General features: G+C 45.4%; 3 protein-coding genes and 1 long non-coding RNA gene across 7 annotated transcripts; 1 reads left to right on the forward strand and 3 right to left on the reverse strand.

Moving 5' to 3' along the window:
- Positions 1 to 43,555: 43,555 nt before the first annotated feature.
- On the reverse strand, positions 43,556 to 52,180 carry LOC120757915 (uncharacterized). Its single transcript, XM_040075639.1, has 11 exons — positions 51,971 to 52,180; positions 51,266 to 51,400; positions 50,366 to 50,490; positions 50,027 to 50,095; positions 49,729 to 49,842; positions 48,870 to 48,985; positions 48,517 to 48,572; positions 47,119 to 47,171; positions 46,350 to 46,477; positions 45,624 to 45,780; positions 43,556 to 44,071 (listed from the first exon to the last, which is right to left on the reverse strand). The coding sequence occupies exons 1-11, from the start codon at positions 52,178 to 52,180 to the stop codon at positions 43,984 to 43,986; spliced, it is 1,251 nt and encodes a 416-aa protein (XP_039931573.1). The 3' UTR covers positions 43,556 to 43,983.
- Positions 52,181 to 56,525: 4,345 nt separating this feature from the next.
- Positions 56,526 to 75,136, forward strand: ZDHHC7 (zinc finger DHHC-type palmitoyltransferase 7). The gene is made up of 8 exons (XM_040075402.2): positions 56,526 to 56,610; positions 60,673 to 60,758; positions 62,986 to 63,314; positions 65,837 to 65,961; positions 69,928 to 70,024; positions 70,274 to 70,355; positions 70,904 to 71,034; positions 72,021 to 75,136. Exons 3-8 carry the CDS (start codon positions 63,003 to 63,005, stop codon positions 72,195 to 72,197), a joined length of 924 nt encoding a protein of 307 aa, XP_039931336.1. The 5' UTR covers positions 56,526 to 56,610; positions 60,673 to 60,758; positions 62,986 to 63,002; the 3' UTR covers positions 72,198 to 75,136.
- Positions 75,137 to 77,583: 2,447 nt separating this feature from the next.
- LOC120757968 (hepatocyte nuclear factor 4-beta-like) lies at positions 77,584 to 110,050 on the reverse strand. 4 transcript variants are annotated; one of them, XM_040075715.2, is made up of 14 exons: positions 109,399 to 110,050; positions 108,863 to 109,081; positions 108,513 to 108,593; positions 104,599 to 104,944; positions 101,873 to 103,244; positions 94,925 to 95,096; positions 92,971 to 93,065; positions 85,088 to 85,194; positions 83,910 to 84,065; positions 83,255 to 83,342; positions 82,349 to 82,501; positions 79,963 to 80,199; positions 79,028 to 79,141; positions 77,584 to 77,921 (listed from the first exon to the last, which is right to left on the reverse strand). In XM_040075715.2, exons 5-14 carry the CDS (start codon positions 101,985 to 101,987, stop codon positions 77,785 to 77,787), a joined length of 1,374 nt encoding a protein of 457 aa, XP_039931649.1. In that variant the 5' UTR covers positions 101,988 to 103,244; positions 104,599 to 104,944; positions 108,513 to 108,593; positions 108,863 to 109,081; positions 109,399 to 110,050; the 3' UTR covers positions 77,584 to 77,784. The 4 variants fall into 4 exon arrangements, with proteins under 4 accessions (XP_039931649.1, XP_058278033.1, XP_058278032.1 ...); XM_058422050.1 differs by lacking the exon at positions 109,399 to 110,050 and having other exon boundaries at positions 101,873 to 102,054; positions 102,679 to 103,244; positions 108,863 to 109,282; XM_058422049.1 differs by lacking the exon at positions 109,399 to 110,050 and having other exon boundaries at positions 101,873 to 102,404; positions 102,679 to 103,244; positions 108,863 to 109,282.
- Positions 110,051 to 112,100: 2,050 nt separating this feature from the next.
- On the reverse strand, positions 112,101 to 121,043 carry LOC120757969 (uncharacterized). The gene is made up of 3 exons (XR_005702712.1): positions 120,958 to 121,043; positions 113,554 to 113,680; positions 112,101 to 112,217 (listed from the first exon to the last, which is right to left on the reverse strand). It is a non-coding gene; the product is annotated as an uncharacterized LOC120757969 (long non-coding RNA).
- Positions 121,044 to 121,896: the final 853 nt, after the last annotated feature.

Below are 121,896 nucleotides of genomic sequence, written 5' to 3' on the forward strand. Positions count from 1 at the left end.
CCTGGAAAAATGAAAGCCAAACTTGGTAAGGGCAAAATGTTTTATTTAATTTGAAAATATCGCATATGAATGAAAACTGATTTTTTTCCCTGTGTTTATAAACAGATATTATTATTACACACGTCAGTGCTCTACAGACTTCTTTGAAAGTCAGTGATGACATTAGAAAGGGGAGTAAACAGAGGAAAACACATTAAAAATTAGGTCTTGATACTGACTCAGGGTCTGATAGCATAAAGCCTTCCTTGTGATATTTAGTAGAGGCTAAAATTATGTGGCTCTGTCAAACTGTAACTATCAGTGAGTTACACAAAAATTGTCTGTTAAATACCTGCTTCTTTTGGTCAGCAGCTCGGTGGCCACGGTTTGTGCCAGCTGGCCTAGAAACTGAAAATTAAGTTTATGGCTCAGTCCTGATTCTCTGGTAAAAGTGTGCTTGAAGAATAGGGTCGGGAGGAATGAGAGGATTTGAGAAGTTTCAAGTGGAATGGAAAACCAGTGAAACAGAGCCCTGGACTATTTAATATTTATATTTAGTACTTCTTGATCCCCACGGGCTGCCGTATGGACAGTATTAAATGCTGGCCTTGATGGAGAATTCTGTGCAATTTAATAAGCTCTGGACAAAATCTCAAATTACCGGTCCAGAAATAAGGAACTGCAAAGAACTTCTGGGATCTGCTTCCTCTTTTTAATTGCTTTGCTCCTTACTCTGCTGCTTCTGCAGGAAGTTTGTTCCAGAGCCTTTTGCTGCCAATGGAAATGCCTCGGCCTAAAGAGACCACCGGATTCAGCAAACTGGACATTTTCAGGTCATTCATTTCCCCTCTAAATCCACAAACGCCTGTCTGGCCAGCATTTGCTGTGTAAGTCAAATTAATAGTGAGTTTTCCCTCCTCCCAGAATGTTTCCCTGGATGTATTCCCAGGGGACAGTGGTGTCCCTGCTCCATCTCTGCTTGGCTGACATGAAGAGAGCAAGGTCCCTGTTCCAGGGAATATTCTCGTGTCTTCCCATATAGGTCTGCCTTTTCCTCTCTTTTCCCACGAATAAAAATGGAATGGAATGGAATGGAATGGAATGGAATAGAATAGAATAGAATAGAATAGAATAGAATAGAATAGAATAGAATAGAATAGAATAGAATAGAACAGAACTCTGACTTGCAGAAAACCTCGCTCTCATTCCTCAAGTTGCTATCTCCCAGTATTAAATCCAATGTTTTTTCAATATTACTTTGGCCTTCGGGGTCTTCTGGTTCTTTACACTGAGCCTCTTTTTCAAGGTTCAGGTCTTTCAGATCTCCAGAATTAATTTGGATTCATTGTCTAATGTTGTCTGAACTTTGGTGCTGTGGTTCTTGAGATCACCACTTAAAATTGGTCTCAAGATGGATCTTTGGAAATTGATATAAACTCCAAACAACCCAGAAAATGGGATCAGTTTCCCTTCAGCGTGTTCCACTCTGGGTTCCCTACTGGGTTGCAATTTGGTCCCTTCTTCATTTTAAAACCAAAGTCTTCCTCTGGAGAGCAAGGAGCTGTTTAGAGAATGTAAAAAGATCAGGGAAAGACTTTATAATAAAATTTCCTCAGGTAAGCTCACCTCACATTTTGTTTCTTTCTTTACCACAGTGTCTATAATCAATCTCATTCTCTCGTTTAATTCCTGGAGTTTTCAGATGACCAGGAATAACTGCATCTGCTCAGGTAACCCCCGTTGGAAACACTTCTTTCAGTTTTTCCAGTTTTTCCACTCCTCTGGCTGTTGTTATTTCCCTTCTGTGCCTGATTTCAGCACACTGAATCCTCTGAATTTTCTTCCCCCCTCCAATGTGAGAACTTCCATTCCCACTCACTCATGAGCCCTCCAGCCTTCACCCATGTTCTGCACACTCTTCCTTGCTGACAACACATTCAGGGAACTCATTTAATTTTGGGAATTGCACTCACTTGCTCTCAATCCCAACACCATCCTCACTGCGCAGCAAACCCACGTCATCTCTTCTGGTTCTCCTTTTATCCTTCTGGTTGAGGAACTTCTGTTGTTTATTTTAATATCCTTTGCAAGGTCTAACTCAGCTTGACTTTTGGCAGTTCTCACTTTACCCCCGCGCTTGCTGACCTCTAAAATGCAGCTTCCTTTGCAGATTCATCTCTTTTTCCACTCTTAGCCCTAACAGACCCTATGGAGCGAGCCAGTGAGTTCCAAACCCTTCAGGCTTTTCCTCCCTTGTTTGCAACGTGAGTCCCACATAAGTTTTCCACTTGTGGTGCAAAGAATTTTCAAACATCCTGCAGGAACAGGTCAGCAAAAGCTGAGCTGGAGCTGCTTGCCCTAATCAGAGCCTTTCATAATCAGAGATCACTCTTGGAAATCAAATTGATCAAACAAGAAGTCCTCATAGCTACAAACTTTGGGGGTTTTATTCCCTCTCTATTTAGGCCAGCTCACAGTCGCAGAGGTTTTATTCTAAATCTCGATCTCCTTTTTCATCTCTAAGTGCCAAACAAAAAAACCAAAAAAATCCAAAGCCAAAACACTCCCCCCACCCCCCCAAAAAAAGCCACGCAAAACCTAAAAAAGAAGAAGAAGAAAGAAGAAAGAAGAAAGAAGAAGAAGAAGAAAGAAGAAGAAGAAGAAGAAGAAGAAGAAGAAGAAGAGAAAGAGAAGAAAAGAAGAACAAGATAAGAAGAAGAAGAAGAAGAGAAGAAAGAAAAGAAAAGAAGAGACTCATCCTCCATCCCTCCTACTCTCCTCTCCTCAAGCCCATCCGCCCATCCTCCCCTCCCTCCTCCCCCCTCCCCCCCCTCCTCCCCCGCCTCCCTTCAGAAGAAGAAGAAGAAGAAAGGTTTAAAATGCATTTACTTTTTATGGTCAAGGTATCTCATAGTGATCACATCCCAGGTAAAAATTGTTTGCTGTTGCTGATAGTGTTCATCCTCCACGTGTCTCCCATGTTCAAAAAATTCCTTGTGCTATTACATTATCTAAAACCATTTCTGATCTTTTTTTCAAACCCTGAAACTTGAACAATTCTCTGAGAATTAAAGATATGGCACTAATTTGAGCTTGACATTTCTGTCATGATGTTAGATAACAGAGTATCCCCAAAGAACAGACCAAAGCACACAAGGGCATGGAGTGTCAAAAACTGAATAAATTAAAACAACACCAGCACTGAACCTGGGAAGATCCTGCATTTATATGGCTGTTTACATCCACAGGAACTTGAATATAGTGTAGAGAATAAATAAAATTACTCTCTAAATCTCTCGTACACATAGGTATAGCAAGAAAACACATAAAATTATTGAGTTCAGGGAAGAGAAGAAAAGACTGTTTCCACTGAAAGCAGGAACAACTTACTTCCTTCCAAGAATCTTCTATGATATTGCCTGAAAGAAATTTCTATAATCTTTAAGGGCTCAATCCCTGCAAGAAGGTAAATAAATGAAAGTTACTCATTTCTTGGGTTGCCTGAAAGCATTTTTCCAAACCATTATTTGACCAAAAATGAAAGGTTTTATTTAGTTCAGTGAGTTTTTCCAAAAGGTGTCTGCTTTGGTTGCCCTCATTTTTGATTAGGAGCTTGCAAGGTCTCTGCAATAGTTCCAATGAAAACTGGGAGATGTGGGCTCTCTTAGTCATTTCACAATTTTTTTTTTTTTGCATAATTTCACTTTTGCGGTGGAATTTTGTAAATGCATGAGTAATTTTCAGGAAAAACAAACATTTCTTTTTCTTTTTCTTTTTTTTTTTTCCGCTTTACGAACATATCCCTGGGATAATAATGTGCCCTTGTTGAAATTTTGTACTGAAGCGAGCTCCATTTTTCCTTCCCAGTGCAACCAGTTTCTCACACAACACGGAACAAAAATCAGAGGAACACGCAGCTCCTCTCCCACAGAAATGCCAAACTGCAAATGGAACGGAACAGATGAAACTCCCAGCGAGAGGCACGAGGGCTGAGGTTGCACAATCAGGATTTCATCCTCTGGCACTATTTGTTTTAGGCTTGCAAAATCTGCACAAATATCCAGAGATCATATTTATTCAGCACCTCTGCCACGGAACATCGTGGGGGCCTAAAGAATGTGTTCGGGAAGGGATTAGACCAGTCAATGGTGAATAAATTCACCAAAAATTGGATTCTGGATGTAATATCTGGTTTACTTAGTTCCTGGGCTGCTGGGAGTTGGAAGGACAAACCAGGGAAAGGATCATTCTGTTCTCATCCTTGTTTTTAACTTCTTTTCCCTTACCAATAATTGTCTGCTACTAATAGAGCACCATGATGATGATGATGATTGTTACAAGTGATCCGTGTTTAATTTTAAATGAGAAGTAACTGCATTCTGCTGTAACTTCAAATCTATTTTCTCACGTCTCTTGTAACTCTGAAGTCTTCCAATCCAGACTGGCTTTTCCAATCAAACATCATTTCATCAGGTCAAATAAATTATTTCGATAGCAGACTGGATTGCCTCACAATCCCATCTGCCTTCAAAATATCTGGTACTGTTCATGAGGAATAAATCACTTAATCATTACTCAACCATGGAAGAATTTGATGGAGACCCTTCCTGATTTTGATGTCATCTAATCATTCTTGGAAGTTACCAATAAAGGATTTGATCCCACAGCTGTTAATTAACTCATTCCTTCTCTCTCATGACTCCTTTACTAATTTTACTTCCACCAAGAGGTGCTCTGGGGGGATTTTCTCATTGTCCAGCTGGGACAGTCATGTTATCATCACACTTGATTTTCAGCCTTAATTGGTTTGAGCTTGCACTTGACAAACTCAAAGGTCTTTTCCAACCCAGGTGATTCTGCAATTCTGTCACTCTGTAAACATTAGTATTGGTGGAATTCATTAGGATGGTGACAAATCCCTTCTTTTTTAAGAAGTTCTCCTTAAGTTGGCTTTGAGATAGAGTTAAAGCACAAGGCATTGGTGTGTTGTTTTTCTTTGCAAATCAGAAGTGAGTATTCAACAAGAATTAAACTCACTGAGACACAACTAGAACGTTTCCACATGTTTTCTCAGTATGCTTCAATTCTTACAGTCTCTTACAAAGCAAAGTGTTTAAGGATTTATTTAGATGCTGAAACGTGTTGATGAACGGGAGATGGACATAAGGACATGCTTAAAGTTAAGTGCATAAGTAAACATTTTGCTGAATAAGCCCAAATGATTGCAAAGTGTGATTTCCCCTTTTTAAATTCAAATGAATGCTCACAGAGGTATTTTGCATTTATTTCCCATATGGTGTTTGGACAAGCAGGCAGGGCGGCAGCACAATCTGCTGCAGTCACACAGAAATACTGCAAAGAAGGTTTTGTGCTCTGCACCCATCTTTCAGAGGGGCAGAACTTTTGGGGAACGGGGATTCCAGCAGGTTTTGGCATCAGGAAGCAGCAGCAGTGCCATGGGAGCTGCCTGGTTTACCTGGCAGTAACCAGTTAAGGAACATCAGCTTGATTTAAAATTTATGCAAACATTTCTATCTATACTAAAACAAAAAATATTTAAGAAGAACCATTTAAAATAATGGTATTTTGTGAGCAAAAAATTACATTTTTCAATTATTTACTTGTCTTGGTGCTAATTCTTTTGTTAATTAGGATATTTTTAAGGTAGTTATGATAAGTTTCCTGGACCATTGCACAGGGGACAATAAACTTTGGCCTTGCTGAAAAAAGCAAATTGTTGGTCAACAGACTTGATGGCAATGGGCTCACAAACGTCATCCTTACTCAGGCGAGCTTTCTGCTGGCTCCAAAGAGAATTTTGCCTTTGGAAAAGAAGAGATAAGAACTTCAGGATAAGGCGTAGGGTTGGTCCCAAACAACACAAAGAATCCTTTTGGATCACTGTCTATTGTACTTTCCTGAACACCATCAGTATTCTGCATCCCCTCTATGAAAAGAGAGCAGGAAGAAGGATTTCTTTCCAGAAAATTAGGGATTTCTTGAATATTTTGGGGTCTGGTGTGCCCAAAGCATGGCAGATCAGTGGCTCTTGTGCCCTACAACCAGGCAATGGTCATTCACGGCTTTCCTTCATTAAACTGGAGACCTAGGTGGGCTGCTGGAAAAATAAAAAAGAAAAAAAAAACTAGGGAAGGGGTACTGGAGAGGGGAGGGCGAGCGCGTGAGAGAACCACATGTTCACGGTGCCTGTGTATGAACAGCAAGCTTTCTGGCCTGACATTTATTGAAAAAATAGATCTTACACTGTATCCACCCAACACCTGTTGAGAAACACTGACCCCATTACAGAGGTTGGATTTACACTGGCTCTGTATAACACCCTATAAAGGAGGCCACTGGTGCAAAAGATTAAAGAATGCTGTTAAGTAAGTTGTTTTATTTCTTTTGAGACCGAAAGAAAGCTGCAAAGTGAGAGAAAGCTTTCCTCGGTTATTTACTCTTCATTACCGGGGATCTTGAAGGGCCTTGTATAAACTGCTCCAGTCGGGTCATGACAACACTTTATAAGGTGCAAATGTTGAGGTGGAGCCAGCGCTGCACTGCCGGGGAAGCGAGTGGAAAGGTCCCTCCCGACTCGATGGAAAGTTAGTGCTAATAAAAGCTCACGGCTTTTGGCACGGCCTCCCAGGCACCAGGGGCCCATGAACACCAGCTTGCACCAGCTTGCACCAGCATGCACCAGTTTGCACCAGGGCCCTGAGCAAGTGCCCCGGCACACGCTGCCCTCGGTGGAGTTTCTCCAGGTGAACTTTGTAAAGTCCTGGTTGGAGCTGAAAAATCTCATGGTTAAGGGCTGGGGGGAAAAGAAAAAAACCCACAAAAACACAACTACTTGTTTTTTACAAGCTGCTGCATAATGAATAGCCCATTTCAAGGAATGTGTGAGTTCCTATTAGGGCTCGGTGAATGCTGCAGAATGTTTTCAGTCAACACGCGTCCCACTTTTCAGACAAATGGCTTTCTGTGTGTTTGGTGCCTCCTGCTCTCTGCCTTCCCAAGTCATCTGTGGGATCTCACTCTGCCTGGCAGAAGGCTGGTGGAGGCAGCTCACCTGCCTGCTGCAGCAGTGGGATAACACCGTCCCTGCCTCTCATCCACTTTTTATTCAATGAACTGGGAACTTCAGCCATTTGAGGCCGAGCAGTTTGGAAGGTGAAGCAAGGCTTCCAAAGTCTTGAACATTGAGTAGTTACCTCCAAGCTGGGCGATGGAGGATTGACCAAATTATCCAGCCACAAAATTTTGGTGTTGGATATACTGCCTCGAGACATCATCAAATATGTGAGACATCTCCAAGGGGCTGACAGATTCCATACAGGATCTGTGGGATGCCCTTATCCTTGGGAGTAGCTGTTGGAGACTCCTGAGGAGATTCCAAACAACATTAAACATTAAATGTTGATACCTTGAGCCCTTCAGTCACCCTCTGACCAAAGACTGGCTGGAATTGTGGGGACCCAGAAAACCCCGGCTGGAGGAGGCAAACAGAAAAGAGATGTGTCCACTGCTCCAACGAGGAAAATGCAAAGGAGACACAGGGGCAGGAGGTGTTTGTTTTCACCAACAATGGTGGAGGTTCCTCAGAGCAGTGAGGGCCCTGGTAGGAGGCTGTTTTGCTCAGTCTCATTCAGCAGAAACCTGCAGCTCTTCTGCACTGCCTCAGAATGAGCCCTTAGCTTTGGAGCAGATACAACGCAAAACCCGAATTCCTTCTTCTATTTTCACATCTGTCTGAAAAAGAATTTGAGCCACAGCTACAAAAGTGCTCTGGAGAAGTGGGCAAAGCAGCTCAGGAGCCTCTGGAGGTTCTCTGCTGGCTTTGGGATGTCCCATGTCTGAGCTGTGACACGTTGCATCAGAAGGGTCACTCTAGGCAATGAGTTCCTGTCCCTCCCCCTGCTGGTCCTGTCCCCAAGCACTCCCTGGCCACGGGCAGGGATGGATGGACTCCGGGCAGCAGATGTCAGGGTGTGAGAAAGTCTCCATTTACTCAGCCCGCCTTTGAGGAAGCTTCTTTCTCATCCCACCCTTTCCACAACTCTGTTCGGGCACAAACATGATTTTTGTGTAGGAATAATTTCTTCATAGCCAGGAAGCGGGCTTTGAATGAGGCCTTCTTTTGAAAAAAAAAAATTTTTTTTTTCTTTTTAGATCCTCCAGGCTGGGAATAGTCCCTTATTTCCCACGCAGGGATATGAGGCTGGCATGTGCTCTGCGTTTGCAGCAGGCAAAGCAGCTGCACAGAGCTCGAGGAGTTGGGCTCCCTCTGCGTGAGCAGGACTAAGCCCTGCAGGTTCAATTAACAGACTTTGGAAATGCACCAAGGCCTGACGATCCCCAGGCTTGTTTAAAGGGAAGGAAGGTGGCTGTTGGAGGAGAACTGGACCTGCCAGGGTCTGAACACAGCTGGGGCACACAGTGAGAGCCTGGAAAGCCTGGAACCTGATGGCTTCTGAGCCAAGGAGTCCCACGGCTGGGACAGTAAACAAACAGGAATGGGCCGTGCAGATGAATGCCTCGTCTTTGGGTTGTAAAATCCATGTGCTTCCCAAGTCACAAACCCCAGCATTTAGCTCAGAGGTCTTTGATGAAAAGGATTACCAGAAAGGAGCTTCATAAAATAAGAAAAAAATGGGATTAATATTTTAAAAAAATACATCCAACAGCGCTTTTCAAATTCTCAAGGCCTCATTAAGCTAAAAAAAATCTTACCATTACTAATTTCAGCTAATTATCCTCTTAAACTAATAGAGGCCTTGTCTTCTGGGATCAAAGGCTGGTGCTTCAAACTTGGGCAAATTCCCTTGGAGTCACAGCTCCCAAACACAGAGAGGAGCAGGAAAGGTGAGTGCCAGGAGCGCTGATGGGGGAGAAAGACCCATCCCCACCCCCTTCACCTGGAATGTGGGCACGCTCCCCTCTCGTTTCCACCATCCAGATCCAGAAGAAATCCCGGGCTCTTTGCCAGCTGCTGTCGGCTGGGCGTTACTGTTCCCATCCTCCTTGTTAAGCCTCCGCGTTTTGGCTCCCCAGGTCAGAGTAAAACATCCTTGCTTGCTGAGGGTTGATGACTAATTTGAGGTGAAAAAGTCCTGAATGAGGAGTTTCCCACCTCAGAACCTAAATTCCCACTGCAGCACTGCTTCTTTTAGAAACAGTCCATTCAAAAACTGGACTTCGGGATGAATCAACTGAGTGAGAGGAAAAACTGTCCTGCCAGCTGAATATTTAATTGTTGTATCTGTGAAAGCAGTAAAGGATAGGAGGGGACAGGCAACGAGGGTGGAACAGAAATATTCCGGGACGTCTGGGAAACGCACCATTTTTTTATTTATCGGCTCTGTTTACTTTAAAACACATCCAACTGGAACGCTAGGTGCCGACATAAAAGTTAAAATAGAAAACATCCTGGGCCAGCCTCTTGGAGGATGCAAATTGGCATGGGAGTTCCCATGGCTTCCAGCGCAGCCCGCTGCACTCGCACCAGCTGCACGGTGAAGGCAAATAAAGTCAACTCCACCACTGATTTTGTGAGGAGAGGGAAGGAGGGAGAGGAAGAGATGAGGTCTCCAAGTGCTAAATTACGAGGGGCATGGTGGCTCTGAAGGAGAGCAGAAAGGAAGGGGAAGCCAAGGCAGGTCAAGGAGCACAGGTGGGCTCCAGATCCGAGTCGTGCCACGGCTTGCTGCCATTCCTGGGTGGTCCAAAGGTGCAGCCCCACCGAGGGCTCGTTGCTGTAAACCAAGCCCTGGCCTCCTGGACGTGCCATGGACTCAGGGGAAGCGAGTTCAAGTGGGGTCAGCAGAAAGAATACAGTCGTTGAGTGGTAACAATGTGCACAAATTACCAACAGATCGTGAAAGGCAGCTTCGGTCTGGGGAAACGCTGGAAATGGTGGGGGAAAAGTACAGTTAAACTTCATCTGCACCAAAGGGGGATATTGAGGACTTACTTAAAGTCTGTGTGGTGCTCTTTGTGTGTTATTTATATGATGTTGATAGGAATAATCCCCTGTTTCTTTGCTGTGTGGATTAATCCCTTCTGGAAGAGTCTGAGTGGCTGGCCCGGGCTGTGATGGAGCTCTGAGGGGCACCAAAAATGCCTTCAAATCCATGGCAGATGGGAGTGACTGCAAATGATCAGATCTGCAACTGAAATTAGGTTTTCCCTCTCCTCAACAGGCAGGAATCTCCAGAGAGACTGGAGGTGCAGAAAGACGTGTTTTTTTTTCTGCAGGAGCCTGGAGTGTAAATCATGGTTTAGTCCCATCTGGGCATTTCCCTCAATTTATAAATAATCTTTCTTCTCCTACCAAGTACTTCATGCTCGCTCTGGAGTGCTGGAGAGCTTTTTCCCAGTGAATATATGGACTTTCCTGGGTTATACACGATTCCATAGGTGCAAGAGTGTGAAGAACAGACACCGAAATGTTCCATTCCCAACTGGAGCCCCTCTACTTTTTAGGTTGGAAAAGCAGCACATAAACATTTAGAACTGAACAAAGGATGCAAGAAATAGAATATTTGCTTTAAAAAATCTCCAGTGAAATTAGGGTCAGCTCACATTTGATCAATTCTTCCTTTTTAACACACCTTTATTAGCTGAAGAGAAGAGCCAGGCGGCTGCCTTTGCAATAATACTGTCACAGAAACATGCCCCAGTGAACTCTCTCTGAGATAACATCTTCAATAATCTTTCCACTGTTAAACAAACAGCCAGAAAGGAAAACAAGAGTGAATCCAAATATTCATTTCTCCATGTCAGTTGTGTTTTTGGGAGTGGAATGGTTCTGGATGGAGGATCCTACATATGGCTTAGTTAATGGGTCGTGATAGGAGTGAAAACCTTCCTAAAAAGGAATTTAAGGATGAGGGCTCGAAGAAGAGCCCTTCTTGTTGTAATTTATGGGCTGAGTGCTGGCTTAAGGAATGCAAACAATCCCCAACAGACATAGCTGACATCCACTGACATCCATGGGAGCTGCCCAGAGAGGTGAGAGAAACGTGGCAGCATCTGGTAGTGCCTTAAAGGAAACCATGAGCTGAGGAAGCAACTCAGGTTTCTCTGATTTTATTAGTATTGGCCAAATCCGGGAGTTCTCACCTAGACTTTAATTGGCCAAAAATGTTTCTTGAAGGCAGTTGGAATTTGCCTGGTTTGAGGTTCTGTACCAGCTGAAAAAGGTCTTCAGGACTAAGCCCCACTGCCCTTCCTTGTACCAGATGCTCTGATGAGGTGTCACGAAGCCCCCACAAGGCCGTTCACAGCCAAGTGCAGGGGCTCAAAGCTGAACAAGCACTGCGGCTGACAGGGAACAAAATTTTCCCTTGCATCTGACCATGATTAGAGAGAGAAAAGAAGACAGAGTCATTCTTAAAAATGTGAAACACAAGCAAAAAATTTAGATGGAGACCTCGCTGGGCCTGCCAACACCATTAAGAGCACATATTTTGCTGTTTCATCCCCATTCCTACAATTTTATAGGATCAGGGAACGGTTTGGGTTGGAAGGGACCCTAAAAATCATCTTGTTCCAATGCTCTGCCATGGGCAGGGACACCTCCCACTATTCCAGACTGCTCCAAGCCCTGTCCAACCTGGCCTTGGACACTTCCAGGGATCCAGGGGCAGCCACAGCTTCTCTGGGCACCTGTGCCAGGGCCTCACCACCCTCACAGGAGAGAATTTCTTCCTGATTTTCCATAAAAGAACATTTTTACTTATTCTGATCCTGGAAGTAGCTGTAGTTTGGTGTCTTCCTGGAAGCCACTCTCATCTGAGATTTGGGGGCTGTGGAAAATAGTCAGCAATGAATCCAAATTGATAAAATTTGTAAATAAAAGGCTTTGGGCACTTTTTGGACTTGCAAGAGATGTTTTAAAGACCTTGAATATAATGATGGGTGCAGTCTCAGCTGCACTGAGCTTATTTCACTTCTAAGCTTGACCTAAACAGCTCTTTGGTGGCTTAGACTTCAGAACCATTTATCCACCCCCTATTTTTTTTCATTTCCCTATAGATTTTTGTTCCAAAACCACCAATGTATGTATTTTGATTTAAACAGCTAAAATGCTGGTTAACATTGGTTGTTTTAAATGGTTGAGGCTTGTTTAACTACATGGAACTTCCCCTTTCTGTGGAAAATCGTAGGAAATTAATAAAATGTTCTTAGTTTAGGCTGTCTAAGTTTATATATATTGGTGGTGGTGGTGTATGAATGTGTAGGCACATATAGGTGGATGGATGGATGGATGGATGGATGGATTGATGGATGGATGGATGGATGGATGGATGGATGGATGGATGGATGGATGGATGTGTGTGGCAATGGAGAATAACCTTGGACACACTGGGAATTTCCTAGCAGCACAAGTGATAGGCCATTTTTCTTTAGAGTTTTATTGGGATTTTTATTTTTTTTTTCTTGACTAAGGTGTGAAGATTGGCAGCTCACTGCATTTTCTGACCAACTGCTGAAGATTGGCTAATTAGAAATCATGTCTAATTCCAAGTCAAACAAGCTGAGGCCACTAAATCTTCATGGGATGCTTGTCTGAAATGTTTCAGTGAGCGCTAACGTTTGCAGAAAGAACAATATTGTCGATCCATGTTCACAAGTCCAATCCACCACTCGCTATAAAGCAAAAATAGTATAAAATTCACTTTCTGTGAGCGATCAGTCTTCACACTCCTTCCAGGCAGGAAACAGAGCCCAAACCCTACGATTTGTTTGTTATTTATGTAAGTGATAACACCGATTTAAGTGCAGAGCTGGCTTTTTAGCGAAGGTTTGATGGTTTATTCAGTTTCCCAGCTGGGGCGATTAACGTTAAAGGATTTCCCAAAGGCCCCAAAATTCAGTGATGCTCCAGCCCCTGTAGAAGCCCCCTATCCTCCTCCCCTTGTCATTCACCAGGCTCCTCTGTGCTCTAACAAGCACCATGCCGAGGAGGCTGAGGACAGAATTTTGGCCTCGTTTCCTCAAGCTTATTAATTTCAAAGTGCTCTTTTACTAAATACACACCGTGGGCTTCATGAACCCACATTCCGGCCCCAGAGACTCTGTAGACAGTGAAATAATTTTCCCCAAAGACGCGATGGAAGCTCCATAACTCAAATCAGGCAGAATTGGGACTGACAAAGCCCGGGTGAGCACGTCAGTGTAAGCAGAGTTCCTTTGGCAAGAGGCAGTCAGAGCAGAGGACTCAACGTGCTCTCGTGCACCATTACTCACCCTGTGGTCTGTGAACCACTGGTGGTCCATGAGGCATCAGAACATGGCCCCAGAGATGACGGAAATGTCTTTGTTGTGTTTTTGTTTTTAATAAAAAGGCACATTCTGAAACAAAAATAAATGAAAGGGGAGAAAATGCAGGCCCAGAGCACTTAAAACTTACCCCCGTTTTTATTTGGTTATAAAGGAAAGGCCTCACAGCAGCACCACACAGGAGGGGCCTTGGATTTTACATCCTGCAGTAGTGAGGTTGTCCGTGGATTTAAGGATCATAGAGTCATGGAATGCCTTGGGTTGGAAGGGACCTTAGAGATCATCTCGTTTCAACTCCCTGCAGGGATACCTTCCACTGCACCGGGCTGCGGTAAAACACTGAGGCAGCAGGTGAAGATGAAGACGGGAATGACAGAAACCTTCTCATCCTGGGAGTGATGGCAAGATTTCCAAATGAATAGGTCATATCATTCCTCATTCCTGTGTCATATCAGACATTGATTATAACCCCACCTCCACTCTGGGATTCAAGGAGCTCTGCTTTCTTCCCACCATAGCGGTCCTTCCTTGCCTTGTCACTTTACATGACTTTTTTTGCCTTGGTTTGTAGTAAAATCAGGACTGTTTTATTGAGAGTCACATTCTTCTACTGTTTTGGGGACTGACTAAGCCATCTAAACCATCTGCAAATGCCCGAGATGCTGCTGGAAAGTCTCTTTCAATCCTGCTGCCTGAATCTCCCATCCAACACAGCCCTCGATAAAATGAGTGCTGCTGGTTGAAAGGTTTGTGGTGAAATTCTGGATTTGGTGGGCAAGGGATGGGCACCAGGAAAGGTGAAGTTATTGTAAAAACCAACTTTGACAATTTGCATTTTCCTACAAGGAGACAAAACAATAATTTCATTGATTGTGACACTACCTGGATGCACAATGGCATCCCAGAGGAGGTATCCTGAAACATTTTAAGGATGAAAAAAGGCTTTGGGTGAAAGCAAAGAAGACAATTCTTTGTCTCTGAATTCAGCTATTTTTATTCCATGTGGAGACTGAACCCACAGAGAAAGAAACATCCTTATTTTTCCCCTGTGAACAGTTTGCCAGAATATTGGGTATATCACCCATTGTCTCACATCAGAGCTGCTGGATTCCTTGGGCTTTGAACATCAGCATGATTTGAAAACGATGGGATTTCATGGCCACCACGGGGCCATGCTGAGGTGGCCTCGGAGGCGATCCACATTCTTGAGATGTGTGGTCTGTACCATGCAGGCTTGGGAATGCTCTTTGTGGTCCAAAATTTAGCCTTGATCCCATTTTATTTATCCTGACCATTTAACCTACTATCTCTTTTTGAGCGTGGCCATTTTTTAATGGATTGTGGAGATCATTATTTGCACAGTTAACTGCTCTCCCTTTCGTCTTTAGCTGTTTTCCTTATATACATATGAAGTGCTTTGGATCCAGCAGAGTTCATAGAGTACAAAGACTTGTGCTGCAAAAAAATATTTGCATTTAGCTCGTATTCAAGGGAAAGGTCAATAAAATAAAGCAAGATGAGAAATCGTGGGGTGAAATGTTGGCCCCACCATAGTCAATGGGAGTCTTGCCATTGCCTTCAGTGGTGGCCAGAATTTCACCCGGGCTGCCTCAGACATGGTGAATGACTCCTTTTTGTCCACATTTTTCAAGCCTTAGGAGGCAAATGGAACAGAAATAAATCAATATCCCACCAGAAATGCAGATTTCACCTTGTCCTCTCTGTTCCTGAATCCATAAAACATAAATTCTGGGCAAACTTTGATCTGCGTGTTTGAATTTGATTTTTGTTATTCCTTCTTTTTTTCAGGAGGGCTGACTTTGCAGAGGTTGTCTGGATGGGCTCTATAGGTGGAACAACCTGAAATGCACAGCATTCTTGGAAGATGAAAGCATCCCTCATATAGATCCAGGACTGGACAGGCTGTCTGCTCCACACAGTAACAAAGCCTGAAACCAGATTGGCCTGGTGCCTGACACAACACTCAGATCTTCCCTGTGGCTTTTTACTCCCAGGGAGAGAGAGCAAAGGAATCAGCGGGGAGACCAGTGGAAGTCATGGTTTGACAACATCAAAGAGCAGCTTGGACCTCATCCTCCTAGAGAGAAAAAGGCTGCCAGGATCCCATGAGCTGGCTGACTAATAAATGAAGCGCTGCCAATGCTTCAATTCAGGATGACTTGGGGTGACCCACTGAGTGATGGCCACCGCCAGTGGAAGAAGTTAACAGAGGAAGAGAGGGGAGATAAAGAAAAATAACCAAGCAAATGCGGGGATTTGGAATGCATAGGAGCTTGGGGGGAGTTGTCTCTGGGATCAGAGCTGTCTGTGTGAGTAGTGAGGTCAACAGTGACTCCCCGAGAAGGCATTTGCAGCTTCTGTCCCCTGACAAAGACACTGGGGTGTGGTGCCATTTGTCTTGTCCACACTGGCCAGGGCAATGGACAACACTGGGGGAAGGAGGAAAACAAATCATTTATAAACCAGGATGGCCAGAGGTACATCTGCACTGGGGGCTCGCTGGGGTGTCAGCCCCTGCTCATTATTATTAATGACATGAGGTTCCTTTATGGAGACCAAGTCCCCAGGGAGGGCTGAGTGACTTGACTTGCAGGGCTGTGAGAAGCAGCAATGATAGCTTGGGACAGCCCAGGGCACCCTGCTATGGACAAGGAGAAGGGACAGGCAGCTACTTTTGGGCAAGAAAAGATTTGGTGACTGCTTTTTGGATTGAAAACATTTCCTAGTTCTCCAAAGTTTGAATAATCCACAGAAGAGTTGAAAAATGTTGCAATCTTGAAGTTCGTTTTCCAAAATGAGATGTCCAGAGGGATGTGACGAGCAGGGTGGCTCCTGGTCTGCTGAAAACCATTTTTCCTCCTGCTAGAGGTCAATGTAGAACTGTGGAATCATTACGGGTGGAAGAGACCTCCAAGATCCAACCCTGGAGCAATCGCCACCCTGCCAACTCAGCCAACACTCTGTGCTGTGTCCACACATTTCTTGGACACTCCCAGGGATGGCAACTCCACTGCCTCCCTGGGGGCCCTTTTCTATATGCTCTGTGGCTCCTGAATTTCAGCTCACTCTGAACAGCATTGCCAGACCTTGTTTCCTCCAAGCACAGCATTAAAGTCAACACCTAAATAGAGGAATTATTTTGGCCACAGCCATACCTGTGGCAGCTGGGTCTCGTCCTTAGCTGGATCACTGGGTGACCAAAGCAATGGGGTTTTTTTGGCAAGTCACCTCCCCGTATTTCCACACCCCAAATTTCTGCCTTGGCTGTTTACACTGTCAGCTCTTCAGAGGGTTTTGTACAGCACCTTCTGCAACAGGACCCCCACCTCTGCTAAAGCCTCTGAACGCCACAGGAACACAAATAGTACGAGAGCATTTATCAAAACTTACAAAGGCGACTCTCTGTGCTTTGATTTAAAGCGTGTAAAACGAGTCTTGGAAAACATTCCTCCAAAGGAGCCGAGGATTCATTAACAGCACGGGTGGTGCTGGGAGCCCTCAGCACCCACTGACTTTCCAGCAGGATTGGCTTTCAACAAGAGGGCTGCAGACAGGCACTGGATCTCACAGGACATCACAGACCTCCTTGCTTTCACTGGGTTTCCTTTTCTGCACAAAAGAAAAAAAAAAGGCACTAAATGCTGACATATAAAGAGATGAGGACGGAATAGTTTAGCATCCTTGAGGCTTGAAGTGCTCATGGCTGAATTTAAATCTTCTCCTGCGTATTTGATTAAAAACCACCTTCAAATCCGAAATCAGTGAATCTCCTCGTGGATTGAGAGGCTGCCCACTGGGGTTCAGCTCTGTCCCATCCATGATTTCTCCACCACAGGTCCACAGGGAGCCACACTGATCTGTGGGGAGGTCAGGTGTCCTACCAGCTGCTGAGAGCCAAGTTACCAAACCCCACTCGGTCTGAGTTCCTCTGTCAAAGCTACAGAATCATGGAACCACAGGATGGTTTGGGTTGGAAAGGACCTTAAAACCCATCTGCCATGGGCAGGGACACCTTCCCTCATCCCAGGTTCCTCCAAGCCCCGTCCAACCTGGCCTTGGACACTTCCAGGGATGAGGCATCACAGACTCACCTGTGCCAGGGCCTCACCAGCCTCACAGGGAAGAACTCAATATCCCATCAAATCTACCTCCTTTCATCTTAAATCCAAGCTGGAGTTCACTGTCTCAGCTGGTTCAAATTGCAGAACACAAGAAGGGAGAATGGTTTTCCAGCTTTTAAGCCAGGATAATTTGCTTGCTTTATTTTTATTTTATTTTATTGTAAAAATGGTTTAAATCAATCAAGTCACTCTTCGGAGTTATAGAGCTGCAATAAATCCTGGTCTGTTTGGACTCAATTTCCGATTAATTTTTTTGCCAAGCGCTTTAATAAAAATGGATTAATTTAAAGCTACATGGAGAAAATATATATAGAATTTTACAGCAGCTATTTCTTTAGCTGGACTATGCTTTTCTTGTATGCATGTTCAAATCATTAGAATGTCAATAAAAAGAACTGGTAATTGCACTGCCTGTAAAAAAGTCATTAGAAAGGAATGGAAATTTATAAAACCCCACAATTAATGGTAGATGAGTCCATACACACACACATACACAGATGTGCCTGAAAAAGTATTAGTATAGAGGATAAAATGGGATATGGGCAAGGAAGGGGACTGCTCTGAGGTTTAAACGAGTTATCTTCTAGCAGCCTTGAGTGGCCTCATAAAGTTAATAAAAATTAAATTCTCACTGTACCATCACCAGACACATCCCTGCAGGAGATTCCCGGGCAAGGAGGAATGTGGGGTGCTTTGAGGTGGAAAAAAGGGTGCCTCGCTCACATTGTGGAACATCCCACCCTGCAAAAAAACCCAAAAACCCACATCCACAGCAGATCCAAAAGATGGATAGAGGAGTCACAACTAGGAGGGGCTGTGCCATTTCTGAAGCCAGACATAAAAACAACCTGCCCTAATTTCTCAGATGAACTTTGTAATAATGGTGAATGCCAGGGCTTGAGATTTCTTGTTGACAGTCCTGACCACTGGCTCGAAGCAGGGACAGCAAATAAACACTCCTGGCCTGGGACAATCCCTTGTCTGCAGAGACCTGGGAGCATTTCTCCCTGGGAGTATTTATGAACCCCAGTGGGACAGCCGCTGCCCAGACAGGCAAAAATCATCCTTTGGATAATCTGGGAGTCCTGATTCTCCAAACCACCCCCCTGATCCGGGCTTTTGTAGCCTCAGGGAAGTGATTCTTGTGCAGTGATGCTGCAGCAGGGTCTTGCTGAGCCTCTGCCACAGGGAATTGCTGGAATGCTGCAAGAGCAGGAGATGGGAAACCTGGAGCAGCCACCCCTGCCCTGGGAGAGGAAGGTGGGAGTTGAGCTACGGGTCTTGGGAAAGAAGGATCAGTGTCATCCCTGTTTAAACACTCAGCTTCCACCTCTCCAGGGAAACATGCTCAGGAAAGACAGGGATATACATTTCAGGGAAGTAGAGATGGGATCCTGTCACCTCCGGGTTACGCCACACAGAGGTGGTCTGGCCTGGGCTTAATGAATACGTGGGAAACAAAAAGAAAAGACCAGGGGAGAAAATCATCCCTCTTCCACTCAACCATCACAGTACAAAAGGATTATTCTGTAACTTATGATTTAAAAGTGTTGTCAGTCCTAGAAGTCAGATATTAAATTTTAAAAAGAGCAGCAGCAGATGCTCAAAAGCTGAACAGGGGGATCGTTTACATGCTCAATTCAAAGAAAATTTAACCAAAAAAAAAAAAAAAAAAAAAAAAAAAAAAAAAAAAAAATCATCAAACTTCAAGAAAAATAATCTCAAACAAGTGAGATTTTCTTGCCAAATTCACTCAAAGGATATTTTTTTTCCCTCCTATCAGCTGCTCATGTATCCAAGGACAACGTTCTCTTCCCCTTTTCAGAAAAGCTTTGGACTGACATTTGTTTATAATATCTTATTAGAAATTACTAAAATATTTTCACCATAAGACCCACGGCATCAACTCATCTTTCCTCACTGAAGCAATAAGCAGCCACTAAGGCTCAACGCGTTGGGCTTCCTGTTTACATCCCCAGATGGCAAATTCATGTGTGCTCATTCCTCCCGTGGATTAATCTCTTCTTTTCCCACATAATCTGCAAATGAAGCCCAGATGGAAAGAATTAACTCAAAATCTCCCCCTCCTCCTGCCCACCCTCCCTGAAAAAATGTTGGGGAGGGGTTTTGGTAGCACTGATTACACTGCAGGATTGTTCAGTGATTCCTTAAGTCTATTGGAATCTCCCAATAGAAATGTAGGATTATTCTGCCGGTGTAATATAGCACATGATAGATCACGGTTCCTGTGTTATTCTCTGCTTACAAAACCAGGGATATTAAAAAGGAGCCATTGGAAATGTATGAAACTAGTGGCTCGAGACTAAGAGACACCAATCCCAGCTCAGTGAATCCAGGGAAGAGACTTCCCAAGAGCAGTCGTGGGATTAAACCTCTCCAGGCCTCACCAAGCTCAGCTTGGTGCAGATCATAAACTCTTACACTCTTCATATGTTTTTGAGAGTGGTCTCTTTGGATGGATACGAGGTCACAGTCTGTATTCCTTATTTTTTGAGGGAAAAACTGGCCATGAGATGCCTGTGACGCATTTTGTAGGCAGTGGGTCTAAAATTTTCAGATGGATGTTCCTTACGGCACCCTGGCCAGGTGATTGGCTTCACATCAGTGTCATCAGCTGTGTTTAATTCCCACTGGAATTTAGGGAATTCATAGCACTAAAAGCACTGATGGATGCCTTCCTTGCACAGTTGAGAAGGCAGGAATTGCAGCATGAGCTGTGCCCTAAGAAAATGGAGCAGGAAGTGTCATGACCCGCCCAAACCGAAGTTCTTGTGCCTCTGAGGATATACGTGCCTTATTAAAAATATTCACACCCACCTTATTAGCAATATTCACCACTTTCCAGGCTTCAAACACATGCCTGGATCTCTGAAGATAATGGAAAATGGCCTCAAGTTGTGCCAGGGGATTTCAGGTTGGATAATAAGAACAATTTCACCATGGAAAGAGCGACTAAACAGCGGAACAGGTTCCCCAGGGAAGTGTTGGAGACACAATCCCTGAAAAGTTTTGAATTTTTTTTGAACATTTTGAACCCTGAAAGTTTTTGAACATTTTGAAATGTTCAAAAAAATGAGTAGAAGTGGCACTTGGCGACACAGTTTAGTGGGAATGGTGGTATTTGTTTGAAGGTCAGACTGGATGATCCTGGAGGTCTTTTCCAACCTTAATGATTCCATGGTTTTATGATTCTTGGTGCCCTTTTCCACCAAGCCCAGCTCCAGAGATGATGCGTTGATCAAACCTTTAAGGCTGGGGATATCTCACAGTACGAATTTTCTGCAATCCCAATTTTTCACGGTTTTCCCACCTCACAGTGGATTTTTCCCTGACCTGTGCAAACCATGGGAAAAACTCATCAAAAGGAATTAACAAACTGGTCCAGCCTCATCTTCATCCCGTTCTACTGAAAGCCAAACCACAGATACAACTTTTTTTTTTTTAATCCTCAATCATTAAATTGCTCAAAGGAGTTGCCGGCACTGGGGAACTCTGAAACGTTTCAGACGCGATGCCAACAATTTATCTGAAGCCCTGCGTGCTGCCACACGTCCTGAACTGCTCGTGAACCTTCCCAAATCCCAGCTCATGCAGCAGCACAGCAGAGTTTGGATCCCAAGTGGATGAAATCCGTGTGCCAGGGGCTGAGCTGAGAGGAATTAAGCCAAGAAGCCACCCAAAAAGGTGGGTTTGGGTTTTGTCCCACCATATTCTTCCTGCAGAAGTTGGTAAATTCCGTGGGGAAGTGATTCTTTAATGACCAGGAAAAGCCGGAAGATCAGCATTGGCTGTCATGAAAATGACACTATTTTTAAAAGCTTTTTTACGTGGGTGATTTTGGAGTCATTTGGATTTTTTTAAAAATTTTATTTTATGAGCATTGTAATAATTAAAAATGTTATTTCTCTGTTTGAGTGCAAGTGGTTTATGTCAAAACAATTTTTTCCTTCAGAAACACCCTGCTCTGTGAGGAAAGAGAGAAATCCCTGTGGGCAATGAGGAAAACAGATCTGAGCTAAAAACAAAATGAAAAATGAGGAGAGAAATGAGAAAATGAAAATTATCCAAAATATAGACATAAAAACCAATTTAATAATGATCAGTGACCTTTAATGTTTTAAAAAAGAGGAGAAAATAGCTAGAAAATTAAAATGTTTGGAAGAAAATTTGCAATAAAAATATTCATTTCTCCCCACTAAGCATCTAGGTAGGACCCTCTGGAGAGTTCATTATTTCCCATTCATGAATGTTAAAAAAAAAAAAAAAAAGTATAATGATATTAATTTTAAAAAAAGTTACACAACTTAAGTCTGAGCTAATTGTTCAAGGAAACAGAGTTTCCTCCAAGACTGATAAATCCCACAGGCTATTTCAAACAACTGGGCAGTAAATCACGGAGAAGTGCTGGTACATTATACAATGAAATCAAAGTGATTTGCAGAACCCTAAATGTTTCTTCATTACCCTTAATCCTACGCCATTAAAGTAACAAGGAACTCTGATAAGGTTTTCAGACAGTGACAAGGCAACAGGAAAATTATGGGCATTTTTATTTCAGGCATTTTCCGTTAGTGCTTTTGGTTTAAAATATAATGAAATATTGTAAATACTTTTATGAGGTTGTAAAAAAACCCCACCCTAATGAACCTAAAACTGTGAGCTCTGTTAGAAGCTGAGAGCAGCACTGAGTCATGCTGCTACCCTGGATTTAAAATAAAAAAAATAAAACCACCCCAAAATTAACAAAAAACAACAGAATATGTTTTGTCTTATTATGTCTTCTGCATTTAGAACATTTAAAAAAATAATAAATCATCACTGTCCAGTGGCACAAGGAACATATTTAGAATACAAAGAACTAAAAACTAAGGGTTTATAATCAGTACAAAGAAGTGAAAAAATAGTTATTTCCTTAAATCCCAGATACCTTTAGGACTTTTTGGCACAATATATAACACAAATATAGGTTACACCCAACCTCTATCACGTACAGACACGTACAGAATGATTTATAATGTAGGGGATGTGCTGGCAGAGAGATCATCCCTGTTTTTATATGACCTGTGTGTATGGAGCGGTGGGAATAAACATTGTTGTGTTCACTTTATGCTACAGAACAAACGACATCTCAGCCAACATTGGCATCTGGACGGAAGCACGGAATCCCAGAATGGGCTGGGTTGGAAAGGACCTTAAAGATCATCCCAGTCCATGGGCAGGGACAACTTCCACTGTCCCAGGTGGCTCCAAACCCCATCCAACCTGGCCTTGGACATTTCCAGGGATCCAGGAGCAGCCACAGCTCCTCTGGGCACCTGTGCCAGGGCCTGCCCACCCTCCCAAGGAATAATTTCCTCTCAAAATCCCATCTAACTCTTCCCTCTGTCAGTTTAAACCCTTTCCCCTTTGTCCTGGCCCTCCATCCCCTGTCCCAAGCCCCTCTCCAGCCGATTTTGTCTCCTGACACATACAGGGACATGGAGAGAAATTCAGAGCATGGCTCTACTTTCCTTTTCTCACGAAGCTGCACAGTTCACTTTCTGGTTTGTTTTGGGATTTAACAGCTCCTTGGAGATTTTCACAGGCGTGGATGATTTTCTGCATCGAATCCGCGTTGGCAGAGGCTGCCCAGGGAGGTTTGGGATCCCCATCCCTGGAGGTGTCCAAGGAAGGCCTGGGTGTGGCACTCAGTGCTCTGGGCTGGATGAAAAGTTGAGGATCAGTCACAAAAGCGGACTCGATCTTGGAGGTCTTCTCCAACCTCAGTGATCCTGGGATTCTGCATGGTGAGGTCTGAGCATCTCTTCCACATCAGGGGACCTCTGTCCAAGCCCTGTCACTTCTCCTCAGCCACAGCTGCCTGATCAGAGCTTTACCTGTGCAGTTTGTACGAGACCCCACTCCCCAGTGCCGGGAGCACTGCTGGAACTCCTCAGGGCTGGATGAAAAGGCCCCTGTGCTGCTGGAGGGGTGGCTGCGAGTGCAGCTGCTGGACACAGCCATAACTCACTGCTACTACCGAGCTCGCTGCTATTTATTTACTGAGTTCAGCCAGCAGACTCCAAAGTGATTTAGATGTTCCTCCAGATAAAAACAGCAGAGCAGTCAGGGTTTTTTTTTTACAAATCCAGCATTGCATCAGCAACAGAAAGGGAGGAGGAGGGAGGACAGAGAGGGGGAATTGGTTTGGGTGTCAATGGGCACAGTTTGGTCTTTCTGCTGAGCGGTGTCGGTGAAGACCAGGAGGTTTTGCTGCTCCTCAGGCACGACTTTGGTTTGGTTTTAGCACAGCAAACCAGACAACATAGGCATGAAGGGACAGAGGAGCACACTGGTGGAATGGGGACAGCTCTCCGAGGTGGCAAGTAAAAAGCAAAGTAATAAATGACAACAATCAAAACAAGGGAGGCTCTGGGGAGAGGCAAAAAAAATCAATTACTGAAGGGAATAAAACGATCACTGTCCGAGGATGACAAGAATTCCTGATATGAGGGATTTAGCAGTACAGATTCCTTTTGTTTCGTCTTTTACTTAAAGGCAAAATATACGCTCAATCTGATGAGCATTTTTGAACTTTGAACTCTCTGACCTTTAGAGCCTCCGAAATAAATCCTGGCCAGCTCAGAAGAAATGGCAACAAACAGCAGAATTGGTCCCTTGGGTGCCTTTGGTCACGCACCCCCGTGGCATCGTTTGGCTGCATCCAGCGCCACAATGGTGGCAGCAGCTCCTGGGGTCAAACAGACAGACAGACAGATAGACATTGGCCAAACCCTGCTCCTCTGCCTCCAGAGCCTGGAGGTGCAAAAATCCTCGTGGGTTTTCAGACGATTATCCTGGCATTCTGGCAGGGGTGATGGAATTACACTGGGGAAGGCAGAGTGTGCTTTACAACAGGTACCAGAAAAGTCACATTTTGCCCCAGTTTGCAATTTTGGTTCCCCCTCCAGTTTGCCCAAGTGAGGCTACAACACCGAATTAATAACAGAGTGATTTATGCCAAGATCTAAAACACCCAGAGCCCTTTTATGTTAGTGAAACCTTTAAATCCTGCCCAGCTGAAAGGAAAGCTGCTCTCAGTACTCCATAAGCAACTGAGATCAGGGGAATGAAAGTGTCACCCCAGCTGAGCAATTTTCTGGGAGCAAATGAGACCACTGGCAGTGGTTTGGAGTGAGAGGATTATTTGCTGGGTAGGGTTGGCTCGAGATGTTTAATAAACACACGGAGGCATCTCTGCCTGAGCATCCCCAGAACCATAAATGTCAGAGATCATCCTTAAACCTTAACCTTTGCCAAAGGCTCAGCACAAGGAGAGGGAAGAGAGGAAATCACAGAGAGAAAATCACATCTTCTGCTCTGATCCTGATGGAGCATTTTTGCATGGAGGAAGGAAATTGTGTTCACATCTCCTGAGCTTTACTGCTCCTCCCTACCTGTCCTGGGGCTGCATACAGTATAAAATAGTGCCATCTACTGATTTATTTTCGCAGCTCCTGGGTGCTCGGAAAAGCTGATTTTGCTGCTTAAACCACACAGATTTTACCTCGGTAGCTGTTTTTCCTATCCCTTCATCATTGTATTAACTCTCTAACCAGGACGTGCTAAAGCAGCTGCAAACTCATCCTGGAAGAAATGATCCCAATGTTGGCAGGGCATTGAACCTACTGGTGTCAATGGGAAGTCCCTGATGAAAAGGCAAGGATGTTGTGCAGGTCTGGATTTTCCTCTGTGGAACACAGGAGGGTGTCCTGGGGAATGCAAAGAGGGTGAGCTGTCTTCAGCAGTTCTTAAAAGTCATGTTTTTGTTGTGTGAGATGCAGTGAAATGCTTTGTTCCGGGATTTAACACAAGAAGAAACACCTGAAAGGAAGGACCAGAGACAGAGAGATGCAGTTTGAGGCAGTCAGGTGAGGGTCTTATGTAGAGGGGGGGAAAAAAATCCTTTTTGGGAGCTGTGCACCCGCAGAGGGGAGGATGTGACATCTCTCAATTCAGGCATTGTAGAGAAAGTCACTTCACAGTAGAAATTTTTCCCTGCTCACTTAAAAACAGGGGGAAAGGGAGAGTGATTACCCTGGTTTGGAGATCTGTGGTTGGAATCTGTCAGTGCTGATATCAATGTTTCCAGATCACACCAAACTCACAGGGGAAGAATGAGACTGGCCCCAAAGGCAGAAAAACTCGGAATATTTTCGCATTGCTCACAACTGCTCTGCACACAAAATCCAAACACGGGAGCAAAACAATGTGCAGTGGCAGGCTGGGAGAGCTGGGGGTGTTCAGCCTGAGGAAGGCTCTGGAGAGACCTCAGAGCTCCTGCCAGGGCCTGAAGGGGCTCCAGGAGGGTTGGAGAGGGAGCGGGGACAAGGGATGGAGGGACAGGACGCAGGGAATGGCTCCCACTGCCAGACAGCAGACTGGATGGGAGATCGAGAAGGAATTGTTCCCTGTGAGGGTGTTGAGGCCCTGGCACAGGTGCCAAGAGCAGCTGTGGCTGCCCCTGGATCCCTGGCAGTGCCCAAGGCCAGCTTGGACAAGGCTTGGAGCAATTTGGGACAGTGGAAGTTGTCCCTGCCCTGGCAGGGGTGGCACTGGTTGATCTTTAAGCTTCATTCCAACCCAAATCACTCCGTGACTCTGTGACTCCTCGTGTCTCAGGCTCCAGACCCCTGCTCCTCCACACTCCCACCCCTGGAACCCCAGCTCCTCGTCCAGAAATCCCCGATGATGTTACACAACGAATCCGTGTAACTTTCCATTTGCCAGCCTCCTCCAGGAGGATGTGCCAGCAGCGCTTGATTACAGCCCGTTATCAGATCCCAGCGCTGGGATTTTCCCCTCTCCTGTTGTTTTTACGACCGGGAGAAGTTGTTACAACCTTTATTTTACAAGCCGGCGCTCGCGGCCCGGCCGGCCTGAGCGGGGTCGCTGATTGCCCCGGCTCCCCTGCAGGTATTAAAGGCTGCTGATTTATGGCAGGGGAAATTCATATTAACCATAAATATCTTAATAAGTGGCCGTCTGGGAGAGAGGGCAGGCTTCGGATCCAGCAAGGGCTAATTGCTGTTTAATGGGCAGCATCTCCAGCACCGTGTAAAACAAAGCTTTTGGCAGGGGGTGTTGCTGAGGTTACAAAAAGGGCTTTTCATCTGCCAGGGGAAATGTGACTGCCGCTCTCAGCTCAGTCCTCCTGGCCCTTGTCCCACAGGAGACGATTATCTCATGTTAAACACAAAGATTGAGGCCTCACCCTCATCCACATTCAGACATCACCTGGTTTTCCATCAGCGCTGCTGAGCCCCCCACACCTCCAGACTCCACGTGCCCAAAAGGGACCTCACATCTCCCAACTTCAGCCTGGGAATGTAAAGCCTGATCAAGGCTGGCTAATTTTGTAACATTTTGTGTCTCCTTCTGACGCCTCAAGTTTTATTTTTCATGTATTTCAGGTTCTGTGCTGACCAGGTGCAGCTCTGAGCTCACACTCAGGGTCACTCAGCTCTCTGCACACAGCAGCGACACAAAACAAATCCTGCTCCTGCTCCACACCAAGGACAACTTTCAGCCCAAAAGCACAAACAAGGGTGGCTGGAGGGAGAAACAAGAAGGATGGGAGCTCACAACCTGGAGCTGGAACTGGACAATCAAACCCCAATATGCAAATGGACCAAAACTTATAAAAGTGTGAGACCTCGTGACCATTTGTCTATTTTGTGACCATTTTATGTCCATTTTGTGACCATTCTAAGTCCACCTTGGGTGTAGCCCTGGCCAGGCTCTTGTCCTGCCCAAGGTGGATCCTTAAAGACCTTTCAATAAATATCTGCTTTATTCTCCAGCTCTGTCCAGTCTCTGTTCCAGGTCAGCCCTCTCGAGGCATCAGTCGATGGATGGCTCACAGGCAGCGTGAAGCCAAGTTGGCAGAGGAGGTGGAAGGTGGGCACTGGGATGCTGTGGGTTTTTACCCAACCTTCCTGCACAAAATGGGAGCTCTGGACACTTCTTTAATCTGTGTGACCCCCCTGGGTGTCCCCTGTCCAAAAAGAGCTGCTCCTCACCAGCTTACCCGTTGCTTTTTCGTTCCCAGCCCAGCAGAAACCACTCTTTGGTCAATGTTTTATCCCAGATATCGACCTCCCCCTCTGCTCTTGAATCAGACTTCAAAGTCACCAAATCTCAGCAGCACTTACACTGCAGGGGGAGATAAATTACTCCAAGGATAACTCATTTTTTCACACAAAAACCCATGGATTTTGGTTCACAGGGGCTCTTTCAACGTGGGGGGAGGTTCCATCTGTGCTGCAGCCTCTGCAGAGGCCTGAGCCAAGGAGGCCCCTCAGGGTTTGCACCCAGATAAAGTACCAATGAAAATAAAGAGTATTTTTATTTTTTTATTTTTATTTTTTGAGGTTCTGCCGAGATATGGGATCAGGTTTTGGGATCAGCTGAGGTCTGGCAGGCAGCACTGCTCAGGTGTGAACTGTGTCTCCTGCCTTTCTGCTCCGGATCGAGATTAGGAGAGAGTCCTGTGCAGATGTGAGTGATGAGGAGACACAAAAACAGTTCAAAGGTCTGGCCATTTCCCTGGTTAGCCAGGATATTTGATGGAGTGTAGCTGAAAACATTATTAAAGAACTCAACTGGTTTAGCACAACTCTTCAAAGTCCTCTGATCCAAGGTGAAAACAGCTTTCCACTGATCTTCCCTCTCCTCACTTCTGATTAATTTAAAAGCAACAGCTGTGAAATACTCGTTACGAATTTTTTTTTTTTTTTTTTAACCTCAAATTTAGTCTAAAGTTCTGGAAATAGACTACAAAAAATATGGCTTGGGTTACTCACAGAACATGAGCCGTAGACACTGACATAATTAAATCCTGGGAAAATTCCCTATTAAAGAAAAAAAAAAAAAAAAAAGAGAAAAAGAACCTGAGAGCAGAACATGCCCATGGACAAGGCACCAGGGGTTCTTTAAGCTAGTGGCCAAAACACAATGTCACCAAGGAACAGGGCAGCTGGCGAAGCTCTCGTGGAAGGTGACAAACACTTGTTGTGCTTTATTTTCTTTCCAGCCCTGCTCCTGCTTCCCGTGTGCCCCCCTCAGCTGTCCTGAGGCCAGGCAGGCTCCTGGAGAGTCCTTCCCCAAACACACCAGGGCAATAAATGTGGGCTGCAGATGCTGCTGGATGAGCCACATGCCCAAAAAATTCCCTTAGGGTGCGGGGGGTTGCTCCTCCTGCTCCATGTCTCTTTTTTTTTAATGCTTGTCACTCAATCCTCACTCAGCACTTTTGCTTTGAGTATCAGTACTGACAGATCAGTGTGTTGGCTGCAGGTAATTGTGACTGCGTGGTTGTTTAAATCCTCTAAGCATCACCCAGAAGAGTTTAACCTGTCAGAAGCTGATGGGGAAATTGCTGCAGTCATCACCACGAGGTGCAGAACCGGCCTCTTCCACAGCCACCTGGAAAAATAAATCCCAGACCCGCTCTGCCTGGCACAAATCAGCATTTCCTGCAGGGATAGCTGCACTCTGCAGCTCTGGCACACAGCAGGGCAGAGGTTTCCACACCTCAGTGCTGGCTGTCATGCACTAAAAAGCAGCTTTTTCAACTCTTCTGGCTTCAGGATGCGATGCAGAACATCAGCAATCTTTGACTTCTCTGAGTGTGGTGACTTATTTCTGCTGAAGAACAGGTAAATGTCATATTTTGGAATTGCAAGGGAACACCTCACTTCTCTGCCCCTGTTTAGATGACCAGGCTGAATTCCTCCGGTGCACTTGAATATTTGCATTTTGCAAACAAAGCCACTGCGAGAGCACACCAAGAAGAAAAATGAATCACCCAACGTGTGCAGGGTGCTGCTCCATGGTGCCCATACTTGTGAAAAAAAACAATTTCTGCATTGTTTTCAGCAATTGTTGTTGTTCCTGTGGGGACCTGGGGGCAGAGGGTCCCCCAGGGGAGATCTCACACAGCCCACCGTGTGTTGGCACTGGGATTGTGTGAAAGGAAGGAGGAGCTGGGCTTTGTGCAGGAGAGAAATGCATTTCACAAAAGCAGGACGTGAGGTGAAGCTCCAGGTGTGCTGCCTGTGAGCTCCATCTTGGAGATGGACCAGGCTCCACCACAGCTGAGTTTGCTCCCCAGAAACTCTGGGTTTTCTCAGCTCTGTTGTGGGTCTGCAGTGGGACAGAAAGCGGAAAACCACCTTCCCCAGCCGAGACAGAGAGTGAGAGGCGGAGGTTCACCAAGCTGTTCTTAGATGCGTTCCCAAATCCACCTCTCAGCAGACCTGGAGGCAGCTTTCCCACACATTGCCTGGATTCACAGTTCTCTCCACCAGCTTCTCCTCAATCCTGCAACCCAGAAACGCCCGAGGCACCACCGTGCCCACCCAGCTGTGCCTTGACCTCCTCTGCAAACCTCACCAGCGCACCTTCTTCTCCTCTTGGAAATAAATCTGACCTGAGGAATTGCGGTGATAAATGAACGAGGGGATTCACGGCGCGGAGGGTGATCCTCAGGAGGGGTGGGAAGGATCCAGCTTGGCAGTAAAACACCGGGCAGTTGGCACATAAATTTCTCCCCAGTGTGGAGGTGAGTGGCAGGCAGTGTCAGAGGCATTAACACCTCCCATCAGGTGTAATTATTCCAGGCTGTTCCCAGTCTGGGGGTCGAGAGGCATTTCAAAAACTCTGAGAGAAATCAAAGCCTGGGAGGTCTGTGGGAGCCATTTCAGGAGGCTGTAAATTTTATTTTAGAAGGAAGAATTTGGAATTGCATTAACAGCCAACCTTGTCCTAACAAAGAGTGGAGAGTTTTACATCGGCTTTTGCCAGTAATCAAATCACTCCTCATGTTAAAATAATTGTGAAATTCAAAATCATATACACATTCCAGAGAAAAATACCCTTGCTAAGATTAAAACATTAACAGAGAAAGCCCCAACAAATGTGTCTTCCCACATGAAAGCTTATCCCTTGAAACACAGAGAGTGGATTTTGATAAAGCCCATTTGTAAATGCTTTATTCAGACAGATCACTCCTATTCCAAAGAAATGTTATCCACACTGCAGATATTTCACTGCTCGTGGCCAGCAGGGAATTCAGAAGCAGCCAGCTCATGGAAAAGTCTTCTTCCAAATAACAGCAAGGAAAACAATTCAGCAGCAGGAAAAGCTTAGCTGGTGGCTGAGGGGGGATTGTCCACGCTGGAAATTCACAGTTCAGGGAAGAGCTGCTCTGCTGCCAGGGCTCTGCACTCCTGTTTTACACCTGCACGTAACTGCCCTGGGGCAGAGCTCAGGGCAGGCTCTCAAACCCCTCCGAGGTGATGCCTCAAGTTTTATCTTTCATGTATTTCAGGTTCTGTGCTGCCTAGGTGCAGCTCTGAGCTCACACTCAGGGTCACTCAGCTCTCTGCACACAGCAGGGACACAAAACAAATCCTGTTCCTGATGGACACCAAGGACAATTTTCAGCCCCAAAAACACAAACATGGGCGGCTGGAGGGAGGAACAAGAAGGATGGGAGCTCACAACCTGGAGCTGGAATTGGACAATTAAACCCCAAAATGCAAATGGACCAAAACTTATAAAAGTGTGAGACCTTGTGACCGTTTGTCCATTTTGTGTCCATTTTGTGCCCATTTTGTGTCCACCTTGGGTGTGTCCCTGGCCAGGCTCTTGTCCTGCCCAAGGTGGATCCTAAAGGCCTTTCAATAAATATCTGCTTTATTCTCTGGCTCTGTCCAGACTCTGTTCCAGGTCAGCATTCCCAAGTCATAATAGGAAAAGTGTTTGTGGCCTCCTTAGCCAAGGACCAGCTCAAAGCTGGCAAAACTCCAGCCAAATACTCCATCACAAGGACTTTTGTGACTTTGTGACTTTTGTGATCTTGGAGGATTTGAGCATCCATCTCTTGGAAAACATAGAAATGGCCTGGAGAAAACCCATTTTCAATGCAACCTTCTTCCTTCTCCTTTCACTGGTTTTTCTGGTATTTAAATTTTGTAAAGACTGGGGATATTTCCTGCTAGGTTATAGCTGACTTCATGAGAACTTTCTGCCATTGCAGAGGTGTGCAGAGAAGAGGGACTGGACGCTCATGAGAGCAATGGAAAACATTTTGTTTTATCCAGAAAAAAAGGAAAACGGAGACAATCCTTTGCTCTGAAGGATTTGAAGGATGATTTCTGAAGAAGTTTCTTCTTAGAAGTGACACAAAACCTCTTGGGGATAGGAGTGGACTACAGGAGCTCCAGGCAGCAATTTAACCAGTGTTTAATAAATACACACCAAACAACAGCTGGTGCTCAGAGATCATTTCTTAGATAGAGGATTTTAAAAAAGAAAAAAATAGCTTTTATTTTTCCTCTATGAATCTGCAATAAAAACAAACAAACACACAAAACCCCAAACAAACCCACCCTGACACCTTTGGTGCAAAGGTGCAAACTTCTCTCTGCTCTAACAACAACCTCTGTACGTACAAGAGAAAATCCATCAATTCTCTAGGAATCTTCCTGAGCTTTCTTCTCTTGCAGTGAGGAATCACAGAGAGGAACGAGAGAAATCTTGGTCCTTCTGCAGGACCCTTATCTCGGCTTCTTCACTTCACTTCTGCCACATCTTTGCCTTTTGGCATCTGCAGCCCCAGAGGTGCCAGCTCAGGGCTGCAGCACCACCAGATACGAAAATCTACATTTTTTTTAGTCACCACAGCCTGATTTCTCGATGGCAAACAAAATCCTGCCCGGTTCAGAGACCACTTCCCCAAACACCAGTCTCACCAGCTCTTTCTTTCCTCTCCCCAGCCTAGAACAGCAATCTGGCTGCACCAAAAACACTTTGCTTCCCATCTTTTATCCCTTGGTAAGGGACTGGAGAGGTTTATTACACTCTGTGATCTTATCACAGCCCTTGGCAGGGAATGGGGCGTCCCATGGAGGCTGGAATTGCACTGTGGCATCTGCAAGGGGTCCCTTCCCATCAGGAACAGCTATATATATATTTATTTTATATATTTTCCATAGATATATATTTATCCCATCCTTTCCAAGCCATGCTGGCAGTTCATTTCTGCGCCAAATGGTCACTGGGAGATTTTCATGGGGCTTTTATGTGAGTTTAAACCTATTTTGCCAAATTGAAGGTGATGTTAAACCACACACTAAAAGCTCTTCCAGCTGAAGGCTGCTGGGCATTTGTACTGCTCACAGCAGCTACAGCAAAAAGAAAATAATCTCCATTTTTAGTTATCTCTGTCATTAATTGTCCGTGGGTTGGGCTGCCCTGTGTATCAGTCACCCATGAAATAGGTTTAATGGCTGAAGGGCAGCGCTGAGAAAAGAAAAAAGAAATGTGAAAATTATCTTCTCTCCATGTGTTCAGCGCTCCCAGGATCTGTTTATATGGGGGAGGATATCATTTCATATTTTCCAGAGTACAAATTCACCAAGATTAAACACCATGAGCTAAACCCTTGTCTGAGGGCGGCCAGCTCAACGTTGATTTACACCTGCCCAGGAGTTAATCCTCTGAATCCAGCATCAAAGCTCCTTGGGAAAAATAAACCCAACAGCAGCGACTCATTCCATTAAATAATGATAATTAAAAAAAAAAAAAAAAGAATAAATAAATTCAATGATACGTGGGGCGGTGGAGAAAAATCTTCCAAAATGAAAGGTCAGTGCAACAGCCGAAAAGAACCGGTCTCATTTAGGGGCAGATGAAAGAACATGTAAGTTCAGCATGATGTCATGGCTGTTTATGCTCTTAAATGGCCCTTTATCATCCACCAGACACAAAATGACTTTCTAAGGCTCCCACTGGACGGATGGTCCGTCTCTGGAATAAACGTTGACAAGTTTTATATCAAACCGTTGATCATTTTCAATTCCCAGCGCGGCCATTCCAGCCCGTGATTAATAACCTCGCAAATCTTATCTGTTCGAAAATAAGAGGAGCTGGGTTTGTTTCCTTCAGATTAGGGTTCAGGGCTTAACAACAGGAAAATCGCCTGCTGAGCTCACTCTGCTTTGCGTGGCGCGTGAAAGCCCAAACCCAGAGAACAGAATTTCAGAATGCGCTCAGCCTTCCTATCGCAAAGCAAATAAGATACTCCAGGAGCGGTGATAACGTCGATTCCTGGAGCCTGGGAGCAAGGAATTGTTTGGTATCAGGCAGAGTAACTGTGAACAGAGAGATAGGCGCTTGTACGTTTTAAATTCAAACACTAATTGGCCGATAAGATGTCCCACGAAAAATAATATCCAGCCTCAAACTTCCTGGTGGTTTGTCAGACTGGAATGAGAAAGCTCCAGGGATTGAGAGAGAGCAAAACGGGGAGAGGATTTGGGGTTCCAGATCTGTGTTTGGCCTGGATGCAGCTGATGGCCAGCACCAAATAAAAGAAGGGGGGAAAAAAAAGGAAAAAAATAAAACAAATTAAATTCCATCACTACCACGTTTCTCCAGGTTTTCCCTGATGCCTGAAAACGACTTTTATTGTGAGAAGGTGCTGGTTTGCAGACAGCACAAGGACAAGAATCAAATAAAAAGTGGTGTCAAAAATCAAATAAAAAGAATTATGCAGGTCTCGAAGCTGAGCAGAGCAACCAGCTGAAGACAAGAAATTCCTTTAAAATCCACTTCAAAATCCACTTCAAAATCCATTTAAAATCTGCACAGTGTGTAAAGTATTAGATAGGATATAAAGCATTCCTAGCAGAGTTTGGGAAAAGAAGAGCTCACCCGGAACCCAAACATCTTCACCCTTCTCTCCCCAGTTCCAACATTCCATCTTTGCACCTACAACCAGAGCCACAAAGAACAATTAAAAAATATTGCCAGACCTTTCCCCTGATGAAAAAGGGGCAGGGAAGAATTAAAAAGGAATTTATTTTTTTTTCTCCCCTGCCAAAATCAAAATACGTTTGGTTTTCAGCACTCCGCCACATTGAAATTTTCCTGTGAAATCAAGAGCTGCCTGCCAAGATTTTAATTTATTTTTGAAATGCAGCTCTTTTTTTTTTTTTTTTTTTTTTTTGTCCCAAATGGTCAGTGGATTTTCTCTTAAAAGAGCTTAGAGTTATGGCAATATTAAAAAGAAAAATTGCCTTTGCCTTGCACACAGTGGGCTGCTCACAGGGGCTGGAGATAAGCACGGAGGGCTGAGCAACTCCTTAATTACCTCTCCTTAATATTAAATTCTTTGTCTGCCTTCAGTTTTGCGGCACTTTCATGCAAAGCCAGGGTGGTGGAGCAAACAGAAATTTCTCCTCGTGCTTTTTGTGAAGCGAGAACATCAAGGGCCACCAATAACTCACCCAAGTGAGGAAAGGATGGAGCTGGAAAATGAAGCGGATCGTGGAAAAAAATCGAATTATCTCTGTGGGAAAAGCAATTTATCCCCTCACTGGCAGATGGCTACAGATGGGGATTTGGGGATAAATCTCATCTCACAGAAGTCACCTCCTGGGCCCAACCCATTTCTCAGGGAAAAAAAAAAAAAAAAGAGTTTTTTTATCAATAAATAAAAATTCAGTCGCTGATTTATTTATTTTTTAAGAGTGGTGGGTTTCAACCATTGAACTCCCCCTGCCAGCCCCAGAAATGCTCAGCAGATTCCAGATTTCTCTCTGGTTGATGGAAATTTTCTGCTTTGTGACAAAAAAAAATGGGCATTAAAAATTGAGGGGAAAAGGAATCAATAAATTGATGAATCTTGATGAGTTTTTCAGATGAGGAAAAAACCCCACCACGTTCCCAATAATTTACAGTCAACAATAAACACACAGGAATGAAATGTAGCACTGCTGGTTTAATTCTTCCTTTTCTAGCATCTTTATTGCCTGATAAGTCAAAATAGTAAAAAATCCAAAACCAACGCAAGCTGAAATTATTTCTCACTGCCAAAGGCCACTCCAGAATGCAAAAGTCCGAACAAAATAGTAACTGAGGACAAGGCAAAGGGGGTAATTGGGTAAATATTTAAGATGTTATTTGCTTGATCGTCACTGTAGGAGTAGAATCCACCTTTGTGTCACCGTGGAATGCATTATAATAACGTAATACAATTATGAAAAATAATAATGAAATATAATAAACAATGACGTGTAAATAATAACAATTGTAATAAATTGTTGGTAAATAAATACGCTTTACCCTTAAAACAAACACATGAAGGAAGCAAATGTTTGTCCACGAGAGGTCTCTAGAGCCCTGATAATCACAGGATATTGCCGTGGATTCCGGTGCTCCTGCTCTGAAACCAGGCAAATGTTTGGAATTTCATGTCCCCTCACCAACTCGTTGGGTTGTCCCCTCTGTATCTGGCACATTTTGGGCTTCCTCATCCAGAGGAGGAAGAGGATGGATGTGGGCAAATACCTCAAGGACACAAAAAATCCACGTTAGCCCGTGGCTGTGAGGCAAAGAGCAGCCTCCATCATTCTGAGAGTTTGGGATTTAGGGATTCTACTTCTTGTTCTATCCCAGAGGAAAAAGGAATTCCTCCTGGTGAACACAGTGCCTCCTCCTCTTGTCCCATCTCTTGTTGTTACCTGGGAGAGGAGCCCAACCCACACCTGGCTGTGCCTCCTCTAACAGAGCAATGGCAGACATGACATTTTTACCCAGAACATTCAGAAATCAAAGGAAATGCCCTTTTTGGTGGCATAATTAACATTTCAGTTTAAGTCAGGTACTGACCAAGAGTTGCCAGATGTTTACAGCACAAGCACTTTTGTACGTAAATCCCATTTCCAGAAGACTTTACGAAACAAGGACAGTCTGGATGTGTTTATCGCTGGTAGCGGACACATTTGGAGAAACCTCTGGAGGATCCATTCTCACAATTCCCCAAGTTTATGGTTCTTGTCTAAACAATAAGCTGCGAATTGTTGTCCAGTCCCAATATTCTTGTGGGATATTGGTTCTTCGGTCTCAGCAGTTGCACTTTTTGAGGCCAGGTAAGATTAAATCCAGGCTCTGCCTGTTGTCTCACAACGCATCTCCCTGCTGAAGAGCTGGAGCCCTCTCAGCTCCTGGTGATTCCTCTCACTGCCCTGTCACCAAACACTGAAGCAGAAGGCACATTAAAGAGCTCACTTCAAGGAAAAAGCAGAGTTTATTTTTGGAAGTCTCCATTACCTTGCGTTAGTGACTGGGAATTGCAGAGGGAACGAATGCAGAACCTGGAGGAAAGACAAAAGCTGGAATATGCTGGATTAGTGCTGGGTTTACCACTTTTGAAAATTCCAGCCATCACATTCGGCTTGGCCAGCCTCGGTGACTATTGAGTCTCATCAAAGGATGGCACGAGAGCAGAATTCTGCTTCAAAGGAGCTTTAAAGAGGAATAAAATCAGTCTTTACCTCTTTTGACACACATTTCAGCGAGCCCCTGCCACAGGAGGGGCATAAATCTCCATACCTAATACCCTGGCAGATTCTTCCTTGGCAATTTTCCTGCTTGCCTCTCATCCCAAAAATGGAAACATTTCCCTGAAAAGCAAACAGAGAGTGCTGAGAGCAGCATCCCTACCCAGCCCTGGGTGAGTGGGCACCCAGAGCCCACCCCAGCACAGAATTCCTCGGATCCGGCCCCGTGGAGCCCCCGGCAGTCCCAGGGATCTGGGCTTTGAACAATGAATGCCTTAAGTGTGGTTTTCAACTATTTTTTTCTTATTATTATTTTTTTTTCTTTTCTTTTCTTTTTTTCTTTTCTGATTTGCGGACCATTAAAAGCGTTCCAGCGGGGATACAGGATACCCTTAAAATACGGAGGTTTCTGTGCAGCACATGTGAACTCTTCTTCCCCAACTCCCCTTTCATGCAGCCCCAGGGAGCTGCTGGAAATGCCGGCCCTGGGAGATCAAACAAACCGGGGGGCTGTGAATCAGACGGGGGGAAACGAATTCAAGAGGCAAGGTCCTGGCGGAAACACCCTCCGGAGTCGTCGGAGAAGACAAATTGGAAAGCGCCGGTCTCGGGAGGCTGAGAGGGGACAGACAGCGAAACCATCCCGGGTTCCTGGCAAGGGGAAGCGGCATCCCGGAGGGAGCGGAGATGCGGATGGCGCGGCGCTCTCCGCTGGGATTTGTGCTCAACACACCAACGTGGGAGGCACAGAACGCATCTGGGGGCTACTCTGCTCCGCCTGCCCCTCAGCCTGCGCAAAATCCTCACCCCTCGGTCAGTGGGAACTCATGAAGTGCCGTAAATCACAGCTTTTCTAGGGAATGTTGCTAAATGACGCCAGAAAATAGCGTTGAAGTCAGATGCGGTGTGAGTGAGGATGGATTTAAATGAAATAAGGGCAGGGAAGGATCTCCGTCTTGTGATTTGATATTTGGTCCTTGAGAGAGTTGGTCAAGGGTAAAGCAGGGTCACAGCTCATCAGGGACACTGGGAAAGCCTGAGGGAGGAAGGGATGATTAGAAATGGGGCTTCATTATCCAGTTTTTAGTGGTTGCAGAAGAGCCTCAAGTATCAGCACAGCCTCAAATGTGCTCCAGAGCATCCCTAAAGTAACAGGAACCTTTGAGGGGCTGAAGTCAGGATCCAGCTGAAACCAAACTTGATAATCCCTTCCCAGAGCAGAAACATCTGTTGTTCTGGTTGTATCAGGACTGGTTATCCATGGGAAAACGTGTTTCGGAGGTCCTGTATGAATGCAGATCCTGAATCTTCTTGTCAGCATCCCTCCGTGTGTTTGAGTGGAGAGCTGGACTCCAGCAGAAAGTGTCCCACCTATGGCTGGGGTTGGAATGAGATGATTTTTAAGGTCCCTTCCAACCCAAACCATTCCACGATTCTTTTGAATGCTTTGCCAAGATGTCCCTTCCCCTGTGAGACAAATGGAAGATGGAAATAATGTTCAAGGAATGATTTATCCACAGTTCATTAAGGTGAGGGATAACTCATCTAATCCTCACTCATTTCTGTGCTTTTCCATCAGCCCCAGAATACCAAATTATCCAGGAACAAGGTGCTCCACTGAACATCCATTCAATGCTGAGCTGATCCAGTTGTGACCCAAATGAAACCCAAAGCCCAGCAGTGACTGGCAGGGAAAACTTTGGGATTATCATCATGGCAGATCCATAACGTGCATTAAAACTGAGGATTCTTCATACTCCCACACATCCAACATAATTTTTTGCAGTCACAGTTTTCACCATTTTACTGGGGGTGGTTGCACAGCGTTTACACAGAGCATCACCCCCCAGGTATCTACAGTGGGGGCTGCCAGGTTTCATTTACAGCTTTGACCATATTTTGGGGTTTGGTTGTTTTTGCAGACTTCCCCCCTCCTTTTTTTCACCTTGCCTGCTCTGTGTCCCACCCCAAAAAGCTGAAAGGCTGCTGTAGGTCTGGGCAGAGCCCAGGAGAGGCTGGGAGAATATACAGAAGGTGAGAGGAGCAGAAAGCAAACTCGGGTTAGCAGCTGAAGAATGCTGCTATAGAATTGGCCAGACAGCCTCTTCCCCGGAGTTTTCCCGTGGGTAAAAGGCAGATCATAGCTCTTCCTTCCCATGAAAGGCACTTTGATCTCCCTTGACGAAATGCTTTATGCACTTGGGGAGTTTGAGTGTAATTGGCTGGGATGGCTCAAGGCTCTTCCCCATCCCCAGAACTCCTCTGCGCTGCTGTTTGTTCTGAAAGCCTCACACGGCACACGAGTGCACCGCGGATCAAGAGCAGCATATTTATGGCTTTGGGAAAATCTCCGAAGAGATCAGTGAAAATCCTCCCCGCTCCTGCATCATGAAAAGCATTTTGTGTGGCTGCTCTGCCCTGCTGGGAGCCCAGCCCGTGTCGTCAGAAGCCGCCTGCCACGGCCAATTATGGATTGCTCAGCGGCGGCTGCACAAGGGCTCAGCAATGTCTGCTGGGATTTATCCTCAGATGTTTGGGCTGAGCACTCTGTCAGCCCTGCTGTCACCACCGAGGGCTGCCAGCCCAGCACAGCAGCGGTGTGGCACCAGTGTGACAGCAGAGCAGATCATTTCTCACCTACACGGAGGTGCACGGCTCTTACATCAGCATTTAGGCCGAAAAACTCTTCTTTTCTTGCCTCTCCACGAATTATGACATTTATTCACAACTGTTGGTGTAGAAAGCAGGGTAAACAAGGCTGTATCTGTAAAGTCACTTATTTTGTTAATGGAATAGAGGAAGGAAAACATTCCTGGCATTATGGTTTTATCAGCTTATAAACATGTGGTAGAAGCCTACGTGCCTTAGAATAACAGCAGGAACAAGAGTGGGAAAGGAAGCACTGGGATCTGGATGCTTTAGTAAAGACAAGCAGCAGCACAGCCCATTGTGTAACCTCACGGCTTTTCCTACTCCTCACCTCTGCAAAGCACTATTAAATATTCTTAAACCTGATTTTATAATTTTTTTTTTTCATTCTTTATCAACCAATTACCCAGCCCTCTCTCAAAGGACATTTGGGAGCGATAGCAAAAGCAGCAAACAGTGGAATTTCCTGTGCTAAATTCAAAATGGAGGTTTGAAGGTTAAAAGAGGTTATTCAAAAGGTATCGAGTGTGCATTAATTTGTGGCGTTTTGCAGAAGGAAAAAACTGTGAGCCATCACCTGGATCTCCTTCTGCAAACCCATTTCTAACACCTGCAGCAGCCAGAAGTCCCTTGCCAGCCTCTGATATCCCAAGGGCTGTGACAAGGACTTTAGCCATGAGCTCTCTCCAGGTTTGTTGTGCCCGGGGCCATTTCTGGGCTTCTTTCACCAAAACTTTAGGGGTCAGCACCTCAGACACGCTGCCCCATGCTCGGCTACCAAGAAATGTAAGAGCACATTCCGGCTGAGAATGTCCCCTCCAGCTTTCCCTTCTTTATCTTTCCTGGAAAACGGGATAAAAACGCGACGGGCTGGGACGTGTCAGATCTGCATCTCCACCCCCACCCCGTGGAAGAAGGGAAGGAAAGGTCATTCACCACTGAGCATGTTTGGAAAGTCTCTGGTGCACAGAGCAGACACCTCCAGATGTCTCCATCAGTGACGTTATTTATAAGAGGACCGAGCGGCTCGTTAGACTAATTGCTCCTGGAGGGATTTAACCCCACGGAGGGAGCCTGAACAGGGCTCGACTGTTCCAGAGCATTTGCTGCCACTCCTCCCTTTGATTTACACCTCTCGTAAAATTTTATGGCCAGATTAGAATGAACTTCACTTGCACTACGGTTTAATAAAAGTTTTTGGTTTTTTTTTTTTATGATGAAGAAAAGCAAAAATCGATGCCGTAACTAATTACAGCTTTAATGAGGAGAGGAAAAGACCCCAAAAAGCCCCCCCAAGACAGATCCCTTTGGAGATTTTGCTTCGGACACCAGAGCTCAGAGGCTGTTGGGAGAGCAAATCTAAAAAAGTCACATTTTAAGGAAGAGCAATTTTGGATGGAGAAAGAGCAATGTGAGTTTTTATGGCAGATGTGAGGGAGTTGGGGTTCCAGTAAATGGGAGAAGGGAGTGAGCAGTTATCAGCCACTCTGGCCGGAGTGTCTCTGAGTTATTTGGCTGCTGAGCACGTTCTTCTGGAGGGCAAAGTCCGTTTTTGAAATAATCAGTCGCTTTGCAGAGATAATTTGGCCATGCAATGCATTTCTGTTGATAAATTACAGAGCTCCCTGGGCTACACTTCGCTTCACCAACAGCAAAGCCACAACATAAATCCAAACAGAAAAAAAGACTTTTTTTCCCTCCCTTTCTTTCTGCCGGTGAAATACAATGTCACTGAAAATGGCCTTTACAGCTATGCTGTGAGCGCATGAAAAATTGCAAGAAGGAAGGAGAATAAATAAGCAGGGTAAAATATTTACCATTCTAGACATCAGTAGCCAGGGGCAGATTGATGGGAAATGCTCGGTTTGGGGCTGACAGCCTTTAAATGACCTCTTCACAAGGCCTGAATCCTGAAATTCAGCATGCAGGGAGCTCCAGGGGGACGTGCAAGGGTTTGGGGCGAGCATTTTGCCGTGACAGCAGCAGGAATTACAGGTGTTCCCTCCTTCCAGATGCTGGGAAAGCAGCTCATCCCAGCGAGGCTCCAGCTGCCCCCCTTCACGCAGATCATATGCTGCATTTCACTTCTGGCCAAGGCTCACCTCCATTTATTGCTTTTTTGGCTCCAAATTGATGCTTTTGGGCTGCAGAAGCACTTCCCAAGATGGATTTTTCCACCGAGAAAGGAGCCGCAAGCGAAGGACCACTTCATATGGTCAAAGCGTGGGGCTTGGGAGATTTATTTTAAATTAAATAAGTTATTCCATGTGTCCTGGACACAGGCTTGCTATAAAGTAATTTGAAATCCAGGGAGAAAACCCCCAACAGTCAATTTTTTCGGTCCTTGGAGCCGAAACAGCCTACCAGTAGTTCATCACCTGGCAAATAAACCTGCCAGCTCCAAACTTTATTAATCATCTGCTGTACCCTGCTTGAACTTTTCCCAGCTGAACTCAGGAGTGCTCTAATTCTCCACCCACAGGTACCAAAAAGAAACAAGTCGAGGACAAAAGGAGACTGATGAAGGCTTCATCTCTGCCTCCTCCACTGCAGCAACATGAACTTCCAATAATTTGGAAGCATCCCTACTTCTAAGCCCAGTTTCTGGAATTAGGAAATAGCCAGACCAATCCCTTCTTTGATGGGATTTTTTTTTTTTTTTTTTTTTAATTTTTGGCCTGGACAGGGAATTTTTTTTTCACAGTGATTTCTCAAACTATGATTCCAGAGTCATAATTAACAATTTTTCTCATCAGCTACATGCTCTGACACCTCCAAAACCTTGCTTTATTAGGTGCCTGTCTTCCACCTCCTAAATGTTAATGTTTTAGCCTTGAAGAAATGAGTGAAAGGGAAAGAGATGACAAGAACTCCACAGAAAAAAAAGGAACAGATGTTCCTGAGATCATAGCAAAACAAGCCACACACTTAATAGGAACAAACTGTGATGTATAACGTCGTTATTTTTCTAACCTTTCCAAAATTACCTATTTGACTGATTTCTGAGGTGTAAAAAGAGGCATAAGGCCTTCCCTCCTGTCAAAGTACCATTGTCTGGAGTAATTTAGAAGCTCCCTGTTTCAGCACCTCGAGACCACGAGAGCACAGACAGATTTAAGGCATCTTTGGGTTTGTGCAGGGCTCGCAAGAATGTGGCTCTTAATACCACTGTAACTGGAGGAGTGTTTATAGAGGTGCAGCAAAAATCCAAAGCCCTGAATCAGGGCCTGTATCCCAAAAGAAACGCACCCAGAAATCCGCTTGGCTCATGCAGAGGTGGTTTGGGATGGAAGGAGGGGCACAGCACCTGCCGGGGTGCAGCTCGAGGGCACAAGTGCAGAACAGGGATGAGGTTAGAAATTAGGGATTTAGGGAATTATTAGGGAATTAGGGAATTAGGGAATCTCACAGCTGCAGGAGGGTGCTGATTAAAATCAGCCTGTTGCAGCACATCAGGCTTGCAGCACGCCAGCCTAGTTCAGTGACACGTCCCAAATTGGGCCACACAGGTCACAAATGCAGGTGGAATCATTTCATTTTCATGCACCCATTCTGCATAGAAAATTGTTGCAGTAATGAGTGTAAGAACTGCCTCAGAAAGGAAATATTCTTCTTTAAATTCTATTAAAGCCTCCTCCACTGTCAGCCTAAGCAGGGATTATAAAAACACAAAGATGTGCACCCAGCTTTCACTATTTTCTGAACTAGAATAGTGGTGCTATTCTAAGGTGTCTTTCCTAAATTTCTCCTCTCTACACTTTCAAATTAACTATATATATATATATATATATGACTATTGTGGATGCTGTGGTTAATAAGGCACCTACAAGGGAATGATGAGGAATTCAGATCCCTTTCTAAACTGGATTACCAGAGCCTGGCTGCCCTTCAGACAAGGGAAAATAGTGTTTGCTCCACTCATTTCAGTGGCCATTGATGCTATTCCTAGAGGACACCTCATTTAGATGTGCTTTCTCCCACTCCTTCCACTTAATGTTTTACACATCCAAGGACAAAACCATCAAATCAGTGCAGTTTCCTGTTACAGGTTTTTCCCACGTTGTAATGACTATAACAACCAGAGAGTTCAGAAATAGACAGTTTTTATTTCAAAAATAAATCTGAGAGAAGAGAGGAGCTGCTAAATTGGGTCAGTGATCAGCGTAGCTTGAGGTCCTGGTCTTCACGGTGGGGAGCAGCTGGAAGTTCAGGAAAAACACCAAAGGACAGAGCATGGAATGATCCCTCCCAGCTCACTCCTCCTGCAATCAGACTTCCTTCCAGTTGCCTCCAGACCACCCTGGTTAGCAACCACTGAAAGCTGCACTAATAAAAATGCATCTCATTTCTCTCCAAATCCTTTTATACCCTTGACCTCCCCAGTGTCCTGTGACGAGCACTACACTCAAACCAGTGCTGTTTTTTGCAGAGAATTTTATATATATATATATATTTTTTTTTTTTACCCAGAAAGCTGCTGCTTGCTAACATTGCTGGGATGAACCTGTAGATGATCATGGGGGACAGGCATCAGTGGCAGGGTCAGATCCTTCTGTTTTGGAGCCAAGCTGCAGGTTTGGAACCGGCTGGGCGGCCTCGTCCCTGCGGGAAGAGCGGCGATGCTGAGTTGGTGTCTGGTGGCAAGGAGGAAGGACAACACCCCCCAGCCTTTCATTTCTCCCACGGGGTTGATTTGGGAGCAGATACGAGGTGGAGCTGACAGGAATTGTGTCAGCACTGCCAAATGGAGCCTTGCTGGGGCTGACCGGGACTGTCCGGGCTTGTGGAACGTGCCCTTTTTGGGTTCAATCCCAGGACTTGTGGAACCTGCCCTGTTTGGGTTCTGCCTCAGGACTTGTGGAACGTGCCCTGTTTGGGTTCTACCCCAGGACTTGTGGAACGTGCCCTGTTTGGGTTCTACCCCAGGACTTGTGGAACGTGCCCTGTTTGGGTTCTACCCCAGGACTTGTGGAACGTGCCCTGTTTGGGTTCTGCCTCAGGACTTGTGGAACCTGCCCTGTTTGGGTTCTGCCTCAGGACTTGTGGAACGTGCCCTGTTTGGGTTCTACCCCAGGACTTGTGGAACGTGCCCTGTTTGGGTTCTACCCCAGGACTTGTGGAACGTGCCCTGTTTGGGTTCTACCCCAGGACTTGTGGAACGTGCCCTGTTTGGGTTCTTCTACCCCAGGACTCATGGAACGTGCCCTGTTTGGGTTCAATCCCAGGACTTGTGGAACGTGCCCTGTTTGGGTTCTACCCCAGGACTTGTGGAATGTGCCCTGTTTGGGTTCTATCCCAGGCTTTCCCTGCTGAGTCATTTCCTCCTCCAGGCAGGTTTGGACAGCCCGAGAGGGGAGGGAGCAGGAGCTGCAGGTTCACGTTTAACCAGCAGGTATTCTGCACTTTCAGCCTGTTTTCTGTGCTTTAAATACGTCTGGTGTTCGGAAGGAGCTGAGCTCTTCATCTCCTGAATGTCATTTACAGCATTTCCTCCGACAGCCAAGGGTTAGTGTTTATTTTAAAGAGCAAACAAAATGTCAACAACAAAATTTGCTTTTCTTTCATGAGAGCAAAGACTCCATATGGAAAAGGCTCCAGGGAAAGAGTGACAGTCGTGGCAGGAGGAACAGCACTTCTCTGAGAAGGGAAGCACATTCTTTGTGGATATAATTCTGCCCCTAACAGAGCCACTCCTGTGGGGATTTTTGGAACACTTACCTGTTCAAATTAACCCTGTCCACAAAAACCCTTGAGTGAGCAAGTTTAACCCTCTAAACTGCCTCTCTTTGGGTGAGGACTCTTTATTCCTATAATGGGACAGATTTTCTAAAGAAGAGAGTGCCCAGAATGGAACATCCTGCAACTCATAAACCTATATGGAGAGCTATAGAAAACACACATAAACCTATATAACAAACAAATTGCTGCACCCACAAAGTGTTTGTGCAGTTATTCCTTTTCAAATAATATAGAGAGTTCTTGACAACTTAATAAGCACATTAAGCACCAAATGAGCAACATTTTTTTTGTACATCAGGTTAGGAAAAAAAAAAACAACCAAACCAAAAATAGTGCATTTATGCTTCAAATATCCATGGAGTTGTAACCATACAAGTCAATGTATGAGGATGGGAGTTTTTTACCTCTGCTTTACCTGTAATAAAATTCCACCACGCCCCAGCCTGGTGTTGACCCATTGAGTTGGAAATCTGCAATGCACTCGTGGAAAACCCCTCTCCCTGTCAGGCCATTGTACACCACAGGACAGGTCTGCTTATCCAGAGCTGCAGAAACATCAAAGCTCTCGCCACCTTGGAGAAAAGTGAAAAGGGAACAATGTCAACAATTTTCGGTAGTATTTTATCTCAAAAAAATCCCAAGGTCTATTACTTTTGTGTTTGGGGGGTTTTATGCTCTTCTGAAGAGTGATAGTTCTGTCTGCTTCGTAAATCAAGTAAACCGATCAACCATATTTCCAGCTGAATGCACCTCAGAACTGATGTTTTGACACGCCCCAAAAAGTGGAAGCCACTATTTGATGTGGATTAGCACGAGCAGCAGTCACCACAAAGAGAATCTGCAACTCTCCCTCTGGAACCTGTGGCCCTGATCCTGCAGTGGCCACATTTCATCCAGGACACACCACACCTGTAATTCAATTTAAGCAGGGAAGTGCCCATGGCAGAGGGGTTGGAACCAGAGGATCTTCACGTCCCTTCCAACCCAAACCATGATTTTATGGTTCTAGGTAGGTTTCTCAGGGTGTAAGATGATGCATTCCCCAGGATCACACGGAATCCCAGTGAACAGTCTTTCCTGCACTAAAGGAACTGCGTGCCAGGAAATGAAGGCAGATGCAGCTGGACTGTGTTGAGCTTACCAGCAGTAAAACTGACTCCATACTCCTCCTGGATAACCCCATCCTCAGCCAGCTCAGCCAGGGAGGCGTTGGACCACTCAATGCCAGCCTTCCTCCCATCAGGGAAAAACACATAACCTACAGTGAGGCTGCAGGGGAGAGGAATGGAGCAGCTTTAAACTTCTGCCAAAACTCAAATGCACCAGAACAACAGCAGCCAGAATTGGGACTGTTCTGCCTGGAGAAGAGAAGGCTCTGGGGACTTCCAAGAGAGCTGGAGAGGGACTTTGGAAAAGGGCCAGGATAAGGGGAAATGCTTCCCACTGCTACAGGTCAGGGCTAGATGGGATATTGGGAAGGAATTCTTCCCTGTGAGGATGGTGAGGCCCTGGCACAGGTTTCCCAGAGAAGCTGTGGCTGCCCCATCTCTGGAAGTGTCCAAAGCCAGGATGGATGGGGCTCGGAGCAACCTTGGGGCCATGGACACTGGTCTTTAACCCTCTGGATGCAGAGAACACCAGTCAGCAAGGCAGGGCTCCCTGTGGAATGCAGACTACAGTCAGACACACCTTCCCAAACAGCTGGAAGTGCCCAATTTGTACCTATAAATCTTATAGGTCCTTGTGACTAACTGCAAATGAAAAACTGGGAGTAGGGAGCGTGAGGGCGTGGATGGAAATTGGGCTGTACAGGTTCAAAGCCAGAATTTGCACAGGGGTGTCCTGCAGAGCAGCTTTGGCCCCCTCTGAGATGGGTGTTTTTAGCAACATAAAGTTCTTTGGTCACTTACTGAGTTGTGGTAGCTGGCATGTTAATAACTGTTAAATGTGCTGCAGTCCCGTCCTGCAAGAGAAAGGAAAAGCAGCCAAAGTTGTGCAGGTTTATTTCTGAGGGTCCTTCACTGGTTGGAACAAAGAGACGCTGGACAGAACTCAGCTTATGCAATGTGCTATGGTTCCATACTTTAAAATCCTCTCACTAGCTCTTCCATGAAAATCTGGCTGCAAACAAATCCAGGAATATAAACCAAACACGATCAGGACAAATTAAAGACAATGGGAACAACTGAGAGTCCACAGTAAGAGGACATGGGAGGGAAACAAAGCCTGCAAAGAAGTACAAAACTGGTACTTTGATCAGACTTCTCTTCTAACCTGTATTAATCTATGTCTGGGAGCAGCAGATATGGAAAATGCTAAGAAGGAACTGGAATATCCTGGTTTTACTAATTTCTCTTCCATCCTTAGGTCTGGATTCTTCACGCTCCACTTGGGCAGCTCTGAGGCAAATTTAAGCCTCCTCTGATGCTATAAATGTACAGACACTCAGGGTAAAAGGACTCCAAACTTCAATCTGCAACAAACTTCTTAATGAAGTCAGCTTGCTTTTAATTAGGGCAGAACAGCCACAGCCACTTTGAGTCGTGAAAAGCCGAAGAACAGGGAGAGGTTGGTTATACACACTGCAGTGCCGAAGCTCAGTAAAAGGCACACAGGCACGTGATAAATCGGGATTTGCACAGAAGTGAGATTTTCCAAGCTGGGAAAATTCTGAATTCAGTCTAACCCCCTGCAAATCTGCCTGTAATAGAAGATTTTTGATTTACGCCTGGCTTGGCAAAGAAAATTCCTTTTCTCAGGAGCATCTGCCGGGCTTGGCTGGCAGCTGGCAGGGGCAGCCCTCAGCGTGTCCCTGGGCTGTGTGCTGCCAGCAGCCACGGCACTGCCTCTCCCCCACGCAGCAAAGCAGAGAGTTATGGCTCAGCACAGGCAGAAATATTTGCTGGCTGCTGTCACCAAGGCTTGGGATGCTTCAAACACCTCAGACTTCCCATTAATGGGAATCAGCACTGCAGCAGCTCCACGGAGTGCTGGGTACTTGCAGCGGCTGAGAATCTCTCCTGTAAAGCTGCCTGCCTAATTTTTTCTTGAAAAAGTCAAAACAAACTGTTTCAAGTTATCAAACAAGTTTTGCTCCATTCGGTGTAGCAAAATCTCAGTTTTTTACACACACGGCTCTGCTTTCGAGAGCTGCTCTCAACACTGATCTGGGCTAATGGGGCCACCAGTGAGCATTTCTGATTGTACACAAGGATGTTCCCAAATCTTTATTTCTGGATACTTAAATATGCCTGAAACACTCAGAAAAATTTCCTGGTTAAATAGCACGTTGCCATGTTAATACCTACTTCAAAGTGTGCCAAAATCATGACATAACGAGAAATCTCAGCCCAATTCCGGACACCTGCAAAAAAAAAGAACAAAATCTCCCAACCTGAAGTTCAGCATTCCTGGGAAATGTGAACTAACAGTACCTGACTTCCCAAGAACTTTTTTGGATAAAGGAATACCCAGTAACTGATAACGCGGTTAGCAATGTATGTGCCCAAAACAGTGACGGCATTTCCTCTGGAATGTCTCAACTTCATGCCCAGGCATGGAATTGGTTATTTTAACAGATAATCCTTAATGTCTCTGCCCTGCCAGTGCCAGCTACAGTGCAGGTATTCCCAAGGGAGGGAATTCTTTCCAGTGCTGTTACCATAGGAGTGGCTCCGAATGCCTTTGAGGGAAAGTTCAGTTTTCCCACAATTTCCTGTTTCAATCTCTCCAACAGCCTGGCCCCACTGCTCGTGTCGGAAATGCTGCTTCCTTTGTCTGGAAGAAAGAAAGGAGTGGATCAGCACAGGCAAGATCTCCAGTTCTCCTCAAGAAGCCTCAATGCCAATCTGATGGATTTATCTCCCAAAGTGAAGGATATTTCAGAGCATCTGGACCACGGCTATCCCAGATTTTACACATCACACCTACATTTCCCAGTTACTGTTACATAATGAGACACCTGAGGATGAAACAACAGCAAATTCTCACCCTGACAGAATATAAAATCACCCTTTGTTTGAAGAAATGCTGGGCAGCCAAAAAGCTGCTGCTTCGAACCCAGCAGGTACCACCACAACCCACACATTATTGATATACGTCATTTCTGCTTCTATTTAGACACCACACCATTGATTCTCATCGTTTTTAGCTCTCCAGAGCTTGTATAGTATTTAAAACACCCACTTCGGTGGGTCCTTTCTCACAGGATTATATTCCTTTTCTTAGCTATACCTGGACCATTGATTTTGGAAGCTGCCTAAATCAATGAACAAAGAAAGAATAAGGAATATTCCTGATGCTGAAGGTGTCACCCAGATATCAGGAGGATCCCATCTGTGTGCAGGATCCCCCAGGTGTGGTGTGGCATTGAAACCAGGAGCCATGTCCCTTAACAGAGCACTTCAAATCAAACCTGCCTTCTAAAATCAACTATAACACACAGCAGACCTTATAAACACAGAAGAGAACTGTAGAAAAAGTTATCATTAACCCCAGAGGACATTAATCTTGCCCCTCACTTTTTGACTCTCTGGAAGAGCTTGATGGTCCACGGCTCCTGGGCTAAAGCACGAGCAAATGTGCGGGGGTTACTGTCAACATTAAAGTTAAAAACATCTGTGGAGTTCACCCACCTAGAAAAAGAGAGAGGAGAAAAAAGAAAAGACATTATTAGCATTCAGCTTGTACTAGGCCAAGTCACGCACTTGCTACTTTGACAGAGGCAATCTTCGTGTTTTATTGGAAAATTCTGATTTTTGCCATTTTAACTGATCCATGAGCTTACTGTACATTTCAAAGCAAAGATGAAACTCTTACTGCAAAGAGAATTTAACTGGCACAAGCTCTCCTTCCTCTTCACTCCACTGCTGTCTGTAGGATCCTTTCCTGTAAGGCAAAGCACTATAATTTTACATCCCTCCTAAACAAACAACAAAATGCTTCTTACATGTTTGGAACTGGGTGGAATAGAGGGATCTATAATTCCATACACCACCAGGTATATTTTCATTCCTTAAAAATCAAAGTGTCCCAGTTACCAAACAGCTTTTGGTTCAAGCTGGTTAAATTTAAAATAAATTAAATCTATTTCCAGATAGTGCTGAAAAAGCCTTGGTTTTACGTGTCGATAAATGAAATTAGGGAGTGCTGCAATACCTGAGTAATCCATCAAAATTTATCTTCCAGCACATTTGGGGCTCCAAGTATTCCATAGTGAGTCCTCCTCCACTCCAGACCTCTTTGGATTCATCTCTCACCATCATGTTTGGATGCTCTGGGTGCTAAAAAGAGGAAACATTTCAGGAAAACATTTGCTTAGTTCAGTTGTGAGGATGCCACAAACCATTCTTGTTATACTAAATATTACCAAAAAACCAAAACAATGCACATCAATCTTCTCTTTTTTTTCCTATACTCTACAAATAGGATTTCTCCTGCTTTTTCAGCTCATGGCTACTCAGTGAAACAGATTTGTGAACATAAAGAGAGTTGAGTGCGAAGCGATTTATGTCAGGTCTTCTCTCCTTCTTTACTACGTAGCCAGCTCTTAACAAGAGAAGAAAATCCGCAGGCAAAAATCTGATTAATGATATCTGATTAAGCTTTCTTTTCAGCAAGAATGAAGCAGATGTGCATAAAACTCCCTAAAAGCTTTCCCTTCTCATTTAAAGAGGCAATTTCAAATGGTTTTTATAGCCTTAAAATTTAAAAAAAAAAAAGAAGAAGGGAGGGGAACCAACCATAAGCAGAAAATGGAACTCGTTAACCATGTGCTGCACCTGATTGGAAAGACTGGATGCTCAAATTCCTCCTGGGGGATTATTAAAGCCACTTTTTAGAAACTATTCTGTTTTGTGCAGATTATGGGGAAGGGGAATGAGTGTCACATCCGACTGGAAAAGGGACATACTCTGACCAGCTCTACCCCTGCCTTTAGACACAGCGCTGGCGTCTTACTGGTGTGAGGATGCAGAGAACATAAATTTTGGCTTGGGATCCAATTCAAGAAAGGAGTCAGGCACTGCTCCTGGACTTCATCCCACATCCAGCACTTACTTCAAACTCTCCTATCCCATCCAGCCTCAGGAAGAGCCACATCTCACAGAGGCCAGCGGGACGTCTGGCGAGGCGAGCGATCACAAAGGTCCTGTTGGTCTCTGCAAAGCCGGTGAAGTACAAGGAATCGAGTGCCTGGGGAAAGGGAAATGGGTTTCAGCTCCAGAAGGAGGCAGGAAAGGGAGGGGAGAAGGTCAGCAATCCTTTGTTTTCCACAGGCTTCTGCTCAGGGATGAAATTTTACTTTCGCTTTTTGTATTTCGTAGCAGGCACCCTGAGAATAGACAAAGAATTTTGCAAGCAGCAGCGAAACCTCAGCCAAAAGACAGGAGAGCTCAAAAAAACCCGGGGTTGGGCAGTGATGGGCGCCAGGCACCAGGACGCAGGGATCAGGAGCACCTGAGGGGGACAGGGGGACACACTGGAATGGAGAGGATGCAGTGGAGTGGAGATGGACGTGATGTAGGTCCAGGGAAGTAGGAGTCCAGAGGGGTAAAAGTGTTCTGAGGGAACGTGGGGAGGATGGGGATGGGAGTTCCAAGACTGGGGGAGCGTGGGGATGCCGGGGGTGGAGCGCCAGAGGAACAGGGAGATGGGAGTGCCAGGGATGGGGGACACAGGGCTGCCAGGATATGAGAACAGAGTGTCGCATGAGCGGGTCCCAGCGAAGGGGGGTCTCAGGACCGGAGGTCCCGGGCCACTCACGTGGGGGTCGGCGCGGAGCGGGCGCGGCCGGCGCGGCTCGGCGGTGCCTGCGGCCGCTCGCTGCCTGCAGGCGCCGAGGCAGAGCAGGAGGCAGCCCAGGGCCCAGCGCTTCAGCGGCACCCAGGCACCGGGGCCGGCCGCTCGTCCGGCCCCGAGCAGCGCCAGCAGCGCCGCGGCCACCAGCGCCAGCAGCGCCGGCAGCGCCGGCATCGCGGGATGCGGAGCGATGCGGGATGCGGGTGCGGAGCGATGCGGGCGCGGGGCGATGCGGGTGCGGAGCCCGGTGCGATGCGGGACGCGGTGCGGGGTCTGTTCCGGCCGCCCCCAAACCCCGCCTCGGGGCCGCTCCCCGCCGCGTCCCGGGATGGATCGCGATCATTTCCGCGAGGGCCTTGCCCAGCTCTGGGAAGTTGCATTTGCTCGTTTTATTGAGTACGCGCTCCAAGGGAAGTTCAGGCAGTTCTCCTGGAAGGACGCTAGAGGAAACCCTCCAGTGATGCGGTGCAGAAAAAAGTGGTCCCAACTCTTGGGTGCAGATCGCTGAAGGACAGTCCGTTTAAGACTGGAGATAAGGAATAAGTGTTTCGCAAGGAGGGCGGTGAAACACTGGCACAGGCTGCCACAGAGGCGTTGGATGCCCCATCCCTGGAAACATTTGCACACAGCTTCGAGCAACCTGGTACAGCTGAGGATGTTCATGGCAGGGGGGAGTTGGACTGCAAGAGGATCCTTCCAAATCAAAGTATTCTATGGTTCTGTAGTTTGTGATCCTGTTTTATTGGGCTCTCGGCATAAGTGGGTCCTTCACTCGCTCCCACTGCCAGCTCCAGCCAACTGGCAGCAGCCCATTTCATCCAAGGAACCAAAAAACCCCACCCACAGCAGGCATCTTGGCATCTCTACAGCATCTCTTGTAGGTGCCGTTTCTAGAAGCCATACTTTTGAAGGTTTTTGGCTGGCTGTACAAGAGATCTTTTAATTCCTTTTACAGTTAGCATTCTGTCTCATTTCCCTACACTGAAGCAAACCTAGCCTCTCAGGAGGGGTTGAAGTGCAGTTCATCTCACTTTGGAGAAAGCTGAGGCTCTCAGAACCTGGGCTTTCTTTGTCTCCTGGGTGTTTGGGCTCCCTGTTAGCTCTCCAAACTTCTCAGCGGACTCCCTGTTACTTGCAAAAACATTTATTGTGCATTTTTATGCCTTGTTTCAGTTATGCCTCAGTTTGGTTTTATAGCCACCTCTGCCCTGGTTTGTGTTTAACGGATCAGTGCTTATGGCCCTTTCAATTTTTTTTTCTCTGAATGTAACTTGTTTTTAATAACCTCCTGAGCTCTGCTGCTCCTTTTTGCCCTTTTCGCAGTTTGTCCTGATACTGGTGTGCACTTACACCGCCTCGGTGATCATGTTCCTATTGTTCCCTCAAAAGCTTTTAGCGCCTTAGATGTCCATTTTACCTTCTTAAAAAAGGTTCCTCGGTTTTACACAGCTCCCCTTTTCACAGCTGTTCTGTGCTGCTTTACTGCTGCCCATGGGCCACGTCAAAGTCAAAGGAGAAAGGCAGAAGGCACCAGAGATTCAGACAATGAGGGTCGGAAATTAATTTCTGTAAATCACCATTGCTTCAGTCAATATTGAAGGGGCACATCCCAAAGTTAAGCACCTAGAGTAGTTAGCCAAAAAGGTTGTTTTCCAGGAAGCCAGAGGGATAATAATAAAGTTGTTTTCATGCTTCAGATTGTGCTGTGGAGGGATTGAAAACAGTCCGAAAGAAGGAGATGTGTCACAATGTTATCACCCTGCACCTGCAGCGCGGCAGATGTGGCTCAGCCCACAGAAAGGCTGCGAAGGGAACGGGCTATGAAAAACTGCTTTTCTTTTTCGCTAGAATTCGAGCACATTATTGACACAAGGCAACAGTCAGTGGGGAAAGATCCACACAAATGACAAACCTTTGGGACTTTACAAACGTGCGCATAATTAAATCCTCCCCCGCCCGAGGTGGAAGGGGCTGTAAGAAATGACAGATTCTTTTAGAAGAATGTTTCCCCCTGTTTCCCCCAATGCAACCCATGAGCAGCTTTGCTGCCCTTCCTCAAATTGTTGGAGTCCTTACACAAACCACTTGAATTTCAATATTTGCATTTCTGAGGGGAGGAGAAATGGGGTGTGAGTATTTCATGCCTGATATGTGAAGCAATCCAAACCCCTGGAGTGTCCCCAAGCCCCGGTGAAGGCATTGTGTGTGAGTACCTACGGAATCTGTAACAAAGATAAGCTCCCTTCCTTCCTGAGAGGACAGGACACATGGAAACAATTTGTTTCGTGCCACCTTCTGTTTCCACATTTCTTAGGTAATTTGTTTGAGGACTCGAAGTTATCTCTGGCAAACAATTTATCTTGGCAATATTATCTGTGGTGGGAACGGGCTCCAAACCACCAGGACTTGCAGAAGAACCCAAGCCCTGACACGTCTGGGGATGTTGTCAGCGTGACACCACCAGCTCTCTGTGCATTAAACCGAGTCTAAGAGCTGCTCCGCATATTCAGCAAAAAATGCGGGGAGGAAAATACTCAACCGGTTTGTTTTTAAGATCAGGAGGAAATCAGGAAGCTGCGACTGATGCACGGAGCTAAAACACAAAGAAAAAGCAAGCTGAATTTAAGAATTTCTGGTTAGCATAAATTTAAGCTTCTGCATAAGGTCTGAAGCAGCTGCAATATTGCTAAAACAAGATGTCACTGTACCTAACATTTTGTAATTCCTGGGTAAATCTGGTATCTCAGCCATCCCGAGATAAAAGCACAAGAATGGTAGTTTTTTCAAGGGTTAAATTATCATTTAATATAAATGATTATTTATTATTATTATAAATGATTATATTATTATTAAACTATCATTTAATATAAAATAGCAGAATATTCTTTTGTTTTCATTTTTATTCTTGCATAAATAACATATTAATTACATTAAGGAAAACACCAAGGGAGAACGAAGCTTTAGAGAAAGATCGGCTCCTCTGATTTTGTGTGTATAAATATTTACATAATTACATTTGAATAGCAGAGACATTGGCATCAACTAATTTCTTTTCATATGTGCAACCAGCTGTTGGGAAATAGAAGAAACTGTGTAAAATCAAGCTTTTCAGAAGTCCCAAATATCTCAGCACAGGAGACAAACAGGCATGTGAGCCGCTGTATTTTATTTCACTTATCAGCGCACACAACCCCTGTGCACTGCCCGCCCGTGTCCCACTAGATGGTGGTCATGCTACAAGGAAAAAAAAGGATGCAGAAGCGTGCCCGGGTTGTCATCGTTTCTGTTTGTCACCCTTCAGCGTTTTTTATTTGTTTTTGAAATATCCTCAGCTCACACGCTGCAAGGTTTGCTGGTTTTGCCTCTACTTTTTGAGCCACCGGGTCTGTGTTTTTCCCAATACACAGTGGGAAATCCTGAATGGGTGTCATGTAGTAATATTTCCGTGCCAAAGTATTTAGCTACTGATGGTTAAGCATAGCGAACAACTGCTGAACATGCTGTCGAATTAGGTGCTAAATCACATTCCTGAGACCCTCAGAAGTGAAGTCATAGAATCACGGGTGGTTTGGGTGGGAAGGGATCTTAAAACTTATCCAGTTCCACCCCCTACCATGGGCAGGGAGACTTTCCACTATCCCAGGCTGCCCCTAGCCCCGTCCAACCAGGGACGAGGTTCAACTTAATGAGGGACTGTAATGAAATATGACCACGAAAATATGTGTAGGCATAAAGCGAAAATTCTTCATGGAGAAACTGAGGTAATACCCATTGCCTCCGTGTTCAGTCCTTGCCGGGGCAGAGCGATGTCCCCACCTGCAGAGCTGCCCCAGCCCTGGAGCCCAGCACAGGAGCTGCTGGAGAGAGCCCGGAGGAGGCACCAGGATGACGGGAGGGATGGAGCAGCTCTGCTGGGAGGAAAGGCCAGGAGAGCTGGGATTGTTCAGCCTGGAAAAGAGAAACTTGAAGCTGACCTAATTGCGGCCTTCCAGTGCCTGAAGGGAGCCCACAGGAAGGATGGAATAGGACTGTTTATAAGAGCACGCAGTGACAGGAGCAGAGGCAATGGCCTCAAACTGACAGAGTAGGTTTGAATTAGACGTTAGGAGGAAATTCTCCCGTGAGGGTGGGGACACTCTGGCACAGCTACGAAGCGAAATCATCGAAGCTACGGCTGCCCCGTCCCTGAAGGTGTCCCAAGCCGGGTCGGACGGGGCTTGGCGCACGCTGAGACAGCGCCAGCTGTCCCTTCCCGCGGCAGGGGTTGGGCCGGGACGATCCCCGCGGCCGCTCCCCGCTCCATTCCGGGCACTGCGGGCGTGCCCGGGCGCGATCCCGCCCCTGCCCTCAGGGCCGCGCCAAGGGCGCCCCGCCCGGCCCCGCCCCGCCGCGCCTGCGCGGGGCCGCGCGCGCGTCCCTTCCGCCTCCCGCGGAAGCGCCGCCCCCGCCGCTTCCGGGATCCTGCGGCTCCTCGGGAGCCTCGGGAGCCGCGGGCGCGGTGGCGGCGGGCGCGGAGCTCCAGCGGCCGGGGCCCGGCCCCAGCGCCCCACCGCGCCGAGGGCAGCGGGGCCGCCGCCTCTGCCGCCGCCGCTGCCGCTGCTGAGGTAAATGCGCTCGCGGTCCGTCCCCGCGCCCCGGCGGGTCCCCGCGGGAAGGAGCGCGGTGGCCCCGGGAAGGGCGAGCGGGGAAGGTTAGAGGGGATGAGCAGCCTCAGGCCGGGCCGGGCGCTGGGCTGCTGTTTGGGAGCAGTTCATGGGGTGTTTCTGCGTCTGCTGTGGCTTTCCGCGTTATTTACACCCCCCCAAAATATTAAAAATTATCCATCAGCAGCTGTGGGAAGAAGCCCGGAGGTGTCCCTGTGCCCCAGCGCGGGTGTGGTGGAGCCGGAGCTGCCGCCGTGGGAAGCTGGAAGGGCAGCGAGCAGCTCCCATTTGAGTCCCACCTTCCCGGCCGTGCCCCGGGGCTTGCTCCGGGGGGTTTCCCTGATTTATGTGGTTCTAATTTATCTCATTTCCAGGAGGGGAGACCGGCGCTTGCGGGAAGTGGGAATGCAGATAGATCTCAAATGAGAGGGTGGGTTCGTGCAGCACAGCGTGTGTGTGATTTCTGTCATTAAAAAAAAAAAAAAAAAAAAAGGGATTGGGAAATCACTGGCTACTTTTAGTGCTGAGTATCCACTCGTGTGATGGTATCAGGATGCAGAATTACAGTGATGTAACTGTTTGCTTTGCTGGAGACATAATTAGGTTGAAGTCGCCGTGACTGTTCACATTAACAGACTTAAATTAGCTCTTTTGAAGTGAATGCTCTCTGACTTTGAAAATTTACAGATAAAAAGGAGCCGTGCTGGTTCATTAGGAGATGAAGCTGATGTGAAATTTCAGCAGTTTGAGATTAGAGTTGAATAACTGAGATCTCCCTGTGGCTGAAAGGAATTGGTAATACTTTTATCTCTCTAAAGCTTCTTGGTTTTCCTTTAGCGTAGTGTATTTTGTATCACACAGATCTGAAGGATTTCTTTTTTACGCCTTTTGCGAGGACGGAGAGCTTTTAAGGAAAGTGAATTGATGGAATTTTGCAGTGATTGAATGGCTGAACACGAAGGACATAGAGGAAACGTGAGGATTTATGTGTCTGGTATGAGGAACAATTGAAACAAAGGCTTGAACGTTCCTCTAATGAATATTGGAAGTTGCTCAGTGAGAATAGTTTGACCCATAGCACTATTTTTTGGAACCTGGGAGCAGGAATCACGTGGATGTGGATGTAATAGCTGACTAAAAATGTGCTTACCAGCTTGGTATCACAGAGCAATCACTGTATATGAAACCTGAGCTCTCTTCAAGTATGAGGATAGAATGTGCACTGATGAATGCAAAAATTAGAGATAAAAAATTGACTCTCTTAAGTAGGATGTGATTCATGCAATTGCTGTTGGCAAAGAGGTAAAACTTTCAGCTTTCACATGCCAAATGTTGATATTGCTGTGAGCCTGCAGCCTTGTGGAGTCTAATCTGAATTTGAGCCTGTGGCCGTGTTCCAGAAGAGGCAGAAATCAAAGCCCAGCCACAGATTGTGTTTGTGTCCTTCTCAGGTGGAGGTTGTTTAATTCAGGAGCGTTTTGTCCTTGCTGCTGTACCCCAGTGAACTCTTGGTGGATCAGATAGTGTCTTTGGTTCCTTGCTGGGCAGCAAAGTCATGGGTAATATATTTTCTTTGACTTTCACATCTCAGGGTGAAAGATGTGTTATTGAAAAGATATCCTGCTGAACATCTCTGGTATTACTTTGTGCTTATGGAAGAGTGATTTGGTATCAGATCTATTCCATGTCTGATAGCAAAGCTTTGTAACGCTTTGTACAAATATGCGTTCTGAATTCATGCATCCGGGGTGTTTTCTTGTGTTTTTAATAATTTCTTTTACCGTGAATTCTCGTTTCTGGGTTTTGAGGATGTTTATAAAGATGTTACTGGCATAAATCATAGAAATGGTTTGGGTTGGAAGGGACCTTAAAGATCATCTTCCCACCCCTTGTGGGAACACCTTCAGCTAGATGGGATTGCTCAGAGCTCCATCCAACCTGGGCTTGAACAATTCCAGGGATGGGGCATCCTGTGCCAGGGCCCTACCACCCTCACAGGGAGGAATTCATTCTGTATATCTAAACTAAATTTCTTCTCTTTAAGTTTGAAAAAAAGACATATGTAATTAGGTGATCAACTCCCTCCGCTGAAACCAGACATTTTACAAGGCCATCTTTCTGGTGAACATGAATTTATAATGTAACTTCTTCAAAAGCTGTTAGGGTTTTTGGTTTTTTTATTCCCGTAGTATATCTGCATTTTAGGCCTGAGTTTCAGTACCAGTGAGGTGCAGGTCAGGTGAGATAACTCCCAGCCTGAGAATTTCAGATAACCCCTAGGAGTGGAACTGGCTTGGGTCACGTTTAGTATAACCACGTGTGCAAACATAACATTGAGCATGAAGCATTGAATAATTTGGTGTTATCTTCTGGTGCCAGATAAAGATTTGTGAAAGGTCAAATTAAAAACTGTTGCTTGGTGTGTTAGAGGTTGAAGCGCGGTGATTTGACTTTTTATACTCTTAAGTATGCAACAAAGAGTAAATTTGGTTAAGACAGGCTTTGAAGCAAATAAATGGAGAGCAGAGGGAAGCTGTGAGCGTCTCAGTGGGGATGCTGAGCTCTTCATAAAGGGAGAGCTTTCAAACATTGATGCTCTTCCCTTGGAGTGACCAGGGTGGGGGCACTGGTGTGGGCAGCTGGAGAGGAGAAGGACGGGGCAAATCCCCTGAGAATGCCTAAATCCATTACTCCTGCAGAGCTGATCAGAGAGGACACTTGCACATAAACCAGGCTGTGATAAACACAGATTTTGCACGGGATTGCGGTTGGGATCGGGGGCTGACTGAACAAATCCCGCCCCTGTCTCGTCGATGAAGTCTCCATGAGCAATTGCAGCTGATGACTGAGTTGGATGTTTCACCTGCAGAGGCTGAGTGCGTCGTGTTCCATCACCTGTCATCCCCAGCTCCAAAGAGGGGGGTGAAACTGCACATTAATGTGAGGCACCCCCCGTGTCTGCTGCCGTGTCTCTGCTCAGCTGCACCAAGTGCCACGTCAGTGACAGCTTAATGGATGTGGATTTCACAATATTGTGAAGTTTAAGGAGAGTCTAAAAGCTTATTTGCAAAGCAAACCGCAAAGCAATCGCAGCTTCCTGCAGTGATTCAGAAGGTTGGGGGGCTGGTTTTAAACTAAAAGAGGGGCAGTTGGGATTTGATATCAGAAGTTTTTCACAATGAGGGTGGTGAAGCTCTGGCACGGGGAATCTGTGGATGCCTCTTCCCTGGAAATGTCCAGGCTCAGGTTGGATGGGGGTTTGGAACAACCTGGGATAGTGGGAGGGGTCCCTGCCCATGGCACGGGGTGGCACTAAGTGACATTTAAAGGTCCCTTCCAACCCAGTCTATTCAATAATTCTGATCTGTTCATAATAAACATTTGCATTGCCATTTAGTCTTGCAGTAGAATGTTTGAGTTTGTTTAAATAAGGTACTTCTCCTTTTCAATTCCCCTTGAACTGGGAAATTTTGAAGATGGGTACTGAAGAACTCCACCAGCCATGTTGTATTTGGAGTATCTATTGCTGACGAGCTGCTTTCAGAGGCTTTTCAAGAAAGTGACTTTGTATTTGCTGTAGCTCTTAAATGTCAGCGTCTTTATGTTACTCTCAAAATATATTAAGTTAATCTTGCGAATGAGTGATTTCCATGTCACAAAATTTATTTCAAATAAATAGAGAATGAAACTGATACAGGAGAAAACTCTAGGTACTTCTTTAGGCAGCTTTAATCAGACAGCAACTCAGGCCCACACCTCTTCTGTTCTCTTCCCCAAATAGAAGTGTAATGCAAGATTCTGTGCTGCAGCCCTGCTCCAAGTGCCATGTGGTGACTTCCAAAAATTTAACAGCTAAAAATGTCAAGCTCTCAAGTACCTGGTCTTCTAAATAAAACAGGAACTTTTGCATTGTAGCTACGTGCAGCGTGTTTCAGAGTGCTACTACTGATGTGTGTTATTTGTATTTAACAGTATTTTCCTGATGCAGCTTTGCTAATCAGTTTGTTGGTGATGTCTTTTCAGATCACATCAGACATGACTATGTGAATAACCAGGGATAACCCAAAGGCAGGAGAGGATGTCAGAATAACACACAAAACGTTTTGGAGGTATTTGTTTTGTTTTGGATTTCTTTAATTGTGCTAAATTTTTTTTTGTTGTCTTTAAGACTTTTAAGCAAAAATGAGTGCAGTAATTCTGTGCCATTCCCTACTTAAAACATTCCTTAAAAGTTTTAGAAGCTCGTTTTTGATTAAGTAATACCTGATTTGCATGGTTATTTACATGATCTTCATGTTCCAGCTGTTAATTATATATTTTTATGAAACTTAAATTTTCTTTACCACAAGGGGTGATGATGTCCCAAAGTGCTATTGGACTTAATTGGCACAGATTGTAGTTTCAACTATGAACATTTAGGAAGATCAGGGTAATTTGAACTGGGTGAAAAGAGGGCCTTATTTAGGTTAAATTAAGCTTTAATTACTTTAAAGGGAGATAAAATTCATTCTTTCCTAAGGTAATTTTCTAGTGTACGACATCTTCATCCTTGGCTTAGCAGCTGCGTTCTGATGAGAGAGAGGAAAAACCCCAATGTGTGAACAGAAACTACAATTTAACTCCTGGAAATTGTAATAGATCTGAGCAGCAGAGCTGAAGTTCAGTTTGTTCTGTTCCACAAGCAGAGAATGTGTCCTTCAGACACCTCACGGTGTCCTGGGAGCTTCCCAGCTGTTTTTGCAGTTGCTCTCAGATCTCTCTGCTGCATCTGCATGTATTTATATTCATTTCTTGGATTGTTCCTGCTTGGTTCTAACATCAAAGCTTAAGGATCAGAAGGATTTCCTGGGCCGAATGTGTTGTTCTGATTCTTGATGAAGAGTTTTTAAAGGGTTTAGACAAACACAGCATCATCAAAAACCGTCTCAGTGCCAGTGTCTTCACCTGTTAATGGTCACTTGGACCATTCTAGAGGGACAAAGTGATCCCATGTTCAAGGTCTTGGGGTGGAAATTGCCGTGCCATAATCCCTACAGCCGTGTATAGGCTGCCATTAATAAGGGAAAAAGGGAGACCTCTGTGTGCCTGTCATAAATCAATAGAAATGCTTTCAGGTTTCTCTCAGACATGGCCTTTAAGAGCAGGAATCAATATGATTTTTAGAGCACAGTACACTTTTAAAGCAGCAGGATATTGTTGAGGCCTCACGTTTAAGCCTTAATTTGTCTCCTGTTTGTTGCAGCACTTCAGTTCTGCCAGTCCATATCTTTCCTTGGGAGAGATGTCTGGAAAATAATTCTGTTTTCATGAGAATTGTTAAGGCTTCAAGTCTGGTTTTTGCTCCACGTTGGAAGGACAACAAAGCCCTAAAAGAGTTTTCATGAAATTAAATTAATTAATGTGTTCTTTGAAAATCTGATTCATGTAATCTGTTGCCATGTTAATTTAACCAAAACCATTTGTTTCCCTTAAGTTTGGGCTGATCTGAGACCATTTTATGAGTTATCCAATATATCTTTGTAACAAGCTTGTGGTTTTTCCAAAACAATAACATTTTTGTCAACAAATTTAGCTGCTTTCTAACTTGCTGTGTTGTTTGTTGTGAGCAATGCATTCAAACAGCTTTATTTCCATCATGGTTTTCCTTTCTACTCTTCCCTCACTTGCAGCAGAATAGAAACTCAACAGTCTGCTGCCACAAATTGCTGTTTTCAGAGAGACATGAGCTGTAATTTAATGAAGACTTTGCCATTTTAGTTTGAGATAAAAGAGAGAAGTTGAGTTTTTAACAGAAGGGGAGGAGTGGTTTATGAGCACAGCAGGACGGAAATGATGCCAGCCTAAAATCCCTTTGTCAGGCATTGAAGTTGCATGTTAGTGGTGGGTTAACCCTGTGTGGGCACCCACTAAAGCTGGTTTGTGTCTCACCTCAGCTGGAAAGGGGAGAGAAAATTTAAATAAAAAGCTTGTGGGTCGAGATAAGAGCAGGAGAGATCACGCAGCAATTACCGTCACAGGCTTGACGTGGGGAAACCAGCTTAATTCATTGCCAATGACATTAGAGTAAAATTGTAAGAAACAAACACTAAAAACAGAACAAAAAAATAAACCAACTGAACAAAAAAACCCTAAAAACAAAACATTAAAACATATTCCCCCTTCTTTCATCTTCATCTTGATGTAGTGACAGAACCGCTGAGGTGTCGATCACAAAGAATCCCGGTTCTCTTTTGAACCTGAACATGCTTTATCTCCCAGAAACCAAAACCCAGGGCCTCCTGTGCTCTGTTTCCTCATTAATAATTAATGGTGGTGGTGGTGTGTTTGTCCCTGCAGGGCGTGGCCAGCAAACCATGCAGTCATCAGGGCACCGCTTCCGCGATGTCGAGCACCACCCGCTCCTGGCCGACAATGACAGCTACGACTCCTCCTCCTCCTCCTCGGAGGCCGACATGGCCGAGAGGGTCTGGTTCATCCGGGACGGCTGTGGCATGGTCTGTGCCATCATGACCTGGCTCCTGGTGGTCTATGCAGACTTTGTAGTGACTTTTGTCATGTTGCTGCCTTCCAAAGACTTTTGGTACTCGGTGATCAACGGGGTTCTCTTTAACTGCTTGGCGGTGCTGGCTCTGTCGTCTCATCTGAGGACTATGCTGACTGATCCAGTAAGTATCCAAGAGTTCCTTGGCATTGGATTGTTCCCTCCATCTGCACTGAAGTTTGGAGAAGTGATGCCAGGTCTTCTGCTGGGAAAAGCAGTATTAGGGTCGAAATCCACGTGTTAGAGTCAAAATCCTCCTGTTAGATTCAAAACCCTCAAGATTTTGATGATACCTGTACTTCTGTTACTCCATTAATGAAACCATGAAGGAACAGTCAATATAAAATTTATTAAAGTATTAGACTCAAGAAAAAAAAAAAGCAAAATATTGCTCCAGGTCCTGAAGAAGCTAATAAAATTTAGTCTTCTCTGTCCTCATGTTTCTTACTTTTTTTTCATCAGATTTCTTTTCAAAATCTGTACCTTTTGCATCTCTTGAAATGCTTCTTCCATTTGTGGCATGTGGGAGAACTTTTAGAGGTGGATGTGCTGCAAAACCTCAGGCACACTTGGCAAAATGGAAAAACCACTGTCCCATTTGATTCCTGCATTTTTGTCTTTAAAAATTTGGAGCCAGAGGGAAGGGAGATTTAAGCTGAGCACACATTGAAGCAGTGTGGGTGTAAGAGGTCTTGAAAGTGCTCGTTTCTTAGAACTTTCACTCTTCAAGATTTCAAGAGATGAAAGAGTTGATTTTGTACTAAAATCTATTTTTAATTTTACGGGAATAAATCCGGGAAAAGTGGGGTGAGGGGAAAAACTTCTATTTTCTCCATATTTTCTGAGAAAAATTGAGGTTTTTCTCCAGTACCAGTGTATAGAGAAATTATGGGAGTGTTCAAAAGCCCAGCAGAGTGTTGTAGTTAATGATTTTCTAGGTCTTTGATTTACTTCTGCCTACACCCAGTGATGAAATATCACAACTTCTACAAACTGCGACAGCTAAGAGAGTTAATGGTTTAAGGATTTATTGCTTAAAAATATGAGCTGGTAAAACTGGGTGTCTCTGTAGACCTGTGTTGTTTTTTATGGGTAAAATGATCCAAACTGAGATGAGTCACTGCTTTTTCCCTCTGTTCCTTTCCTGCCGACTCCCAGAATGGAAGACACAACTGTGTGATAGAAACTAAGATGAAAGGAAGAAAGGAATGAACTGCCTCAAAACTAATGTGAATTAAATTTACTCTTGCAACTATAAAAATAGATTTTCGGTGGCTGCCTGTGACTGTGAAAGGTGTTTTTGAAATGGCACATATTTTTGTCAGCAAAATGCTTGAAAGCATGCTCTGAGGTTCTTATCCTTGTGGCAGGTGAACAGGGGAATGTGAGATGTTTACACCAGATATTAACTTGAGTAAGAACATTCAGATTGCAAAATACACCTCAGGAGTACAACATGAGTGTTTGAGGAAGTTTCTCTGCCCCACTGTGAGCATCAGTTCAGGTTTGGAGCAACACTCAGCCAAAGAGCTCACCAGGGACAGGACCTGGGCTGTGTCTTGGCCAACACAAAGACAGGTTTATTATCCCAGGCCATGGGCAACAAAAACTCCCTGCCTAAGCAAAGGGGTGTTTTTGATAGTAGAATCTGAATTCCTGCTGGCTTCTTAATTCTGTCCCAGAACTTCTTAAGGTCTGTGTCAAGTGCTGATGTTGCCAGGGAGATGTTTTGGGTGAGAATTACTTGAATGAGTAGAATGTTGCAGCTGGCTCGGGCTGACCTGGAGAAAGCTCTTCCTGTGTGAAGGAAGTGCTGACCTGGAGCAGTTGGTACAGAAAGGCCACTGCACTTGGCTGTCACATCCCAGTTTATTTCACAATCACTTCCCCTCACAGATAAGGCTTTGCCTCCATAAATGAGCAAAGTGACAATGGTGCTGTCCATTATTTTCTCCTTACTAATCCAAATGTAGATCCTGAACTCAGGAGGCTGACGCAGCTCTCTGATAATCAGGCCAGGGAACTAATCACTAGAAGTTAATTTCTTTTCCCAATCAATTATTTTTCTTTTCAATCAGTTCTTTCAACTCCTTACCATGAAGTTGCACCATAAAAAAGATTAAAGAAGCTGGTCCTGCTAACAGTATCCAAGCTAAAGATTTTAGGAGAAAAGAATGCCAGTTCTCAAAGACTTGGGGTGGGTGGTTAAACCCTGGCTTCAGAGAGCTGAAATAACATCTTTCAAGTAGCTGCTGATTTAACTTTTGTGGATGGCTTGGCTCATTAATCAAATGCCACAACAAATGCTCAGGGTAGCTCCTCAGCAAATGATGAGCGGTGCTTGTATCTGCAGGGTAAGATGTGTCTCCCTCCTCATTTCTGTGGGCTGGTGGCAAGATATTCTATGAGAATTAAGCTAATACTTGGCCAGAGATTAGTCTTGCTGAAATAAAGCTGAATTTGAGGTCAAGCAGAGGTAATTTATTCATTTGGAATTGATTCCGGCTTATAGCAGACTGGCTTTGAATAAATGAACGTATTTCAGCAGTTATCCTGAGGTTACTGGTATGAAGTCTATGAAATGTGTTTTTAAATGCTCTCATGCCATTTAAGAAGCTTTCTCTCCTCTAATTGAAATGATTTCAGGGGGCTGTGCCCAAAGGAAATGCCACTAAAGAATACATGGATAATTTGCAACTGAAACCAGGAGAAGTGATCTACAAATGTCCCAAGTGCTGTAGTATCAAACCTGAGCGTGCACACCACTGCAGGTATGCCAGAATTCCTTAAAGAGTTCAGCATTTGGAGGCATGGAATAACATTCCTGATACTTGTTCTTTTTTTTTTTTTTCCCCACCCCACAAATTCCTTTTGGTATTCTCTAAACTTTCAAATTCCTACATTGCAGAGTGTTTTATAAGTGTAATGGCCAGAAATGACTGTGGATGAGGGGAGAGAAGTAAGAGACTCAAAGTTTTTATAAAAATAACTGTGCTCAGGTGTCTTAACTAATTTGATCTGTGAATCTCTTTTCCTGTACATAATTCCAGTTATTGTGATGTGCTGTGGGTAATGCAGGGCAGAGAAAAGAATCTCAAAGAAATTTCTGAGAGGAGCTGATTTAAAAATGACTCCTGCAGTCTTAAATGAAAAAAATTTAGAGCAGTTTTAAATGATTACTTTGTGTCATCTCTTCTTTGAAGTTATATGTGAATTGGCAGGTTATTTTCCCAAAGTTGCTTGAATAATTGGTTAAATGCACTTCTGCTTACTGAAAATCCATTTGAACAATGACAAAAGGGATAATCATTTGACGTAAACACGCTGTGGAAGAGATAGTAAATGTATATTTTTAATTCTCAATCTTTGGAGTTTTCAGGCACTGTGGAAATGCTTTTGTAGTGTTTATTGTGTGCCAGTTGAAAATAGCTGTGCCTGCATAATCAGGGCTTACATAAGGATGCAAATGCTTCTGGTGGCTCTCTAGGTGTGGGGAGTGATGTGTGTTGAATTGTGAGAAGTATTAAATTGAAGTCTCTTGAGTTAGTGCCTGTCAAAAGAACAGAGCAGAGTCTTGTCAGGACTCTCAGATGGTTCTGGAGCTTCGTGGGTTCTAAATTAAAAGCCTTGTGTGTGTCAGTGCTCAGTGCAAATGCTGCGGCTGAGAAGCTGCTCCCATTATAAACACTCAGCCCTGGCATGGAGCTCTTTTTCTTCTCTCAGCTGTGAGTGGGTTTCTGGATTTGGGGTGTGAAGGGAGAAGTTCCACGGATAGACAGGAGAGTGTGGAATTATCTGCAGTTCCTTTGTGCCTGGTTTAGGAGCTCCTTCTTTATAGCAAGAATTTGAGCAGCATTTATTGTTAAAGCAGAGCAGGAATGGATCATGCCTGTGAAAAAGGAAATACCTGATGTTTTCAAAGGGTTTGTTTTCCCCAAGCACCTGTTTAGGGATCCAGCTCTTAGGAATTGTTTTAATCCTTGGTCAGATATTCTGTCATGTTTCACCTAAGGGTAAAGGAGGCATTTTTGGATGCTCAGTGCATCCTTGGCTCCACAGAGCCTCTGGAAGAGAAAGCCAGAGCCTGAAAGTGATGTGGTATCCTTTTGTGAGGCTGCTGTCATGTTTTTCTCAGCAGTTGGATTTCTGGTTTAATTGTCTTTGTTAATCTGATTCTTTGCCTTCAATTTATCCCTGCAGGAGTTTACCCAATAGAAAAAGGGTTTGTTTGATTATGCTGCCAAATTTTTTATTGGTTTGCAAACCCATTCCAAGGACATTAAAAGGATGGTCTAGTCCCAAGTATTCAGAGTGGCAATTTGCTGATAGAAGAGACTTGAAAATGGAAATTGAAGTTGGTTGCTGTTGGGAAATACTTACACTCGGAGCCACAGTGCATGTTTTGAGTAGTAAATTATTAACAGAAGAGACTCTTAGGATGTATTTACAAAAATTGTTGTGCAACACTGCAACAGAAGTTCTTTTAAGGAAGAAAAATACTTTCGTAACACACATTAGTGATGGGGGAAAGAGCAAGAACCTTTTATTTACAGCTGAGCATCTCTGAAATACATTAAAGTGCCGTTTTAGTGAGCAGTTAACATTTTCAGCGCAGGGAAGAGCCCTATCCCGGGTGAATGGGATTTCATTTTCACTGAAGGAGCACAGCTGTCATCATCTCAGCCTGTTCTGAGTGCCTGTGTTTGTGTGTGGGGAGCTGTTACTCTGAATTAAGTCACTGAGATGTTTCCACCAGGCTCCCAGGGAATATCTGTTCCCCACACCCATTCCTCTTGAGTCTTTAGCTGTGTCCTTCTGAATGTTATCTTTGGCATTCAGAGCTGCGATTGCACCTGCCTGAGTTCATGGAGCAGCAATTCCAGGCTGGAGGAGAGGCTTTTCTCCATCGACAGGTGCTTGTTCTGTTTGCTTCTCCCTTTTGAACTACCAGGGTTCAGCTGAGGGAGGGAATTTCCCAAACTCCTGCTGCATAAAATGGAATTAAATACAAGGGATGGGGTAGGAAGAAGGCAGAACCACTGAAGCATTGCTGTGAGGTTGTTGGTGGGAGATGAGGAATGAAGGCAGGGTTCCAGATATCTGAGCTCTTGTGAGAGCTCTGTGTGGGCTTGTGAGAAGTTCTGAATGAGCAGAAGCGAGTCCTGCCCACCTCACATCCTCCAGCATTCAGCTTGATTGAGCCTGGGTAGGATTTTACTCAGCACTTCACATTAATGTTGTTTTTAGAGTGCTGGCACAGGTTCTGTGGCACATCAGGAGTTTTGTCTGGTTGTGCTACTCAGGGAAATGAGAGGCTGAACTTGCAGGCAGGAAGGAAAGCCTTTAGAGGTGCTTCCTAAATGTCTCCTCTCGAGTGATACCCGGTTTTCCTGCACCAGAGAGTGGTTGTGGTGTTCATCTGACGCTGGGATTTAAAAAGTCATTTGTAACAGAGGATTAATCTTTAATGTCCATAAAACAAGGCAGGGGGAATGTAGGGGCTGGGTTTTGATAGCTCGGAGCAAAGGCAGCTTCATTTGGGATTCTCCCCCATAACCTGTATTCTGCCTCATGCTGAATTACCTTAGAATCATACAAATGTGATGACTTAAAAATGATTTTCTGCCTCAGAGCACTGATTTCCCCCACACCTCCCTCTTTTTTCTCTCCAGTGACAGTCACCCAGCTTTGCTTCGTGGTTTGTCACCGCAGTGCTTGCAGACTCCACACGTAAAATCAGCCTGTGCTAAAAACAAAGGGGTTTGAATAAGAGTGCCTGCATTTTTTAGGCTTATTTGGTTTGGTGACTGCTGAAGTGAAAATGTTTAATATTCTGGGTGTTCCGTGGGAAAATCTGGAGCACTGAATGTGTGGCTGTCTTAGTACAAAGCTGGGAAAATGGAATACCAGCATTGCTTAAGCTATTGATTTATGAAGAACTACAACAGATGTTGCAATTGTTTTGTTTTTGGTGTGTAATTGTTCATATTTGGGTGCAGAACTGAGGCCTCTGCTGCTGTATGGCAGATGTAAAATGGAGTTACTGGAGTATTTGACTTCTGGGGACGTCGCTTTGACTCAAAGCTGGGTGGGAACCAAGTGAACCAGCAAAGAGCAGGAGTGTTCAAGAAGTCTGAACAAGTGGCCGCTCTAAAAGTGCTGCTTATAGTTTCAATATTTGTGTTTTCTGTTGGGGAGGTTTTCTGTTGAGTTGTAAGCTGTGCTTTAGTTGAGATTTTGATTGTGTAAGTTTAGAATTTTATGGCCGGTTGAGACCTCAAGGGTGACAGCTTCTCTTTTGAAGATGTGAATTTCTTGGGTTTCTTCTCATCCACAAGCAGAATTCACAACTTGAAAGGGTGTAAATGTGAATATTTACTTTATCTAAAAAGCTTCTCCAGAAGGGAAAAGGTTTTATTAATACTGAATGTAGAGAGAGCTGAAGCTTTGCCCGTTCTGAAGGTGTCTGAAGTTCTGGATTTGCTTGATTGTGTGTTTGACTGTGCAGTGACTGTGTTTTATTGTGAAGAATATTTTATGTACACAGTTCATTTTGGAGCAATCAAAAGCTGGGTTTTGAGATGGAACAAAGAGTTTCTTTAAAGAAATGCAGATAAAATCCCTGTCTGCAGTTTGTCAAGAAATATTTCAGCACATCATCCTGTGACCACTGTCTGCCCTTGTTTGTACATTTAAAATACAATTTCTCAACAGAAGCCTCTTGTCCTTTCTTCCAGTATTTGCAAGCGATGCATCCGAAAGATGGATCACCACTGCCCGTGGGTGAATAATTGTGTGGGGGAGAAAAATCAGAGATTTTTTGTTCTGTTTACGGTAAGTGAGCAGCAACAGCAGCTTGATTTTAGTCTGAATCTACCTTGATGATAACAATTTATGTTGTGCTCGGTGAGTAATGGCTTTAGGACACGATTGTGTTGTTTGGTTGGGTGGGTTTTTTTCCTTCTCTGCAGAGTGTTTCTACCCACATTGATTTTAATTTTGTGCTGTTATTCCGAAGTTTCTTGTTTTTGCTGTGTTTTATGTGGTGACAGTGAGTGAGGTGATGCTGTCTCTTGTTTGCAGATGTACATAGCCCTAATTTCAGCTCATGCTCTTGTACTCTGTGGATTTCAGTTCTTCTCCTGTGTCCGAGGGCAGTGGACTGGTGAGCAAATAATTACTTAATTTTCATTCTCATAATCTAGCAGATATTAGGGAGAAGTCATAGCATCCCTGTTTTAGTCCCATCTTTAAGTGGTATTCTTAAAACATTTCAGATCTGTTTATCCATCACTCTCCTTTTTCTTTCTGTTTTTTTTGCCCCCTTTCCTTCAGTCATTCTCTGTAAGAGCTGTGGCTGTCAGGGGCATTCTCCCTCCCTTTACACACGGTAGTAATTTACTACCTCGGTGGTAGGAAGGAAACTGAACTGGTCCTCAACCACCTCAGCACTGCATCACCTAAATTTGTGTGCCCCATCTCAGTTCTGGGAATGACACCTGAAATTTAAACAGATTTCTCCCTCATTCCATTACTGGAGTCAGCTGCAGGGCTCCTGCAGAAAAGAAATTCCCTAACTTATCCCAGTTTTTTTTATTTAGGCCTCTGGCTTGTGTTTCTTAATGTTCCACTGTGCCAGAGCTCATTCTGGTCTTGTGCTTTTGGCAGATTGTTGATGTGTTTTTATATTTTATTTTTTTTTCATTTTCTCAGAGTGCAGTGACTTCTCCCCACCTGTAACTGTGATCCTGATGATCTTCTTGTGCCTTGAGGGTTTTCTGTTTCTCACTTTCACTGCAGTCATGTTTGGCACCCAAATCCACTCAATATGCAATGATGAAACGGTAAAAACCTCGACTTTTTTGTATTCTGTAAAATTTATTCTGGGAAGATGTGATTAGATGTGGTTTTATTTGCATGAGGAGAGGCTCTTATTTTGGAGAAAGCTGCAAGACTTCAATAGTTCATCATTTTTATTTTTGACAGTTGGAATTTACTGAGGGTTGCTTTCTAACAGAAGCTCTTGCACTATTTGCTTTTCTGACATTTTGTAATTTGGTTTTAAATGACAAAGAATGCAAAACTTCTGACTTGAGGTTTGACTTTCCCTTCTGAGCTGGCACAAATTCCTGCTGGGTGCCACGGGAAGTGTCTGCTTTTCTCAGGGTTACACTGAAAATCACTGTCTCTCACCTCACTTTGATCCGTTTTATCAGAGGATAAAACAGAGTTTGGGCCATTGGCTCCCTGTCCTTAGATCTGCAGTGTCACATTTTGAGAGAATAGAACAAGGAAATTGAATCCTGTGACTGTTCAATATTTTCTCATGTTTAAAAGTGTATTTTTGTACTGAGGAGTAAGTGCAAAACAGCTGGTAAATACTGAGCCTTCATTAGCGGGAAGCACAAGAAATGACCATCAAAGTAATGCGTTTGGGAGAGTAATCCTGCCTCCAGTAATTGTGGAGCAGGAGCCTTATTGTCTGCCTTCATTAACTGAGCAAACAACTTGTGGTGTAGGATATTGCGCGTGGATCCATCAGCTTTTCTGGGATTTTTTTTTTTTTTCCTTTTAGCTTGAGGGGCAAAGAGATAGAGGTAGATCAACCTTCTTGTACGTATTTTATGTTCTAAATCTTCTGCCCTGTATCCACAGGGCTAAAACAGTTTCTGATTTCTTCCTTAATAAATAACAGTAAGAAACTTAATCAGCGGAGGAACTACACAATAAAACAACACAATAAAAACTGCAAGCCCGGTTTTTACAACCACCATTAGATTAAACTAAACCTTGGACTTAGCAGTGCATCCCTGCCTGTGTTTATTTACAGGAGATTGAAAGACTGAAGAGTGAAAAGCCAACGTGGGAGCGCAGGCTCCGCTGGGAAGGGATGAAATCTGTTTTTGGGGGCCAGCCCTCCCTCCTGTGGATCAACCCTTTCGCGGGATTTCGGATCAGGCGACTTCTGCTGCGAGGAAAGAAAGGAGGACCTGAGTTTTCTGTCTGAGTCGAAATAGGCTGGAACTTGCAAGAATCCTATATAGTATTTATTTTGGGGCCAGAGAAGGCTGTCTACACATAATCTGTGACCAGGTGAAACTGATAGCAGACATTTGCTTGTAGCAAGCAGAGTTTTCTACGTTTATTGTCACAGACATCTCATTAATTCCGAGACAGGAACTGGATCTGCCATGATCTTCACAGCAGGATAGCAGAGGAGAAGCACGTGGTCACACTAAAAAAGCCAAATGTTGTCATGCTACTGTAATTTATTTTCTGACATTACTTCCCCGTTGGTTTTTTTTTTTTTTTTTTTTGTTAAACCCTTTTTATTTGATAAATGTCTGGGGAATTAATTACCTGTGTGTTTTTATAACGAGTCTACGTCCTTGGATGCAGCTGTCAATCGTTAGGAGGAGCATTCTGGTGGAAGTTGATCTCCAGTGAGACGCAGCCTTCTCAGTCCAGATTTCAGGGAATTGTGCTTTGTTCAGTTCTTTCTCTTTCAGCTCGTCCTGATCAGCAGAGCTGTCCCTCTGTGTCCCACTCATTCCTCCTGTGCAGGGGGTGCCAAGGACACTGTCACACCCTGCCCAGGCTCCCCAGAGCATGGCCTGTGTTTGGCAGTGTCCATCCCAGCTGGCTTTTAGGGAAAGGCTAAATTTTCACTTGTAGCCTGGCTGGGGGGCCAAATCCTGCCCAGGGATGAGTGGGAGCAGCGTCCTCCCGTGTGAGGTGACGGGTTTGGGGTAATTCACTGCAAACTCTTTGTCCTTGTAGGGTCTTGTTCTGTCCCTTTTTAATTGTAAAGACTTTTCATAGAGGGAGATCTGTCAATAATCCCATGAACAAAGACAGCAGAGAAGGAGGCAACTTCTCTCTTTTCTCAAGTACAGCACATCTTAAATGCAGAAACATCTGCAATAGAACGAGTTATTTTGAATTTAACCATTTCCAACCAAAACTACTTTGAGGAAATGAGAGCAATATAGATCTAGAACTGCTTCATGTGGGCCTGACAAACAACAGTAGCGCTAAAAAATGTTCATAAATCTGCAAGTAATGAAATACAAGCTGCAGGTAGTAAAAACCCAGCTAAAAGTTGATTCTTTAAAAAAATTACATTTAGTCTATTTTTTGTATTCTTGTTAACCTAAAGATCACTGACCATATAAAGGATCAAGCAGGAGCCTTGATGCATAGCTTGAAATCGTGCCTAGAAAGCAAACAGCTCCCTGTTTTGGGACTTGCCTTAAAATTGTCCTGTTCTTGCTTTTGCTCGGGCAGTGGCACTGGTGACCTGTCCCACGTGAAGCAGCTCAGAGCCCTGCACCGCAGCCTTTGTGCACTGCAGGAGCTGTTTCCTTTCTCAGTGCCCTGCTTCTCCCTCTCTTCCTGGCAGCCTGATCCCAGCTCCATCAGTTTCTGTTCCGTGGCGTGGCTGGAGGTACCGAGGGATCCATTTCTTGTCTGTGGCCCTGTGAACAAAACCATGCAATACTTTGGGGTATTTTCACTTTGCTCGGCAGAGAGGGCGGCGGTGGTGTGGAATGCTGGAGACTTCCCAGGTGAAATCCACTGGAATTGCAGTCCAATGAACAAAACTGAGGGGGAGGCTGGAAGTTCCACAGAATTCTGTGCAGATTCAGTTGCACGTCTTAAAGACTGGGGTGGGGGAGAAAATATGTCTGGCTTTGTCCTGAGGCTCTTACTGTGTATATTGTTCAATGAGAAAAATCAGAAAATAGCACTCCAGGTGGTTGAACCCTGTGACTTGGCAAATGTGTGCGTGTGAAATCCGGTTTACTTGGCTTTTCAAATCCTTACGTTGTGATTTTTTTTTTTTTTTTTTTAAATGTAAAAAAGAATAAACTAACAAATTGAAGTCTTAGTTGATTAACTTCTCTACATGTCAGGGTTTTTTTTTCACATATATTTAGATTGAAGCAGCTTCAGGGAAATAGTCTTGAATCCTTTGGTTTGTAATTAACTCGTATTTATATTAATTAACATTGCTGCAAAGCTCCTCTGTATTAGGAATTTTAACTCTTTTAGCCCTTCTTGAACATTCCCTTCATCCTCTGGTGCAGTTTCCTATTTTATTGTAGAACCATGGAATGATTTACATGGGAAGACACCTCCCAGCTCATCTTGTTCCCACCCTGTTTGTGTGCGGTGAGTGGGGAAACACTTCCAGTCTGAAAACTTACCTCAGTATTCCAGCCTTTGCAACTCCGAGGAATTTGGGATAAATGCGGGTTTGTGTCTCCGCTTTTTCTGTGCAAATGTTGGATTTTTCCCCGTTTCTGCAGCTTCAGGAGCAAAGGCAGTTCTGAGCCTGGAGAGCAGCAGGTTGGGAGTGCCCACCCAAACAAGGGGGAGGAGGAACAAATGGCAGGAAAGGATGGGGAGACTCAAAACCGTTCATTTCCCCTTTGCAAGAATTCTAAAAAACACTCTGAGATATTTTCTGTGTCTATACCATGGAGGAAAGAGCTCCAAATCCATGAGCACAGGCGTTGTGCCAGTGCTGCTGGTATTTTGGAGCAGGTTAATGATTTGATTGTGTTTGTGTGCCACAGCAGCCAGGCTGGGCTGTGTTTATTTGTATTTTAGGGAAGAGTTTGTTTATTCTCCGAAGGGAACAGACGTCCCTGCAGATGGAGCCTGCCAATTTATCTCCTTTTTATATTGTTTAATTTCTAGTGGTAATGTCAGCACTGTTCCAGGAATCCTTTCTGAAGTCTTAGACTTAGCAAGAATTCATTTATGGATTTCTTTATGCCTGTCCTGTGCAGAAATGTTAAATTTCTACGTTTGTTCTGTTTCCCTCTGTTGGCTCCAGGTCCAATGCTGTTGGAGAAAGTGGCTTAAGGGGTTTTGAAATACAGAAATTGGGCTGTAAAATGATCCTGGGATCTGTTAATAATACTAAAATTAAGTGCACCAGCATTGGTTCTGTATATTTTTAATTTTTTTTTTCTTCTGAACAGGGTTACAGGTCAATTCACATTTTAATGTGGTTGGTGCTTCTTCATTGCCGAGATCGTTAATTTTTAATTCTTTCACTTAATCATGGTTTTTTATGTTCTGAATATCTTTTAATTTTTCTTTTCCTGCCTGTATTCCAGTAGCACATTTGCTCCTGTCCTGCACTTCACTCTTGTCATCCCCAGCCAGAGCCCTGGAAATTATCCAGCAGGCATCAAAGCAAGCACAGGCTGGTTTTTAATAACAGAAGCGAAACTTTGCACCTCCAAACTATTCCTGCAATTTCTCATTCTATTATAGGGCAGCAGAAAGATAATATTGGACCCAGATTCAGTGTTAAAGATGCCAAATATTAGAATTGGCAAGGAAAGGGATAACTCAGAAATATTGAAGGTTTTCTTGCCTGAGGTGCCCCGTTCTGATAAGCAGCTGGCACCTGACAAGGGAAATATTATTACATGATGGCTTTGAATGTCTTTTCTTAACAAAATCATGATTCCAATAAAACAGTCAATTCCAAGTTGTGTTTGCATAAGAATATTGGTTTAATTTAGAATGGGGTTTGAGATAGGGAAGCCAGAAAGATTCACAGCCAAACTCTGTTTTGGGCCTTTATACAGTAAATTATTCCTGCTGCAAACCTTCACCAGACCAGCTGAACGCTGGGAGCTGAGCCTGATATCCACTGGTGCATGGATAACTTTATTTTCTTCTCAGTTTGTGAATTCCATCAGTATCCAGTGAAAGCCGGGCTTTGCAGCCAGAGGTGATTCTTTTTAATGAAAAATAGATACCGGTATTGGAGAAAGCAGTGGAGAACCTTGGAAACTTGGTTTTGAATTCAAGAAAAAAGGCAAACTGTCTGGATGAAATACGAGAATACAGAATTTATTTCCCCCGTAGATTTATTTTCTTACCATTAATGAGTAATAATATACATTTAATCTCTGGAAGAGGAATGGAACGGAGCTGCTGGAGGCACTGGAAGCAATGCTGGCTCAGAACAGTTGCATCTGTCATGCAGCAGGAATGCCTGCAGTGGAACCTGCTTTCCTGATAGAGCTGTTTCAAATCAGGGTTATCAGCATAAAATGTCAGATCAAATTCGTCAGAGGCAGGAGAAAAATAAAACATTCTGGTCCAGGTGAAATTGGAGCCGCTCTCTTGATGGTTTGCAGCTCTCTCTGGTGCTGCAGAACGGCAGCGCTGAACTTCCCCTGCTGCTGGGAGCTGGGATGCTCTTCCCGAGTTCCCTTCCAGTCTCTGGGATTGCGTTTCCTCCAGCTGAGCATCTCCAGGTGCTCCCCAGAGCCCCCCTGCGCTCCACCAGCTCGGGTTTGCCATCGCCAGGGAGGGCTGGGTTGGGAATTTGTGCAGAGGGTCAGAACTAGGAATTCTCTGTCGCGTCCCAGTGCTCAGGATGATCCCTCCTGATCCCTCAGTGGCTTTTTGGTAGAGGTTGGTGCACAAATGAACTTAAGTTCTGTGGAAATCTGATAATTTGCTTTTTAATAAGGTCCCGTTCATTCAAATCAACTCCATAGCACGACAGCAGCACGTTGGGAACTCCTGAGGCTGTGTAGTCACCACTGGGCTCATTTAATTTGTTATTTAACTGCTGATTAAAATTTGCATTAAGGCAGAAGCGCCTTATTTTTAAATACAAACCCGTTTTATAAAAAGTGGCTCACAGACCTGCCTGTTCCTTTTCTTGGCTAATTTGCAGCCACATTGCAGACATCACGAATACAAAACTACAGAAAAGTCATGTGTGTGTACTGGGAAAAGGTGTTTTGGGGCACTTGCTTCTTCCAGAAACGTTTGCAGTAAATGTTTACAGAAGATGCAAGGCAGGGGTTGGGATAAGCCAGCCTTGATTTGGGGTTTACCAGAGCAGCAGCCACGGTGAGAGGCAGAGATCTTTGCTGCTGTCTGGTGTTAGATGTGCTCACAGGGTAGAGTCCATCCACTGCCTCACAAATGGACTCTGGATATACTGGGAATTACAGAAAAATAGCAAAATGTTGGTTTTTCTGTTCCTAAAGAAGGGGACAGCATGCAATGCTGGCTGCCCTGTTGGGACAAGGCCCCTCTGCGTGGAACAAGACCTTGGCGTCCTAAGGATTATGATGCTCTCTTTTCCTAAAGCTTAACAGGAGAAACGGGAGTGCAACTAATTAAACTCGTGATGGCAATGGACCTTTTCATCCCAACTGGGGCCGTGCTGCGTGCACGAGGGGTTCCCAGGAGCGGTGCGAGGCACTGGGGACGACGGAGAGAGCGGCTGCGGAAGGGTCGCGGCGGCGGCGCCGAGCCACGGTCACGAACGCGCCGAGACCCCTGCCCCGGTGGGCTGGCAGTCCTGGCCCTGCCGAGGGGGGCACCAACCCCAGATCCTTGTGGGGGTGCTGGTGGAGGGGATTCCGTGGCGAGGCTCCTCTGCGGGCCGTCCCCGGCGCGGGGCTCACGGGCGGGGAAGGGTGGGAGCGGCGGCTCCGGCTGCAGGCAGGGGGGTGCTGAGCTTGGCCTCTGCAAAGAGAAAGGGCCAATTTCACCGCCAGCACGGCTCCCAGAGAGCTCCCAGCTCCTCCTTCCTCCTCTCCCTATAGCATCTCCTGCTTGGGCATCGCTGTCTGAGGCAGGAGCTGCACTACGGTGCTGGGCCCTGCGCTAGAGCCTAGTTTATAGTCTTCACTGCCTGTGCTGGCGGAGGGAGATGGAAGGGATGTCTCAGGAGACGCTGTGGGAGAGAAAAAGAAACAGGATTAACGTGGATGTGGATGCTGTTCGAGGGAAATCAGCAAGCCGTCCCACAAACGCAGGAACAGGGGCTTGGGGGATGCTGGCAGGTTCTTTCCTGGTTTGTGAGGAGTCACTGGCAGACATGGACCAGTTCTTCTCAGTGTTTTGCACTTGGGGAATGTCCCCAACTGCTTTTCAATCCTTCATCTCCTTGTCAGAGAGGAGCTCAACCTGCACTGTACCTCATTTACAGAGCGCAGCATTTCTCTAATCTCCTTTGCTGGAAAGGGGCTTAAAAGCTAAATAAAAGCCCCCTAAAATACACGATGCCAACGCTTACATAGCTGAGAAACAGCAAAGTGCACTATGGGAGGTAAATGATTGTAACTGGCCGAGGCAGGGAGGCTGTGAGTACAGGACATTGTGATTACATGGCAGTGGCTGTTAAATTACACCTCCTGTTCTATTTTCTCTTTTTAACAGCCTGGTCCTACAGGGGGTAAATGCCTTAACCCACTCCCCAGCAGTGCCCAGGGTGATTGGAGATGATCTTGAATTCAGGTCCTGTTGTTTGGCAACAATCACAGGGAAGTTCTGCCATAAATAACCATCTGTCCTCTAGTGTGGCATCTCCCAGTGCTGCCAAATCCATAGAAACACCCAATCTTGATTTCTCGCCCTTTTCTTCAATCTTGTGTTGCTTTAGTAACATCTCAACCCCTCCCTTGGTCATGCTACCATTAAATATCCTAACTTCTCTTTAGAATCATGGAAAGAAAGTCAGCCAGAGGGGCTGCGAGTTCTCATTCCAGTGTAACACTTTAACTCATATAAATATGAGTTTAAAGAACTTAACTAAACATAAATCTACTTCAACAAACTTAAAGAAGTTATATTTTTTTAAATAAACTTTTAAAATAAATAAACTTTTCTTTAAAAACAAACAAGCTTTTAAAATAAATATATCAATCAACTTTTTTTTTTTCCTCCCCTGAACTGTGCCCTTCTGCCCAGCCCCTTGGCTACGCTGGCGCTAAGGATGTAAAAAAATGGGCTGTAAATAATGTAAAAACGGGCGTAAATAATGTAAGAAGGGGAACATACGGTCTGGAGCAGCGTGGATCACAGAGGTCATGTTGCTCTGCAGGACGTGTCCTGGCAGCTGTTCCAGGTTGAGGTTGGGAGGTGCTGACTGGTACTGGAGATCAGCAGTGGTTCCTGCAAGTGGAATTGGGGAGAGACGTCATTCCGTGCATAGTTCCCGACAAGCCAGATGCTCTGGGCTGAATCTTTTTCGCCCAGAGGATGTGGAAGACCTCTGTGGGTGAAGGTTAATGGCTCATCTTTGCTTCCTTCCTCTTTGCTCTCAGCCTCTCGCTGTGCAGGGACAGCCCCTGGGATGTCTGGGGTTTCAGCTGCTCTCCAGCTGCACTGTTCTTCCTGGGGGTGCGTCCCAAGTGCTTCCCTGATCCTGCTTTCCCACAAAGTTATAACTTCTGCACGTTTCTAACAAAAGATGAGATGCCTTCCTTAAGCTGCCTCAGTTAGGTCGGAGACCTAAGTCAAGTGCCACAGCACAGAGTGGATCCTTGGCTGAGAGTCTCTGCAGATTTCCAGAGCTAGGCTGAAAAGAGAGGCTCTGGGATTGGGCTGGAGTGAGAAGGACCCTTCAAGCTACAATTCATCAAGTGGTTTTGGTTGGAAGGGATCTTGGAGCTCATCCCATTTCAACCCCATGCCATGGGTGGGGATGCCACCCACTGTCCCAGGCTGCTCCAAACCTCATCCAACCTGGCCTTGGACACTGCCTGGGATCCAGGGACAGCTTCTCCGGGAACCTGTGCCAGAATCTCCCCACCCTCACAGGGAAGAATTTTTTCCCAATATCACACCTAAACCTTTTCTCTTTCAGCTTTAAAACCCTTCCCCTCCATCCTCTCTCCCATTCACCCCCCAGCAGACACAAACCCGGACACAAAGCCCTGAACCAGCTCTGAGATAACCCAGCCTTGCTGCCCCTCCTCGGGAGGGGCTCGTACCTCCCAGCAGCATCTCCTGCAGCAAGCTGTCGATCCTGGCCACGCCAAAGAGCTTCACAAACTGCACCTGCTCGATCATCTGCCAGGTGATGCTCTGCAGGGGCGGCAGCAGCAGCAGGATGTCGCTGAAGCGGCCCCGCGAGTCGTACTGGCGGTCGTTGATGTAATCCTCCAGGTTCACCTGCACCTGGAAGCGCATGTTCTTCACCTTGCCGGGCTCGCTCAGCCCTTTGCAGTCTGGGAGAGGGGGAAAAAAGGGAGTTAATTGCTGGCTTGTGTGGGCAAATGTTGCCCTGACAGGCAGGCTGTGTGCAGGTGATGCCTCACGTTTTAGTTTTCACGTATTTCAGGTTCTGTGCTGCCCAGGGTGCAGCTCTGAGCTCACATTCAGTGTCACTCAGCTCTGCACACAGCAGCGACACAAAACAAATCCTGTTCCTGCTGCACACCAAGGACAACTGGTACAAGTTTTCAAGCCCAAAAGCACAAACAATGATGGATTGAAGGGAGAAAATAAGAAGGATAGACCTCACAACCCAGAGCTCTAATTGCACAGTTAAACCCCAACATGAAAATAGACCAAAACTTATAAAAATATGAGGCCTCGTGGCCATTTGTCCATTTTGTGTCCATTTTTGTGACCATTTTGGGCCCACCTTGGGTGTAGCCCTGGCCAGGCTCTAAAGGCCATTCAATAAATATCTACTTTATTCTCTGGCTCTGCCCAGTCTCTGTTCCAGGTCAGCCTTCCCAAGGTACCACATGGAAAAGGATGAGATGGCAGTGATGCTCTGTCAGAGTCTCCAAGGTCAGCTGGCAGGCTGGGATGCCATTGCTTCAAGTGGAACAGGGAAATGGAGGGGAATTGCAGGGGAAACAGTAATTGGAAGAGAAACAGTAATTTGAGGAGACTTTGGAAGGAAACAGTAAGAAAATAGGAGTTTGCTTCACATGAGGGTGACTGCCTACTGCCATTAGCGAAGGGGAAATTTTTAGAAGTTAAAATATTTATCCTTCCAAGGAAACAGCCTGGAATTTTCCCCTGAAAACTTTGAGTCACAACAGCCACAACTGAATGCAAGAAATTTTAGTGCCTGTATGTTGTGATTACACTCGCTGCAGCATCAGATTCCTGTCCTGCTCTCCTGTCTTTGACCTGTGGTCAATCCTTTTTTTCAAGGACCACTGGTCCAGCTTTGCTGAAGCAAATAAATTTGTCCCTGAGTCGGGTGAAGTGCTGGCATTGACAGCTTCCCACTCCTGCCTCTGCTGTTATCTAAACCTGAGATTTCTGGATCACTGCACCATTTCCTCCACTGTCTGCAAAGAATCCACAGGCACCACATTTTCGGGATTGTAGAGCCAAGAGATTAGATAAAGCGGTTAACAAATGATTGCGTGTCAGCAGGAAGCTCTGAGGACATTCCTGCTCGTTAGCATGGATGAACTTCACTTCTGGGGAGCTTCACACTTCCTCCTTCCAGCTGAAACCTCAGCAGCTCCTTGTCACATTGATCTAAAGCTGCAGGGAGACGCTGATCAGCTGAGAAGGTGATCTGTCAAAATCGATTTGATGAAAGCGCCCTTACTCTGTTCACAGCAGGCTTTGGTGAGCCAAAGCTCATCCTGGTCCTGAAGCTCCTGGATCTTGATTTTGAATCAGTGAATAGAGCAAAAACCCCAATAATTAATGGATGATACTGTGATTTCTCCATGGTAAAACACATTGTCTGGACTTGGGGTTGTTCTCCCGTCTCCCTGAGCTCCAGGGTGGTACCCACTGGAACCTGGGCCGAGGCAGAACCCCCTGTGCTTCTGGAATAAACACAGCAAAGCTTCAAAACTAACAGTTGTTTTCTCTGTGTCCCCCTGCTCTCCACCCTGTGGATCAGCCCTGCCCTGGCTTGCTGCTGGCTTCCAGCAAGATCCATTAGCAGATCCCTGCGATTTCTGGGCACTCTGAGCAGCCCAGCAGCTCGCTGTGGTTTTTGATGGCGCTCTCTGGACCCTTACGGATGCTCCTTGGCTCGCTGCTGCTTGTTTGGCTCACTTTGCTTTATACATAATTAATACAGGCATGTGTGTCCTTAATGATCATCTCCTGCTTTTCAGGCTGATGGGCTTTCCCAAAGCCAAGCTCCTGAAGCAGCCAAACTCCTCCAGGGCCTGCAGAGCCCTGCACATCAGCCTGGCTGGAGTTCATCCTTGCTAAGGAGTGAAACACTCAGGAACGGGTGACTTCTGACTTAAAACAGCCCTGCTGAGCATTTCTCATCACAGCAGGGGCGGGGTGAGATGTAGAGGGGTTCCAAGGGGTTTTCCTGGTTTTTGGAGAGCCCCCAGCTGCTCTGCAAGCCCCGTGCTTGGCAGTCAGCAGGAATCTCACCTGGGTCAAAGAAGATGATGGCTTTAAGGCAGGCGTACTCGTTGTCGTCGATCTGGATGTCCCGCAAGGGCTTCACCAACTCGTCCAAGATTCTGGTGGCCACACGAGCGATTTCCAGTTCAGGGCAGTGCATTGGGATGATGAAATCATTCCCTGGGAAGACAAGGGAAATTCCCCATCAGGTTTTGGCTCTGGTTCTGGTCTCGTCCAACAGCTATGCCAAGGAGGGTTGCCTGATAGTCCCAGTGCCATTTGCAGCGATTCCCAGTCTGCAGCTTTATCATCTGATCCACAAGTGAGAAGCAAGCCCTGGATCTCATCCCCTGCTCCTTATTTATCTCGGTTGCACGTCAGTGCACCCACACTGTGCCCACAGCCTGCTCCACGTTCTGCTCTGCTGTGCCCTCTGTTACGTCGAGCATCTGTTTGTGAGCAGTGTCGCACCTTTATTTTTGGTTTTCTTTTCTTAAACGAAGTTATCCCTCTCTCCTTTCTCTAATGTGAGCCTGTCAGGGTCACTATTCTTGTTTTTCCAAGAGCAATCCCACCTGTGGTGGCAGAGAGCTACATGGAAGGAAACACCTCTTTGCACTGTAATTTTTAATAGACATTTCTGCTGAGTTTTCGAGTATCTATACCCAAACACCTCATTGCAATTTCAGCTACAAAACCAAGACAACCCAGTTTGAGATGCCATTTCAATACTGGGGCTTTCTCATCCACAATTCCAAAGCGGTGAGGGAACAGTTATAAAAATCCCAGCGAATTCACTTGCCCCTTTTTACTCTCCTCTCCAGCACCATGTCTCCACCCAGATCTGGAGAGGGGCTTCCAGGGTTGCAGAATGCTTGGGAGTGACTTGGGAGGGGTGAATTATAAAAGCAGGAGTGTGTTTCACCACTTTACCTAATAGCAGGAAATCGGTGTAGGGTATGGACCTCTTGGCTACCCCCAGGAGCAGATGTTCCCCCGCGTGGGCTCTGAGCAAGGCAACCTGCAGGAGGCACAGGAGAAGGAAATAAGATTATATTGGAAAAGCAGAGAACGGAGTGCTGAGCTGTTGCTGTTTAATTAAGCCCCATTTGGCGTTTGCTTAGATCTGGCGGATCTACAGATAAAGTTCTGTTCGGGGCTAGAAAATATCGGTGTATGTTGGCTTTGAGAAGTGCTGCATTCGTGGCAAACTAGATGAGAAGCTGTTTTTAACTAAAAGAGCAAAGAGGGGCTTGAGAAATTTGAGTTCTTAGGAAATTAACAGATTGAATATTCAATTATTCAGTACCAATAAAGGCCAAATCAGAATTGCCTTGTAATTCAGAACTGCAGCGGCCTGACTCCAATCAGAATTTTTTTGACTGGATCTTGGTCGGAGTCACCAACTCTATATTTTAAGGGACTTTGGCCACTGAAGTTATTTTTAGTTGGTGCCTCTTTCTCTCCTGTTGTTTACAGCTCCTTGTAGGGTGATCTATATGTTAATGCCAGATTCTCCAGTGGAAGGTCCAGCTGGGAATTCCTTTCAGAGGCCGTGGATTTACCGGGAAGAGCCATTTGATTTTACCTGGTCGTCCAGGGGGAGCTCACAAAAGGCCGGGATGTATTTTGCCCATTCCACCAGCACCAGGAGCTGCTGTTTCATGGATTCGCACACGTCGCTGATGGTGGCAATCTTCTTCATGGCAATGTCTGTGCTGTGCACGGGGCTCAGGGATAAATACTGAAACACAAACCAGCCAGCTGTGCTTGGACCGGACCCACGCCCTCTCATCACCCTCCGCAGCAGCGATTCATCCCATCGGGGCTCTGAGAAGATGCTCCCGTTGTGGTTGGACCCTTGCACTCGCCTGTGTCCGACTCACAGCCCGTGGAGCAGCTTCCACGAGGTGGTGCTCAGCCCCAACACACACCCAGCTCTCCTCCTCCTCCTCCTCCTCCTTCCCCGCTCTCCGCTGGCTCAGGACAAAATCAACATTCCCATTCCTCACAGGAGCCACCAATCCCTCCAGCCAGCCAAATCCATGAAATGCATCCAGCTTTTCTCCCCCAAGTCGCCGTCAGGGACACAAAACTCCCTTTTTGATCTCTAAAGGGGCTGCGTGGCAGGGAGAGGGTTAAAAAACCCATAATTTTTGAAAAGGAAGTGGGCTCATTGCTGTGTGTAATGTGCAACATCTGGGCCGTGTGTTTCAGCGGAGAAAGGGCATTTGCATAAGAATTTAAAAGACGCACAGGGTGAAATTAATGGTGGAGCATGAAATAAAAAAGCAATCAGCGTCAGCTGAAGCCCAGAGGATTTGTTCCTGTTATTTTTCTGCCCTAAAATTGTTATCTTGATAAAGAAGTTATGAGGAAAGATGCAATCAACTGGAATATTATGTTTGGAGCAGGACAAAGTGTGCAGCAAGGAAGGACAAAATTCTGTGTGAATGCAGTGAGATTTTAGGGGGGCAGCAACAATTTAGGCTGGAGGAATAGGGGACCTGGGCTCTGCAACACCCCTCAGCCCTTGGAATTCTGGCTTTCTGTCTCCCACCAAAGGTTGCACTGCTCCCTCCAGGATGTATTGCCTTGATAATGGATTTTTCCCATCTGCTTTTGGATATTTTGCACTTTCTTCCCTGTGGGTTTGTGCTGGAGCCATCCAAGGGCAGAAAAACCATCCAGCCCTGGTTGGTTCAGCAGGCTGGAATTGCTGAGGGCCACGGCCCCGTTTGGGGGGGCTCTCCCCACGTGTCCTACCTGCTGTGCCATGGCCTCAGCCTGAGTGAGGATGTTGATGGAGAGAGAGCCATTGTCCTCGTAGCTGCTCCTGCGGACGCTGATCCTGTCACGCTCGTTCTGCACAGCTGAAATGAGACAGAGGTGCTTGTGTCAGTGAGAAAGTCTCAGTGCTTGTGGAAGCGAGACAATCCCAGTGCTTGTGCCAGTGAGAAACTCTCAGTGCTTGTGGAAGCGAGACAATCCCAGTGCTTGTGCCAGTGAGAAACTCTCAGTGCTTGTGTCAGTGAGAAAGTCTCAGTGCTTGTGTCAGTGAGAAACTCTCAGTGCTTGTGGAAGCGAGACAATCCCAGTGCTTGTGCCAGTGAGAAATTCCCCCCCTGAACAGTGGCTGCTGCTCCTTTTGGTCCCCAAAGCAGGAGTGGATGGGGCTTTGCCCCTGCAAGACCCTCCACTGCTGTTGGATGTTGGAATTCCTGCAAGACCCTCCACTGTTGTGGGATATTGGAATAAACAGGCTCTGGGGAGGGAAAAAATGCCGCCTCAGAAGGAGAAGACCAAGCAGAAGAGGGAGATGAGGCCCTTTGGGGATCAGAGCAACACCCATGGGATATTTGCTGGTCCCCTACTGGATTTCATGCAACTCAGGGGGAATTTAGGGATTGGTGTCACCTCTCTCCACCTGGCTGTGCTCCCCCACTGCTGGTGCCCTGGCCTTTGGTTTCCTTTCTGCCATGGCTGCACTGAGAGCTCCTGTGCTGAGCCCCTGATGCAGCAGGATGCTCCTGGGGCTGCACCTCATCTCATGGCAGTGCTGGAAAAGCATCTGTGATCCCACCTCAGAGCAGCCTTGGAACATCTCCCGGCCCTGAGGCATGGCAGGCAGTGATCCCAGGGGACATCATCACTCAGGGGACACAGAAGGAGTCACTCCATGAAGGAAGCTCAAAGGAAAGGAAGTTTAAATCCACTGAGCCCCACTTAAAGCCATTCCCTCAGTGTTGCCCATCAAGCAGCTGATTTTAGAGAGCCTGACACCCCAGAGCAGTGACAGATAAAGACAGCACCAACCCGGGGTTTGTCACCAGCAGCAGTGACAGATAAAGACAGCACCAACCCGGGGTTTGTCACCAGCAGCAGTGACAGATAAAGACAGCACCAACCCGGGGTTTGTCACCAGCCCTGCCGGTGCAAATCCCTGCTGAAAACCAGCTCAGTGTCCTGAACTGGCAATAACAGCAACCCCACAGACCTCGGACATGCCGCAGGGACCACAGCAGAGTGAAGATCAGCCCAGACCCTTTGCTGCACATGCCACAGTGAATTGGTAAAAACCCACTGATTTCTGAGGCCCATTCCACCCTTTACACCATCTTTTTCCCCGGAGTACGAGCCACATCCAGCCTCGTGCCCCACCAGCCCTGCACAGGGAGCAGAAGTCAGGGACTGCACTTCAGCAGATTATTTTTGCAACACGGCCCCTAAGACCTGACTCACCTCCACTGCAGCCACCCAGTGAAACAGCAGCAGGGAAAAAAGGAGGGTTTAGACTCAACCCAACCTGGTTTCAGTGTCGGATTCTCCCCCGAGCCCTCTTGCCTCTGTCCAGCAGCTGGGGGCTGGGGGAAGGAGCCTGAACACCCTCAGAGTTTCCCTGGCAGCTCACAGGTCTTGGCTCACAAACAGCTCGGGAAGGCACCTGTCGTGTCCTTAAAGCAGAGGGAGCAGGAAGGTTTAGCACGTGGTGATAGTGCAGCACATCCCTCCTCCTTCATCCAGCAATCCCAGACTCCTTTCGCTTTTTTTGGGAGGGAATTTCTCAAACAGAGCTGCCAAAGCACAACTCACGCTGTGCTTTAACCCCTTGAGTGTAGAACACCGTGGGTTTGTCTCAAAAGTGGCCACTGGAGAAGATTTTTCCAGCCGTTTTTCTTTTTTCCCTTTCTGCAGAATCAGCAGAGTTATTTTGCCATCATTCTTTTGAGTGTGCCTCACTACCGGGTCTTGCTTTAGAGCATCAGGACTCATTCCTGAGAATGCATGCAAAGGAATAAAGTGGGCACTGCTCTACACAGTGTGAGGGAAGGTGTTTGGTTTTTTTTCCTGCCAGCTCATGTCCCACCACTGCTCTGTTTTCCTAACCAGCCTCTGATGAGGGGCCAACAAAGCGAAAGGTCAGAAAACAAGCACCAGTGACAAAAATCGATGTCTCCCCTTATCGACAGGAGTGCAGTGTTTGTTTTCCAAGATCTGGGGCTCAGCCTTGCTGTCAGTCAGGATCAGCTTGTGGGGATCTGACTTTGTACCTCAGAGCCAGCCTTGCCTGCAAGGTGCATCCATTTCTGAGATGTGCCACACCCAGACAAGTTCCTGGAGCATTTTCAGGCTATGGACACTACAGAGAGGCAATTTGTCATCAGTTTAGAGGAAAAAACAACACAGCTCTTGGGAGGCTCTGCTAACCCTCCTTAGACAGCAGCACAAGTTTCCCTGAGCATGAGGGGAGAGTCAGCCTGAAGGTGGTTATAGGAACCATGAACTTGACACTTCATGGGTTATATTGGTCCGCCAGAAAGGTGAGTGGCAGCATCCATCACCCAGGAGAAACCAGCCTGACCCAATCTGAGTCACCACTGGCTCTTTTGTAAAATCTCCATCCAAGGTTCTACACCTGGATTTATTGCAGATACTGCCCCACAGGCTCTCAGGGTGGGGCTCTCTGCCTACTTACAAAGAAAAGGGACAAGCTTTCTCCTTCTACTTACAAGAAAAGGGACAAGTTTTCTCCTACTTACAAGAAAAGGGACAAGTCTTGCCTTTCCAATCGAGTTACACGTCTGACTTGATGTAAATCCTGCAGCCCCAGGCAGACCTGGTCCCCGTGACAGACTCCTTTAAGAAACCTCAGCCTGTTTTTCCCCTGGAGTCTTTTTATGGCACATATTTTAGTGCTTCCCTCATGCTCTGATAAGCTCAATCTTCCCGTGGAAGTGGATGGCACAGAGCGACTTTCTCAAGGTGATTTGGGTGTTATCGCCGAAAGCACCCAAGATGCGATGGAATTAGATACAAAAGGGAGTTAATGTTTCACCTGCCACAAAAATTAATCTATTACTGTGCAATGATTATATTGCTGTATTTATTGTGTTTGTGAAAGGGAAGGGACAGGTCACTCCTGGTGAGGCAGTGGGAGTGCTCGAGGGATGTGCTGGCCCTGGGGGTGCTGGGCTCAGGTGTGATCTTGGCTTTGCTGTCAAAAAAACCCCTCAACAAACCCGCAGGAAGGACTAAAAAACCCAGGGCTGAGCCCTTCTGTCTCCTAGGGGCTGCTGTTTCCAGAAGTGCCTGGCAAAATCTTTGCTCCCTGTTCTTTTCCCGCCTCTAATCCTCTCCTCTGCACATTCCCAAAGCCAGGAAACACCACAAAGCACACCCAGCCCTGCAAGAAGGGACGTCAGCGGTGTGAGTCCCCAGGATGGTGCTGGCCAGGGACACTGTGGCCCCAGGCTGGGCTTTCCCACAGGGAAAGGGGAGAGAGGGCAGAACGATGCTCGAGTCTCCCTCCAGGGATTTGTCCCTGGCTACAGCATGTCCTGGCTGTGGGAAGAGGATGGGAAAACAAACACGATCTCTGTGTGACGCAGGGGAGCCCTCAGAAGGGTTCTGTCACTCAGGGCAAGGCTGGACACTCTGTCTGGAGCTCGGGGAAAGCAGCGCTGTGTCTGTGGGACTGCAGCAAGCCTCTGCTTCCCAAACTGTCCTTGCTGCCTCACCATGCAGGGCCAGAGCCCGGGATGAGGAACCTCCAGTAAATGGGGCACAGGCACTGGCTGGGAGAGCAACAAACCAGAAATTTTCCACAGCAGCTGCGGAGGTTCAAGCTTTGCCTACACGGGAATTACTGTTTCCATCATTATTCCACTAAAAGCAGCCTCAGTTAAAGCTGCTGGGGTTGGAAATGTGGTGATAAATGGCACAGAGGGAGCAGGAGGAGGGAGGTCCCTGCGCGCTGCGCTCAACAGTGTTTCTGTCTTCACCGACAGATTTACTCCTCCTGCTGCCTGATTAATTTATATCCACAAATAATCTTTTTTCCCTGAGCTACCTTGGATTTTGTAGGTGTGGTGTGTTTTATTCGCAAATAAATCCCAGTGGTACATGTACATTTAATCCTTTCATGGGCTTGTGGGCTGATTTATGACTGCTGAAGGTAGAGAAGATCCTTTATCTTTCCCATCCTTCTTTGCAATAAACGGCAGTCCCAGCCTTCTGAAAGCTGGCAGAAGAAATGTGCAAACAAAAGGTATGAAACAAGGTAGAGGCCCTGTGAAGCACTAATAAAACTGTCCTATAAACCTGTCCAATTTCACAATAATAAATAAAGAAAAGCCTCAAACCCTCTCTCTAACTCTCCCCCCTCCTTACTGTCACAGCAGTAAGCAATACAACAATTCTTTTTACTTCTGCATAAAACTGAAGAAGTTCATGCACATTCATAAATTACTTTGAAGGGGATGAGAGGTTAAATATTAACCCCTCTTTTTGGTTTTTTTTGCCCACCAGCAAACTGAATCCTGACAGCGCAGTGCTAGCATCTCAAAAGGCTTCCAGGTTTTCAGGCACTCACCTCTGAGTGAGGAGATGCCCTGGCTCACTTGAGAAATCACACGCTGCTGATTTATTCCAGGTTAAACATGATCTCAGGGAGGTGCTAAAAATAGAATCCTGCTGTTTTCTTTGGGTGTTTGAGTACCTGGTGTTCTACTCAGCCACTGATGCTGCAGTGACCAAAATCCCGTCTGGTGGCATTGTGCAAGACAATAGAAATCGAACCTCCTGAGCCAACAGAGAAAGTCAGGGGTAACAGCCAGAAAATCCCCAAAACATCCAGACAAACCTCTGGCACGGTCCCAGCCTTAACCCCAGCACAAGAATAAAGGAGTGAATCTCCTGTAAAAATCTTAGATCCCGATCATAGAGGTGCTTAGGACAGAAGAGGGTTTTCTTTCGTTCAGGCAAGGCTTTCCATCTCCCCTCGTCCTAACTTTAATGGTTGCTACTAAAGTGGGCCATTGGTACCAAAAATGCAATTTGGATAGGAGTGATTCTGAGCTATTTTCTAGGAAATCTGGGAACTGGACTTTCCACAAGACTCAAGCTTTGTCCCTTCCCTGCTCTCGTTAGTGATGATGGAACCTGGATCCCATCTCAATTCAAGCCCAAAATTGTGGGGGTCTTGTGTAAGGCAGTCTTGCTCCTTCCTGAATCTAAGATTGAATTCAGGCTGTACAAATACCAGGCAGTCTAAAGATCCTACAGGTTAATTTTCTCAGCCATTCCCTGGGGAGCCTCTTCAGTGCCCCACCACCCTCTGGGGGAGGGAACTTTTCCTAATCTTCAACCTAAACCTCCTCTAACACAGTTTAAATCCCACAGTCCCAGGCAGACCTGGCCTCTATGTAGCTCAGGTATTTGTATTATATGGCTTTCTCCTTAGGGAGAAAGTTTCCTTCTACCAGACTACACAGTTCCTTGTAATTCCTTATCCACTAGAAAAGTTTCCAAAAAAGAGGTGGGGGAGCAGGGAGGGGAGAGAGAGAGAGAGAAAAAGAAATATCCAAACGTGTCACATCACATCTTACAACACAGGAAGATTGGAGAAAAAAAAGCAAAACCTCCTCTTGATCCAAAATTCCCGTTTATCAGTTAGTTTTGCCAGGGAACAGCAAGTTCCCCGAGGCTGTGCACGCAGACACTGAGCAGTGGGTCAGTGGGGCACGGGTGACACAGCCCCGCTGACCCCACCCCAGGTGTATTGTCACAGCCAGCCTGGGAAAAGGATCATTTCCAGCTTCTTCTCCTCTGCTGTGGGTAAACAATGCTGTTACCACACCCTGGAAACTCTGACTGCCGTTATGAGGGCTGGCCCTGAAGGAATGTGCCAGGGAAAGAGGGTTGTGCCAGTGCTGGGACACAGAGAGTGGTGAGTGTGGATGTCACTGCTGCCACCTCCCAACACGAACTGCTGCACGCCCCAAAAGGTTTTGTACAAATATTTGGACGCTCCAATAGCGCTCCATCCGAGACATGGCTTCTCCTTTTCCCTAACTCTTCGCAATACTGTTTAATATTAATCTAGAACCACCCAAAAGCAAATAGCTGTGTTCTTTTCGTGCACACAGTTGTGCAAGAACTTTTCTTTCCCAGTCCTGCACATGTGCTCGGCACAGAGCTCTGGTCAGCTAAGCCAATTTCTGCACAGCAGTTGCTCAAGGTGCTTTAAAATCTTCCTTGCCAAACACAGGAGCATTTTCCGAGTGCACAACCTGACTGCACTCATAAAAAGTTTCAAGGAATGTGACGATGTGGAACTCGAAATGAGTCATCCCCCATCAAGCTGCACTCAGTGATGGAGGCATGAGCCAAGCTTTTATAACTTTTACCATAAAAACCAATAAAAATCATGCTTCAGCTCAAAGAATAGATCTGATAACCAGATTTCAGCCTTTCCAAGCAGCGCAGTTTGCTGCATCGGCAGTTGGCTTTATCCCATCTAGAACTGACCAGATCAGCTTCAATTTGATCTTTATTAATCTGAGCTCTATTTATTTTTCCATCTGCTGTATTTACTCCATTTCTCCTAAATTAAACCAGCCGGCATTTTTGCTCCATCCATGACTTACGCCAGATTTCAAGACACCCTTCTTCTCCAGGAAAACATATGGCCAGAACATCGGAAAGATCATTTCACCACCAGTAAAATCTTGTTAATTACCAGAAATAGATGACAAATTTCCCCTTGGGTTCAGTGGGGCCACATTTCCACCCCTTGGGTGAACTTGGTGACATGGAAAGAAACTTCTGAACTCATTTCTACCTCTGTCAACTTTTAGCTGCCAGTAGGTTGGGAAACAGCACAAATGAAGGGTGGAGAGCGTGAAGCCATCCCCCAACAACCTGTACCTGGGGTGAGTTGGGCCCCCATTTTGTCAGGCACTCAGTGGACAAGGACAATCACAGTAAAACAGGATCATCCACGCTCTCCCAGCATGCAGAGCCAGAGACCAGAAGGGCTGTGATCGATCCCAGACTTCCCCAGGGAAGCTGTAGGCACAGGTTAACAGAAATGGGATTTTGTTTTTCCTTGCAGAGCATTAGGCACTATGGCAGTATTTCCTTTAGAAAGGGCACATCCTGATGGTCCCTGGCACCCAAACCTACAATTCTCCACCTCCTCAATACAAACAATGGGAGATGCAGCAAATGGTGTTGGCCAATGTGGGGTTGTCCCTTCATTGCGGGTGGTGGCCCCACAGTCACCCCATCACCAGCAGCATGACCATGGGTTTGGTCTGAGTCATGTCCCCTCTTGGGGTACATGAGTCAGCTGTGGGGGACACATGAGTCACCCAGCTCTGCCCTGTGCCACCGAGGAGAGGCTCCCCCTCCTTAAGGCTCTGTGCTCAGGCTGTACCTTGCCCTCGCACGCAGCTACGTGGGCAGCAGCCGAGCCAGCCACGCCACCTGAAGCAGCAAACTGATGGCATTTATGAGGTTGGAGGTGGCAGATCCTCACTGAGATTGGCACAGGTGGGATTAGGAGTCACACTGATGGATATGGAGAGAGGAAATTGCTGTTGTAAAGCGCTTAGAGACCAAATAAGCCTTGAGGAAGCCCATCCCTTTCCCAGGACTAAAAGACCAGCCTCACAGAATGGGTGAATAATGTCACTGGGCTCACTGAAATTGAGATAAAATGGCAAATGGGGCTTTCAGCTGCAACAAAAAATATCTCTCTGTGACACACAATCATCATCTCTCCAGCCAGTGCTGATGCTGCTCCCCACCATGCTCTGCAGTGGAGCAGGGCCTAAGGAAGGTTTGAAAAGACTCTCTGCACCCACCTTCTTTCTTCATGCCAGCTCTGAAGCACTTCTTCAGCCTGCAGTACCTGCACTGGTTCCTCTTGTCTTTGTCTATCACACACTGTCGGTTGAACCTGGAAGGAGATGGGAAACACAACATGGAGCAACCAGCCTGGCATCTGGGACCCCCTCCCCCTGAGCAGCCCCAAATACAGCCCCAGACCTCCCTGAGCTCCACACTTCATGATCCTAGGGGAGAGCCAAAGGTTTGCTAGAAATGGATTGAGTCAACGTTGGCTTGGCCCAGCTCCTCCTCTTCCTCACCGCCACTCCCGCCGGCTGGGAGCGCAGACCACCCACCCTGCAGGGATCGGGATGGGTTTGGCTGTGAAAACATGTCTGCGACTCAAGCTGTGCTCTGCTAGGAGCTCCACCTCCCATTTCCAGACAGTTTTTGGGTGTTCAGCGCTGGGGTTTGTCTGATTTCACTTGTTAACTATTCTACGATTTGCGTAGAAGAGGATGCGTTGTGGGCCACGAGCCCATTGGGTCTGCGGCCTTGTCTGAGGCCCATGGCCTCCTGATTCCTCCTCCTTTCAATGGGGATTTAGGAGCCCTTGTGCTGTTCCAGGGGTGGCCCACGCAGGCTTGGCAGCTCGCCCCATGGTGTGTGAAACAATGGAAGGGGAATCTTCCAGGCAGAGAGGAAATGAGTTGAGTTGCTCCAGGACCATCAGGTTGTAAAAGCTGAGGCACTTTCCCAGACTGGTGAAAAGCCAAAGGTACAAAGGCCCAAAGACTTTCAGAGGAATTCATGTCTGCCATAAGCAGAGCTCTGAGCTGGGCTGAGCTCACCAAATAAGGGCTTGCACACAAGCTTGGCTTCAGTGCTGTGGATCTTCCCTGAGCTGCCAAATAACACAGAGATTCATGGATTCCTGGGGAGAGGCAACAACTCTGCTCCCAGGAGATCGACAGCTAAAGAAACCAGCAGTAGAGTTCATCTCCTCCTGCAGGAATCCCACAGTTCATGGGATGGGCTCTGTGTAGGTGGACACTGCTCTCACCTCAGGTGTCTTTCACTGGTGTGTTCTGGAGTGATAAGGGCAACAGGAACATTTTGTACAAATAGGGTGACTCGCTTTAGAAAAATTTGGAATGTCCTTAGAGGAGGTAAAGTTTTGGAACAGAAAGAAAACTTCCAGGTTTTAACTAGAAGTGAAGGGCTTAAGTGTATTCAGGTTTGGGATTTCTTTCCATTTTCTCCTGTGCTAAAATAAATATCATTTTTCTAAGGCCAATCAAGATAGCAGCTTTATAATTTATATCCTCCTCCTGGCAAAAAACCTCTCTCAAATGTTTGCCAAAGTGGTTGTGAATCATCTTTGGTCCACACTTATTTCTCAGAATATTCATAAAATCATCACTGATAAGTCAGTGTACATAATTTATTGTATTTCAAAACAAGAACGGAGAAGCTGTGAGAGGGATTTGGAGATGACAGATTCTTGGATGCCTGCTGTTTTTTACTGGGAAAAGCAAGAAAGATGAAATCTCTGGAGCTTTGGTCCTTTGCCACCTTGGCTTCCCCTTGCTGGGCTGTGACGAGGTCATGGTGTCACTCCACACTCAGGGTCTGTACTGATGTATTTTACGCAACAGTCAAACCTCAGGCTTTAGGTTGCACTCGAGGATCTCAAAGGTCTTTTCCAACCTAGTTCATTCTGTGATTCTCAGGTCTATGAGTTTCCCGATTTACACCATGAGGAAAGCAGTGATGGTGACTTCACTCAATACGTTGCTCAGCGCCGCAGATGTTCTCAGGGTCCAAATGAGATAGGACTGAGTTTACCCCTTGTAACTCAAACTGCAGTCCTACTGGTGGCTTCCACGGTGTGGCAGCTTGGCATTTGAGACACGATCCCCTGATACCCACCCCAAATCATTTCCCCCATCCATAAATCACGTCTATGAACTGCTGAAATCCCGGTACCTGCAGGAGTAGACGTGGTTCTTGCGGACGCTCCTCCTGAAGAAGCCTTTGCAGCCGTCACAGCTGGAGGCCCCGTAGTGCTTGCCGGTGGCCCTGTCCCCGCAGATGGAGCACAGGGAGCTGACCCCATTGGGGAGCAGGTTGGTGTTTGCTGACTCAGCTGAGATGGCCTCTGTGGGCAGAGAACAGGGACGGTTAGAGCTCCCTGTGGTGGAAACCTCAGAGTTTATGGTGTCTTGGATTACAATGCAACACGTATTCCATTCCCAATCTGTTGAAACTGGTTGAAGAGGTGTTTTTCTTTATCTCATAACTCAGGGGGGGGAGCGCCGCGGGGCAGGTGTGTTCTGTTAATGGCCCGGCTGTTAAAACCAGCTGGGGCAGTGTTCTTTATCTCTTCCAGGACCCATCCTTCCTCCAGGGGATATCTGCTGTTAATGGGCCATCCAGTCTCACTGTATGACTGATACAATTACATCATCCCACTGGGAGATGCTCCACCCAGAGGGAGGAGCCCAGCATTCCTACCTGGATAAAACCTGAGATTTGGAACAGCAGGACAGTCTGTTTGCACTGAGGAAAACCAGACCCATCTCACCACCACTGGACCCTTCTACAGGATCATCTCTACTCCAACAGAACCACATCTGTCACTCCAGAAAGACTTGATAGGGCTATTACCAACACCCTGACAAACTGACTCTGTCAGTGGTTTTGGGGGTTTTTTTGTTCATTTGCCATTTTTTGTACCACTACATTTTTAATATTCATAGTAAAGAACTGTTATTCCTATTCCCATATTTTTGCCTGAAAGCCCCTTAGGATCAGAATTATAATAATTCAGAGGGAAGGGGTTTTACATTCTTCATTCCAGGGGAAACTCTGTCCCCGGCTGACACCTGTCTTTCCAAACCAAGACAAAAGTCATATTCTTCCCAAGCTCAGATCCTTTGTTTCTGGTGTTGGTCTGTTTTTCTTCACTTCAGTGACCAGAGGGATTTCAAGCTGCGTAACCCAAACTGAGCCTGAGAATTTATCAATTATCACTGCTTTTGTGGAGAGATATAAAGAAACCTCACTTCCACTTGAGTTTTATGTTTTTGAGGGATGAGGAGCCACCTCCTCAAGGAGATACCTGGAAAACATGGCTCAAAGCTGGTGCCCACAGAAGAAAATGGAAAAAAAGCTCATTAACTTGAATAAATAGAATGCAGAGAAGAAACAGCAGAGGCAGAAAGGATGAACTATTTCATGCCTGTGACAGAGGTGCTGAAGATAAAAGACTGTTCTTGAGAGCTCCTCTGCAGCTGGAAGGCAGAGACAGCAGATCCCACAGGGATCACTTTAGCTCTAAGTCTGGTCCATCCTCTGAAATTCTCTCCAAAGAGGCTCACTGCTTTCCACTAGAAAGCAACAGAAGTGTGCAGGAAGATCAGACTTCTAAATTAGGGACCTGAAACTGGGTGATATGAATGCCCTCTTGTCATGTCCCCCTGCACCCACTCATTTGGGGCAGGAATAGCTCTGCCCCTGCCTGCCCTGTGTGTACACACTGCTGAAAACTCCCCTTGGAACCTCTCCCTCTGCCCTAACCACCAGACTCGCTGCCCTCTTAATCCTCCTAATTTGAGGCACAGCTTGGGGAAGGATAAAACAGAAGACCCTTTCGAAGAGGGCAGCTACAGTGGTTGTATCTCCAGATCTGTTTGCAGAGCTTGCCCTGGGCACTCGCTGCAGGCTTCATGAATTTATCACACCTCTGGGAGCATGTTTTGTGCTCCAGGAGAGCCCATCTCATGCTCCAGTGACCTCAGAAAAGTTCCTGGGACAAGGCACACCCTGACGTGTCTCTGGGATGGGACATCCTCGCAGCAGAGATGGGGAAAGCTCAGCTTAGCAGATCCTTAGAGAAAACTACTCAAAGGGGAGGGATTGCCATCTGGTCTGCCTAGAGAGAGTTTTCTAATCCATAATGCATAAAAATAGCTCTGGGTAATTCACACACAGAGTGTACATATACAGAGAGAGTTATTTTTGTCTGTGAATACACATCAAAAAATTCATAGTGAAAATATTTGCTGTGCAATGAAAAATGTAATAAACTCCCCCAACAATCTCCCCCCAAAACAAACAAAAATTAAAAAAAAACCATACAAAAACACCCCCCAAACAAAACAAACAAACAAAAAACAAACAACAAAAAACACCAAACCCCAAAGCCAACAAAGCTTTAGTTTTTCAAGAACTGGACAGTTTCTTAGGTAAGGCTGAGACTAAGACATTTTTAGCCAAGACTTCACTGATGCAAAGTTCAGACTTCCTGTCACCTCCTAAAATAACCCTTTTGGTCCACATTCACTTTCTGGTGTATGGATGAATAAATAAGTGGGTTATAGCAAGATGGGAGCAACATTACAAGAAAGAATGACAGCACCAAAATCATTCTTATGTCATAATGACAGAAACTGAGATTCCCAAATTATGTGTAAGATTCTCCCAGCTCTGACATTTGTCAGGAAGTGACACTTGGGTCCTTTGGGAACATTGTCTATGTCAGAGGCGTTTAATGGCAATTTAGGTTGATTTTTAGGATTGTTTTTTTGCAATGATTCCTGATTTTATATTACTTAGTAACTCAGTATTAAGTGAACTGTGCAGAATATTCCTTTGAGGATAACTGCAGAACATTTGGGCATCTGTTGTTCCATCCATTTTATGAAGGAGCATATGACCATAAACGAAATTTTAAAAACTTGCACAACCAAAATAAAGATAATGCAGCCAATTTCCTTTTCACTCCACTCATGCTTTCTCTAGACTTCAGAGGAGTCAAGCCAAGGTCAAAGAGTTTAAGTCTCCAATGGACCCTTCATCCTTCAGTTAGGTCCAGACAACAAAATATTCCTGATGCTGGAAAGTAGTTACTCACCAGAGAAGATTTTTTTTTCTTTTATGTGAGTAGAATGTGACAATCTGCTTGCTGATATAAGGAAGGAACTAATAATCTGTCCTTAAACCAGGTATTACTGGAGGAGGAACCATCAGCACTGTGTGTGAGGGCCCGTGGAGATTAGCAAACCAAATTTTGCCCTCACTTGTATCCATGGAAGCACAAACAAACCACCAGTGAGTCGGGTGGCTTTGTGTTAGGGCAGCTCCACAGCTAAAAGTTCAAACCCTGGGAGGGAGCCACGTGTCCTTTTCAGCTGAATTGGCTGAATGTAAATAGAAATTTCAATAAACAAACAAATAAATAGAAAGCCCTAAGCCAGAATGCACATTAATTATGATCACAATTTTTAATTACAAAATCCTGTCACCAGCTAATGAGGGGCTCCAAATGAGAATTAGCTCAGAGAAGAGCAAAGCACAATGGATACCACAGGCACCGGGAAACTCCTTCAGCACAGCTTTCAAACCTACCTAATATTTGGGTTTTTCCTGGGCTGATCTCTGCGAGGAAAGGCAGAGGAAGGCCAGGATCCCTGGCAGCACAGTCCCCTGCCTGCCTGTGAAATCTGCTTCGTGTGCTCCATCCCTGCCTGGCACAAGGAGATAACCCGAACTGTTCCTGCGCTGTGCCACGATGCATTTGAAATTTCCGCTGGAGAGATGTACCTCATTTTGCTCTCCAGGAAGAGACCACAACTTGACTTTGTGTGGCTCCCAGGCTGAGCTGAGGCTCTGCTTGTGGCCAGACTCCTCACTGGGGCTGTCCCCAAGGTCCACTGGCAGAAGTATCTGAAGTTTTGACCATGTTTTTGTGAGCTGTAAGTAATCAGTGTGCAGACTGGGAGTTCCCTAAGGCTGAGAAGAGCACCCCAGTGGCTTCCCCAGATTTGGGATCAGCCAAGCTCACAACCGAAATGCACACAAATTTTTTGGTACCTACTTCTAGGTACTTCTTTGGTACCTGCTTCTCTATGTAAATCACTGCTTAACCAGGGATGAAATGATAATGCCAGTTTTACAGTGATAAGAACTGACATTGAGGATGATACCTGACCCCTGCACTGCTTTTCCTTCCAGTTCCTTTACTGGCTACAGCTCTTCTCGATGCACATTGTAAAAGAGAATTGTCTTGTAATACTTTCCAGTGTGGCTTTTATCTACCAGGAAATTCAAATTTTGGTGCACATAATTTGCAGTTAACAAATTCCCCAAATTGCATGTGCTGGGCTAGAATGTGAAGAGATCACAAGTGTGGGTTTAGGGCTTGAACACACACAGTCAGACTCGGTGCCAAAGCCAGCATTGTGAAAGCTGTACACACAAATGTAGGGCAGGAGGGGGTTTAAACCCTGGCCATGTGCAGGTCAGCCTCTTTCTACATCAGCTTTTAGCAAACAGAAAAGTTTTTGAGCTATAAACCACAGCTGTGGTTTAGTGATCCCAAATCCTACAGGAGCGATGATGAAGGTGCCAACCAGAGAGGCCAGAGCTGTTCGAAGCACTCCTGCAGCTCGAGGGATGGTGAAATCTCTACCAAAACATCTCTGGTGGCTTTTGCGTGGTCTGAACTGGGTCATACTCCTGCGGGGTTGGGAAAGATTGGTTGGGAAAGATTTCACCAGCCTTGTGCCAGAGTCCCGAGGATCAGTGTGGAGTGTGGGTGCTGGGGCAGGACAACGAGCACCGCCCTGGGAGAAAGCGCTCCCCAACTCTCAAATGAAGAACGGGGGCTGCGTTGCAACCCTTCCTCACATCTTCACCAAAATGAGACAGCTCTGACAAGAGTGTGAGGGAATGGCCATTAATCACACACAATGACTGAAAATATGGGTTGTAGCGCCTGCCAAGGTGGAGGAAACAAATTTGTACGGAATGGGAAAATTTCTGCTGTTACGATACACATTTCACAAAGGAAAGACAGAATTAGCAGTGATTTTTGCTCCTTTCCTTTTGCCAGCCTTTCTATTTAAATTTTCAGTATTTTTTATATCCCTCCCATAAAGTGTTCTATTCTTTGTTTGGAATTAATCTTAAAATATTTGGCAAATTATGGGCTATTTGAAGGTGGAAAATCCAAAATACGTTTCTGGGAAAATCTTCCTGAAGAAGAAACATCAAAGCACAGGAAGTGCTCCACAAAATTAATCCACCCAAAATTTTGACGAAATAATGTTCTGAAGAAGGAAGGAGTTGATTTCAAGAAAGCATGACCTTATTTGAAAATATTCTAATTTTCACTTTTGGAATTGTTCAGAAAGTAAGAAACTTTGCTGAGTCCATCAAAATAAATATTGCATCCTTTCCTGTTCATGTTTATAGAGGTCAAAGCTGTCATCATTTAGTAGGGAAAATACAGATGAACCTCAGGAGAGATATAAACAATCTTTTAAAAGTCCAATACAGTTATAAAAAACACCCAAAATGAGGTTGTTTCTTGATTCTAAAAAAATTTAAAATATTTCTGAAGCCACAAGGAAACTGTGATTTTGAATTACCTCAGGCAACTGAACTCAGCTGGGCAGCAATAGATTTCCATGCATGACCATTTCAGGCCTTTTTTGAAGTTATTTTTACAAACCGTAGAAAAGGACACTTACCCAAGACAAACAAGCTAATTTCAAAGCAGCTACTTCCCGAGAGAGCTGGTTAGTCATTAACAGCTAAACAAATATCACAATACCAAGCTCGATAAAGTTCAGAAAAAAACCTCAACCTGTCAGTTCTACTGCATGAATCAACAGACAGCCCAAACAGGCACTGGTGGTTCCTTTGCAAAATTATATTGAATTTTGAGGAAATTTGTGCTGCTTCAAAAAGTGAAAAATATCTTCTTGTTCAATGGGAAGTGACAAAGTGAAACATCTGTGTTAAATGACATTTCTGGAGTATGATGGGAGATGGAAAACTTTCTGCAAGAATAAGATCCAGTCTATCTGGAGCTTACAAAAACCATGTATGTTGAAAATCCTCAATTTGGGGACAGCCAGGGCTTTACCAGAAGGCAATTTTAAATTCAAGTTCCTTTTGGCCTTTTAACTTTACTTGTCTCCATAGCTCCCTCCATGCCCCACACTAATAAGTCTAATCATTTTATATTGTAGGTGATATCCCTACTGAAACTCTGATTTCTCTTGATGAGCCAGTTAATGAGCAAATGTGAAAATCCCGTCTTAATTTCACTAAGCTTCTTAACAAATTAAAAGGCTGCCAAAAACTCTCCAAAGGGATCGCTAACGTTGGAATCTCATTCAGTCGCACAATTGGTTTCATGCAATATTACCAAAATGCCCTTTATTTTTACACAGAAGTTGATTTCACAGAATGGAGTTCACTTTATGTCAGAGTACTTTTGACTGCAGAAAAATTAAATACCACACAAAGCACTTTTTTCCTGCGAACAAAGCGGAAGTCTCGGCATATAAACACTCCCGCCTCCCAGACAAGTCCTTTTGTACCCTAAAAACTGTTGGACCATCTTGGTAGCCAGAAAAAGAACACAAAGCTAGCAATGATTTGGATATTTCTTCTCAATCCAAGTTGCCAGGACCAACTTAAACAGGGCACAGAGTCACGGACAAATGCCATTTAGGACGACATGTTTTCCCGAGGATTAAATATCGACTGAAGTCGCATACGGGAACGAAACACGCATTTGAACAAGAAATATTGGTAGGAACTCCTCTCGTAAGCAATGAGACAAATCCAGGGAATGCCATGAAGACCTCTACCAACATCTGCAAAACCCGGTGGGCTCCTCAGGGCACGGCGCTCCTCTCACCAATTAAAAGAATAACCCAAAATAGGACCAGCAAACGAAGGGGTTGCGTTTCAGCCCAAACATAACCACGGATACAACAGAGGTTGACAGGTCAGCTGCTTAAATATCACCCCTTCCACCCTTTGCCCCATGCCTCCCACCAGCCTTTCCTCGGTGCCCAGCTTTATAATAAAAGTAATGGAGCTTATTCAAGAGAAAACAAATTAAAAAAATCTTACCGGTGTTATTGGGGAGCACACGGAGGTTGTCGAATTCCAGCATGGTGTAAGAGGAGTCCAAGGAGTCGACATAATCTGGCATATCCATGTCCATGATGGACTGACAAAGCTTCATTATTACTTGACAACAGCAAGGGAAGAGGCAGAAACAGCCCCACTGTCAATCACGGCCAAGGTTTCCTCTGCAGAGAGAGACACCCCAGTCCTTGCGATGACAAATCATTACCCAGCTCTGCCCGCAGTCCCCTCCCCGTGCCAGGACAGAAGGGACGAGGCCAATCCCTCTGGGGCAGTCCCCTCCCTTCCCGGGGTGCATCTCGCGCTCTGGCTCCTGATAAGGGGATGCAGATAAGGCCTAGGCTCAAACGCCTTGGATTGCATCTTCGGGTCAATACAGCCGCATTTATGGCTGCTCCTGCACAAACATTTTGAGAAGGGCTGAGGAGAGGCCGTCGCACACGTGTGTCACTCTCCCAGGGCAGAGCAGTGGTCACGTCCAGTCGCCAGTTGTCACCTCGCTCGCCTGCCAGCCCTTGGGGAACGAGCAAATGGTGTCACTTGAGGCTCATGAGGAGAATAAATCAATGTCCCACCGAATGAAGACCATTAAGGGAGGTCAGCATTGAGAACCTGAGTCACTTCCGTGAGACAACACAGTGCTCACGCCTTGAGTTGCAGTCGGAAGGGGAAAATCAGGTTTCATTCCAGCTGTACACGTGGTCTCACCCTCCTCCATAGGCAGAGGTGATGTGGAGGAGGTGATTTCTTCCTAAATTTTGGTACCCACCACCCTCCATCCCTCTCACCTGTGTCCTCCTCCCGGCTCCAGGCAGCCCCAGTTTCCCAGAGCTCCCTCTGGGGAAGGGCTGGGCTGTGCTGGTGAGTTGTCATTGTGGAAGGTTTCAAACGATGGCAAAAGATGAAAATGGAAAAGGCTGTGAGGAACAGGGCAGGCTCCCTGGCAGATGTGTGGTGTTGCATTTCACGCTGACCCACGCCTGGCTTTTCTGGGAAAGGTCCGTGTTACGGAAATTCAATTCCAGTTTTTCCCCCCACAGGCCTGTGGTGTTTGGTCTGGGTATTTCTTTTTTGTAATTTACTGAATTTTACATGAAACCGCTTTTTCAATTTACTGAATTTTACACAGAAGTTCTTTCCTTGTTAAGACTCATGAGCTGTGCTCCAGAAGGCTGGAAATAAAACTCAGCCATGCAAAGCCGTACAGCTTGGAGGGATTGGTTTATTCCCACTTTGATCTTCCACATGCCCTCCCTGACAATACAATTCCCTCTCCAGTGACGTGGGTTTGTGTCAGAGTGTCTTTCCTCTCCATGAGCTGTTCTGAGAGATCCAGGTCAACATCCTGTTGAATCTGGAGGAAAAGAAGAGTCTTGAGAAACAGGGAGCCGTGTTGCCAGAAAAGGAGCCTTGGCCAAAAGGATGGGATTGCCAGACTGCCTGAACTCTCACTGAACCGAGGAGCAGGCCAGCCTCATCTATCCCAGAAATCTACAAAGAGCAAGAAACACTCCAAATTCTGACTTTTTAACTGTCTTCATTATACTAATTTGATTTAATCCCCATTTCATATTTTGTTTTAATACCTTTTTTCGTATCCTGGGATTTTACAGTGGACATTGCAAGGGGTTAACTCCAGATAGGCTTTTCCTCTATAAAGATAGGGTGTAGAAAGTTTTAACTTTACTTTCTTATCATTTCTGGGGAATAAAATAATTTCATATGCCATATTTTCCTTTTCCTTCTTTCCCTTTTTAAGAACGTGTTGTAACCAGTGGTGCACAAATGACTCTCTGCTCAGATAAGACGTTATGTTTTTATCCTTGGACTGTGCCCCAGCTCCCAGTAATGCCAGCATCAGCTAAGTTGGGATCTGATTACTCGTTCTTGCCTCTTACTCAATGTCAGACTTGATTATGCCCATTAATCTGGCTTTCTTTTTTTTTTTTTTTTTTTTTAATGAGCCATGGGCACAATCCCGCCTGATTCTCAGCACTCTGCTACTATTGCAGGAAAGGTCTTTCACATTTCCACAATTCTAGTTTTTTGGTTTTGTTTTTTTTTTTTTCCTTTAATGGATTTCTCACCATTAAAATAGCCATTTTGGTATTTACCAAGCTTTTGGGCAGCTGTGGCTCAGAGAGGAGAAATCTGTCCTGATCTTGTTGGCTCTAGAGATCTCTCAATGTTTTCCATCCCTCAATACGATGCGAGGGTTGAGGATAGATTCCAAGGAAAGAAGTGGGGTGAGGATGTGCTCGGACAATTTTCATTCTGGGAATGACAAAATGTTATAGAGCAAATTTCATCGTTCAAAACCAGATTTCAGCACCACATCCACACTGATAATCAGGACTGACTTGTGGAAGGTGGTGCTGGAGGGACAAAACGTGGCATTTTTTCCAAATAAATGTCAACGCCCTGTTCCAAACCACTCCAGCACAAAAGCAGCCCTGAAGATGGACAAAACCCTGCTGAGGGTTGAGCAGTTTCTTCTTTTTCCTCTCCCTGGTTTCTTATATCACTTTCTGAGTCACAGCTGCAATTCAGCCAGGACCTGCTTAAGGCCAGGGCTAAATTTTATCAGTATCAGGAGAAATCAAACTCACTCAGAGGTGGCCTCACATCTCCTGAGCACTGCTCACTGTCACAGCAAAGTGACAGTGGCCCAGCCAAGAGCCAGGAATCTCGAGCTGGTTTCTTATTACCTTACCATGATCCAGCCTGATGGAGCAGTCAGGGAGATGGGAAGAGAACTCAGATCCTTTCCCAGAGCATGGCCACAGTAAGGATGGATTTGAGTGGAGATTCGTGAGGTTGACCAACACTTTCTGCTGAGAAACTTCCCAGGGTGCTTTCCTCGGGTGCTCAGGCATCGATGCAGCTGCACCGGCATCTTAGATGGATAGCCAAAGGCAAAACTGCCTGGTATAACTCAACCTTCCCAGTTTGGAAATGGATGCCAATCCTCCTCCATATGGACGTAATCCTCTTTTCAATGTGTTTTCCATTTATTCCTGTTTAGACTCTGAGGCTGGATGTAGCTGGAGGGTGCTGGGGAAAGGGGAGAAGGGAGAAAGAACCAGAGTTAAGTTTATTAAAAATAATATGAGCGTTCAAAGTTCGAGCTCTGGGAATGAATCAGTGTGGATTCTCCTGTGTGAGGGCACAGGGCAGGCTCTGAGGAACACATGTTCCCAATGAGACAACACACTCATTCCTAGAAATGAAATTCAGGTGCTTTTGGGAACGCTTGTTAGACAAGATGAAGCACAGCAAAGACAAGGACACTTTGATTGATTAAGAGAGAACACAAAGTGCTGCAGGCAGGGTGTCAGAAATAACATTTCTTTGGCGAGGTGAGTGCTGGGGGAAGAGGTCTGCAAGCCGTGGAAGCTGCACATCCATCTCTGGAGGCTGATTTTAATGGAAAATAACTCAATGCTGCATATGGGGAGAGGTGGCTGAGAGACTAAAACTTAATGAAGGACCTGTTGCTGTGCAAAATGGTGAGGCAGAAAAATACTGACTGTATTTTTGGAACAGAATTTTTCTTCTTTTATTCATAGAAAGCAATTTAAAAACCCCTACCACTCTTTTTAAATTTTCTCTGACTGAAAAATGCAGTTAATTATAATTATTAATTATATTTTTGTGAACTTGCAAGGTTCAGGAAAAGGATTTTTATGCAGTGAGCATAGATCCATCAGTCATCAGGGGGTTCTCAGATGCAACAGCAGCCATAATATTACCTACCTGGACAGGTGGTGTCTGGATAAAAACAATAATTTAAAGGCAGAAGGCAGCAAGGCCCTTTTCTGGGTAATGTATAAATAGAAACAGTGTGCTCCTGACATTATAATCAGTGTGAAATCATATCCTTAACATGTAATTACCATGGCAGATATTTCACAGTTATCTAGACCAGATGTTATTAAATCAGCTCCCTCCTTCCCTGGGTGCAGTTTGATATCTGTGATACACAAACCAGCAAAATGTTTCTTTACATTTTCAGGTATTCCTTATTACAATGAATATTACATTTCTACGTGTTGTAACGTCCACTGTGAGGGTGTCCTTGTTCTTCCAGCTGTTATATCTCCTGAAAAGATTTTGTCCGTGCAGTGTTTATTCATAAATAAAAATAATTTAAGATATTTCTGGATCCCAGTGATGGACGATGACCTGATGGACATGGGAGAGCATCACCCGTCATGCAGGAGGATGGGGAGGAGAAAACACACACAAAAAAATCAGGACCTTCACCTCCTTTCTCTCCAGAAAAACTTATTTTGCTTTACTGCTGCCAAACATGCTCATTTATCATTTACTCTTTTTGTTTTAGAACAATGAGTTTTGCTCTTTCATAACAACCCTTTGGAGTAAATAGAAACTTAAACAAGCTCCAGTCACTATGCTGGAAAAAATTATTTTACAACAATTTAAACAAACAAACAAACAAAATCTCCAAACCATGACACCCCCCTAAAAGACCCACAACAACAAAACATCAAACCCAGGCCAAATTTTAAAAAAAACCCTCAATCTTTAAAAAACCCTTTCCACCAGGTTGTAATGAAGGATTCCAGTCTTTACAAACTGCCAAGTACAAATCACCCAGAGACCCCACTGCCAGCAGTGACTTCAGGTTGGCTAATTTGTGAAATCCCCAGTAATTTCACCGAATGTTCAGCACAGACAAAACCATACTTGGATTTGGGGAATAAATCTAAGATGTTTTAAATTTTTCTAATGACCAAAGGTCAAGATGATGCCTTGTTCTTTCTGAGTTCACTTAACTTTTGTTCTTGGCTGCAGAGCTCTTGGCCAAGGCTGGAATTTCAGAAGCACAAAGGGCTCCTTTTGATTTCCAAATGTGAAGCAGCCTACATTTCAGCTCTGTTGAGAAATGGGAGCTCCCGGCGGGAATAACAACTGGATTTGCAAAGATGTAGCCACAGGTCACTGGTGATTTAGAAATAAAACCACTTTTTTGGACACCTGAGTGAAATCTGATTAAAACCTCATTTCCCCAGCGTGGGGGTCAAGACCTTTTACAAACCTGTCCCTGCCTGGCAAAGGCTTCATGGCCAACACCTGACACCTTCATGCACCAGCTGGAATTTCTTTGCTTATGGAATTTGTTTTCCATAAGCAGAAGTAATTGCGCAGAAGTAAATACTCAAATTGCAGGCAAATAAGAAATGCCTGCAACTTTTCTGTAAAAAAAAAAAAAAAAAAAAAAAAAAAAGAAGAAGAAGAAGAAGAAAAGATATTTTTCCGCACATTAACAAATACTTCTATCCGTGGGTATTCCTTGAGAATATTTCAGAGGACTTCCTGTCTCTTTTCTTTTCTGGAAAGAGATCAGCTGATCAATGCTTGAAATAATTATGGAAAAACAGGAACAAGCTCAATTTAATACTTTTTGTGGAAAAAAAAAATTGTTGCTTTCATTTGTAATTGAACTTTGAAGTTCACTGAAGGGAAGGCAATTAAAATATTTAATAATGAACTAAATTAAAAGAGCTAAAAGGACAGAAACAAAACATTTCATTGCTTAAGTTTGTTTGCAAATGTCAGGCATGGTAACAGTTTCTGACTCAAGTTTGGGACCCTTGGCAAGTTTTGAAACTAAAATTAAAGTTATGTCCCAGGTAACAAAACTGATAAATTTGTGGGAACATCACCTTCTGTCTGAAAATTTAAGAATTTCAATAGAGATCATATCTGGCACAATCAACACATGGAAATATCAACTTATTTGTGAAACTCCACCTCACTCACCAAAATTAAGACGGGACTTACTGCAATGAATTTATATTGTGTTTCACAGGTGAGTTTTTAGCAGTGTTTCACTCTAAGGAAAGGAAATGTTCATTTTCCATTTATTTCCTACAAAGATAGCAAGTTTTCCTAGGCTGGGCTTACACGGGAAAATCCAAATTTGAATAATTGCAAGAGTTTGGGCTGAGCTCTGCTCCATCTTAGAACAATCCATCCCAAATTCCTCCAAACCACTGATATATCCAACGCTGAATAAAAACTGGAAAACACAGCTTTGGAATGTGCTGTGCAGAGAACCAAAACATGGGGAAGAAATCATAAAAGAATCAAACTTTCAATTTTTCCCTCCTTCTCCCCTCACTGCCCTTGGGATGACTCGTTCCCACGTGCTAATCCAGATTCTGTCAGTCGGAGAACTGAGGTTGCATCAGAGCCCCTTCTCCAGATCACCATCACTCAGTTCTCCTGATTTTCACCATCCCAAACTAAGATTTCACATACAGTTTGGAAAAATCTCTGCAACCCCTGGGAAAAAAATTGGCATGTCATAGAATTATTCAGACTGGAAAGGACCTCCAAGACCATCGAGTCCACCCATTCCTCCAGCACTGCCAATCCCACCACCGACCCACGTCCCCACGTGCCACATCCTCACGCTTTTTAAACCTCTGCAGGGATGGTGACTTCACCACTTCCCTGGGCAGCCAGTCCCAACATTTGATAACCCTTCCCATGAAGAGATTTTTCCTACTATCCAATCTCAACCTCCCCTGGCTCAGCTTGAGGCCGTTTCCTCTCCCTGCTGTGTCCAGAGGGTGATTCATCCCAAACTCACACAGGTGTCCAAGAGACCTCGGAGGAACCACACAGCGATGCCAGCCTCCCTCCACAGAGCTCACGCGGAGTTCCACTCAACCTGCAAATTTTATGGGGGGGTGAAGTCACCGAAGATGAACTCCCCCTTGCCAAGGATGAAGGTGGCACACAAGGCTGGGCCCCTCCGCCACGGGTGACGTCGGCCCCTGACTAAAGCAAATAGAGAACGGCAAATAAGCCAGCAACAAAGAGTAAATTGTAAATAGCAAATAAATTTTAAAAAAATAACTGATTAATAGCAAATATCCCAGCCTGAGACAGGGCTGGCAGCAGGAGAGGAGAGGGGAGCCAGGGAGAGCATTACCTCACCCGCTGCTGCCGGAGTAGGCATGGGACTCATCTGGAGCACTCCACTGCCTCTGGGCAAGTTTTTGGCCTTTCCTGCTGAAAACACTGTTTAGTCAGGAGTAACCAGCCTCGAGGAGAGTATTTGCTGTGACTCCCATGTCCCCTGTGAACAACATTCCTGCCACCTCGAGCTTTTTGGGCTGCGGTGTTGACACTTCTGCAGATCTGTCATTAGCTCAGCTGAGGAGAGAACAGAAATGCTATTCAAGCCCCAGCTCCAACGTGGGAGGTTAGGAGTGCAAATCCTTGACTCACACTGAAAATGTGATGAGTGTTTTATGTTGGTGTTGTGCTTTCTATTTCAGGGATTGCCTTTGTTATGTTACGAGCCCTTTCCTAGCACATAAAGCACTGCTTTTAAGGGTTTATAGCTGCCGTCAGAGCTATACACATTTATTCTGAACTGTAATCTCCCACATTCCCAAAAATTAACCCAGGACTTGTGTTTTGACTTGTATCTTACAAATTCCTGGTTCTGGTGTTTTAAAAGCACTTACCTTGTCCCTTGTTTTTCTTTTGTATTTTAAGATTTCTGTGGTGGAATCTGGATCCAGTTTTCTCACAACGAAGATTCAAATGTCACCGAAATTCACTTTTTCTGATTGTAAGATTTTTTTGTAAACCATTCCCCTCAGTGTCTTCATGCTTTATTTTTGTTTTATGAGATAAACCAACGGATCATGTCTCAGAGACCTACCAGGGATGGGTTGACCTTTGCCTGTGATCACAGGAATCGTCAGCAGATTTATTGTAAACTGAACAACGTTCCTTCCAGGGAAATGAAGCAGCATTTTTTTGGGGGGGTAGTTTTGATTTCTCTTTCTGTCCCCCAGATTTCCCATCTTTGCCATTCTTCAGAGAAGTTAAGATGAAATTCCTCCAAAATACTCCTTGCAGTGTTGCCTTCTAAGTAAACTAAGTGCAATTGTAAAAATTTCAGCGATAAGACAGACCACTTAAAAAAAAGCCAGAAAAAAACCCAAAGATTAAGTCTATTTTATCTGCAACAATCCCTTATATATTTGCACATCTGACCTTGCAGCTCATTCACACTTACAAACATTTTGTTGGAGTTCAACATCAGGGTAGAAGCGAGAAGTCTTCAACCAACATGTGACGTGCTCTGGAGAAAAACCTTCCATTCCTGCAAGGGACTGGAAAGCTGAAACAGGCACAAACCTAAATAAATATTGATTTATTTTTTTTAAATGATGGAGGATCTAAAATGGTTATTGTATTGAAATTGATACGGCTTTGGAGTAAATATCTATGAGTTATAATAACATCAAAGGGGTAGAGTCAGGAAGGAAAATGAGAAAACCTGCCAGAAAAGATCACAGAATTAGAGAATATCCTGACTTGGAAGGGGACAGGAATCATTGGGTTCAGCTCCATCAGGTCCAATAGCTTGTTCTAGAGAGCTCAGGCAGAGGGTGCAAACTGCAAAAATTTAGGTTTAGATGGGATATTAGGAAAAAAATTCTTCCCTGTGAGGGTGCTGAGGCCCTGTCACAGGTGCCCAGAGAAGCTGTGGCTGCCCCTGGATCCCTGGAAGTGTCCAAGACCAGGTTGGATGGGGCTTGGAGCAACCTGGGATAGTGGAAAGTGTCCTTACCCAGGGCAGGGGAGGGAATAGGGATGATCCTTAAAATCCCTTACAACCCAAACCATCCTCCATAATCCAAAATGACAAGTTATTTTTAAAGTATTTGGGGCAAATTCAGACAGATTTACCTTTCTAAAAGATTCTCCCCCCCATAAAAAAAAGGTGGTAAGCAGACATACTGACTTGTGGAAAGATGCTTTTCATGACTTTCAATTGAAGAAATTATTGTAAACATCCAGCTATATTTTTCCCCGAAATATCCATTTTTGAACACTTCAGTCTCTTCCAGACTTCATAATTGCTGCTCTTTCCGTGGGTATAGAAAAAGCAAGTGACTGTTTGCCAAGTGCCAAGCACACATCTCCAAACCCCTGAGTCTCACAGATATTTTCAGGAAGTTGCTGTAACCCCTGATAAATCTTTGCAGGCCGCTGGGATGAATGATGTTTGTGGGTGCATTTTTGAGGCTGCCATGCTGGAGAGGTATTTGTGGCTGTGGACTCTGCCACTCACGTGGAAAAGTGTGCTTTCCCTGTGTCCATCCTATAGGCTGTACTTTGCACATCTGCCTTTAATCAGAACCATTTCATATCTTCAGGAGTATGTGACATCAAATGGATCACTTAGAAATCAGAGTTAACCAGCAAATTATGCACTCCTCTGGTTTTGGGTTTGGTTTTTTTTTTTTTTTTTCATTCATGAATTGCCAGTGTGAAAATTCCCTCAGGGCAGAGTTTTTAGCAAATCTGGTGAACGCAAATGTGTGGTAAGTGTCACAGGCTCGGGGACAGATCAGACCTGCATTTTTACACCATATACCTCTTTACTACAGCTATTTTTCCACTGACACATGGAATAACTCAATCTCTGTCCTCTTGTTTGGGGCTTTTATCCCCCAGATATTTCAAGGGGTAAACAGTCTTAAATCCTGGAGGAGCTCTCCAAGCCAAGATTCATTTCTGATTCCAGTGATGTTTAGAGCATCCCATGGGGTTGTTATTCCCTTGCTGAAACAGGTCACTGTGGCCTCCCCTGTTAAAAGCTGCCTGCCAATTATATTTTGCTCCAGGCCAGAATTCTGCATGAAAACACTGATGAAATATTAGCAGAGGCAAAAGTCTCTTTATTGCTCTTATTTATACTTCAGCAGCACTTAGGGGATGGAAGATCCCAGCCCAGGTGCTGCTCAGAAATGCTGCAAGAAACATCCCTGCTGATAAAAACTGCAGCAGACAAGAGGTGAGGAGGAGGAGTGAAGGGATAAACCAGACCTGCTCAGTCCCACATGCACATCTTCACCTCCAAACAGAGCCACTGCCTTGTGGGAATCACCCAGATCTGATCTCTGAGCTGCATGGAGAGCGTTCAATCAGCTAATTGTTTTAATTGAAAGAGGAGCTGATCCACAGAAATGATTTCACCATGAAAAGGAGAAATAATGGAACAATTGCTGGAAATTATTTAGCAACATCTCAGGAGCCAATGGAGTCTCCGTGAACTCAGAGAGAAACACCATAAACAAGGACTGGAACCATTTCTCTTTGGCCTGAATCTCATTGATGGGTATACAAGGTATATATAAAATAAATTACCTGTCACTCTGGAACTCTGTTTTCCCAATTTTATGCAGCAGCTCCTCTCATCTTTCTCCTGGACATCTCCAGCCTTGCTGCTTTCTTCCAGTTAGGATTTTCAAGCTGGCATTGGCCCCTAGGAATAACAACCAGCCAGGCAGCCATAAGGAATTTACGCTCCACAGTTGCAATATTCTCTTTATGCACTTAGGTTTTGGCCCATTTTTCTCTCTAGAAGATTGTGCAATGCTAATTACTTTATTTTTATTTCCCCCTCCCGCCCCCTTCCAGGAGAGTTGATAGAAACACATCCAAAAGCATATTTCCCTAGGCATTAGCCTGCTTTAATAAACTCTGGTCACACTGGAAATATTTGTATTTTAATCTGTAAAACAGAGATTAGGGAAAAGTTTCGAATATTGCTTAAGCACTTCAAGCCAAGAAATAATTCCATTGTACTTTAAATTAAACATGCGATTTTCATGTCATTCTAAAGGAGGGTGGATACATTTCTTGCCCAAATGTGTGTTCCAGTTGTATATTCATGAGTTTAGATCAAGATATTAAGGAAATAACCGGCATTTGCTGTGTGCACAGCAGGTGACACACCAGTGCATTGCTAAACCCCACACTGCTGATCAAGAACATTAAATGTTTTTACAGAAATTTAATCTAATCCTTGCTTGGGAAATGAATCCCAGACAAGAGCAATAACAATAAGGGGCTTTCAGAGAAAGCAGCATTTGCTTAGGCAAGATGGATAAATTAAACAATGAAATCCACGCCTTCAAAAATTACTTTTCTATGTTTTCTTAGCAGGCAGATCCAGAGACACTGTGATAATCTATAGACAATCAGATTTAGCTACCGGACAAGTTATCCCAGTAAGAAATTAATTGTGTTAATAACACAATTTAGGGGGGAAATCTCTTCTCTTCCATGCATGTCAATCCACAGCAGCAGCATTGAAACCAGCTCACCTAAAGCAGGGTCATTCTGGATTTACCACCACTCTGAACAGAATCTCTCCCAATTAAATACACCCAGAGCATAAAGAAATCCAGCTGGCAGTACAAAACCCATTTTGCCTCGTTTGTTCTCAATTTTCAGCAGCCCAGGGACACTCAGCCTCAGCCATGGATACCCTGGTGAGCATGGAAACCTTTCCTAGTGCAAACAGAGCCTGTCCAGCGCTTCGAGCACCGGGTACCACTTTGGCTTGGCCGATTGAGCACAGTCCACTTTAAAAACCTCGGTCAGGCAGCGACAGTGATGAGATGCTCAGGCTTTCCTCTCACTCAAGATGGCAGCAGAGATACTGAGACACCGAGCTGGCTCCTGGGTTTATTTTCTGCCCCTCCATCGGGGCCCTTCCCAGTCCCTGGAAACAGCTTCCTCCAGGGATGGAACAAGGCAGAACCCAATAGGAAATAAAACAAGGGAGTCGGGAGCTGACTCCGGATGTTCCTTACCGTGTCCTGTTGCTCCTGGCCATCTCCCCTGCTTTCCACACGGGAACACATGATGTTTGCACAGCCTCCTTGCAGGATTGACTCGTCTCCAGGTTGCAGCGTCAGAGAGGCAAACCGGAGGAGTATCCTGGAAAAGGAGAAATGGGTGATGTGAAACAGATGTGTTGTTTTTTTGTTGGTTTTTTTTTTTTTTTTTTTTTTTTTTCCCCCTTAATTGCTTATTGCAGAGGCAGCCCAGTAACTAATCCACCTGCTGTGTTCCCACAGGGATAATTACTCACCTCATGCTCCCAGCCAGCTGAATTTATGTTTTCCATGCCTCATTATATCCATCTCTGCCCAACAACGTGCCCCAAAGTGCTGCACAAGTGCCACACTCATACAAATACCCATCTCCTCTTTGCCCAGAGAAGCTGTGGCTGCCCCTGGATCCCTGGAAGTGTCCAAAGCCACGCTGGATGGGGCTTGGAGCAACCTGGGATAGTGGAAGGTGGAATGGAACAAGAGGAGTTTTAAGGTCCCTTCCAACCCAAACTGTTCTGTGTTTCTGCAGCTCTAGGTACAGTTAGGAGCAGAGTCATTTTCAATGTTGCTTAGATACAGAGGATCGCATGGCAAGGATGGTTTTCCAGGGAATCTGGAGATGTAAATTAAAAATAATATTATGGTACATGCGAGAGGAGAGCTGACCAATCACAGCAGTAAATAACTCATGTCTGAAATCCCTGTTTCTTCCAAGAACCCATTGTCCATAGGAACAGGTCAGAAACACACAGTGAAGGGTTCTGAGCACCCAGGTGATGTTAGTGCTGGTTTTTAATTTGCTCACACATTGCTATTCTAAGTCACGTTCAGCACAGAACAATGGTTGCTGTTGGCCCATCATTTTCCCCAAATATTTCAAGGCTTGCACTCAAAGGTGCTGCTCAGTGAGGAGAGAGGCCCTTGGTAGTGAGTTCTGATCACGGTTAACATGCAATTAACAGCTACAAACAGTTAATTGAATGAAGAAAAACAGAAGTTCCAATTGATCTCTGCTTCTCACCCAGACCTGGGAGGCAAGGGCAGCCCGTGTCTCCAGTGCTCCAGCAGTGGGACTGGATCCTTCCTCATTGCCAGAGGAATTTGTCTTTGATGGAGTGGCCGGTGCACAAGAGATGGGAGGTGAGAAATTGTCACTGACTCGATAGGGCTGGAAACAGAAGGTGACCTGAGCTCCAGGCTTTGTTCTGCTCCTGTTGTTAGCACAGCCTTCATCTTTCCTTCTTTTCCAAGGAGCTACTTATTTTGGAGCCTGAGGCGAGAGCCAGCACCAGCTGGAGATAATTTAGCCCTACTTCACTAATGTTGATGTCTCTGGATTTAATATTGGCTTTTCTGGAACCCTCCTAGGGCTCTTGGGCTTGGCGAAGGGGCTCAGGTAGTTATCTTGAGCATAATATTTTGTTAACCAAGCCGGTGCAGATCTGTTTCAAACACAAAACAGGAATCTGCTCATCCAGGACTAACAAAGCTCCCCAAACTCTTCCCCTGCTGGATGCTCAGCAGCTCTCAGCTCTGGGGAACATCTTCAAAAGCCTTTCAGGCTTAACTAATGCCTGCTGCAGTAACGCTCAGAGCCAAACTGGGTCCCTCAGAGGGAAAATACAGTGGCTGGAGAGAGGGAAGGGGATGTGCTGGGAATGAAGAGAGAAGGGGGAAACGTTGAGCTTTGTCAGGGTGGTCACCAAGGGCTTGGCTCCGTGGAAGAAGCCTCCAGGTGCAGCCAGGCAGCCCCCACTGCTCTCCCCACGGCTCCTGGGAATACCTGATCCAAGGGACCTGAGCAATGGCCAAGGGAGAAGCTGGGAGGGAGCCCAGATAGAGCAAGTTTTGAGAAGAACAGACAATTAAAAGCTGAGGTACACCACAACAACATTTGCTCACACCCTTCTGCCTGGGGACAGGCACAAACCCATGAGTGAAATCCCTGGCAAACCAGAAATCCAGAGGGAGATTAAAAAATTGCCCCTTGCCAGACTGGCTATGGAATATTTTCCTGCACTGTTGCTCCTGAGCTCTGTCCAGGGGTGTTCCCAGCCTTGTCTTGCCGGCTGTTTGTGCAGGATGATTTGGGACAGAGGGACAGCAGTGACGGATAGGAGATCCCAAACCTGTCCCCATCAGTGCTGTAAAAACCATGGGTGTTATCCCAGGAGCAGGACAGAGGAAGGACACAAAGGGACTGAAGAAACCTGTAGGTTTTACGGTAACTTGAATTTACCAGACTCCCCTCACTCATGCCCAGCAAAGCCAAATTTAAAACATCCTTTTTCTTCCATTTCAAACAGTTCAGTTTGATGCCTGCCTTGCACATGGGTCTGGTGGGAAATGTTGGTGGGATATATATCACAAACAGGGTTTTTCCTTCAAGCTTCTCAAAATCTCATCTGTTTTATCTGTGGTTGCTGCTACATCCAGTTATTCCTGCAGGTAACTGCAGTCCCATCTCTTGCCAGTGGCATGAAAAAGCTCTGGAATTAACCCAGCAGTTTTGATGTCTGCAGTAATTGTACTGTGCCTCCTCTTCCATGAAGAGAAAAATTTGCTACAATACTAAAGATAAAACAAATAAATCCAGTATAAAACCCATCTAATTGAATTAAATGAAAGTAGCCTCTCAGACTGCCCTTTCTGTGAATCACATTATCTTCGTGTTTACTGACTCTTTGACAGGAGTCTAAATGATCCCAAATTTTATCAGAATAAATCAACTACACACACACACACACAAATCCCTTCTAAAAAGGACAGACATTCTTAACAGCCATCTGGAACAGATTATTGCTCTCCTAGTAGCATTGTTGATACTGAAAGTGTTGTAACAATATCCTTTTCTAATGTGGTTCTGCTGTGGCTCCATCCATAATAAAACCGGTTGATGCCAGAGAACCCACTTAGCATGACAGGCTCCCCAAAACCTGGATTGTTTGTCTAAGACTCTGATTTGGCGTCCCAAGCTCCATGATCTGATGAAGCTTCTTTTAATATTTTTAAATGAGACTAAGGAATGAGTATCACCCAAGCTGGGGAAATGTTTTTGCTGGACCATACGCCCTCCAAGTCCTTGTAAATCCTAAATGCCACTAAAGAGAGATGGAGACTGGAAACCAAAATGATTTTCCCTGTTTCCAGCCTTGTAAAGCCTAAAATAACTGCGCCTTTTTTTGTTTTCTTGAGTATATATTGTCTGCTCTGCAGTTTGGCTGCAACCAAAGGTTACAACAGATAAACCAGAACGTGTATTAGTCTCATAAATGACAGATAAATGTCAATCACCTTTACACCAAGACACTCAGAAAAATCCAATAATATTGAGAGCTCAAAAGGAGGCAACTGACACAAAACTACCCAGCAGAAAGACCTGAACACTCACCATTTTCTTGCCCAAATAGAGAAGAGAGTGCTCTACCAAGATCCTAAATAAAAGCATTTCTTCCACATTAATGGTGGTCAGTGCTGGGAAGGTGCCTTCTCTTCCTAAAAAAAAAAAATCTCCATTTCTGCCACCTTACAGGTATTTGTGTCTCATTGCCCAGCAGTTTTCTGTTTCATTGCCCAGCAGTTTTCTGTCTCAAGCCATGAAGAAGTGATCAGGGACAGAGAGATGAAGGATGCAATTCCCTAGGAAAATGGCATTTAAAATTATAGATGTTCCATGATTTTCACCCTGTTTTTTCCTTTTCTTATTGCTCACTCATTGATGTGTGATCTGTTCCTGTCCTACTTATACAGCCTCATTTTCTCTGGATGTACACGTTCATATGGTTACACACACACACAAAAAAAAAGTTATCCTTGGTAAAAGCTCTTCACAAGTTTGTGGGGAAAAACAAGTAAAGCAACATCATAACAGAGCCTGTTAGATGCTGGACATTACCAGTTCCAGCCATTCTATCAGCCAAACACTTCCAATTTAGCCCAGAGCAGCAAATCTCAATGAAAAAAAAAAATAAATAAAATAAAATAAAAGAGGGGATGAGAAGAGTCAACCACTTCAGAACTTCTTTGAAGTCTTAGTCCTCGCCATCATTCTGCTGTTCCCCGAGGTCACTGTGCTGTGCCTCAGCCCAAATGCCATCCCCTTGCAGAGAATTAAAGAATTAAAGAGCCCTGGGTGCAACTTTGCATTGTTGCCTGTCCGCACGGAGGAGCGGAGCCCGTGATCCGCGAGAAGCCACAAAACCAGCGAGCGAATTTTGTCCGTGTGGTTGTTGGCAGCTGCTGGGACAAAACATGGCTTGGAGTCATAACAGGACCTGGGGTCCCCTCCCTCCAGCCCTGCCACCCTCGCTGAGAGCCAGCTGGGAGCCTTTCTTCTTGTTCTCTTTGTTGTCTGAGTTGCCTGATAGCAGAGGTCCTGCCAACCTACAATTAGAACCAAGAGCTGTGCCTTTGTGCTCTGTCTGCCCAGAGATAGGGCAGTAATTTATGTAGCCAGCATGCCAAGGACTTGCCAACGGTGTCAAAAGCAAGTTCATAATAAATTACTCTTTTTGGGGCACTTCCTTCGCTTGCCAATGGAGGGAAAGCAAAGGAAAATGACAAAGAGCCCCGCTCGTTCCCTTCAGACAACTGTGATTTATTACAGGCGAAGCAAGGAGGATTCCAAAAACATTACTCCTATAAGGGAAGGTAACTCAATCTCCAGCAAAAATAAACAGCCATGTTTAAATAAACCCTCTGAGAAGTGCTACTGCCCTTTTCCCCAGAAATTGGGGGAGCATTTCTTTGCCCTGATATTGTTCCGCTGTGTGAGACGCCGTCCCATGGATCTCATCTCGTTTGGGTGGCCTGGTAAGTCATCAAAGGATAAAAGGCAGAGAACAAAGGGAAAAATAAAAGTATTATGAGCTGCAGCTGAAGTGCCTGACAGATGTTGGGTTGTTGCTTGTGGGAACTGCCTTCCATCTCCGGAGCAGAGGCTTCACCCCGCTCACTGCCCAGGCTCCTGCTCCTGGAAGGGAAGGGGTGGCATGGACAAGGTCTTTCCCCGGCACACCATCCCAGAGGCCATCGGTCAGTGATTTAGGGACTTCCCCCAGCTCTCCTGTGGACAGTGAATTCGATAAATCACAACAACACTTGAGTCAGATACCCTGCAAGGATCCTCATGGACTTTAGAGCTTTCAGCAGGACCAACAAACCCAGGAGCAACATTCCCATGGCTCAGAGGACAGGATCCTGCCCCTCTGCACTGACCCTCTCCAGACCTAGTGGGAAAGGTGGGAAGGTTAAATATCACCTTCTTTCCTCCCCTCCTGCTTTGGCACCAGGATGGCAAACTGCTCAACACAACCCAGAGAAGTGGGTTAATGAGAGTTTGGGAACAAATGCAGACCTCCAAGAGAAGCAAGGTTGTGGGCATCCAGCCCTTCAAATCTGCTGGGGAAACGGCATCCACCTGCCCACTGGCTGAAGTCGTGCTTTTCCCTCTTATCACACACCCCAGCCTCTGATGGCGTGATGTGTGGAGAGCCCCAGGAAGCTGCCGTGCTCCCCAGCGCCCTTGCACAACCCACAGGGATTTACTGCCTCCCCTGAGTGCGATCCCGAGGCACGCCCTCTGCCTCCTCTGCTGCTGGCCTTGCTCTTTGCTTGACTTCCTTATTCCAGAATCGCTCCTTAATTAGCACGAGCTATTAGGAAAACTCACCGCAGTAATGTCAATCCCCTTCTCTCTGCCAAGATGAGACATAATTAACGACACGAGGCAAATTAGTCATGCAGCTGCTTGGGTTTGTAGATCTCTCAGATGCTGTGAACACGTCACTCAGACTCAGGGGGGGATTTTTTTTTTTTTTTTTCTTATTAAGCTCATTGTGCTTTATGAAGTTCATCAGCAAGGGAAGCGTAATTAAACCAGCTTTTTCTACCACACTTTGAAACAAGTAGGATAAAGGAGTGGGGAGAAAACCAGCAAGATTTGTCTTTATGGGTTTCTGCGATGCCGAAAAGGCTGGCAAGGGTAATTTGCTCATGAGTTAAGAGTGATCTGAGCTGCTGTGGTCAGCTGAGAACAAGAGCTTGCCCGTAGCTTGGTGAAACCCCTGAGGAGCCCAGGCAGCCAGGACATCCAGAGTGCAAGGCAGGCAGCGCTGCCAAGGCTCCTTTTCCAGCCTGTGGAGACAGCAGGACACCTTGGCCCGGGCTCCAAAATAGCTGGCATGGGAATCAGGGAGTGGCTGGCCAAGAGAAAATGCCAAGGGAAGAAGCATGCCTGCAGCCACAGCCTTGCAGGGAATTGGGCGCTGGCTTCCAGCGTCAGTGTTATCCATCCACGGCTGGAAAAACGCCCTGAGGCAGAGTCCTGAGGGGAATCACAGCCCTCACCTGCTGATTCAGCGCTAGAGGAGCCACCTTTGAGGTGTGGGACATCTCCCTCATCCCTGGGCCCAGGATTCCTCCTGTATCCCATGCCCTGGTGCCAGCCTTTGTTTTTGTTGATGGCCACGCTCTGGCTCAGCTCTCAATCAACTCTCCAGGCTGAGCTCCATGACTAAAAATGCTTTGGGAACACTCTCCCCTTGTAGCCAGAAGCCTCTGAAGAAGACAGGACAAATGGAGGGTCCCAGGATGGGGATGAAGAGATGGACATCTGTGTGTCTGCCCCCACCTTCCCTGAGGGCACGTGTGCCCAGAAACATCAGCAGAAGGGACATTCTGATGCCTCAGGAATCTCCTGGTGGAAACGGAGGTGGATTTTCAGGGGCTTTCTAGCTGGGCAGCGAGCCAAAGAGTGGAAGATTAAGGGTCTATACTTTGGACTTACACACTGAGCTAAACCACGACCAAGCAACATTTTCCATTCATGACTTCAACCCTAAGAGCTTAAACTGCCTGCTTGAGAGATCCAGCCCATCAACCCAAGCCCCTGTGAGGCAGGAGGTCCCACCTGAGACCCTCTGCAGAGCTCCTGAACCACACAGCCTGCACAAACGACCTCCAGGAAAGATCCATTTCAAAGCAGTTTGCAGTGAAAATAAAATGCTTCAGCACATGGTGCTCTTCGAAGTACCTACCCAGTACATAAGTATGTGTTGTTGTGATCTTTTTGCATCATTTCCCAGATTGATTAGAAATGTACCTATAAAATATATATATATACAAGATATTCAGAGTGGTCAAGAAAATCCCACCTGAGTTGTGTTCTCTGGCTTCTCAGCCTGGAGTCCTTTGGTGTGAATTGTGTCAGACATCCTAATATAACTTCAAAGGAGACGTTTGAAAGAACTCAAACCCCCACCACAAACTGACTGAGACAGTATTTTGACAAGTCAACTCAAATACCTTTCAGAGACAGATGCTTTTTTTTTCCCCCCCCATGGGATATTAGTTTTATCCTCCCCCAAATTGAATACTTACACTTTTTGATCCCTATTCTTTCTGGCAGCTTTCACATTTCCATCATTTGGCAACACAACAAGGATTAGGAGACTTCCTGATGTCCTCCTCCTCCCTGAAAAAGAGCACACGGCTGACGTATTTGTACGTAATATTTGGGCACACAACCAGTGGGGATCTCGTACCTGCTTTTTTGTCCCTTCTTGTGCTTTGCCTGCTGCACTGATCTGATAAAATGCACTGCCAATTTAAATCAGAGAGGATTTAGCCTGGAAAGCAGGATCCTCTCCCCACAGCCATTCCCTGCTTCTGTGGAAACACAGCATGGGGATCCTAAAAGGGAAAATAAAACAGAGGAAAGGAAATACCACATCTACCAGGTGACAGGTTATGAATTTTCTGGATTGGTTAAAACAGGGAACACATCCAGGTCATTGTGAAGGTTTGGTACCTCCTCAACATTTTTGGTTCAAAAAGTACCCCTTAGTCTGGGCCTTTGTGGGCAGATCGCCACAGAAAAGGTGAATGGAAATCCACTGAGTAAAGAGTGAACATTTGCAACACTTGGAGATATCAGCCAGCCATAAAAAGAGCTGTAAATCAATATTTCATATCTGGTCACACCAGTAGCCATAAGCAATGTGATATTCTCACGTGCCTGATCCGTGACATCTTTTATGACTTTACCTGCAGATTTCCTCAGACCTGGAAGTGTTCAAGGCCAGGTTGGATGGGGGTTGGAGCAACCTGGGATGGAGGAAGGTGTCCCTGACCATGGCAGGGGGTAGAACAAGATGAGCTTGAAGGTCCCTTCCAACCCAAGCCTGTTCTGTGATTCCATGACATTCCCAGTGTCTAGGAACTAAGGGTATTTCTCTCTAACCTCAGGAAATTAGGGCTGCCTGGGTGAACCTGTGTCTGCCACCAGCCAGGTTCCACAGCACCGTGACAAAAGGACCC

The sequence above is a fragment of the Hirundo rustica genome, chromosome 11 (assembly GCF_015227805.2).
Source record: "Hirundo rustica isolate bHirRus1 chromosome 11, bHirRus1.pri.v3, whole genome shotgun sequence".
NCBI classification, from domain to species: Eukaryota; Metazoa; Chordata; class Aves; order Passeriformes; family Hirundinidae; genus Hirundo; species Hirundo rustica.

Excerpts from the sequence above, each read along its gene's own strand:
- LOC120757915 (XM_040075639.1), bottom strand. The coding sequence starts at position 52,180 with ATGCCGGCGCTGCCGGCGCTGCTGGCGCTGGTGGCCGCGGCGCTGCTG. Across the intron at positions 50,491-51,265 it reads ATGGGATAGGAGAGTTTGAA|CACCCAGAGCATCCAAACAT; the intron begins GTAAGTGCTGGA and ends TCCTCTTTTTAG. Across the intron at positions 46,478-47,118 it reads ATGCCAGCTACCACAACTCA|CCTCACTGTAGGTTATGTGT; the intron begins GTAAGTGACCAA and ends TCTCCCCTGCAG.
- ZDHHC7 (XM_040075402.2), top strand. The coding sequence starts at position 63,003 with ATGCAGTCATCAGGGCACCGCTTCCGCGATGTCGAGCACCACCCGCTC. Across the intron at positions 65,962-69,927 it reads GAGCGTGCACACCACTGCAG|TATTTGCAAGCGATGCATCC; the intron begins GTATGCCAGAAT and ends CCTTTCTTCCAG. Across the intron at positions 70,356-70,903 it reads TGTCCGAGGGCAGTGGACTG|AGTGCAGTGACTTCTCCCCA; the intron begins GTGAGCAAATAA and ends TCATTTTCTCAG.
- LOC120757968 (XM_040075715.2), bottom strand. The coding sequence starts at position 101,987 with ATGAAGCTTTGTCAGTCCATCATGGACATGGATATGCCAGATTATGTC. Across the intron at positions 95,097-101,872 it reads TGTGCTCCCCAATAACACCG|AGGCCATCTCAGCTGAGTCA; the intron begins GTAAGATTTTTT and ends CTCTGCCCACAG. Across the intron at positions 93,066-94,924 it reads AACCACGTCTACTCCTGCAG|GTTCAACCGACAGTGTGTGA; the intron begins GTACCGGGATTT and ends ATCTCCTTCCAG.